The 116,444-nt window shown below is 38.1% G+C and overlaps 5 protein-coding genes across 7 annotated transcripts in view; 2 read left to right on the top strand and 3 right to left on the bottom strand.

Annotated features, from left to right (window-relative positions):
• Positions 1-7,511: 7,511 nt before the first annotated feature.
• LOC121386470 (protein SMG9-like) lies at positions 7,512-28,444 on the bottom strand. Of its 2 annotated transcripts, none has more exons than XM_041517381.1 (12): positions 28,312-28,444; positions 24,040-24,120; positions 22,871-23,096; positions 19,333-19,427; positions 18,271-18,383; positions 17,252-17,363; positions 15,159-15,254; positions 14,334-14,419; positions 13,228-13,328; positions 11,694-11,801; positions 9,454-9,561; positions 7,512-8,427 (listed from the first exon to the last, which is right to left on the bottom strand). In XM_041517381.1, exons 1-12 carry the CDS (start codon positions 28,390-28,392, stop codon positions 8,216-8,218), a joined length of 1,419 nt encoding a protein of 472 aa, XP_041373315.1. In that variant the 5' UTR covers positions 28,393-28,444; the 3' UTR covers positions 7,512-8,215. The 2 variants fall into 2 exon arrangements, with proteins under 2 accessions (XP_041373315.1, XP_041373316.1); XM_041517382.1 differs by having other exon boundaries at positions 28,321-28,437.
• A 2,194-nt stretch (positions 28,445-30,638) lies between these two features.
• LOC121386312 (out at first protein-like) lies at positions 30,639-36,921 on the bottom strand. Its single transcript, XM_041517173.1, has 4 exons — positions 36,644-36,921; positions 35,858-35,992; positions 35,289-35,466; positions 30,639-34,380 (listed from the first exon to the last, which is right to left on the bottom strand). The coding sequence occupies exons 1-4, from the start codon at positions 36,845-36,847 to the stop codon at positions 34,097-34,099; spliced, it is 801 nt and encodes a 266-aa protein (XP_041373107.1). The 5' UTR covers positions 36,848-36,921; the 3' UTR covers positions 30,639-34,096.
• Positions 36,922-37,345: 424 nt separating this feature from the next.
• LOC121386749 lies at positions 37,346-49,378 on the top strand. 2 transcript variants are annotated; one of them, XM_041517752.1, is made up of 8 exons: positions 37,346-37,379; positions 37,958-38,159; positions 39,832-39,891; positions 42,004-42,108; positions 43,300-43,435; positions 44,715-44,815; positions 45,719-45,901; positions 48,918-49,378. In XM_041517752.1, exons 2-8 carry the CDS (start codon positions 37,989-37,991, stop codon positions 48,960-48,962), a joined length of 801 nt encoding a protein of 266 aa, XP_041373686.1. In that variant the 5' UTR covers positions 37,346-37,379; positions 37,958-37,988; the 3' UTR covers positions 48,963-49,378. The 2 variants fall into 2 exon arrangements, with proteins under 2 accessions (XP_041373686.1, XP_041373685.1); XM_041517751.1 differs by having other exon boundaries at positions 37,363-37,435.
• Positions 49,379-71,270: 21,892 nt separating this feature from the next.
• Positions 71,271-77,557, bottom strand: LOC121386687 (ubiquitin-60S ribosomal protein L40). Its single transcript, XM_041517680.1, has 4 exons — positions 77,441-77,557; positions 74,288-74,374; positions 73,641-73,743; positions 71,271-71,419 (listed from the first exon to the last, which is right to left on the bottom strand). The coding sequence occupies exons 1-4, from the start codon at positions 77,541-77,543 to the stop codon at positions 71,326-71,328; spliced, it is 387 nt and encodes a 128-aa protein (XP_041373614.1). The 5' UTR covers positions 77,544-77,557; the 3' UTR covers positions 71,271-71,325.
• Positions 77,558-85,658: 8,101 nt separating this feature from the next.
• LOC121386107 overlaps positions 85,659-116,444 on the top strand; it is a 139,958-nt gene continuing 109,172 nt past the window's right edge. Inside the window, exon 1 of the mRNA XM_041516904.1 lies at positions 85,659-85,835. Coding sequence (XP_041372838.1) covers positions 85,778-85,835 — 58 coding nt within the window. The 5' untranslated portion in view covers positions 85,659-85,777. The remainder of the gene's footprint in view (positions 85,836-116,444) is intronic.

Below are 116,444 nucleotides of genomic sequence, written 5' to 3'. Positions count from 1 at the left end.
TGCCTTTAACAGCTGTTTGATACAAAACTAGAATGTACTCTAACAAAGCTTGCCATGTAATACTTTATGGGCATTATTTTAAAAATATTCAGCTTTTTACATTTTACATTTTATTGACAATGTTGATATATACATTTTAAAACCCGGTGTTCTTAATGGCCAGGTGTGTAGAATATAGTATTTGCTATGGTGTTAACCTAAGACTGTATTACAAAATATGGCATCCAATGAATGGGTTATTTATGATATCGAATGCTTTTAAATGATGGAATAACACATGTATAGCATTCAGTTCAAAACTGAGGACAGGATCGATCCCCATTGGTGGGCCCATTTGGGCTATTTCTTGTTCCAGCCAGTGTACCACAACTGGTATATCAAAGGCCATGGTATGTACTACCTTGTCTGTGCATATAAAAGATCCCTTGCTGCTAATCGAAAAGAGTAGCCCATGAAGTGGCGACAGCGGGTTTCCTCTCTCAATATCTGTGGTCCTTGACCATATGTCTGACGCCATATAACCGTAAATAAAATGTGTTGAGTGCGTCGTTAAATAAAACATTTCTTTTTTTTCAGTTCAAAACCATATTGTATTGTGGTGCTGTTTGTTTAATACATGTAATGTATTACCCGGTATCTTTTTTTTAGTGTACTATTTTCCTATGTACATATTTTTTCCAGTTTATTACCCAGTGGTTTGCATGTATTATGTTTTATCATAACGAACTGTCCATTGTTAGTGCATCAAACCAAGGAAGGAAAATACAAAACAGAAGATTGTTTTATGGAAAACAATGTTGGAAATTAAACATAGGATTTGTAGCATCAAAAGTATTTATTACCAGTAGTTACTTTTAGTAGGAGAAACCAATATAATCACGCTAATTAAACTGCTTTTTTATTTCAGTAAATTGTACAGCTGCTTTGTGAAATTTCGTGACTTTTTTTTTTATTGGATTTGGTCTTGTGCATGGATATGATGAGATTTATGGCTTTGTCATTTTTTTTTTTTTTCATATAGAGGATTTCAATGTAAAATGTTTTAAATTTTCTACTTACTAATTCAGTGCCACATAGTTGAAACCAAAAGATCTAAATTGTTTAGTGTTCAGATGTTTCACATAACTTTGTCACGTGTATTTGCTGCTTCACAGGTTTTGTCGAAGAACAGTTTACATTGTAGAACTTTAAATACTGAGACATGTCTGAACCGTGTATGGATAGAGGCACATCCTGAGATGTGCCTGAACTGTGTATAGATAGAGGCACATCGTGAGACGTGCCTGAACTGTGTATGGATAGAGGCACATCCTGAGACGTGCTTGAACCATGTATGGATAGAGGCACAACCTGAGACGTGCCTGAACTGTGTATGGATAAAGGCACATCCTGAGATGTGCCTGAACTGTGTATGTGTATAGAGGCACATCCTGAGACGTGCCTGAACTGTATATTGATCGAGGCACATCCCGAGACATGCCTGAACTGTGTATGTATAGAGGCACATCCTGAGACGTGCCTGAACTGTATATTGATCGAGGCACATCCTGAGACGTGCCTGAACTGTATGGATAAAGGCACATCCTGAGACGTGCCTGAACTGTGTATAGATAGAGGCACATCCTGAGACGTGCCTGAACTGTATATTGATTGAGGCACATCCTGAGACATGCCTGAACTGTGTATGTATAGAGGCACATCCTGAGACGTGCCTGAACTGTATATGGATAGAGGCACATCCTGAGACGTGCCTGAACTGTATATTGATAGAGGCACATCTTGAAACGTGCCTGAACTGTGTATAGATAGAGGCACATCCTGAGACGTGCCTGAACTGTATATTGATAGAGGTACATCCTGAGACGTGCCTGAACTGTGTATGGATAGAGCCACATCCTGAGATGTGCCTGAACTGTATATAGATAGAGGCACATCCTGAGACGTGCCTGAACTGTGTATAGATAGAGGCACATCCTGAGATGTGCCCGAACTGTGTATAGATAGAGGCACATCCTGAGACGTGCCCGAACCGTATAGATAGAGGCACATAAATAAACTTACCTTAACCATACATGTAGTTATATACTTATGAGTATATTATTTATCTTACTGTAATGAAAGTTGGTCATGTACAAATACATGTACATTTCCAGTGCCAAAAGCATAAATTAATATATATATATATATCTGTACTTTTTTGTCTTCAACACTTTTCCTCAGGAATGACCAGTGTTAGTTTATTAAACTACATACACACACAATAAATGAAGGATTCGGGCTGAACTGTCTGGATATTTTTAGTCCCCTACCGGTCCAACCGTCCTTCTTTCTGTCCATCTGTATATCTGTACATCCATCCCACAAATAGTTTTCCGGATGTGTTTTCACAATGCCTTGAGATATTGAGCTGAAATTTGGTGTCTAGCTTTATCAAGTACTGTTACAGATCAAGTTTGGCTTTTATGGCTATTTACATTTTTTTTAACAGTTATGGCCCTTGAACCTAAGAGATACAAAACTGTTTTCCAGATTTGTTTTCTTATTGCCTCGAGATACCGAGTAGAAATTTTGTGTATATCTTTATCATGTATATGGTTTGACTTTCATGACTATTTACCCATTTTTCTTAGTTATGGCCCTTGAATTTAGGAGATATGAAAAATTGCTGGGCCTGGTAGGGGACGTGTATTGCTTTAGCAGTACTCTGACAATGCTTGTTTATTTGTGTTTATTAATAATGAAACCAATCGAGCTATGTGTACAACACAATACACAATATTGAGACTTATTCAGGTGTTATCATGCTTTGAATGGTCCACATCTTCTTCCATTAGTTCAATGTTAAGTGCAAAAAAACCCAGTGTATGATTTGAAAGTATGTATATATGACAAAAGTTTAGTGTTTGGGTAGCGGATATTTTAAAATGTATATGATTTGTTATATAACTATTGTTATATATTCTATGTAAATAGATGAACAAATATATTGCTGGTAAATTTAAAGTTATTATATCAAAGAATATTAGAGAAAAAAACCCATATATTAATTGTTACTTGTGAAATTACTTTTTTTAAATTTAAATATTGTTTTAAATGAAATCATTAAAAAAATATATATATGTGTTAACCGGTAATATGTTATAAGGACTAAAACGTCTTTTAAAATGTAGTTATTTTGAAATGTAAATATTGCAAGAAATCAATATTTAAAGAAATGTATTGTTAATTTTTATTTCTTTTATTTAGAAATTTGTGACAAAAAAAAAATCAGGGTTTAGAATGTTTTATATATATATTATGAGATGTTAATATACGGACAGAAACTAACATGTACTTGTATATACTGAAGTGAAATTGTGTATTATTTGCAGAAACTATATCTAACAACATTAACGTAATTTATTTTTAATTTAAAGTCATTCTGAAATGTAAATAATCAAAAATTAATATTTAAACATATATTTTTGCATTTAGATGTTAAAATTAATGTTATATTTGTATCCGATTTCACATTTAAAAATTATGTAGTTATTTTGAACTTTTGTGTTGTCATAAATTAATATTAACAGACTTAATTTGAGAAACATTAGTTTGATTACAATAAAATCTTAGCAAATATGTTTTTTTTTATTAAATTTTAAATAGTGTTTTGTTTGAAAATGTAATGATTGTACCTTCAACTACATGCTAATAGAAAAACAATTTACTGCCAAATAATTTCATTTTTTGCTTATGGCATGGCACATTATTGAGAGGTTATAAGGAATTTGACGTAGTATTTTTTTAAAGGTAACAATTCAATCTTTTATCTGAAAAATACTCAATAGCCTAGTTGTAGTGGGGGGAGCTATTGTCCCCACATAAACCATCTCATACAGGGCTCACGCGACCGGGCGAAGTGAGCCCAAACTTCTCTCTAACCAACCCGACTTCGCCGTGCTAGTCACCGTAAGGCGACATTTGTGTCGCCTTTTTAAAAATAGCCATCACTTGTAATGTACACAATCATGGATGAATGATGAAACAGGAGGAACACCTATTTATATAGATAATAATTAAGTGTGAATGACCTGAGAGTTTGAAGAGACACTGGCGCCACAAAATCATGCGACAGGCTCATAGATAGATGGTCTAGCTCAGACAACACCCGTGTCTAGCACTAGTAGTGGAGTAATTATTTAGTTTTACGTAGACTTTGTCATAATGAATAAATTCAACATATAAAATATATGTCGAAATTGAGAAATAGCGGTAACCTGTCCTACATACCCAGCGGCCACTTAAACTGGATCCCCCAAGTCGCTAAAGTGTCTGTGTTAAGTGGCCACTAAATTATTTAAACGTTTTTTATAAATTGTAAACAACAGTGTCACGGTGCTGCAGATAAGCAATGTTCACACCTTCACGGATACTAGTACCGATTCAGCCTGACAACTCCACAGTGTATTAACTAAGAAACTCTGATGGTGGAACGCATTTAATTGCCTCCGGGTAATCTCAGCTTAACCGTGGTAGATTAATCTACTAGGACAATATTCTGCATGGAGTAGACCTAGGTATTAAATGAAATGAGAAGACAAACTTGTAAGAGAGTGAATTCTAAACGGTTAAATTAGTGCATTTTAATTACATTTCATTATTTTTAAAGAAGGCGTCATGTGGAAAGGTAATTTAAAAAATAAAAAACCTGTAGAGCACATAGCCATCAATTAGCAGTACAGACGGTAAATAAAATAAAATAAAATACAGATTGTAAAAGTTGCACCTGTATTAAGATAACTTCTTTTTGGGGGGATTAAAAATTCAAGTCTCCTGTTGTTAAAAACTTCTCCCACTCTAAAGTTTGAGAGAGAAGTGACTTCGCTCTATGATTTTGACCTCGCGTAAGGCCTGCTCATATGTCTGAGCTCAAAGTCTTCAGTTATTATTTATGAGTGTTGCCATGACGATGATACACACTATTGTACAGAAATGTAACAAGGTTCATTAAACTGTTAACTGTTGAATTTCTTTAATTTGTATGATATGAATGTATGTGTTAAACTAAAAATATTTAAAATGATTGCTATCTAAATTTCTGTGTTATTTATTGTTTTATGTAGTTAATTAGTTTCCTTTTTATTTTTAATTACAGTTCTTTCTTTCTTATACTTATTTTTGTGCTTATATCCAAGTACGGTTCAAGCATGCATAGTGTAATAATATAATCTATCTATCTATCTATATATATATATATCTCTCTCTCTCTCTCTCTCTCTCTCTCTCTCTCTCTCTCTCTCTCTCTCTCTCTCTCTCTCTCTCTCTCTCTCTCTCTCTCTCTCGTTATAAAAGTTAAAATAGTCCACGTCCAAATGTATCTACCTGGTGATCAATTCATATGGTTGTTGTACCATGTGTCCTTCGTTGCACGTTCAAATAGAGAAACCGGTCTATAATGGCTACACAAGTAACAATAAAAGCAGATTTATAACCTTTATATTAAGTTAAATCAACCTGTGTAGCAGTGAAATATGTTTACTTTATACACAGACTTCTTCCTTGGTTACCAGGCTATTCATTTCCAGAACTTTCCAAGCATGTATGCACAAAATTATCAGTGGGTCTAGACTGTGGTAAGTAAGGTTTCTAGGCGAGTTCAATTTCATTTCACACTGGAGAATGTATTTAAAAAAGCAACATAATGTCATTGCCTTGAATGGGGGTGGGGGGAGTCGGCATCCAAACCCCCTTTCTGCACGCATGACTGCTTTCACAACCATACTAAATTAAAACTGAGTCCTGTGTGACAGCACCTGGTTTGCTAAGAGTCTGTGAACCAAGTATTAAAATAACCATCAGGGGTGGGAATTTTCCTCGGAACCGCGCTTTTCCTCTCGTGGAACATTGCATTTCCTCGCATTTTAATCGTCCTTGCCTCCTGACCCCTCTAGATTTTGAAACAGTTCACCACCCCAGACCCCTCTAGATTTCATCCTTTTTGCAGTTCACCACCCCAGACCCCTCTAGATTTCTACCTTTTTACAGTTCACCAATTCCCACCCCTGAACCATGCAGGCTTCTGAGAATTGAAGATTTATGTAAACCCACTTTTTTTTTTTACAGTAACCCATCATGACCGTATAAATGATACCATAAATTTAAAGTGCGAATGAAAAATGGGTTATGCAAAACTATACTTACACGAGCTACGCACAGATGAAACTATCGCCATTACAAGTTACAGAAAGTGCCATGTGTTAAGACTGATGGTCTGAAATGTGTTGTCATTAACAAACATGCCTTTCCTTTTCACTCAACTTCTCGATAGATCTCGTTTCCTGTTAAAACAGGTGGTTGCTCTACAAGGTGTCCTTATATACCAGATTCAAACGTAAATCTCTACAGTGGTTTCCCAGATAGGGCTAAGCTAAATCCAAGATGGCCACCATACGTCACACTACATTAACTAAAATATTGTACAGCAACTATGATTCAATTTGTTTGGTGTAAAAATGTCATTATATTGTAATTATGTTAATCATCAGAAAGTGTTCAGTGTGTTGTGATATTTCATGATATTTAGTCTTTGCTATATATATATTATTTTGCTATCAACAAGGTGAGATATTTTGCAATATATTTATGTAATGTAAAAAAAAAAAAAAAAAAAAAATGGTGTAATAAAATGTGTAAATAAAGATTATCAGTTAACAATTGATATTGTTTTTATTTTCAACAGATAATCAGGGTTATTGCCAGAGGGTAAAACTGGTATGGCACCATACCCAAATGTTTAGCATATTTTTTGTTTGTAAGTTAACCGTTTGACAAAATTAATGACTCTTTATCATTACAGGGCGGGACCTAGCCCAGCGACAAAACACTCACTTGATGCGCGGTCGGTCTAGGGTCGATCCTTGTCGGTGGGCCTATTGGGCTATTTCTCACTCTAGCCAGTGCACCACGACTGGTATATCAAAGGCTGTGGTATGTGCTATCCTGTCTGTGGGATGGTGCATATAAAAGATCCCTTGCTACTAATGGAAAAATGTAGCAGGTTTCATCTCTATGACTGTCAAAATGACTTCTAACAGCCGATGATTAATAAATCAATGTGCTCTGGTGGTGTCGTTAAACAAAACAAACAAACTTATCATTACTGTACGGCTTTCTTAATGTAACCCATTTTGCTTCTGTGGGATAACCATGTTTGATGCCATATAACCGTAAATAAAATGTGTTGAGTGCATTGTTAAATAAAATATTTCCTTCCCTAGAAAAACTATTTGTTCACTCATTAAGCCTAAAATACTATTCTTTTTCTTAATAAACTTTGAAAAACAATTTATGTTAAATGCTAAATAGCCATAGTTGAAATGTTCTCAAGTATTACAACTAACTATTTTAATTTTTTATTTTGGATTAATAAATAATGTTAAATGAGGCAAGGCAAGAAATGAAAAAAAATCACTTTTTGATAATCTTTGTCATGAAAATATTGTTTTATATAATACACCTTAATAACACTGGGAATTTGTGAGAGAAATTTAATCTTACAGAAAGTACATACACCAAACAGACTTTGGTAACATTCTGCTAAATGTTCCTGTCTTGTTGTCTTGGTAAACCTCAAGTATTCAACCTGAATAGCCTGACAACATCTCACATTCAAGGAGGCATAATGAAACAAGCTTTGTTTTTTTTCAACATAAACTTTGTAGTACCCACTGTTGTCATGGTAACCTGTTGTACTCAGCCAATAGCTGGGACTTTCTGACAGCATTCCACATCCTGGGGGTAATGAAACCAGCTTTTATTTTCTTGAACATTAACTTTGTAGTACAAAGTATGAACTGTTGTCATGGTAACAACCTGTTGTATTCTGCCAATAGTGGAGACTTCCTGACAGCATCCACCATCATGGTCGCATAATGAAACAGTTTTTCTTTGAAATCTTGAACATTAAATTTAAAGTGTGAACAGTTGTCATGGTAACAACCTATGGTAACAACCTGTTGTACTCTGCCAAGAGCCAAGACTTCCTTACAGCTTCCCATGTTAGGGAACCATTTGTTTTTTTCTTGAAACATTAACTGTAATACAAACTGTTGTCATGGTAACAACCTGTTGTACTCTGCCAATAGCTGGGACTTCCTGACAACATCCCACATCCTGTCGGCATAATGAAACCAACTTTAATTTTCTTGAAACATTAACTTTGTAATATGAACTGTTGTCATGGTAACAATCTGTTGTACTCGGCCAATAGCTGAGACTTCCTGACAGTGTCCCACATCCTGGCTGCGTAATGAAACCAGTTCTTCTCCGACAGCTGAGTGTGGGTGACAAGACATCGGGGCATGGCCAGGATTTGGTTCCTCAGAGACTTGAGAAGACAGCTGAAGCTGGGACAGCCACGATACTCGGGTAAAAAACTCAAGATTGCGTCTGAAAATACAAGATTGTCAATCTGTACTAATATCATCTTGTAATATTACCTTTAGGAGGCAGGATGTAGCACAGTGGTAAAGTGTTCACTTTATGCACAGTTGGTCTGGGATTCAAATAATTCAACCTCTGCCACACTGGGTGGGACTTAGTCCATAGGTAAAACGTTTGCTTGATGTGTGGTCGGTTTGGGATCGATCCCCATCGGTGGGCCCATTGGACTATTTCTCGTTCCAGCCAGTGCATGACGACTGGTATATCAAAGGCTGTGGTATGTGTTATCCTGATTGTTGGATGGTGGATATAAAAAAATCCCTTTATGTAACGGGTTTCCTCTCTTAGACTATATGTCAAAATTAACAAATGTTTGACATCCAATAGCCAATGATTAATAAATAAATGCGCTCTAGTGGTGACACTGAACAAAACTAAAAAAATTTACTAGCTTCAGGTTGCACAAGACCATTCGCTTTTCTATATAATAGTCACTGCAAAAAGGAGTTGGTGCCAGTTTAAAAAAAAACTTATGTTAGTCTAAATTTAAATCACAGTCTCCTCCCTCCCTATCGTATTAATAATTAAAATCATTGAAACCAACCCAAAACATTACAAATACATTTAATTTGGACATTGGCATGGGTTAGAAGGGGCCTGTTTTTAAACAGCAAGCACGACTTCTAGATTATGGTAGCCTCACTCCCATGGCTAGTGATATTCAATGTTGGGCTAGTAAATAACTACTATTATCATGCCCAATGGCTAGAGAAAAAAAGTTGTCAAATGCTGTATTTAAGACTATTTTGTAAATATGAATGTCCTGTACCCCCCCCCTCCCCCCCAAAAAAAATAATCTAAGGGTTTTTAAGCTCTATCTTCCTCTTTAGGTGACATATTCGATCATTACTATAAGTAAAGCTGTATTTACTTGAAGTAGGGCTAGCGAGTTTTAAAATCATTGATCCCATGGCAAGTAGATTTATAAACAAATTCCAGAATCCCTGCAGCAAGGATAGCTAGGTATTTTACCTTGGTCAGTCTTGTAGTATTCCATGTGGGGTAGACAAAACATATTGATATCCGAGTTAACAGTCGATGGCATGAGACCTGGCATCACGGAACCCATCGACACCGAACCTAAATTAAAAATAAAATTACATTAATCAGTGTTCAATGTTTTATTAACACAACCAACACATGGGACAAGTCTACAATGTTCAACTATGTTATTATTAATTGAATATTTGCTGATTCTAGTTTCCGATATACATATTTTTTCTGTTTCATATAAAAGGTATTTTGGCTATTAAAAACATCAAAATGGCCAGAAATATATTTTAAAACCTCTTTGATTAGCTTGGCCCTATCTCTAGCCACACAACACCTAATTTGTAAAACAGCAAGGTTTGTCCATGTCCCTATTAAGACCACACACATGTTTTGTTTAACAGCAGGTTTAGCCAGGCCCCTATCCAGACCACACCCATCTGTTTTGTTTAACAGCAGGTTTAGCCGGGCCCCTATCAAGGCAACACCCATCTGTTTTGTTTAACAGCAGGTTTAGCCGGGCCCCTATCAAGGCAACACCCATCTGTTTTGTTTAACAGCAGGTTTAGCCAAGCCCCTATTAATGCAACACCCACCTGTTTTGAGAAACGGCAGGTTTAGCCAGGCCCCTATCAAGGCAACACCCATCTGTTTTGTTTAACAGCAGGTTTAGCCAGGCCCCTATCAAGGCAACACCCATCTGTTTTGTTTAACAGCAGGTTTAGCCAGGCCCCTATCAAGGCAACACCCATCTGTTTTGTTTAACAGCAGGTTTAGCCAGGCCCCAATCAAGGCAACACCCATCTGTTTTGTTTAACAGCAGGTTTAGCCAAGCCCCTATTAATGCAACACCCACCTGTTTTGAGAAACGGCAGGTTTAGCCAGGCCCCTATCAAGGCAACACCCATCTGTTTTGTTTAACAGCAGGTTTAGCCAGGCCCCTATCAAGGCAACACCCATCTGTTTTGTTTAACAGCAGGTTTAGCCAGGCCCCTATCAAGGCAACACCCATCTGTTTTGTTTAACAGCAGGTTTAGCCAGGCCCTTATCAAGGCAACACCCATCTGTTTTGAGTAACAGCAGGTTTAGCCAGGCCCTTATCAAGGCAACACCCATCTGTTTTGAGTAACAGCAGGTTTAGCCAAGCCCCTATTAATGCAACACCCACCTGTTTTGAGAAACGGCAGGTTTAGCCAGGCCCCTATCAAGGCAACACCCATCTGTTTTGTTTAACAGCAGGTTTAGCCAGGCCCCTATTAATGCAACACCCACCTGTTTTGTTTAACAGCAGGTTTAGCCAGGCCCCTATCAAGGCAACACCCATCTGTTTTGTTTAACAGCAGGTTTAGCCAAGCCCCTATCAAGGCAACACCCATCTGTTTTGTTTAACAGCAGGTTTAGCCAAGCCCCTATCAATGCAACACCCACCTGTTTTGAGAAACGGCAGGTTTAGCCAGGCCCCTATCAAGGCAACACCCATCTGTTTTGTTTAACAGCAGGTTTAGCCAGGCCCTTATCAAGGCAACACCCATCTGTTTTGTTTAACAGCAGGTTTAGCCAAGCCCCTATCAATGCAACACCCACCTGTTTTGAGAAACGGCAGGTTTAGCCAGGCCCCTATCAAGGCAACACCCATCTGTTTTGTTTAACAGCAGGTTTAGCCTGGTCCCTATATCTAGCATTCTGGTACCGACTCCCTCTCTGGGCGAGTTTAATGACTCAATGACAGGGTTTCTGCCAGAGGGTAAAACGGGTATGGCGCCATACCCAAAAAAAAATTCAGATTTTTTTTTTAAGTTTACATTTTGACAAAATCAATTACTCTCATCATTATTGTATGATTTTCTTAACTCTAACCCTAAACTTAACCAATTTTCTTCTAGGGGAGGTCCCCCATACTCCTTGTTGACAGAAATACTGTATGGGGAGGTGTAAGGCCACTACACCGACATTTCTCTCACTAACTACTAACAGTAACAGACAGTCAAGACAGCTAAAGTGTGTGTCCAAGACAGCATGATTGGACCTTGATTGGACAAGTGTTTTCTAATATTGTTAATCAGTATAAAAAGTACAAGTAGGGATAAAAGCATCATTTTGAAACAAGTTTAAAATAAAGTACAAAAGCCTGCTATAGATTTAAATGGATGTGCCGATATGTAGACCAATAAAGAATTTAAAACGAACCTCTGTGATTTTAAAACTGTGAATTTAAAACTGACCTCTGTGTTTTAGCTTGGAAGAGGCAAGCACCTGTTGAAGAGTCTGAGACATCGTACGATACGATTCTACGCTGAAATCTTCCCTTCCTGCCTTGTTCTGTACAAACACTGCAACAATTAAAAAGAACATCAAGTTTATTTTTCAGAGTTAGTTCTTTGGCGAGCAGAAAATTCCGTCAAAAATGGCAAAAAGCCAGTTATAATTCAACAAAGTATTAATCATCACATGAAACTGTTTCACCAATTGCAGTTAAAACAAGCATTCTGAGAGTACTGCTAAACCCTTACATCGCCCAACACATTTTCTTATCTCATAAATTCAGGGGCCATAACTCTGAAAATTGGATAAATCACCTTCAAAATGAAACTTGATCTGTAACAGCACATGATAAAGCTATACAAAAACATTTCAGCTTGAGGCGTTGAAAAAAAAAAAGAGAGTCAGGAAATGTTTTTTTCATATCTCCTAAATTCAAGGGCCATAACTTTGTGAAAAATGGGTAAATAGCTATGAAAGTGAACTTGATCTGTAACAATACATGATAAAGCTGTACACAGAATATCAGGTCAATATATTCAGACATTGAAAAAAGGTTTGTGAAAATTGTATGTGGGGAGGAGAGACGGACGGAGATGAAACTTGTAGTCCCCTTCGGTTGGACCGGTAGGGGACAAATACAGTTAGACAATTAGGGTATAGCTATGTTGTATTTGTGAAAATTGTATGTGGGGAGGAGAGACGGACGGAGATGAAACTTGTAGTCCCCTTCGGTTGGACCGGTAGGGGACAAATACAGTTAGACAATTAGGGTATAGCTATGTTGTATTTGTGAAAATTGTATGTGGGGAGGAGAGACGGACGGAGATGAAACTTGTAGTCCCCTTCGGTTGGACCGGTAGGGGACAAATACAGTTAGACAATTAGGGTATAGCTATGTTGTATTTGTGAAAATTGTATGTGGGGAGGAGAGACGGACGGAGATGAAACTTGTAGTCCCCTTCGGTTGGACCGGTAGGGGACAAATACAGTTAGACAATTAGGGTATAGCTATGTTGTATTTGACCATTTGCAGACATTAATGCTGGTTTTTCTGTTGCAAATTGAGATTATCAGCAACATAAAGCTGAGAATTTGAAATGTATATTTGAGATTGAGGATCTGGTACAAAGTACAGTCCGATTCTCACCAATATGTAGGAAGTAATCGGGGGTGTGTGTGTGTGTCTCATCCTAACAACCAGACCACCTTAAATTATAGTCAGAGACAACGTTAGGTGAACCTGGTTTACATGGTAATCAGATTCTCACCAATATGTGGGAAGTAATCGGGGGGGGGGGGGGGTGTCTCATCCAAACAACCAGACCACCTTAATTTATAGTCAGAGACAACGTTAGGTGAACCTGGTTTACATGGTAGTCAGATTCTCACCAATATGTGGGAAGTAATCGGGGGGGTCTCATCCAAACAACCTTAAATTATAGTCAGAAACAACGTTAGGTGAACCTGGTTTACATGGTATAGTCATATTCTCACCAATATGTGGGAAGTAATCGGGAGCTTCATCTTGACAACCAGATCCGTCGTGGTTTGAAAGAGGAGTCGATGGTTTCAGCATCTCGGCATTCAGAATAAATCTGAAATATAATCTAATATCATAAGGACAGTTCCAGAATTGATCAGTGGAGGGGCCAGAGACAATTATTTTTATCTACCCAACACTTACAAAATAAAATTTAACTTAAAGCAAGTATGCTACAAATAAGACCAGGGCTTCTAAAATTTTTATAAAATTTACTAGCCACAATAAAAAATTCACTAGCTCTACTTTACTTTAAGTTAATTAAATTTTACTAAATAACAGTAATAATTACACATGTTACCTAAAGAGGGAGATAGAGCTTAAAAATACTAAAATTGGGGGGTTGTGGTGGGGGCAGGATATTCATATTTACATTTGACCAAAATAAATTCACTAGCAGTCTGGCATGGCAATAGTAGTTATTTACTAGCCCAACATTGAATATCACTAGCCATGGGAGTGGGGCTACCAGAATCTAGAAGGCCTGAAGACCCACCAGGTATAAAATAATAATTACCCTGCCTCCTGCACCCCCACACCACCCTATGTGATCAATTTTGGAACAGCCATAACATTTTTAAATAAAATGAATACTGTTCATTATTAAAATTATTCAACCTTTGTATATTTATTTTTAAAACAGTGCTACAATTAAATTATGCTCCTGGATCATTGTCAAACAAGAAATTCATACATACTGTAGAATATTTGAAAAAACTGTATTCATGAAAATAATCTAGCAATTTAATTTCACATAACTTTCTATGACCAAACTAAAAAGTCCAGGATTTTCCAGGATGAAAAAAAGACATTTGAAAATTCCATGACTTTCCAGGATTTCTAGGACCATTTAGAAAAACGTATTATTATTTCTATTCTTTTAAATTCACAAATATTTAATTGTTAAATTTTTTTTGTAATCTTGGCTTATAAAATATGCAATTATAGAAGTTAAGAAGAGGCCTTAATTTACGGCTTTTTGCATTCTGACCATTTCCAAAATTGCATGACTGACAGTAAATAAATACTGTTTAGCAGAACACTGCTATAAGAAACAAACCTCAGAAAGTTGAGATCGGTGAACCAGTCTTCGACCACCAATATCACGTTACACACGGTCATCAGAAACGTGGCCAGCTGCAGCGACTGGAAAATATTAAAGAGACAGACCCTAGTTTTTAAACACTATGGCATTTGTAGGAGAGCAATTGCTCCCAGTGGCAAATTCAGAGTAATTTTTAGTAAAATAAATTAGCGATAGAGGAGGCGAGAAGTTTTTCACCATCTCGGAAATCCTTTTTGTGCGAGCACACACGTGTCAAATTGGACCAGTAATATGAAAGCTGAGAAGACACATTCCCAGTACTAAGACGGGGAGTTTCTGTGTCATCACCACCTCACCCAACATTCATGATTTCTGGTACAAGGAATCCATAGACCTTAAAAACAAGACTGAGAAGTTGCAATGTAAGGGTTGAATGTACAGGGATGTGAGAGAACTGGAACAAAAAAGCTTACTGCGGCCGGGGTCCAGGGGCCACTCAAGGGCCCCTGAAGGAATATTGGTGTTTGCAACCCCTGGAACTGCCAAAAATTGCATTCAATGCTAACAAATCTAAACTGGTTATAACTTATAATATAAGGCACACATCATAAACTTGAAACTGTGAAACATGCAAATGAACCTTGTGTGGTCAACAGTATTGAACATCATGTTGTGGGTTTTTTTAGACAAAATGGAAAAACACATTTATGCATAGCTCTCACATCCCTGAATGTACCTGCATCTCTATACAGTTCTCTACAGAGGTGTAGTCAGTTGGGTATTTCTATCACAGATAATAAAAACAAAGCTAACGTGTGTTGTTACATGGGCAGGACGTACCTGCATCTCTATACAGTTCTCTACAGAGGTGTAGTCAGTTGGGTATTTCTTTTCGTTGTGAATCATGTCGTCCATCACAGAAGCAGACATCACAGGCTGAAATTGAAACCGTTCTGCATATTAACAAGCATTCTTGAGTACTGCTAAAGGAATACATGTCCCCTACCTGACTCAACAAATTTTCATATTTCTCCTAAGTTCAAGGGCCATAACACTCCCCAAGAATAGGTATATCGTCATGAAATTTAAACTTGATCAGTAATAGTAAATGAAAAAGCTATACATTAAATTTCAACTCAATATCTTCAGGGATTCCGAACAAAATGTCTGAATTTATTTTCATATCTTCTTAGTTCAAGGGCCATAAATCTGTCAAAAAATGTGTAAATTGCCATGAAAGTCAAACTGATCTGTAACAATACTGGATAAAGCTATATACACAAAATGTCAGATCAATATCTTGAGGCATTGTGGAAAAAACATCTAAACTATATGTGGGACAGATGGACGGACAGACAGACAGACAGACAGACCTATAGTCCCCTCCGGTTGGACCAGAAGGGACTAAAAATATATATTTACAACTGTCACTGATAAGATGGCAACATTAGACAGACTAGTCATAAAACAATTGGGAGAAGATTGCTTGGAGAGAGTGGGACAAGTCCTATTGTAATTTTTTACTGCGATTCACATGTACCATGTCCATCAGTATCAGTAATACAGATATTTATATATATACAGAATTTTTTTTAATCATATCATATCAATTCCACTGATTAGTGGATACAAGGAAAGGAAAAGAATATTTAACAACAAATAATCACATTGTGTTAAACTACAGATATTTGGTGTCTAACATATAGTTATTTTGAAATAGAGAGAAAGAGAAAACCTGCTGTGACCACATTTTTGTTTTGTGGATGGTGAATATACAAAAAACAACTGCCGTCTGCTCCCTCCCCATCATGTGATCCATTCTAACACAGCCATTAATAATTACTCCTTGATCTTGCAGGAAACAATTTTACACTCATCTTATCAGACAGGATAGTACATACCACAGCATGGATACAGCCATCTTGAATTGTGAAGAAACTGTCAACAAACCGCCATCGTTAATTGTAAAGAAACTGTCAACAAACCTGTGTGTCCAGGTAGATATTCTCTCCACGGTGACGAACACGTCAACAAACCTGTGTGTCCAGGTAGATAATTCTCTCTGCGGTGACGAACATGTCAACAAACCTGTGTGTCCAGGTAAATAATTCTCTCGGTGGTGACAAACATGTCAACAAACCTGTGTGTCACGGTGTGTGTCGAGGTAGATAATTCTCTCCGCGGTGACGAACATGTCAACAAACCTGTGTGTCGAGGTAGATAATTCTCTCCGCGGTGACGAACACGTCAACAAACCTGTCTGTCGAGGTAGATAATTCTCTCCGCGTTGACGAACACGTCGACAAACCTGTGTGTCGAGGTAGATCATTCTCTCCGCGGTGACGAACACGTCGACAAACCTGTGTGTCGAGGTAGATAATTCTCTCCGCGGTGACGAACACGTCGACAAACCTGTGTGTCGAGGTAGATAATTCTCTCCGCGGTGACGAACACGTCGACAAACCTGTGTGTCGAGGTAGATAATTCTCTCCGCGGTGACGAACACGTCGACAAACCTGTGTGTCGAGGTAGATAATTCTCTCTGCGGTGACGAACACGTCGACAAACCTGTGTGTCGAGGTAGATAATTCTCTCCGCGGTGACGAACACGTCGACAAACCTGTGTGTCGAGGTAGATAATTCTCTCCGCGGTGACGAACACGTCGACAAACCTGTGTGTCGAGGTAGATAATTCTCTCTGTGGTGACGAACACGTCGACAAACCTGTGTGTCGAGGTTAGATAATTCTCTCCGCGGTGACGAACACGTCGACAAACCTGTGTGTCGAGGTAGATAATTCTCTCCGCGGTGACGAACACGTCGACAAACCTGTGTGTCGAGGTAGATAATTCTCTCTGCGGTGACGAACACGTCGACAAACCTGTGTGTCGAGGTAGATAATTCTCTCCGCGGTGACGAACACGTCAACAAACCTGTGTGTCGAGGTAGATAATTCTCTCCGCGGTGACGAACATGTCGATTCCGTTAGTTTCGTGTCCTGCGTTTTCTCGTACTTCCTTCACCTGAGGCTTGAACACGTAATTACTGTGGGTAAACAAGAAATGAAAGGAAATGTTTTATTTAACGACGCACTCAACACATTTTATTTACTGTTATATGGCATCAGACATATGGTTAAGGACCACACAGATATTAAGAGGAAACCCACTGTGACCACTTCATGGGCTGCTCTTTTTCGATTAGCAGCAAGGGATCTTTTATATGCACCATCCCACAGGCAGGATAGTACATATCACGGCCTTTGTTACACCAGTTTTTGAGCACTGGCTGGAACGAGAAATAGCCCAATGGGTCCACCAACAGGGATCGATCCTGGACCGACCATGCATCAAGATAACACTTTACCACTGGGCTACATACCACCCGGGGATAACAAGAACAATAACAATTTCTACAGGGTGTTTATCATCTTTGAAAATAGGAAGCGGTTTGAGAAATATTTTTAGTGCAGTAATTTTTATAATGTTATTATAATTATTATATAACATTCTTTGCTTTTCTTTTTGTACTGTGCAGGATAAAAAATATTTGTAATTGTATGGAGAAGCTTAATACAGGTGTTTCCCCGTTAGGCAATGTAAACAAAACTGATTTTGTATTTGACAGTAAATAAATATTGTTTGGGCTGTAATGTTGTTGATTATTTATATTTCATACCGAGAGGATTCTTTTTCAGGATCCCCAAAACTATTAACAATTTGGTGAATTTGGTCAAAAAAGCTATAGCAAAATTTTAATTAGCCAAACTAAGCAAAACAAAATTGTAGAAAACTTGGATCATTTTATATTTTTATGTCCTCTAACCTATGGCATTTCTTCCTATTTCAATCGACTGATCCAAGCATCCCAACAGGCTCTTTAAAGAACAAAATTTCTATTATTTTTAATATTTCACATGACATCATAAACCGTACACTTTATTAAAACTGACCGGTACGAATCTTGTGGCGATGTTCCTGCCAGCAGTGATAAGATAGTGGACTTCCCGCTGCCTTGAGGTCCGACCACACCCACCACCAGGAAATCTGTCTGATCTAGTAATACCTGTTAAAATATTTCACAATAAGATCTGTAACATAGTAATAAGTTGAGTAACACACTAGGTCTACCTCATCACTTGTATATGAAAAACGGTGGCATCATTTTCTTGTGTGTGCTCTCTCTCTCTCTCTCCCTGTCCCTCTCCTCTCTCTTTCTCTCCCCCTGTCCCTCCCACTCACTCTCTTCTCTCCCCCGTCCCTCCCACTCACTCTCTTCTCTCCCCCCTCATCTTTCTCTCCTCTCTCTCTCTGTCTCTATCTCTCTCCCTCCGTCCCTCCCACTCACTCTCTTCTCAGACCCCCCATCTCTCTCTCTCTCGGTCACGTAGTCCCTCCCACTCACTCTCTTCTCAGACCCCCCCATCTATCTCTCTCTCTCTCTCTCTCTCTCTCTCTCTCTCTCTCTCTCTCTCTCTCTCTCTCTCTCTCTCTCGGTCATGTAGTCCCTCCCACTCACTCTCTTCTCAGATCCCCCATCTCTCTCTCTCTCGGTCATATAGTCCCTCCCACTCACTCTCTTCTCAGACCCCCCCATCTCTCTCTCTCTCTCGGTTACGTAGTCCCTCCCATTCACTCTCTTCTCAGACCCCCCCCATCTCTCTCTCGGTCACGTAGTCCCTCCCACTCACTCTCCCCTCTCACCTCTCTCTCCCCTCAGACCCCCCCATCTATCTATCTATCTCTATCTCTCTCTCTCTCTCTCTCTCTCTCTCTCTCTCTCTCTCCTCTCTCTCTCTCTCTCTCTCTCTCTCTCTCTCTCTCTCTCTCTCTCTCTCTCTCTCTCTCTCTCTCTCGGTCACGTAGTGGTTTAGATGGAGACATGAAATGGTTCTATCGATGGTGATTGATCCTATGACATATCATACGTCAGGTGATAGCTCTACCACCGAGATACATTATAAAACAAAACAAATTTCTAATTAAAAATGACGAGGTGTTACTGATGTACTAACATCGATTCCAGTATCACACCAGCGGAACGTGTCGTCTATCAGGTTGACTATTCTCTTCATCTCATGAGGCGCAGCTAATCGATTCTGCTGATTGGCTGAAATTGAAACACAACATTAAAGTTGCATTATAAGATTTTGCACATAAAAAAGGAAGGAAGAAATGTTTTATTTAATGACAAATCAAACACATTTTAATTATGGTTATATAATTCAGGGTTTCTGACAGAGGGTAAAATGGGTATGGCGCCATATCCAAACATATTTGCAGATTTGTTTTTAAAGTTAACCTTTTGACTAAATTAATTACTCTTGTCATTACTGTATGATTTTCTTAACCCTAACCCTAAATGTAAACCATTTTCATTCTGGGGTAGGCCCCCCATACCATCTGTCGACTGTGGTTGCATTCAATTCAATAGAGCCATACCCACAAATTTCTTTCTATCAGAAACACTGTAGATTGTGTCAGACATTGTTAAGAACCACTGATAATGAGACAAAACCTGCTGCTGCCATACAATGCATTTCTCTTTCTGACTAACAGCAAGGGATCTTTTATAAGCAGCATCCCACAGACAGGATAGTACATATCAAAACCTTTGTCACACCAGTTGTGGAGCACTGGCTGGAACAAGAAACTGCACACAGAGAGTTAAATTCAATTGGAAGTGCATGTACTAATAAATTATTCAGAAGGCTGCGATTCTCAACATGTCATGTCATAAATTGTGGCACTTCACTTACAGATTGCTCCAAACCGTAAACTATTACAAGAGGTTTAAACATATACTTTAGTTGTTGTTTACATTGTAAGTATACAGTAAAGTATTTTATAACGAACCCGATGGGACCACGATAGTTAGTTTGTTGTAGCATTAGTTGGTTGTACATATTTGTACAAGTTGGTTATTAAAGTATAGGGAGATAAAATGGGATTTAACAATCAGTTCGTTTTATGCAGTAGTTTGTTCTAAACATGTTCGTTATAAATATACTCTACTGTATATGAAATATGTATGTTTATGTGATATATCAGTCCCCAGATAAGAATCTTATAAATTTTGTAAATTGAGCAAGAAAGAAAGAAAGAAAGAAATGTTTTTATTTAACGACACACTAAAAAAAAAAATTATTTATGGTTATATGGCGTCAGACATATGGTTAAGGACCACACCGATTTTGAGAGGAAACCTGCTGTCGCCACTACATGGGCTACCTATTTCCAATTAGCAGCAAGGGATCTTTTATTTGCGCTTCCCACAGGCAGGATAGCACAAACCATGGCCTTTGTTGAACCAGTTATGGATCACTGTTCGGTGCAAGTGGTTTACACCTACATGGCTGTTAACAAAAGTAAAATGTTGTGACTGAAATTTCAAGGTACAGGGCATTCAAAATGGTAATGTTTTATAAGACAATTGTAGTCCACTTTAAACATGTATTTCTCCCAATTTATTTTATTGGACAAAAACATTAATTTGATGGGTCCTGCAGTGAACCTATATTAATGGAAATAGCAGTGGCGTAGGCAGGATTTTGTATTGTGTGTGTGTGTGTGTGGGGGGGGGGGGGGGGCACTTGTGTAGTGGGATATGACACAGGAACCTTTTTAAAGTTATTAATAAGCGAACAGGTAAAAATTTCCCGGGACTGGCATTTGCTGGGGTGTTCTTTCATAAGCTACGGCCCTAGTACGGGCATTTTTTTAAAGTTTGCATTATTACTGGATATTATTTATTTAGCTGATGGACGGCAAATCAAATATTCAAATACATTTACATCGGGTGGCCCTTGTGTTATTGCAAATTCATTATGGGAGGGAGAGGGGGTCGTTAAAAATTGAGGTAAAAGCCGATGTCTGATACTGCATTACGCTAATGTCGAATAGTCCTTTGTTGATCTTTGTGTCATTTAACAATACAAAATCTTGCAGTTTCAATACCCCTCTCCCCTTGTAACGTTTTGTGACCATGTCATATTTTACTTTGGGGTCTTTAGTAATACATATATGTTAAAATAAAATGGCAATGACTGGTTGCATTTTACTTTATAAATTAACATTACGTTGCACAATAACCACCACAACCCCCCCCCCCCCACCCCCATTATGTTTTGTCACATCCCACAATTCCCACACTCCTTAGTGCACGTTGCGTAGTTCTCGAATGATCCCATTATTCAATCGTAAATAATAAAGAAGTAACATATCGCTGGTCGGTAAATGTTATATTTGACCGGATCAACTTTATTAAGTTTCAATATCTATAATACGCAATCTAATATCTCCCAGCAGAACTATTACATTGTAACAGTGTTCAAACTCGCACGTGCTGTTCATCATATGACGTGACATCGGGTACGGCCATTACTTCAAAGGGAGTGAGTAGCACATTTAAATTAAAGGTGTGGGGGGGGGGGGGGGGGGGGGGGTTTCACTTAATTTACAACTACTGTAGTAACGTTTTTTGTAGTTTTTTTAATTACAAAAAACCATACCAAAAATCATTTAAAAAAAAAAAATAATAATAATAATAAAATATTTGAAAAAAAAAGTACGAAACATATGTACACCTTTTTACAAAATAAGATCGTCTGCTTAAAATAGCACAGCAAATTATAGTGCAGGTGCACATTAAGTCAATACTTTACTTTCTACGACTGTTCGGACTATGTAAATAGCGGATTGGACGTGTTGCGATAGATCCCAAATATGTGTTAACGCAAATGGATGAATTAAAACAAAAAGTTGTATTCTTCTACCAAAACTATTATATCAGACAATGTAGGCATTATTACTAAAAACTACGACACAACAGACTGTATCAATACATGATAAAACTAATTTGCATATCCAGGTCAGACTTGTTCGTCACGTGTTCGTAATCGATCGGAAAACCAAAACGAAACTTGTTCGATGTCAGGTTTTTTTTTGAAAATATACAATTAGCTAAATTTTAAAACATTTTTATGAGTTCAAGTATCCGCGATAAGAGCAACTTTTGGAATCTTTATTGGGAAACTGTTGGGTCGTAATTGGGAAAAGGTTTGATATTGGATTGGGAATTTACATTACGTTCGGCCCCAAAATGTATGGTAGATTATACCCATCCGATAGGTACCTAAAGGGGGGTCAGTGGGGCAAAGAAAACGGCCGAAGTGATTGGGTTGACATTATGGAAACCAAAAACGGCCTAAGTGATTCTCATTTAAAAAAAAAAGAAAAAAGACTGAAAAAATTATTTCCACAATTTCTCTGACGACGGAAATCCGTCTCACGGCGGACAGTTAACAGCCAAACCACCTACCCATTGAGCCTTGTGGAGCACTCACTCAGGGTTTGGATTCAGTATCTGGATTAAAAATCCCATGCCTCGACTGGGATCCGAACCCAGTACCTACCAGCCTGTAGAACCGATGGCCTAACCACGACGCCACCGAGGCCGGTTTGAGCAAGAAATAAAGTTCCGATTCTTGTGAAAAAAATAGCTTTTTTTAAACACCTTCTTTCAAAGATGACTGCCCTACAAACAGTTCTTACAATCAAATGAAAGATGTCCAAATGATGCATGGCGCTGGTTGTATGGCGGTTGTGTTGGAGTTGTCTCCCCTGGGGTGGGAAGCAGTGCTTGCTGTGTTGAAGTGGTTGTCGATGGAGACGGGCGGTTCTCGTCACGTGACCGCAGCACAACGATTGTTTTCTCTGGCATCTTCGGGACCAGTGATGACGAAGATGCGGCTGATACAACAGTACTCACTGGTGAGCCCTGGAGATAAAGAAAAAAAGGTGCATATTTGTTCATTGGTAGCAAGGGATCTTTTATATGCACAATCCCAGACAGGACAGCATATACCATGGCGTGGTGCACTGGCTGGAACAAGAAATAGCCCAATAGGCCCACCGCCGGAGATCGATCTTAGACTAACCATGCATAAGGAAAGCACTTTACCACTGGTCTATGTCCCGCCCCATATTACAAACATTCTGCAGAATTAAATGTGTCGACCACCCTAAACTTATTCAATGCTGTTAACAGTTGCATCCACAGATGTTCATCTCAAAACATATTACAAACATTCTACAGAATTAAATGTGTCGACCACCCTAAACTTATTCAATGCTGCTAACAGTTGCATCCACAGATGTTCATCTCAAAACATATTACAAACATTCTGCAGAATTAAATGTCTCGACCACCCTAAACTTATTCAATGCTGCTAACAGTTGCATCCACAGATGTTCATCTCAAAACATATTAAAAACAAGGCGAGAAGACAATTTTGCCAACTTAAAAAATTGCAAAAACACAGTTATTTTCTAGCAAAATATCAATTATTAAATGGAATTATTTTGCAAATTGAAATAAAATTTGCTAATTGTTTTTTAAAATTTGCAATTAGCTAATTTGGCGAGTGCCGGTGCTGGCCCCCAAAAATAATAAACTTTTAACTAGTTTAAATTAAATGTATGTTCAATGCAAGTGCCAGGTAACCGATTAGGTAACCCACCTGTTAAACAAATATAATTCATAAAACTGAAAATTTGGTTACCGTAATAAGATTTTGAGATTATGTGCCCAAGATAAGCAATCTTGATTTAAATGACTCAATATTTAATTATTTATGATTTCATTAAGTTCCCTAGAATGACAGGCGGTCCTGATCTAAATGATTGATTTCACTTGGTATGACCGACATTTAACGACTTACCTGGTCGGCTGGTTTCACAAGTCCTAGAATAATTGGCGGTCTCGACGGGGTGGGAGAAGGATCTGTTTCTCGCTCACGCTCCTATCAAAGAAAAAAAAACAGAGTCTGGTAAAATAAACCCATAAAACATAAATAATGTACTGCAGGTTTGTAAAAATAGAAAATGTATGGATTATGCCAAACCAAATCCAAGTAACCTGTTTAAGTTTGCATAACTCATCATGACTATGTAAATTGTCCCCGTTCCCAATCAAAGAATTATACCGCTTTTCCTCCACCATTTTTGTATTTGCCCGTCTCCCAATAAAACATGTAAAACACTTGTGGATGATGGACAGTGTTGGTGCTCCTCCCCTAGTCCGGAGAGACGTAGAAAGTGTGATTGTTTCTACGTCTAGATCTTGTTACATACCCTATTTATAGTCTGTATTCAAAACCTGTGGGACCATGTTTCAACCATTTCTCAACCAAAATACTGCAACAAATGGAACACACAAACCAAAAATGTATAACCTAACGTACTCACAAAATCCTGATTGAAGTATCCTCGAAGGATCGTGAGGCGTCCTATTAACAGGAAAATGGCTACAACGCACACGCATTGTAATCGCACAATCAATTTGATTATTTGATCTATTACCTTATTCAATTAACTACAAATATCAATTAATAAAATGTTTATAACGAGGAAGACCGAAAGAAACATGGAGGACAGTAGAAAAGGAAATCCGAGAGGGCAGTCTGAGCTGGGGGCTTCTGGAGAAGCTAGCAAAAGACAGGCAACAGTGGAGATCTCTGGTTACAGCCTTATGTGCTTCTTAGCACGAAGGGGATTAAGTAAGTTATAACCTTACAAGTGTATTCCGTCGATAGATAAAACACATGCCACAGTTGAATGTGTACATTCCAAGGCCTGGATCGGAAAGCATCCTATAGGTAAGATGGGCTTCCATAATTCGTTTTTGTTGAAAGAATATGTACGTCACGTTGTTGACAAGTGCTGATTATTTAGATGCAGGTAGGTATTAATATAGCATATGATTTTAATCGATGCTACTATTTAAAATAACGATCGTGTATAATGCATTTTGTATAAAAATTACTTTTTACCTGTTTTTTCCTCATTTTGTTTTCTTTATCAGTAGCAAGTACTTCCTGATTCAGAATTATTGTGTTGTTAAAGTTCACGCACGTGCAGATTTGTAATATACAAGCCCTACGTAAAATAGGACGCTTCTTGACTAAGGACGGCTTTCGATCTTTAGCAATACTTGCATCATTATTAACAAAATAAATCTTCAACGACAACCTTAAAAAATATCCCAGCCATTTTAAATTTGCTAAGTCATGGGAAGCAACTCACTGTCCACGTTAAGAAAAAAGTATTATTGTCCGAACCAAATTGTTAACAACTACAAAAAATTACTTTCCTACCTTTAATTACCGTTAGATTTCCTCCAAAGTTTGTTCAGACACAAATTGCAAAAAAAAACCACTACAAATATACAGATTCCACACGAGACTGCAACGATGTCACTGATATCGTCTTTGCTAAGATTGCATAGGGAAAAATACATGCAGTTTTCTGCCGTCTGCCATGTTGCTTGTTTATGGAATACTCTTCAAGCCTCTTCACATAGCCTCCAAAGTATGTGACACAATAAATATGAAATCAATGATCTCTAGTGGTATCATTAAAAAAATAATAATAAATAATATGACGTCATCATGTTTGCTTTTATATCATAACATGTTATGACGTTGTTAGATTAAGTCCTATCCTTTCACCCCTCTTGAAGAATATTCCATAAAAAATCAAAATGGCAGCTGGCACAAAATTACATGCTTTTTTCCCTATGTGCTCTCAGCGAAGTCGATATAGGTGACATAGTTATCATCTGGTATGTGGAATCTGTGTCATTGTAATGAGAGTAATTTTTCGTAGTTGTTAACAATTTGGTTCGGACAATATCGTACCGTCATACAATTTCGATCGACATATGTTTTCGATACTTTGTTTGTAACTGCATGTATCGCGAGATTATGCGAGATATTATGTCACTATCAGCCTGAACATAAACAACGAAGTGTCTTTTTCCTCACAATATTAAAAATGCTTCAAGTCAAGCTGCCAACTTTATGTTTTAATTATACCATAAATTGTGTGCATGTTATCAGTTTTTTGTAATTCAATATTTTGGTACTAATGAAATGCCTCACAAAGCGAAATCCAGGTATCATAAATCCCTGCAAAGTTATCGTCTGCAACACTGACATCTGACCTGCCAAAGTTCGACGATATACCACGTGATCATTACAATGAACAATAAAATTTATGGAAGGCTGTTTGGGTTACCTCTTATGTCAATCACAGCAAAGTTCTTTTAGATAATTTCTTGTGGGAGCATGTTTACATGTGCATTTACATTTACTACAAATAAAAGTGGTTTGGTGGAATTAGATTTTTTTTTAAATATATAGTTCTGTACCTCTGTCAAAGTACTTAAGTTGACTATCTGAATTTTGGTGTCGTTGATATGTATAACAAGAGGATTAGACATTAACCTATGACGAAAACCTAATGTAAATATGTTTTCAGTGAACACTGTGTATTGGTCTGAAGATTATTCAATATTTTTTACAAGTTACAAACATTTTATGATTTTATTTTCAAAAGAAGATTTTGATGTAAATTATTGCACAGAGTATAGACCCTACACTGCCATAAAAGGACAAAAATAGACAGCCAATGAAACTATCGAAAACATATGACGTTTGTAAAAATATAGTGAAAACACCTGTACGACTTAACAGCTAATTAGGCCGGAAAAAAAAAATTACTTGTTTCCTATTACATGCTGGAAAAATATAGGGTAGGTAGGTAGGAAAAACATTTTATTTTGGAAAATAATTTTATTTATGGATATTAAATAAAGGTGTTGACTACCGGTATCCAAAATAACCTCTGCATGTATAGAAATGCATTATGCAAACCAACAATACCATTCATCACAGTGTTTTCCCTAGAAATGAAGTAAGGCATGGTAAAGTGACGTCTTGTGGGCATATTTTATGTGCAGTTTTAAATATAAGGGCTTTTTTTCTATTATACAATTTTCAAAAGGACAAAAACCGTATGGCCATTTTATTTTCTATATCTATTTCATAACTTAATTAAAAAAAGGAAATATGTAGTACTATCCACATAGGTGTGTTTAAAGGCTTCTTTTTATATGGGAAACTTATAAATTTATAAAAGGCAAGGCATTTTGATTTTGAGGGCAACATGGTGCTAACCTATCTGTGGGAGAGTACATACAAAAGACCCCTTGCTGTTTAATAATAGGCAGAAGGTTTACTCTCATACTAACACTTAACTTCTGTACTGGTCCAGGACATACTTGGTTGAACTTTTTTAGCAGAAACCCGCAAAGTTCCCAGTGACCACTTACGAAAAATAACGAAACGCATTGGTATCTTATTGACATATTTAATCATTTGATTTGGCAGTAAACTCCATCAGTATCGGTAAACATTCCCTCCCCTAGTTTATCAGAAGGTCACTAAATTTCTACAAGGCCAGTTTGTCGCTGGAGTAAATCATTAAATATAGTTATTATTATTATTATTATTATTATTAATCGGAACACCTCGCTATGCTAGATGTAGAGTAAATCGGAAAAGATCGCATATATTCGTGAAAACAATTTTCCGACTCTTCACCCGATATCTCACGAAAGTTACCGAACTTCAATTTGAAGGGAAGTAACGACTTAGTAAAATTAATGGTTTTAGGGGTTTGTAAAGTTTTGTATTTAGATACATACTTTTCTCAACTTTATTGTTTATAAAAATGTTCCTGAACTGTGAAGAAAAACCTCATAAATGAACAACATGCCGATGACAACAAATTGGATTTTGATTGCGTGAACCATGCACGAGAAAACAAAGTGATCGGAAGTTGAAGCATAACGAAGTTAGGGACGTTGACGATACTCATCCCCTCACTCATCCCCAAACTGCATTTAAATATGGGTGTCAAAATTTTTAATAAATGTAAATGGATGAAAAATAGATCGATTCCAGTGCATTTAAATAAACAACTGAAATGTGATAAAAATGATTATTTACAACCTGAGAATGCTACTTTAAAATATGACCATACAGTAACGTAAGGAAATAATTGAGAAGATTCACGAGAGAGAAACGTTGATTCGTTACGCCACGTCAGAGATTCTGATGCTAGTAAATAATGACACCAATTAGAGGTACATTGGAAACCTTTCTCCCTGGCCTGTCTCGTCTTTTACGACGCCTTCCACCCCGATCCATTGGATCAGACATGTCTTGCATTTTGTTTTCACACCTAACTCCAAAAATAGTCCTACGCTCGGAAGTGAGTTATCTCCCTTTAGTAATTACCGTCTTTCACATAATAAACGCACGTTAAAGGGACATACCCTAGTTTCAATCCGTGAAAATTAACACTAAATTCAGTTAATCTCATACCTGTCAACACTCACGCATTTGGCGTGAGTCTCACGCATTTGTAACCATCATCACGCTCTCACGCAACGTTACTATAATCTCACGCTTTTTCTAAAAGTAAAAATATTTTATAATCGTGGTTTATATTTTAGAGCTGAATGGAATTATATGCTGATTATGCAGGGTCTCTAAATTCGTTACCTATTAATAGTAATACAGCATATTCAACCTACCCTCGGTTCAGTACCAACAATCACTCGCGGGTGCTATCGATGACCGACTTTTATGGTTTAACATTAACCGTATTAGATCTAATTAGTAAAAGTTTTTTTATTATTATTATTTTTTTTATTTAGAGATTTCCATTTTGGATTTAAACAAACAACTAAAAACTTCGCCCTGTACCTGACCAAGAGCCTGCAGTTCCTGGACCCTGACTTCTAATTTTCTCACGCCTAAGTAATGTATGATTTCGGTTATCAAAAAACGGCTCTAATAGTAAAAAATATGCGTTAGTGTTTAAATATTAGGATATGTCCCTTTAATACATCTTTAGTAAATATATGGGGTGTCAAAATTACTTTGTCATAAATATTTTATGGTGACTTGATTTGCACATGTCTACTATATATAGCATAAAATAAAACAAGTTTATAAAGAAATTGGCCAACCACATTAGTTTTGAAAACATAAAACCCATTTCAGCAATATCCCAGACACTACGCAATGTTGGATTATTTTTTTAAATTCCGTTGAGTCTTTGCCTTAATAAAATGTAGCTGGACGTAGCCCAGTGGTAAAGCAATTGCCTGATGTGCGGTCAGTCTAAGATCGATCCATCAGTGGACCAACTGGGCTATTTCTTGTTCCAGCCAATGCACCTAGACTGGTATATCAAAGGTTGTGGTATGTGCTATCATGTCTGTGGAATGGTATTTATAAGAGATGCCTTACTACAAATGAAAAAATGTAGCAGCTTTCCACAAATAGGATAGCACATACCACAACCTTTGACATACATGGTGCACTGGCTAGTACGAGAAATAGTCCAATGGGCCAACCGATGATAGATTCTAGACCAACTACACATCAGGTCAATGCTATAACAATGCAATGCCTGTGAGTCAGTTATTGATCAACACATTGTTAAAGACAAATCAATCGACTTTAATTAACTAACACATACATCCACACACACACACACACACACACACACACACACTAACACATCATCCACATTCTTAAAAACAAATCACTTACATCCACAAACACACATCCACATATACTCACTTACATCCACATACACACACATCACAGACATATCTACATACACATACATACATATCCACACAAAAATGTTTTATTTAAAGACGTACTCAACACATTTTATTTACGGTTATATGGCGTCAGACATATGGTTAAGGACAACACAGATTTTGAGAGGAACCCGCTGTCGCCACTACATGGGCTACTCTTTCCGATTAGCAGCAAGGGATCTTTTATTTGCGCTTCCCACAGGCAGGATACATATCCACAAATACATGCAGGGAACATTCTGTTCAGTATCGCGTCACAATTCGATACAGGTTTCAGAGATCGCTACACAATTTTAAAACATTAAACAGTAGATGCTAATCAATTTTCAGTTGACTAGAAATATTAGTTTCTGTCAGAGGGTAAAACAGTTAGGTGCCATACCCAATTTTATTTTTTTAAGTGAACTTTTTGACAAAATTAATTACTCTTATCATTATTGTATGATTTTCTTAACCCTAACCCTAAACTTAACCTATTTTCTTTCTGGGGGAGGCCCCCCCCCCATACCCACCATTGACTGTGGTTGCATTCAATTCCCCAGCACCATACCATTTCTTTCTGGCAGAAACACTGTATCCACACACACATCCACATACATACATATCCATACACATATCCACATACATACATATCCATACACATATCCACATATACATATCCACACACACACACACACACATCTACATCCATACACACACGCATGTGCATGTATCAGTTATTGATAGTTTCAAAAATGAAACTTGCATCTTTAAAAACTGGAAACCACTTACAATATACAACATAACAAAATCCAATTTGTTGCATAATAATTTTTATTTTATATCAAAGCATTTTGCATATAAATTTGTGTATAAAGCTATTGTAGTACAATGTATTACTAATCATGCACTAGAATCAAAATCATTACGAAAGTTTTGGCAGGGGTTTTCTATCTTTATTGTAATAACAATATGTAGGCTATAATCTAGTAGTAAGATATTGGTTGTCAATATCAAAGTAAATGCAGTATATTATAAGTCAGTAAGTTATTAAAAAAAAGCACCCCCCCCCACCTCAAAAAAAAATAAAATAATAATAATAATAATAATGTATGTTAATAGTCATGGATGGTTTTCACAAAAACAAATATTATTCTCTAAAATATTTTTTTAAATCCAAAAATAAAAGTATTTATTTTAAAAGATTATAATAGCATTGCATTACGCTTATTACATTAATGCCCCATCCACCCCAAAAAGTCACCCACACCCCGCTTAAATGTCTTTTTAAAAATTAAAAAAATTAAAAACCCTAAATAAAATTTAAAATGTGAAATAGTTAACAACTATTTTTTGGGTGTGGACATAATCAGTTGTTAACTCTACTGTAATTAAAATCAGCTGAATTTTAAATATAAGCACTGGTTACAGACCAACTGACCTGATATGATTGCAATCAGATTATTGTCATCCCTTGATTACTAGTATGTTTATGGTATATGATCACTTTTGTTAGTAGAGATATTTATTTTCCATTCACTCTCCACATTTGTAATGTTCGCTATACCCCGTGAGTCGAATATGATAAGCATTTTGCATATATAATTTTTTTTAATATCACAGATATTAGCATGTGAAATGTTTGGACCAGGCCAACATTAAAAATATATTGTTTGCTCACAAATATTTGCAGTTTTAGCCATACTAGAGATTGTTGTGTTATATTTCAATAATCACTTCAATTTAACTATGTCTACTAACCAATCTGGTACCAAAATGGCAGACCAGTTACAATACAGCAAAGCAAAATTGTTTTAAAACCACTGACCCTAGAAATAAGATATTTTTCACTACTGCAGGTTTTTATAAAACTATTAACTTGCATATATTTTTTTATTATTTGATTAATTATTAGAATTTAATGTTTAAATTATTAATGTGGGTGAATCCAACATGTCTGTGCTCACCTAGGTGTTTATCTGAAAACTGATTTAATGTGAAACAAACCGGTACGTATCTCGGAAACTAAGGGTCAGCAGCTGTAGGCATGACTATATTAACAGTCAGGCAATATACAAGAGTAGCACCAGTTTAAACATTCTACAAAAATACTAGTAACAGTCAATTATCTTCAGGTCTTAGTTTAGAACTTACAATAAAAGATCCCTTATTGCTTTTTGTTACAAGTAGCTATGTGGCAATAACAGTTCCTCCCTCCTCCTCTTCCTTCTCTCTCCCCCACCCCTTTATGTGTTTATCTCTCTCTCTCCCTCCACCTCTCTCCCTCTTTTTTTTCTCTGTGTCTGTCTGTCTCCTTTTTTCTCTATCTTCGTCACTCTTATCTCGGTCTCTATTCGTTCAAGCCAGTGTACAACGACTGGTATGTCAAAGGCCATGGTATGTACTACTCTGTCTGTGGGATGGTGCTCATGAAGTGCCGACAGTGGGTTTTCTCTCTCAATATCTGCGGTGAGTAAGTCGTTAAATAAAACATCTCTGTCTTTCTTTCTGTTTCTATCCTCCTCCCTTCTATCTCTCCCATCCTCTTTTCCCCTGTCTGTCTGTCTTTCTCTTTTTCTCATCTCCCCCCCCCCCCCCACCATCTCTTCCTCCTCTCATTCTCTGTCTGTGTTTCTATATTTCTCTCTCCCTTCCCCAAGTGTCAAAATAACTAAATTATTTGACACACCGTATAGCTATTGTCAAAAATATGCTGTAAACAAACCAAGCTATTGGAATAAAAAATTTAATTCAACGTGCCAGAAATTTTCCAGGATGCTAAGACCAAAAGGTTAGCTGTGTAATACCTGGTAGTGTATTTCTATGTTTAGCCGTAGAAACTGTTCAAGAAAAAAAAACCTGACTTAAAAAAGCTAGTAAAAATGACGGAAGATCATATATAAATATCTGAAAATTATTTCAATGATTCATTAAAATGGATATAGATATATTATAATATGGATTTACAGGCAAGAACAATTTTTGACAAGCACAGCTCTTCTTTTTTTTTCATAGTCATGATTAGTACATTAAAAAAATAGCCAATATAATAAAAATGTATAAAGGTTCTCATTCAGTGTGTTAGATTACAAGCTTGTCGTGCTTTTGTTTTTTTCATCATAGGAATAAATACATAATTTCTGAAAACTTACTAAAACTGAAAAAAAGGTAAATAAACTAAAATAAAACAAACAAATAATAAAAAGCCTTATTGGTACAGAAATATCAAGGTACATAACATGCTATACAAGACCATATAAAACCGTATTATATTATCTTTCACTTCAGGTGGGTTCCATACTTGAACTGTTCAACTTTCTTCGACTACTGTTCTGGGGCCTAATTCACAACGGTCTCTTAGGCTCTGCTAGACAACAAAGTATCCTCTTTGCAAGTCTTTTAGCACTGCACTGTGAGATCGCAAAGTTACGAGAGTTTAGTGAATTAAGCCCCTGAACACTATTTGGCTACATGCACACAATTTACAAAACAAACAAAAAAACTGCTAAAGGTAATCAAAACATATTTTCATTCTTTGGCATTTAAACCAACAAATAAAATTGCAGTTGCCATATTGCCATATAACTTAATATAAAAATATAAACATTTACACAATTTTTACTACACTGTTTGACACTTTTCTGCAAAATAGTCTTGTTATAATTTCATAATCAACAGTTTTTTGGGGGGTTTTCATATATGAAAAAAACATGCAATCCCTTTTTTTCTTCTCATAATCTGAAAAAAACTTTGATTACTTTTTCTTTTTAATTTTATGAATACTTACTGTAATCTGACCTTGTATCTGTGACCTTTCCACCCCCTTTTCCATTAATCAATCTGAACATCCCCACAGTCAATGAAATATAAAATTTTACATTATTTTCCCACATACATTGCAGGTTGTATCTGCTTTCACAAATTTCAGATTTTGGGAACATTCCAACAGCCAATGAAATGGAATAGGGTAAAATGCCATAGTTAAGAGGTCAAAGGTCAGGGTAAGACTACAAAGGCAAGAATATAGTCACAACACATGCTATGGTAAACATAAAAGTTTAAATTATTTCCCCACAGGCTGCGAACTCGGCAAAATTCGGTGCTTTCGCAAATCACAGTTTTTGGGTCGGAAGCATAAGATGATGAGATGAAATAACAAAATATCTATATTACATCATTTTAAGATTTCAACAGAATCCTGAAAGAAAAGGGAAGCTCAAATTCAATGCCTGCATTGTTTCTTATACTTCAACTGTCAACAATTTAACATTCTTTCAGGTGTTGTCCCACAAGCACAACAGTTTTTGTTTAGCCACGTGCTCAAAGACGATACATTTTTTACAAGTCTTAATACCGCAGCGGTAATTGACGACTTTCCCCGTCGAGTCCTTTCCCCTGCAGTACTTCAGCCCACACGGGTACCAGCCCACACAGACCGTGTAGCGACACAGACAAATTTTAGTTGAGTCTTGACTGGGGACATCCTTACAGCGAGGATATTTCAGTGGATACAGTCTCTTCACAGCTGTCATCAGTGACGTGTAGTCTTTGCCAAGAGCTGCAGAAAAAATATTAAATAAATTTTTAAAAAAAAGAGGGTCATAACTGCAAGTCTCGGCAAAATTGTTTTTTTTTTACATTTAACCTGAAAAGGGGTATTGTCAAATAAATTTGCATAACCTATATTGGTTTGCATAAATATCATATTGAAACTTAAAAACAAAATAGAAAACACGTTGCTAGGACTGATAACTCAAGAACAAAAAGAAGTTTGTTTTGTTTAACGACACCACTAGAGCACATTGATTTATTAATAATCAGCTATTGGACGTCAAACATTAAATAATTTTGACATAGAGTCTAAGAAAGGAAACCTGCTACATTTTTTCATAAGTTGAAAGCAATCTTTTATATACATCGTCCAACAGACAGGATCGCAAATACCACGGCCTTTGATATACCAGTTGTGACTCAGGAACATGACAGCAAATTAAAACTGCATGACTAATAATGCTCAAACTAAATGATCCCTCATGCAATATGTGGAGGTCTGGCTCCGTATTCATAAACATACTTAAGTCAATGTATGATACCTAAATACATACTTAAAGTACATAGATAAGTATCATACACTGACTTAAGTACGTTTATGAATATGGAGCCAGGGGCCAAGTTCACAAAAACACCCATAACATTTCTTTGGTGTTTAGCATCTGTGTCTTTGGTATGTATATTATGCAGAAAATTACGTAATGACAGCATATTTAAGCACAATAAAGACAAAAGAAAATTATTTATAATGTATATTTCAAACTCGCTGCAAGAGTAAGGATTGTATATTTACAAATTGCACACAATAACATAACATTCTTGTTATTTCCAAAACACTGTTTCTTTTCTTTTTATATGAAGCCAAACTCCAAATTACTGACAAATAAACACTTTGGATTCTGAGGTTTGCCTTACATCGAGAAATAGTTTTGAGATCATTTTCCTGGAAGTACGTCGTATCGACCGCGTCCTGGCAGATGTTGTAGAGATGCGGACTGATCAGGTGACCTTTGTTGATGTCAATCAGCAGATCCTGAATGTGCATCTCCGGCCCTTTTTGCTCCTCGGGGGTTCGAATAGCTGTCGGGTTCTTCTGCAATGTTTAATATTCATAATTATATGCAATCCAACAGACATAATTATTATATGCATTCAGGGTGAGCAAAATATTTAGCCAAATTGTCTATTAAACTTAAAAAATTGCAGAAATCAACAGTTATTTTATATAAAATGTCAATTATTACATGAAATTATTTTGCCAAATTAGAATAAAATTCACAAAACTGCTTTCAAAATTCACAATTGGCGAATTTGGCAAGTGTCAGAGCTAGCCCTGTGCATTCCTTCCTTCCATCCATCTATCCACCCACAACATTCAATCATTCATCCAACCTCCCAATATGACATGTATTAATGACAGTACTGGTTAGTCTGGTACTAGAGATGAGCACTAACCGATCATCTCACAAAGTGACAATACGAACCTGTCTCAGTTTGGACATGGCGTCCGATGATATGAAGTCAGTTTTACTGAAGCGAGTCACAAAACACAAAACCTGATACTGCGACTGTCCCAACTCCTCCTCTGCTGGCACATACGCTCGGAATATCTGAGCTTCCTGAAAGCAACCATATGACTGTCATTATTACATGCATATATATGTATACATGTATGTATGTATGCCACATTGCCAGTGCACATTTTTGTCATTATTACATCACTTGCCAGATTAAAAAAAAATTTAATGGAAGCATTACCGTCAATGCAGGGCTTGAAATAGTGGCCAGAGAAAAGTAGTCCATATTTCAGACCTAGTAGGTGAAATAAAAATTTACCATAAAACCATAAAAAAAGGCAGGTAATTTTTTAAGATAGAGATTGTGTACAATTATTTCATCTGATTCATTGAGGGGCATCAAGAGAGGATGAAGGGCACGGGAATACATTGCCATTCGTAGGGCAATTTATCAAGTTTACATCACGATCATGTGGTGAGATTCGTTAAATTAAGTTTGATCAGAGGGAATTGTGGCCAAAATGATACGGCCACAACATACTGTCATCAACAGTAATCAGACATTTCTCTGATTAATAAACTCATTGTTAATGTCACCCACATATAAATTATTAGAAGGTTCAAGGTATAGTACTACTATCCGAGTATTTTTTATCAACATTTTGTTTTAAAAGGTACGCTCACATTAACTAACTCCCCCACCATCTAGTTGTACGCTTGTGAACGTGTTGATAATTGTGAACTGTTCCGTACCGATTTAAAATCAATGAACTGTGTGACTAGAGTTCCATCAGTGTTCTGGAATTCCAGTGTCAATGTGTCCGACGACGTGTTGGCATGGATCGACTCAACCAAGACGTCGCCGCCTTCGTCTTTCACGTTCACGACGAGTTGACACGACACCCCGTACAATAATGTCGCAAGAGTAAACAAAGTAATGTTAATTAACTTCATCATGATTCTTTGGTAAAATAAAAATTAAAAATTAAATTTTAACATTTCATTTCCTGTGTAGAGGTCGTCCATCTTGAATTCCCGTTTATTCTCCAACCAAAGTGGTAAATACCAGTTTTAATAAGTGTTGCATTACCAATATCCTTTCTCAACTAAAACACAATTATTTGAATTGTTAAATAATTAATTGTAATGTAATTAACTGAGTAATAAATTTAAATAGATATAGTGATAAACGTTTTGGTTACGGTTATGACATTGTTGGGTTCTACAAAATATTAAATCTATTAACTTACAAATAAAGATTTTTAATTTTTAGATATTTCAACCCATTTTTTCAAAGCATATTACAAACAAATATATAATATAATGAAACATATATATCCTAGTATTTTAATATAATCAATAATTTTTGAAAGTCTTTATTTTTTATTTGTTTTCAAATAAGTCGCTATATTATTCTATTCGTTTCATCAACAACTTTCATTTTGTAGAAACTCTGTAGAAGTGTACACAATCTTTTTCACAAAATCAGGTGACCATTATTAATCAAATCATAATATCCATTTTGTTGAAACTGTTGATCGTAAGGTATTTGTTTTTAATTGTTTTGATACTTATTTTGGTGGTAATTAATTATATCTACAGTATTTGAATATACATGTATAAATTAGGACTGGTCTTTAACAAAAGGTGGTTGTTTAACACAGGGTCACAGGCATCCAGATAAGGTTGATGACTAAATATTCTGGCTTTCTACACAATAAATATCATATATATTGCCATCATTTCAATTCTAATCCTATTTTTGTTATAATTTAAATAATTTATAAGCAAAATATGTTGAAAACCAGTTTTCGTCTCCTGAAGTTGGAACCACATTGATAACCACATTAAATTACTCTGCTATCTTTAATTACTGTTAAACTTTCCCCACATTTTGTCCGGACATTAACCGTGTCGCCTGTGTAGACTACACTGACATCTAGGACCAAAAACATGCAAATACAATTATATTACTGTCTGCTCGTTAGTTAAATTAGTAACCACTCATAAGATAAATTGTCTCCAACAGGTACTCGTGTATTATTCTCTATTTATGTTATGTTTCAGGATCTACAGACTGAATTAGCTTTGATTTACCATGGCTGAGAAACAACCATATCCTCCACCACAAAACCCACAAGGGCAGCCTCCACCCCCAGGGTATGGTGCACCACCCCCACCATACCAGGAACAAGCGTCGGGACCAGTGTATGCAGGCCCACCTCCGAGTTACCCCAGTCAGATGCAGCATCAAGTAGTTGCCGGAGGGGTATGGAGTCTGTTGACAGAACTTTCTATTTTAAAGGGACATTCCTGAGTTTGCTGCATTGTAAGATGTTTCTGACTAATAAAATAGTTCTACGATTAAACTTACATATTAAATATATTTTCTGGTTTAGTATATCAGTATCTGTATATTCAATATGTGTCTGGTCATCTTAATATTTGTAAGAAGCCCAAACAGGATTTTGTCTTCAAATAATTTTGTATGTACGAAAAAATTATATTTTTGGAAATAAAATGAAATTTAACCTAGTACAAATATTAGAACGATCAGAAACACGTTTAATATACAGCGGCTCTACTAATATTGTATGTAGAAAAATATATTTGATATGTAATTACAATTGTTAAAAAGTCTCTGTTAGTCGATAACATCTTAAAAATTGCAGCAAACTCAGGAATGTCCCTTTAATTTATATTGTGAAATTCGAAACCACAGTTAACGAAGAATTTCACGTCACGAACTACACATGAACAGTATAATTATTAGTCTCGGCAATTACGGTTTGACAAGTCGGGCATTTCCTGTTTCCGAGCACATCCGAACGCAGCATAACACGTTTAATATACAGCCACTAATATTTCATGCAGAAAAATGTATTTGATATGTAATTACAATCGTTAAAAAGTCTTTGTTAGTCGATAACATCTTAAAAAGTGCAGCATAATTCTTTAATTCAACATATATTATTATATACAGAATGATCATTTATGAAAACCAGAGGAAAATTAAAAATTGCTTTCGTCAAAATGTCGAGTAGTGAAAACTCTCATCAATTTATGAAAATAAGCTGTGTAAGAGGTGGTTGTAGTTTCGTCACATGGCATTTTGAACCGTTAGGATTTAATTGATAGGCATACACTGGAGTGAGGACAATCGCACCCTATAAAAACAGCCTCATTGGTGTCGTGGTTAAGCCATCGGACATAATGCTGGTAGGTACAGGGTTCGCAGCCCAGTATCAGCTCCCACCCAGAACAAGTTATAATGACTCAATTAGTAGGTGTAAGACCATTACCATTTCTTCTCTCTCACTGACCATTAACCAACTAACAACTAACCCACTGTCCTGGACAGACAGCCCAGATAGCTGAGATGTGTGCCCAGGACAGCATGCTTGAACCTTAATTGGATATAGACACGAAAATAAGTAAAAGAAAGAAAGAAAAATGAAATTCACCACATGTATCTTTAAGTCTTAAACATACATATATACAGGCTCTGATTTAGCTCAGTCAGTAGAGCGCTAGCAAAAGGTTTTTTGGTCGTAGGATCGAATCACCTCTGTGGACCCATTCTCTGATTGGGGTTTCCCCCATCCCAATCCCAAATACCCCACAACTGCTGTATCAAAGATCATGGTATGTGCTACCCAGCATCAGATGGTGCATATAAAAGATCCCTTGCTACTAATTTTAATGGAAAGATGTAGCAGGTTACCTCTAAGACTGTCATAATTACCATGTCTGACATCCAGAAACCGATGAATAATTATAATTAATCAATGTGCTCTAGTGATGTCGTTAAACAAAACAAACTTTAAACTTTTTCAGGTGATATAAATATCGTCCTGTTTCTAAATCAAGTTCAGAATTTTGTATGACATTGAAAATATATAACTGTTAAGTAAGCGACTGATGAATATTTCTATTTTTAGACAACTATCATTGTGCAGCAGGGCCCTACAAGACCGGCAGCTCCTCCTCCAAAACAAAAAGTGAGTTACTCAGTACTTACCTGTATCATATGTGTCACGCCCTGAGAAAAAATAGTTCCAATGTGTGGAGCTAAGTATTATATATTATACAGTGGACAATCTGGTTTTCCATGTAAACTGCAGAGTTTGACAAATCCACTAGCCCTTAGTTCCGGCTAGTGAATGTTTGGTCTGGGCTAGTAAAAATTATCAACTGTATTACTATAATACATAGGACCCTAGCCAAGGCTTCTGTAGGGGCTTTGACATCCAAAAGCCGATTATTGATAAACCAATGTGCCCTAGTGGTGTCGTTAAACAAAACAAACTTAATAACTGTAGGGGCTAGTGATTTTTGAAACATTTGTGAACATTAGTCACTAAACCAGCGTAATAGTTTGGGAGAAATCTGTCTAATCACGGGGCAAGAAATAGCCCAGTGGTAAAGCATTTGCTTGATGCGCGGTCGGTCTAGGATTGATCCCCGTTGGTGGGCCCATTGGGCTATTTCTCGTTCCAGCCAGTGCTCCACAACTGGTGTAACAAAGGCTGTGGTATGTACTATCCTGTCTGTGGGATGGTGCATATAAAAGATCCCTTGCTGCTAATCGAAAAGAGTAGCCCATGAAGTGGCGACAGCGGGTTTCCTCTCTCAATATCTGTGTGGTCCTTAACCATATGTCTGATGCCATATAACTGTAAATAAAATGTGTTGAGTGTGTCGTTAAATAAAACATTTCCTTCCTTCCTGTCTAATCGCATTTCATCTGTTCCCTTGAATCCGGTTTAGAGAGTCCACTGTACATGCATTGCTAAGATATGAAATATTGAATTTGTGACTGGTTAATACAGAATTCATGCAAAAAGTAAAGTTAATTTCAATCAGTTGAATCTGTGTCTTCCAACTTGGCTGGTAAACCATTCAGGGATGTTTTTGTAATTGAAGAGTGGGTGGGATGTAGCCCAGTGTATAATGCGCTAGCCTGATGCGATAGGTCTAAGATCGATCCCCATCGGTGGCCCATTGGACTGTTTCTTGTTCCAGCCAGTGTACCATGACTGGTATCGGTATATCAAAGGATGTGGTATGTGCTATCCTGTCTGTGGGATGGTGCTTATAAAAGATCCCTGGCTACTAATGGAAAATTGTAGAGAACTTCCTCTTTAAAACTATATGTCAGAGTTATTAAATGTTTGACCTCTAATAGCCAATGATTAATAAATTTGCTCTAGTCGTGTTGTTAAACAAAACAAACTTAAACTTTTTGTGATTGAAGAGAATGATCAGGGAGCCGATTGAAGTGGTTTTCATATTGGTAAAATGATATCAATTCAGGAATTTGATTTTTGATTGATTCAGTTTTGGGTTTTTTAAATTGAAAATGATTTTTACAAAATAGATTGGATCTCCAGGCATAAAAATAAGTTGAGAACAGTTGTTAGGTTACTGGGAGGTTACCACATGTAAGAAAAGTCGAGAACGGTGTTTCGTTCTCAACAAAAAATTTAACGAACAGTAATTTTGTTTCCAAACATAAAAAAGGCAGTGCATTCCGGACTTCCATGTTTCATTTTCTCATAAGGAATTGCATCAATATTCGTGCGCACATGTGCAATTGGAAGCAATTATAGTCATTCCGCGTTTAAGCAGCGTCCACTAGATGAATTTACTTCCGGATTTCGTTTCTCGTACCAATGTTAGCACACACCGATACAATTTCAGAACATACACGTGACAAGTAGTAGTAACAGGAATTCAATTCTAACTTTCATATAGTTGTGGTAACCTATAGGTTACCAGGCTATATTTTGTGGTAACCTGTAAATGGGTTACCAGACACAATGCTTATTTCGATGTCTGGGTCTAGAATGCTGGAAAATGGCTATTTAGGTTTGGTTTCAAGCTTTTTTGCAGATCATTTCAGCTTCTTTTAAAAAAGAATGTTTTAATGAATTTTTAATATTATAACTGAGTTTTATTTTTGTACATGTAATAATCTTTATTTTATTATTATTATGTTTTTGTTTATCTGTAAGTTTCATTGCAAGTTTTCAGAAAAAAAGCCAGTTTAATGTGGATATAACACATGCAATTATAATTCTTCTTCACCTTGGATTTTTTGTTTTCTCTAGAAAGGACTGTTTGGCTCTCTGATGAAGGAAGTTGACAAGGTGGCCAGCACCGTTACCAATGAAATTAATGATCTTGTCGGTCAGAATACAACCGGTGCCATTCTGGTAGGTATTAAATCTGTAATCATCGTAGGTTGGAATCACGTTTCATAATCAAATTAATGATCTTGTCGGTCAGAATACAACCAGTGCCATTCTGATAAGTATTAAATCTATAATCATCATAGGTTGGAATCACGTTTCATAATGAAATTAATGATCTTGTCGGTCAGAATACAACCAGTGCCATTCTGATAAGTATTAAATCTATAATCATCATAGGTTGGAATCACGTTTCATAATGAAATTAATGATCTTATCGGTCAGAATACAACCAGTGCCATTCTGATAAGTATTAAATCTGAAATTATCATACGTTGGAATCACGTTTCATATAGTGCTACTTTTACTGTACTGTTTGGATTTTTTTAAATTTTTTTTTAATAATTTCAGTTTTGTTTGACGTAAGACGAAAAGTAAAAGTCTTTTGGAAATAACAAAAACCCCTATTGTGTGTCCATTTTAGAAAACAGTTGGCTCAGAAATAAATAACTTGCAGTCATTTCCATAGCATGAAGAAAGGTGTTCCCCATGGGACGGACTATAGGTCATGATTATGGATCACTGATCAGAGTGTAAGGAACCAATAGTAGGATCAATAATTTTATGCAAGTAGAAATTAAGAATTGAGAACATAAAAATAGTCATTACCATTATGACAGTCTGCAAAACCCCCAAAATTTAATACAAGTACAATTGTATCTCGTATATAGTCCAAAATTGTATTTAGCAGCCACCAAATAGGCCCATAGCAATAACATCTGGAGTAGAGGTACTACTTCTAATGCTGGGGTCACAGTTTCTAGTTGGGGGGGGGGGGGGGGGGGGGGGAGTGGCACAAACCAATAATGTACATTTTCATCTTCTAGCACAAACGGAGCATACCGAATTGGCGGATCAAGTCTGAAACACCACTAGATGGGTTGGAGAATAAAATTGTTACTCTTAGAACAGGGTTTCACTGTGTTATATGACTTGAGAGAACAAATGGGTGTCATCTTAAGAGAGGTGGCTGTTTAATACAGGTCAACACCATATGATTTGAGAGAATAAAATGGTCCACTTTGAACAGGTGGCTGCTTAATACAGGTTAATTTGTACTGTATTAAGTGATTTGGGAGAATGAAATTGTGGTGTCTTAAGACAGGTGACTGGTTACTAGAGGTGGTTACTAGAGCTGACTTGGTTGTTTTTCAGAATCAGTTTCAGACTGGAAATGTTGTTCAGCTAGTGTCAAGGACAAGTGGGCGGAGTCTTCAGGTTGTGGCGGCAGTTAATGGACAGCTGGTAGTCGATGGGGCGGGGCCAACCCAGGGCCAACCTCCCTTCAATGGTGTGTACCTCTTTTCTCTGACTCTGAAACTAAATTTGGGGTGGGACGTAGTAACATGCTCGCTTGATGAACAGTCAGGTCTAGGATCAATCCCTATCAGTGGTATTTCTGGTTTCAGCCAGTGCTCCACAACTGGTGTAACATGTAACAAAGGCCATGGTATGTACTATCCTATCTGTGAGATGCAAGATTTAAGCTGTCACTTGTGAATTGAATTTGAATTTGGCAAATATATTACGTTAGTAATTCCAAGGTTTCTAGATTTTTTTTATAAAATTCACTAGCCATGGGATCGGAGATTTTAAAATTTATTAGCCACGATTAAATATTCACTAGCCCTACTTTACTTTAAGTTAATACTAAATAATAGTAAAAATCAGATATAAAGAGAGAGGTATAATAGCTTAAAAACACTAACTTTGGTGGGTGGGGCTTGGGGGCAGGATATTCATATTTACAGAATAGACTTAACTGTAATATTTGACAATTTGTTTTCACTAGCCATTGGGCATGGCAATAGTAGTTATTTACTAGCCCAACATTAAATATTACTAGCCATGGGAGTGGAGCTACCATAATCTAGAAGCCCTGCTAATTCCCCAAAATTCTAATTAAAAAATCGCCTATCGTTCATAAATGTACTGCTATTTTTGCAGTTTGGCGAAATGAAATTTGAATTTAGTGACAGATTTTGTTAGCAAATTCGCCAAATTGCTGATAGTTTATGGTCTTCAGTCTAAACCCTGAAGATGCTGCAAATAAAAGATCCTTTGCTGCTAATGAAAAGTGTAGCCCATGGCAAGCAGCAACGGGTTTCCTCTCTCATTATCTGTATGGACTGTAACCATATGTCTGATGTTATATAACCATAATTTCTTCTTGCTTCTAAAACTAAATTATTTTGTAGTTTGAAAATATAATTATTTCTATACCCCGTATCAGCATCCAAAGTGTTTTTAGTCAATAAGTTCAGTTTGGCTTGATGTAAAACGAAAGGGAAAATATATTTTTGAAGTAACAAAAATTTTCTTTTTTATATACAGACAATTGTAAAAACAGTGTCATCTGCTTCACTGAGTTTGAAATCATATTTTTCTTGATTCTTTTTTTTAAGGTGACAACATCTCTCTTCTGTTATTTTCTAAATCAAATGTTGCAATTACTATATGATAGGTCTACACTCAAAATATTTACCAATCAAACAGTGTCATAAACGGTTTTTTCCCTGTTTCCTTTTTTGTTTGTTTTACAATAAGTAATTTTTAAATTACTGTTTCAGCTGTTTGGACAGTAGTAGCTGAAGGCAAAAACCAGATACGTCTCCATAACAACAACAATTTCTTGACTATCATCAACGGGCAAACTGCACTAATAAACATGGTGAGTAAATACTTTCCTTCTGCCTGTCCAGGGTGGATCCAAAAACATTTGGGAGGGAGGGCACATGAACCAACTTGTCAAAAGGATATCCCAGTAAGAACAAAAAATTGAAAGAACTGAAAGAAGGCAGAAAACTGAATATTTTTAAGGGGGTTTCCCTGGTCGTTTTGCTGTTTATATCAATCATGGGTGGCTGCAGCAGGTCAGTTCGTGGGTAGCATATTGAAATCTCTGTAATAAAAATTGTGTGACTACTAATTGATTGGAGTGACAGCTGTCTTCGTTTCTTCCACATGGGCTGATACAATGTATGTATGGGAACTCATTTATTGTTCCCACATCCAAAATTAGGTTCAGACATGCCCGCCCCGGACTTCGTCAGTGACCAATTCCTGGCAACACAATGTATGTAGCTCAGTTGGAGATTACTTTGCTGTTGTACAATGGCTCGCAGGGATTATTGCTTGTACGTTTCTCCTTGTGACCAGTGCTCCATAAGAAAGTACACATACAAGATCCTTTGCTGCTTATTTGGAAAGAGTCTCTCTCTCTCCCTCTCTCCCTCTCTCTCTTACTCACTATCTAGCATTGTCTTTGTCTCACTATTCCTTTCTCTCACCATCTCTATTTTCTCCCTCCCTCCCTCGCTCTTTTTTTCTCTCTTTTACTCTCTCACTGTCCTTCTCTTTCTCCTCTATCTCCCCTCCTCTCTCCCCCATCCCTCCCTCTGTCTGTCTCATTGTCATTAACTACATGTTAAACACCAAATAGTGATTTAAAATGTGCTCTGTTTGTCTTAAAATTAATATTCTTACCTTCAAAGATAATGAACACCCTGGTGTCTATATAAAAACTGACAATGCACCTTTAATGACACTCATTTGTTTGTTTTTTTGGTCACAGCCTCCTGGTACTGTTCAGGGAATTGAGACGAAGTTGCAGCTTCACCTGATGTCTGGCCAGTACGTGATCATCGAGTCAATGAAGGAGCAGGGCAGATACGTCGGTGTGATGCCGGACGGCAGCCTCAAACCAGCATCGTCAACCGGCCGCGAGATAAACTCGCACTTCGCAGTCAAACTAGTGGTGAGTGGGTTGTGGGAAGAATTGTTTGATACCATTGTGACATGTACTCTTACTTCACAGTCAAACTAGTGGTGAGTGGGTCACGGGTAGCATTGTTTTATATCATTGTGAGTTGAACTCTCACTTCACAGTCAAACTAGTGGTGAGTGGGTCACGGGTAGCATTGTTTTATATCATTGTGAGATGTACTCTCACTTTGCAGTCAAACTAGTGGTGAGTGGGTCACGGGTTCAATTGTTTTATATCATTGTGAGTTGAACTCTGACTTCGCAGTCAAACTAGTGGTGAGTGGGTCACGGGTAGCATTGTTTTATATCATTGTGAGATGTACTCTCACTTCGCAGTCAAACTAGTGGTGAGTGGGTCACGGGTAGCATTGTTTTATATCATTGTGAGATGAACTCTCACTTCGCAGTCAAACTAGTGGTGAGTGGGTCACGGGTAGCATTGTTTTATATCATTGTGAGTTGAACTCTCACTTCGCAGTCAAACTAGTGGTGAGTGGGTCGCGGGTAGAATTGTTTTATATCATTGTGAGTTGAACTCTCACTTCGCAGTCAAACTAGTGGTGAGTGGGTCACGGGTAGCATTGTTTTATATCATTGTGAGTTGAACTCTCACTTCGCAGTCAAACTAGTGGTGAGTGGGTCACGGGTAGCATTGTTTTATATCATTGTGAGATGAACTCTCACTTCGCAGTCAAACTAGTGGTGAGTGGGTCGCGGGTAGCATTGTTTTATATCATTGTGAGATGAACTCTCACTTCGCAGTCAAACTAGTGGTGAGTGGGTCGCGGGTAGCATTGTTTTATATCATTGTGAGTTGTACTCTCACTTCGCAGTCAAACTAGTGGTGAGTGGGTCGCGGGTAGCATTGTTTTATATCATTGTGAGTTGTACTCTCACTTCGCAGTCAAACTAGTGGTGAGTGGGTCGCGGGTAGCATTGTTTTATATCATTGTGAGTTGTACTCTCACTTCGCAGTCAAACTAGTGGTGAGTGGGTCGCGGGTAGCATTGTTTTATATCATTGTGAGTTGAACTCTCACTTCGCAGTCAAACTAGTGGTGAGTGGGTCACGGGTAGCATTGTTTTATATCATTGTGAGTTGAACTCTCACTTCGCAGTCAAACTAGTGGTGAGTGGGTCACGGGTTCAATTGTTTTATATCATTGTGAGTTGAACTCTCACTTCGCAGTCAAACTAGTGGTGAGTGGGTCACGGGTAGCATTGTTTTATATCATTGTGAGATGAACTCTCACTTCGCAGTCAAACTAGTGGTGAGTGGGTCACGGGTAGCATTGTTTTATATCATTGTGAGATGAACTCTCACTTCACAGTCAAACTAGTGGTGAGTGGGTCGCGGGTAGCATTGTTTTATATCATTGTGAGTTGAACTCTCACTTCGCAGTCAAACTAGTGGTGAGTGGGTCGCAGGTAGCATTGTTTTATATCATTGTGAGATGAACTCTCACTTCGCAGTCAAACTAGTGGTGAGTGGTTCGCGGGTAGCATTGTTTTATATCATTGTGAGTTGAACTCTCACTTCGCAGTCAAACTAGTGGTGAGTGGTTCGCGGGTAGCATTGTTTTATATCATTGTGAGTTGAACTCTCACTTCGCAGTCAAACTAGTGGTGAGTGGGTCGCGGGTAGCATTGTTTTATATCATTGTGAGATGAACTCTCACTTCGCAGTCAAACTAGTGGTGAGTGGGTCGCGGGTAGCATTGTTTTATATCATTGTGAGATGAACTCTCACTTCGCAGTCAAACTAGTGGTGAGTGGGTCGCGGGTAGCATTGTTTTATATCATTGTGAGATGAACTCTCACTTCGCAGTCAAACTAGTGGTGAGTGGGTCGCGGGTAGCATTGTTTTATATCATTGTGAGATGAACTATCACTTCGCAGTCAAACTAGTGGTGAGTGGGTCGCGGGTAGCATTGTTTTATATCATTGTGAGATGAACTCTCACTTCGCAGTCAAACTAGTGGTGAGTGGGTCGCGGGTAGCATTGTTTTATATCATTGTGAGTTGAACTCTCACTTCGCAGTCAAACTAGTGGTGAGTGGGTCGCGGGTAGCATTGTTTTATATCATTGTGAGATGAACTCTCACTTCGCAGTCAAACTAGTGGTGAGTGGGTCGCGGGTAGCATTGTTTTATATCATTGTGAGATGAACTCTCACTTCGCAGTCAAACTAGTGGTGAGTGGGTCGCGGGTAGCATTGTTTTATATCATTGTGAGATGAACTCTCACTTCGCAGTCAAACTAGTGGTGAGTGGGTCGCGGGTAGAATTGTTTGATATCATTGTGAGATGTACTCTCACTTCGCAGTCAAACTAGTGGTGAGTGGTTCGCGGGTAGCATTGTTTTATATCATTGTGAGTTGAACTCTCACTTCGCAGTCAAACTAGTGGTGAGTGGGTCGCGGGTAGCATTGTTTTATACCATTGTGAGATGAACTCTCACTTCGCAGTCAAACTAGTGGTGAGTGGGTCGCGGGTAGCATTGTTTTATACCATTGTGAGATGAACTCTCACTTCGCAGTCAAACTAGTGGTGAGTGGGTCGCGGGTAGAATTGTTTTATATCATTGTGAGATGAACTCTCACTTCACAGTCAAACTAGTGGTGAGTGGGTCACGGGTAGAATTGTTTTATACCATTGTGAGATTGAGTTGTGAGACATGGACATCCAGACACACACACAAACACTTTTTATTCATTTCATTTTCCCCCATGTCAACCAGTGCCCCACAACTGGAATATCAAAGGATGTGGTATGTGCTGTCCTGTCTGTTGGAAAGTGATATAAAAGACCCTATACTAGTAATGGTGAAAAAATGTAGCAGACAGGATAGCACATACCACAACCTTTGATATACCTGTCATGATGCACTGGTTGGAATGAGAAATAGCCCAATGGGCCCACATATCCAGACCGTGTTGCTAATTCACAATTTGTCCATCGTTTTCTAAATGTCACCAATAATATGACTTATGTTTTCCTTTTTTTTCAGTATTCTCCTTACGCTGCTGTCACTTCAACCGTGCCACCTAAATGAACAGCTTGATCTCACCTCAGAAACAACCGCGCAGTTTAAACGCAGACACCACAGCTTTTACAGTGAACTATGCAACTACCGTCCGAGTCGTTATTCTACCTAAATCTTTAACACGCAATTATTCAGGGCCATAGTAACAGGGGAAACGTGTGTCTACTGACTTCACGCCCAAAACATTTACCGTTTGTCCCACTCTATTTATCTTTAAAATGTGCCTCCACTTCACATGTCATTCCTATCATCCTGTTATTTGTAGTGTGTGTTTGGCAGAAGTTTGTACCTACCCTGTACTAACCCTGTACCTACCAGCCTTATGTCCGATGACTTAACCACGACATTACTGAGGCCGGTTAGGAGAAGAAGAAGAAGTTTGTTTTGTTTAACGACACCACTAGAGCACATTGATTTATTAACCATCAGCTACTGGATGTCAAACATTTGGTAATTTTGACATAAAATCTTAGCGACGAAACCCTCTACATATTTCCATTAGTAGCAAGGGAGGGGTCTTTTATATGCACCATCCCACAGATATACCAGTCGTGGTGCATTGGCTGGAACGAGAAATAGGCCAATGGGCCCACCAACTAGAATCGATCCCAAACTGACCGTGCATCAAGCAAATGCTTTACCAGTGGACTATGTCCCACCCCATGTGTGGCAGAGGTCGAATTTTAATTTTGGTGGGGGAGGGCTGGGAGGCAAATGCTACCTTGGGTTTAATAACAGAAGTTAGATGGGCACTAACGAAAAATTTTCCTTCAAAAGAGAGGAAAGAAAGCAACTTACTTTCTATCAAGTGTGTTTCAGGCAAAAACAGTTTCACCCTTGTGCCTTGGACTTTAGTCTGTGCAATTTGTTGGCTACAGATGCATTTTATCATATTATAAATAACATGTACAATATGGTATATAAGGGCAGTGGCAAACCAAGGTAGGGCACCACAGCATTTTTCTTGCCATCGACAAAGTTACAATTTTTAGGACACAATAGCATGTAAGGAGGCAACCATTTTGGCATTGTTGCTGTAGTAAAATTTGAACTTTGTGTGCATGCAGGCATCGCTGGCATAATGAGGGCAGCTGTGTTTTGATAGTGTGCAAGTATAACTGTCGTATGTTTAACTGTTAACCAGTAGCTCTGTCGTCTAAAGACAACTGTTTTCAAAATGAGCTGTGGCCTGCACAACTGACTAGTAAGTTCCACTGTTTTTCTTGTGAGTGCTTCAGTTACTACTCATTTTGAAATTTCAACTAGAAAGGAAAATAGCAGGGATAGCTCTGGGTGAGCAGAAAAATTTGCCAAATCATCTATTTAAACTTCAAAAATTGCAAAATCCCAGTTATTTTCTAATAAAAGAACAATTATTACATAAAAGTTATTTGGCAAATTAAAATAAAATTCGCCTATTGTTTTTAAAATTCGCAATTGCCGAATTTGGCGAGTGCCAGAGCTAGCCGTGAAATAAGTTGCCGATCAGAATGGATTGTATTAAAGTATCGTACTTAATATCAACATTTTTTATCAGTAAATTTTAGTGCGTTTGGATGTTTAGTAGGATCCATTTAATTCCCATATGTATTATCGACTGAGAATTAACTAGGTATATCCGCAATGTATTTGATATTGCGGATAGAGTTACTTAATTCTCGATCGACATTACAATGAAATAAAGCAAGAGGTTAATGCAATTAAAATGGTGCCAGTAAGAATTTTTAGTACCATAAAAAATATGATAAATGTAATTAGAAACACTGGAGTATTATTTTGGGTAAGCACCATTGTGTGAAAACATTAAAAACGGGCACTGGGAGCCAAAACTTGATCACGAACGAATTATGGGAAAACACCAAAACGTAACTGATAGGAGACCTGACCTATTGTTCGCAACTTATTTCAGGGGCTGATTTTAAATGTGCTTACATACACTGAATGTTCAAGCATGTCTGTCATGGGTGCTTAAGGTGGGGATAAGGAGGATAGGATGTACAGGTAAGAATCAAAATAAAGTAATCAAAAAGAGTCTACCTTAGACTTGTATCATGTTTTTTTCCACCACTAAATGCAATTATTTTTGTTTTGAAATGTAAAGATTATACCTTCAACTACATAATCAAAAATATTACAACCAAAAATTAAGTGTAGCCAATATATGAACAAATTGCATGTCTGCACCCCGTCTCCCACTTCCTCTTTTCTCCCCGTAATCACAAGCCCTTCATTCTATTATAGTTCACCGACTCCTTATCAGGCACCCTGTTCCTGAAATATCAAATCACCAGGTTAGAAAGCACAAGGAGCCCAAAGGAAATACAAATTCACCAAGTCCTTTCTTTTGTTTGGTGCCTGTAGGAATATTTAATATAAAAATGTGTGTGCGTGCCTTTAAATCATGACATGATACCTAATATCAGCCGCCACTAAAAATGTTTGTTTAAATAATTTCAGTTTTCCTTTAAGCAAAAAGAAAAGGAAAACTTCAAAATAACAAAAGTGTTCTATTTTTATGTGCAATTTGTAAAACTATTGGTCAAGACATAAATAAAACCGTAATATTCACCCATAGCGAAGATTGGAGTCTTCTCCATATTGTATTTTCTCTGTTGTTTTATCATACTGAATTCTCTATTTGAATATTCTTTTGTCAGTTTGTTTCTACTAGTTGGAGAACTATTTTGTATGATACAGGCATCTGATAATTGAAACTTTGCATACTGGTAACCCATTTAAGGTCTATGCAAAAAGAATTTCAGATAAACCATTTCCTTTTTGTGAAACCCATTATGTCCATGTAAATGAATCCACGATGGTCCTAAATTTATATGCATGTGCATGTGGAATGTGAAATGACCGTTCTTGCAATATTCTGAGGTCTGAGGATAGGTGTGTAATGTAGGTTCAAAGTTTTAAAACATTGGAGTAAGTATAATTTTGCCTAACTGAAATTATTGACAAACGGTGAAGGCTGTTACAGATTATAGATATTCGGTTGTTGTTTTTATAACACTTTGAACTAGTTTTGTACTTGTTTTTCTCAGGATTGTGCCAATTATTACAATGTATGAACTTTTAGGATTGTTGATTACTTTCAGTAATTTAATGTTAATGCTTACAGATATGCTTGTTTGTATACATAGATTTAAAATAATTATATATTCCTTCATATGTTCAGACATATGCCTCGGAAGATGTCAGCAGTTTGGCTGTGCGGGTGGGGTGTGTGAGGGTGGCAAACTGGAGGGGCCAGTGTGTTAAATGTGAAGTAAACACATACACACACATTATAAATATGAATGTTTATAATTAACTCTAGTTGTATTTCTACCAAGATGGAGAATAACGAGCTACATTCTTGTGAACTGTCGGAGTAAACAAAATCAACAAATCATTCAAATCCATATTTAAATCGCTTTTCATCTGAGGGGGCAACACATACTCTGGCCCCTCCAGTTTCAGAGTTGATGGGGGGGGGGGGTGAGAGTGTCCACCACTTCCGATGCCTATGACTAATACTTTTCAATTATTTTTGTTGGTGGCAGTGGCGTAGCCTGGGCGCAAAATTCTGGACTGGTGGAAGTGCTAATGCTCCACTGGTTAGGGGGTGCAATACTTGCCTTGCCCCGGGCGGTGACAACCACGCTACGCCACTGGCTGGTGGTGCTTACAAATATGCATGTTTGCATATATATTATAAATAATTCTATATTTATTCCATCACATGTACATATTATGATCACTATTTTAAACATTATATAGTGTACAGTCAAACCTGCTTCAGTGAACCCCATTGAGAAGCCTTGTAAGAGGTATGTACTGTCCTGTCTGTGAGATACAGCTGTAATGTAAAAGGAACGAAAAAGCTTAAAGACACCTCAGCACATTTTTCATTATGGTAATTTGGTGTCTTACACACGGTTATTTCTATACTTTGTTTGGAAAGGAAAGTTATTTTGGAACTTAGCTAGTAGTTAGGGAGGGAGACTGAGAGACGCACACTGCTTCCAAAAACTTAAAAAAACAGCCACATCTCTTTCCTATGTACTTTCACAACAGGACAGTACATACCACATCATTTAAAGTGAGGCACTATTTAGAATGGGAAAACATTAAAGTCCACTGAGGGCAATTGATCTTGCTACCCATGGCACCTGAGGCTAGTGCTTGAGAGGTACCCCCTGCCCCATCACAATGCAGTGAGAGAAGTCTTCTTACAAGAGGCTGCCACTTTAGCAGGTTGACTTCATACAGTCAAACCAGCTCTAGTGGACACTTGTATTAAGCAGCCACTTGTCTAAAAATACCACTTTGTGATATTCATTTGATGGCTGCTTACAACAGGTTTGACTGTAGATATAGATATATATATAATTGTATATATATATTAAAAACCTACCAATTGTGTGTATTTGTGTGCTATTGTATGCATTTTTGACAAGTGGCCTTTATACACAGAATGCCTTCATATATTTCACATATTAAAGCTACACTTTTTAATTTATGTTTATTTAACTAATATTTAGAATGATTATTCAAATTAATCTTCTTAACATCACACAAAATATTTGAATATCCTTTTAACCATAGTATAGTCACTTGCCATATCTAAAACGAACCCTCACATGTTAATGGCTTATAATAGCAATGCTGTGATAAATTGAATCTCAAAAAACCTGTGAAGTACCGTGAGCTATCTCTTCCCATTGATTTAACAGATCTTGAAAAAGCGAACTATGTTCATTCTGGTCACTGAATTAATTTTAAACATCTGTTAATTTATGGTCACACTGTAGCAGAAGAATCAATTTCGAACATCCTTAGTTTATTGGATGGTTCCACAAAGCGATCTTAGTTCTAAGATCACGTTAAGTGCACAGGGTAGTAGGCTTGTACTTAAGGGTAGTGGGCTTGTACTTAAGGGTACTGGGCTTGTACTTAAGGGTAGTGGGCTTGTACTTAAGGCAATCTCAGGGCTGAGATCACCCTAAGTGCACAGGGTAGTGGGCGTGTACTTAAGGCCATCTCAAGGGTGAGACCACCCTAAGTGCACAGGGTAGTGGGCGTGTACTTAGGGCGGTCTCAAGGCTGAGACCGCCCTAAGTGCCCACTACACTGGGTAGTGGGCGTGTACTTAAGGCGATCTTAGAGCTGAGACCACCCTAAGTGCACAGGGTAGTGGGCGTGTACTTAAGGCCATCTCAAGGCTGAGACCGCCCTAAGTGCACAGGGTAGTGGGCGTGTACTTAAGGCGATCTCAAGGCTGAGACCGCCCTAAGTGCACAGGGTAGTGGGCGTGTACTTAAGGCGATCTTAGAGCTGAGACCGCCCTAAGTGCACAGGGTAGTGGGCGTGTACTTAAGGCGATCTTAGAGCTGAGACCGCCCTAAGTGCACAGGGTAGTGGGCGTGTACTTAAGGCGATCTCAAGGCTGAGACCGCCCTAAGTGCACTGGGTAGTGGGCGTGTACTTAAGGCGATCTTAGAGCTGAGACCGCCCTAAGTGCACAGGGTAGTGGGCGTGTACTTAAGGCCATCTCAAGGCTGAGACCGCCCTAAGTGCACAGGGTAGTGGGCGTGTACTTAAGGCGATCTTAGAGCTGAGACCACCCTAAGTGCACAGGGTAGTGGGTGTGTACTTGAGGCCATCTCAAGGCTGAGACCGCCCTAAGTGCACAGGGTAGTGGGCGTGTACTTAAGGCGATCTTAGAGCTGAGACCGCCCTAAGTGCACAGGGTAGTGGGCGTGTACTTAAGGCGATCTCAAGGCTGAGACCGCCCTAAGTGCACAGGGTAGTGGGCGTGTACTTAAGGCGATCTTAGAGCTGAGACCGCCCTAAGTGCACAGGGTAGTGGGCGTGTACTTAAGGCCATCTCAAGGCTGAGACCGCCCTAAGTGCACAGGGTAGTGGGCGTGTACTTAAGGCGATCTTAGAGCTGAGACCGCCCTAAGTGCACAGGGTAGTGGGCGTGTACTTAAGGCCATCTCAAGGCTGAGACCGCCCTAAGTGCACAGGGTAGTGGGCGTGTACTTAAGGCGATCTCAAGGCTGAGACCGCCCTAAGTGCACAGGGTGGTGGGCGTGTACTTAAGGCGATCTTAGAGCTGAGACCGCCCTAAGTGCACAGGGTAGTGGGCGTGTACTTAAGGCGATCTCAAGGCTGAGACCGCCCTAAGTGCACAGGGTAGTGGGCGTGTACTTAAGGCGATCTTAGAGCTGAGACCACCCTAAGTGCACAGGGTAGTGGGCGTGTACTTAGGGCAGTCTCAGCCTTGAGATCACCTTAAGTGCACAGGGTAGTGGGGCTTGTACTTAAGGCGATCTCAAGTCTGAGACCACCCTTAGTGCACAGGGTAGTGGGCGTGTACTTAAGGCGATCTCAAGGCTGAGACCACCCTAAGTGCACAGGGTAGTGGGCGTGTACTTAAGGCCATGTCAAGGGTGAGATCACCTTAAGTGCACAGGGTAGTGGGGCTTGTACTTAAGGCGATCTCAAGTCTGAGACCACCCTTAGTGCACAGGGTAGTGGGCGTGTACTTAAGGCGATCTCAAGGTTGAGACCACCCTAAGTGCACAGGGTAGTGGGCGTGTACTTAAGGCCATCTCAAGGGTGAGACCACCCTAAGTGCACAGGGTAGTGGGCGTGTACTTAAGGCCATCTTAGAGCTAAGATCACTTCGTGGAACAGTGACCTAGTCATTAGCTAGTAGCAGCCACTCACAAGCCCGGTCTCCAAAATATATTGGAGAGGACATTTATTTACAACAGGTCATCTCTTATACAGGGCGTGTAATAAAAATAAAAATGGAAATCTACCAGTCCTGGACTGTGCCTTCAAGTATCTGCTTTTATACAAGTCTTTGTTTTTTATACTGTTGTAAATCTTTACTAGTCCACTGGATAACCATCAAGGTACATTCTGCTCTTCAATATCTATGGATTCGTTTGAATGCTAATGTAGTGTAGGTACAGAATGGTAGTTTTAGCTTGAATATGATCGTGCATGGTAAATTTTATACATTTCAGTCTGTTTTTGTAGGTGTGTGAATGTTAATGTATATTAATTACAGCACAATAAATGCTATTTAGTCTTTTTGTGGAGTTAACGTTCATTTTAGAGCATATCGATTTATTAATCATCAGCTATTGAATGTCAAATTTTTTACATTAGTAGCAAGGGATCTTTTATGTGTGCCATTCAAGACAGGATAGCACATACCACAGCCTTTGATATACCAGTTGTGATGCACTGGCTGGAATGATAAATAACCCAATGGGCCCAGCGACAAGGATCGGTACTAGACAGCACTTCAAGCCAACGCTTTACCACTGGGCCACACCCCAACCCCAGGGTGATTACGATGCAAGGTTTACCACCTTTGAATACCACTCGTACAGCGTTACTTGGGACAGGGATCCTGTCACTCGCTGAACCTCAAACACATTTCAACTCTGGAGCACATTAATTAATCATCGCCTATTGGAAGGAAGGAAATGGGGTTTTTAAAGACGCACTCAACACATTTTATTTACGGATATATGGCGTCGGACATACGGTTAAGGACCACACATATATTGAGAGAGGAAACCCGCTGTCGCCACTTCATGGGCTACTCTTTCCGATTAGCAACAAGGGATCTTTTATATGCACCATCCTACGCCCTTGGTTACACCAGCTGTGGAGCACTGGCTGGAACAAGAAATAGCCCAATGAGGCTACCTACGGGGATCGATCCTAGACGGACCGTGCATCAAGCTAACACATTACCATTAGGCTACATCCCGCCCCTCGGCTATTGGATGTCAAACATTTGAAATTTTTTACATTTAGTCTTCAGAGTAAACCCGATGGGTTCGGATCCCAGTCGAGGTATGGGATTTTTAATCCAGATACCGACTCCAAACCCTGAGTGAGTGCTCCGCAAGGCTCAATGGGTAGGTGTAAACCACTTGCACCGACCAGTGATCCATAACTGGTTCAACAAAGGCCATGGTTTGTGCTATCCTGCCTGTGGGAAGCACAAATAAAAGATCCCTTGGTGCTAATCGGAAAGAGTAGTCCATGAAGTGGCGACAGCAGGTTTCCTCTCAAAATCTGTGTGGTCCTTAACCATATGTTTGACGCGATATAACCGTAAATAAAATGTGTCGAGTCGTTAAATAAAAGATTTCTTTCTTTTGGTTAGGATGTGTCAGATTTAATGGACCCACCAAGGTTTGAGCCTAGGACACGAGCAATTTGAGCGAGTGCTCTATCGACCTAAAGTTTGTTTTGTTCAACAGTACCTTTACAGCACAATTAAGTAATCATTGGCTATTGGATGTCAAACATTTGGCAATTCTGGTACGTAGCCATCACAGAAAACACGTTACATTTTTTCTAATGCAGCAAGGGATGTTTTATATAGGCATTTTCCCCACATACAGGAAAGCACATACCACAGCCTTTGACCAGTTGTGGTGCACTGGTTGGAACGAGACGAACCCCAATCAGCTGAATGGATCCAGTGAGATTTGATCCTGCAATCAAAGCACCTCAGGCGACTGCTCAACAGACGCAGTGAAATCCCACCACCTACACCAACCAAGCTATATTCTTCCTTCCCCATAGCTCAAGTGATCACTACAGCAACTACCAAACTACGTCCACCTCCTGGTCTCATCCTACTAGACCAATGTTATTTCAGTCTGTGGAGACCTTTGGTTCCGTGGATTATGGCAATTTAAACAAATATTCCAACAAATTGTAAAGTTGATTGGTTGGTGTAAACCACGGACGGTCTGCGACAAAATTCCAAGATTCCCAACACTACATTCCCACAAACTGGACAGCATATATAGCATAGCCCCAAGATTGCAGCACTGGAAGATTGACCGCCCCACTCTAAGAAGAAATAGGAAGCGGGGTCGGCCCCTACTACTCTTTTTCTAGACTTTACCTTGCTTTATAGTGATACCATCTCGTATCCTCCGGAGTCGGGCCCGTCCGCACCACTATACAAAACTATGACGACTGGACTATACCCTAGTCTGATACTCTCTCTCGTTCAGACGGATCCGGCTTCTCAAGATCTGTATTTCAGCACAGCACTACACCTTCAACGTCTATCGACTGTCAATCTAGGGTTTTCTTGATGGGATGCAACCCATCTCGTCCCTTTAAGCTGTGCACCCAAACGGCCTTAACGAGGCCACTCGTGTGGACATATCGATCGAACTTTAAACTTTTAGATCTGCGTTCAAAATTTTATGTCGAAATTACTTCTTTTTTAAAAAATATTATTAAATAGTCCGATTCTCTCTTCTTGCTCTTTAATTTTGGACTGTCAGTAGTAAGGGGGCCTGTATAGAATCATGACCTACTTTTCAGTGACCTTGACCTTGATGACGTCGCGTGACCTCGTCCTACTGACCCCGGCCCTGACCTACTTAGTCTAATCCTGACCTATTTAGCCCGACCCCGATCCGTCGTACTTAGCAACGCCCGTGCTATCCTGTCTGTAGGATCCCTTGCTACTAATGGGAAAGTGCAGGGGGGTTTTCCTCTCTAAAACTGTCAGAAGTATGTTTCACATCCAATAGCCAATGATTCATAAATCGAGTGCTCTAGTGGTGTCGTTAACCTACCACTTCTAAGGACTCTGCCCGACGCGAGGTAGTGTATTTATTTTTAGCGCCCTGAATGATGAATGGTTATCACTGTTTACATCCGGGAAGCGGTGGTATCTTGTGTTGGCAGTCTCTAAATAAAATACTCTTCGGAACTAGAAGTTACATTCTTAAAGACGTGAAATAAGAAATGATTTAAATAGGTGTAAAATAGAATTGTCGTCCCACTATGTCTCCCGCGCTAGCGCATTCACAAGATTATTATTAACTGACCTATTTCGTCACTTCATTCCGCGCTTCGCCGCTCGCACATATAATGGTTTAAATGACAGATTTTGTTGATGTCTCGGTAGCTCAGTCGTTAGCGTAGTCGACTTTAGCGTGAAAGGTACGTCGTTCGTATCTCATGTGGGGAAATTATATTTTTCTATTATTTTTAAAACAAAATAATAATTTATAGTTTGTTTTTATTTTACTTATTTACTTACTTATTTATTTGTTTATTTATTTATTTATTATGTTACGATTTTTTTTCAAGCATCCTCTAATAACCCTGTGGGGACGGGACGTAGCTCAGTGTTCCCTTGATGTGGGTCGGTCTGGTATATATCCAGCCAATGCTCCACAACTGGACAACGGTATGTACTATCCTGTTTGTGGGATGGTGTAGGATCCCTTGCTGCTAATAAAAAAAAAGAGTAGCCCATGCAGTGGCGACAGCGGGTTTTCTATATCAATATCTGTGTGGTCCTTAACCATATGTCTGACGCCATATAACCGTAAATAAAATGTGTTGAGTGCGTCGTTAAATAAAACATTTCTTTCTTTCTTGTATAACCATAAATAAAATATATTGAGTAAATAAAACATTTCCTTCCTCGTAAAATAAAGATTAATTGAATACAAATATTTTGTTTTGTTTTAGTCATAGGAAAAGAAAGACATATTTGTCTCGAAGAAAGGAATGTTTGTTAAGAAGAAAGGCATATGTATTAAGGAGAAGAAAGGAATAATTGTTAAGGAGAAGAAAGGGATGTGTGTGTGTGTGTGTGTGTGTGTGTGTGTGTGTGTGTGTGTGAAAGAGAGTGAAACATCCCCAGCCCATTGCTTTGAAGAAAGAACGCGTGACTGCAACTGAACGCTCCGACCTAAACTATGATCTTTTAGCTGCATTTTAAACACAAGTATTTCCCTAGAGTACAAGCCTTTTTACAGGGCTTTTTTAATTACCAAATAGGTAAATACAGTGGTCGATCTAGGATCGATCCCCGTCGGTGGCCCATTAAGCTATAGCCAACTAGTGTATTATGTCTGGTATATCAAAGATCGTGGTATGTTCTGTCTTGTACACACAGCTCTTGCTACTATAAAGTAGCGGTAGAAATATCCAATCACAAATCTAGTCATAGAGTAAAAAACTCAAAAAACAAACGCAATGTTTTGGTTTTTCATTTATTTCTAAATTACAAATCACTGACACATATATAAAATGGACACACACTGGGTACATCGAGAGGCCTTAAGGGCGACATGTGAATAATATGAGTGTTCATTTCTCTTCATCATCGTCGTCCTCCTCATCGTCGGTATCGTCGTCGTCTTGTTCATCCAAATATTCGCCGATCCATGAACGATACTGATTTAATTTAGAACGAATCTGTGGTCTCACATCTTTGTCTGGATTCACAAACTGTAAAATGTTTCTGGTGTTGGGACCTTTGTCAAAGTAATGCATATAGGTCAGAAAGCGAGAGTACGTGTCTTTAAATAACTTCCATTGCAATGTCTTCATGTTTCTTTCAATGGCATCTTGGGACATGTTTTTTTCTTCGTAGCGTTTCCTCTTGCTTTGGAGATAGTCACGATTGATGTCGAATTCACGTTCCACCATGAGACGAATGCCTTCGTTTTCCAGGTCGGGCGACGGCTCTTCTTCTTTTTCATTTCCCTCTTCGCACGTTTTCACGTGTCGCTGCAAGTCGCTTCCGTCTTTAAAGACCAGACCACACGTATCGCAAGACTGCATTCTCTTGACTTTTTTCAGATAGGGTTCCACCTCATCTTCTTCTTCGTCGTCACTTTCGTAGGCGGGTATGCCTGGTAATTTTCTCTTGAATGCGTTTCTTTGCATGATTTGCATGTAGAGCTCTTTCTTCGTCGGTGGCTGCAACTCTTCTGAGACATTCGCCGTTACGTTCGTGCTTTTATACCATTCGGACGGCCCCGTCTGTAAACCATTAGGCCGAAGACGCCAATGTTCGGGCGTGGTCGGTTTCAAGTCCACCAAGAGATATCCGTAGGGCCTGTGGGTAGCTTCCTCAAACCGCTGCATGAAATGACGAGTATTTCCAGGATACATCTGCTGTGCCAAAGTCAGAACTTGCTGCTTGTCGATGGGGTTGTTAAACAGTGCCAGGTAATGACAGTTTCTTCTCTGTGTCGGGTCCTTGCTGTGATACAAGTTCTGGTTGATGGCAATCACAGAGAGGTTTCTGTGGTGACTTCCTTCCGTGAACAGGTCGGTGATGCGAGGGTCTTTTCCAGCTGTAGACATCGTCCAACACGATGAGATTTCTGACTCTCGAATCCAAATAACGATCCTTTTCCAAATTCTCGGGTATGCCTTGAACAAATTTCACTCGAGCAACCATTTTGATCGTATCATAGAGGGGTTGCCATCGTTTGTAGAGCCAGATGATGCGCTGGGGAGGCGGCTGGATTTTACCATCCCTTAGCAGTTTGTACAACAAAACTGTCTTTCCACACGTCGTGGGTCCCGACACGATCATGGTGAACGGATGTAACAATCTTAGGGGCTGCTGCTGCAGCGGAGCAGGAGCTATAGGAGCCCTATGAGCAGGAGCTATAGGAGCCAGAGGAGCAGGAGCTATGGGAGCCAGAGGAGCTGTAGGAGCCGGAGCAGGAGCTATAGGAGCCAGAGGAGCAGGAGCTATAGGAGCCAGAGGAGCAGGAGCTATATGAGCTAGAGGAGCCAGAGGAGCTATAGGAGCCAGAACAGGAGTTATAGGAGCTATAGGATCCAGAGGAGCAGGAGCTATAGGAGCCCTATGAGCAGGAGCTATAGGAGCCAGAGGAGCTATATGAGCCCTAGGAGCCAGAGGAGCTATAGGAGCCAGAGCAGGAGCTATAGGAGCCAGAGGAGCAGGAGCTATAGGAGCTAGAGGAGCAGGAGCTGTATGAGCTAGAGGAGCCAGAGGAGCTATAGGAGCCAGAGGAGCTATAGGAGCCAGAGCAGGAGCTATAGGAGCTATAGGAGCCAGAGGAGCTATATGAGCCCTAGGAGCCGGAGCCGGAGCCAGAGGAGCCGGAGCTATAGGAGCCATAGGAGCCTGGAGTTGAGCTGAATGGAAGGTCTTCCAATGACGTAGCATATTTGATGGTTTTGAAAAAGTCTTTGGACATACGGGACACGATCTTTTGTTCATGACATGTTCCGGAATAAACCAATTCTGATTCATGATGTTGATTGTTGAAGTGTTCGACGTGAACTGACGATGTTGAAACTGCCATGCCCCCTTTTATAGCCTTCTCAGAAATGCTTGTGCCGTTTTTGCCCAGTCTGCTCTCGTCGTTTCTGTTCCACGCCACTCTCTTGACGTTTCCGTTTCTGCTCGGCCTTGGCTTGCTCTACCACTTGTTGTGTTGGGGAGACCATGACGACTTTGGGTGTCGGGGACTTGTTCTGTTCCTCTTTTTCTTTTTTCCACGTGAGATCGTAGAGTTCTAGACATCGATCCACACTGTACATGATCTGACTTTTCCCACCACGTTGCACTGGAAAATGAGGTTGAAGTTTACCTTCTGCCTGCAATTTATAGAAACGGGTCCACTTATCCACGTCGGGTACATATAACTTGTACTGGTCTGACATGTTGCTCCTCTGAAAGTTCTACCTCAAATGACGAGTTTTCCAAAACTATTTTACTTATATACCTTATGACGCATAAAGATATGGTACAGGAATGTTTGAATGTGTGTGATACGTATGAGCAGTGTCCCTCCTCCCAAGCACAAATCTCATCGTGCGAGCTCCCAAAAATAATCGTTACCAAAATATTACCCTTTACCAGTGTTACTACCATAGGGACACGTCCAGAGACACACTCATGGACCCAGGACATAAATAAGAAAGCAAAACCTGTTATTCACGGTTTTATTCACAACATACAACATGATAACATAGCACACAAGTGTCTAAAACATTTAATGTCTGAACAGGTTGTTCACATAAGGACATCTTGGAGAGAGTCTGTAATGTTCCATCACTGGGTCGTCTGTCTTCTTCCATCGGTAGACGCGAAGTCCGCAACAGTAACAGGTGATGGCATCGTGGTCTCCCGTGTAGTAGAAACCGGCCTTGGCAAGTTCTTTTGGTTTTTGACGTAATTGTATGGGCCACCGAGCATACGTCAGCATCCGGGCATAGAAATGTCTCATTTCGGGACGATGACAGAACACGTAACGTCTCGAATAGCAATCTTCCTCACAGGCAGCATCTGTTTCACAGGCAGCATCTGTTTCACAGGCAGCATCCGTCTGATCTGTGGGTTCATCCACGAGTTCGCCATCTTCAGTTCCAACCCCAATGTCACGTGTAGCATCCGTTTGATCCATGAAATGTTCTTCTTGTTTGGTAGCCACTCTTTTGATTGTATGTCTTTCTGAACATTTGCAGACCAAGACGTCGTCCTCGTCGCTACTGCTGCTGCTACTAAGACTGCTCGAATATCCCGATGCCACCTTCTTCGTTCCAGATAGATTGCAACAAGACACAAGAATGTCAGAATCATAAAACACGTCTGTTCTCTAGCACAGTCACAAAGCAAATGAAGTGTAAACCATAAATCCATTCTTTTATACCTTCGAGTTCATCCAAAACAAAACTCGTTCACCACTGGTGACACTCGTTAGGGTTGCAGAAGTTACACTGAAGAAATCCCATCTGGTTTTGATGGTCGTCTTGCATGGCGCAGGGCACAATCGAGTTCAGCTCTGGTACAAAGTCACACATGATGACTGTGCACAAACAGCCTTTCAGTTTCTGAAACCCAGTTTCTCCCATTGTTGTAGAGAAAGGAATATTCCCTTCTTCGAAGGTTTTACGGATTTAGTTTCATCACACCACCACCACTGACGCAGGTCCACCCCAGCAAAGTTCTTGTCGACGCTGACTTGGACGTTGGCACCAAGGTGTCTGAACAATTTGTTGTCTTTCCCCTGGTTTAATGATGAAATTGTTTCGTCAATTTGGCTTTTACATCCACACAGTTCGATCCACTGTTTAAGACTAAGGACAATACCTCGCTTGGTGGGGAAAGTTTTCCCATTGTCACTGTCAAATTTCCTTATGTGAATAGCAGTGTCCATAACTTTCCATAACTTGGCCACCACGTAGACGTTAGTTCCAAGTTCTAGACGACATCTCACTTCATCACTTGTGGAACAGGCCATCTCTGGATTGAACGTAGATCTGATCGTTTTCGGCGAGCGAATGACAATTAAACCGTATCTAGCCTTTTTATACTCTTTCGTGTCAGTCTAAGTAGGTCAGGGGCCGGGTCAGTAGGTCAGGGCCGGGTCAGTAGGACGTTGCACACGGCACAGTAGGCCAGTCTAAGTAGGTCACGGTCAGTCTAAGTAGGTCAGGGCCGGGGTCAGTAGGACGAGGTCACGCGACGTCATCAAGGTCAAGGTCACTGAAAAGTAGGTCATGATTCTATACAGGCCCCCTTACTACTACTGTCCTTCTAAAATGCTCCAAATTATATAAATATTCGGCCGAGCCGTCAATTCTTTTTATTTTTGGCTTGTAACCTTTTTATATTTTTTATTTATTCTATTAACTTTTTTACTAATTGCTATTTTCAAAATTCTGCCCATTTTCAACCCCCCCCCCCCCCCCCCCTTCCATCCCGAGTCAGGCCACCGATCTTATCGGAGGTCGGACTCGGGATGGGCGTGTTCGAAACTCTAGTGGTATATGGGCACGTTAAACTAGTTATCATCATCACCAAGATTGAAATAGGTTTTTCTTTTTTAAACTTTCAAGGATATTCATTCGATCAAACAATGTGCATCAAGCAAGTGCCTTACCACAGAGCTACATCAAACACAGAGTTGAGAGAAATGTTTGTGTTTAATTTTTGTTGGAAAAAAAAGAAAAAAAGTTTGGTATAACACTAGAGCACATTGATTAATCAATCACTGGTCAACAATATGATGAAATCCTGCAAGATCTTAATGCAATTAAAATGGTGTCAGTAAGAAGTCTTAATACCATAAGAAATATGATAAACATAATTAGAAACACTGGGGTATTATCTTGGGTAAGCTCCATTGTGTGAAAAAATTATAACCATGCACTGCGAGCAAAAACCTGATCACGAACGAATTATGAAAAAACACCAAAACGTAACTGATATGAGACCTGACCTATTGTCTGTAACTTATTTCAAGGGCTGATTTTAAATGTGCTTACATACACTGAATGTTCAAGCATGTCTGTCGTGGGTGCTTAAGGTGGGGATAAGGAGGATAGGATGTAACAAGTAAGAATCAAAATAAAGCAATCAAAAAGAGGATACCTTAGTCTTGTATAATGTTTTTTCTACCGCTAAATGCAATTATTTTTGTTTTGAAATGTAAAGATTATACCTTCAACTACATAATCAAATATTACAACCAAAAATTAAGTGTAGCCAATATATGAACAAATTGCATGTCTGCACCCCGTCTCCCACTTCCTCTTTTTTCCCCGTAATCACAAGCCCTTCATTCTATTATAGTTCACCGACTCCTTATCAGGCACCCTGTTCCTGAAATATCAAATCACCAGGTTAGAAAGCACAAGGAGCCCAAAGGAAATACAAATTCACCAAGTCCTTTCTTTTGTTTGGTGCCTGTAGGAATATTTAATATAAAAATGTGTGTGCGTGCTTTTAAATCATGACATGATACCTAATATCAGCCGCCACTAAAAATGTTTGTTTAAATAATTTCAGTTTTCCTTTACGCAAAAAGAAAAGGAAAACTTCAAAATAACAAAAGTGTTCTATTTTTATGTGCAATTTGTAAAACTATTGGTCAAGACATAAATAAAACCGTAATACTCACCCATAGCGAAGAATGGAGTCTTCTCCATATTGCATTTTCTCTGTTGTTTTATCATACTGAATTCTCTATTTGAATATTCTTTTGTCAGTTTGTTTCTACTAGTTGGAGGACTATTTTGTATGATACAGGCATCTGATAATTAAAACTTTGCATACTGGTAACCCATTTAAGGTCTATGCAAAAAGAATTTCAGATAAGCCATTTCCTTTTTGTGAAACCCATTATGTCCATGTAAATGAATCCACGATGGTCCTAAATTTATATGCATGTGCATGTGGAATGTGAAATGACCGTTCTTGCAATATTCTGAGGTCTGAGGATAGGTGTGTAATGTAGGTTCAAAGTTTTAAAACATTGGAGTAAGTATAATTTTGCCTAATTGAAATTATTGACAAACGGTGAAGGCTGTTACAGATTATAGATATTCGGTTGTTGTTTTTATAACACTTTGAACTAGTTTTGTACTTGTTTTTCTCAGGATTGTGCCAATTATTACAATGTATGAACTTTTAGGATTGTTGATTACTTTTCAGTTATTTACTGTTAATGCTTACAGATATGCTTGTTTGTATACATAGATTTAAAATAATTATATATTCCTTCATATGTTCAGACACATGCCTCGGAAGATGTCAGCAAGTTTGGCTGTTATGGTGGGGGGGGGGGGGGGGGGCAAACTGGAGGGGCCAGTGTGTTAAATGTGAAGTAAACAGCACACATTACAAATATAACAATTTAGAATGTTTATAATTAACTCCAGCTGTATTTCTACCAAGATAGAGAACAACGAGCTACATTCTTCTGAACTGTCGGAGTAAACAAAACCAACAAACGATTCAAATCCATATTTAAATTGCTTTTCATCTGAGTGGGTTGGGCAACACATACTCTGGCCCCTAGAGTTGATGGGGGGGGGGGGGGGGGGGAGTTCACACCACTTCCGATGCCTATGACTAATACATTTCATTTATTTTTGTTGGTGGCAGTGGGCGACTGAGGGCAATCGATCTTGCTGCCCATGGCACCTCAGGCTAATGTTCCAGATGTACCCCCTGCCCCATCACAATGCAGTGAGAAAAGTTTTCTTACAGAGGCTGCAACTTTCGCAGGTTGACTTCATACAGTCAAACCAGCTCTAGTGGACACTTGTATTAAGCAGCCACTTGTCTAAAAAGACCACTTTGTGATATTCATTTGGTGGTTGATTAATACAGGTTTGAATGTAGATATAGATAATTGTATATATATTAAAAACCAACCAATTACGTGTATTTGTGTGCCTCACATATTAAAGCTACACTTTTTAATTTATGTTTATTTAACTAATATTTAGAATGATTATTCAAATTAATCTTCTTAACATCACACACAAAATATTTGAATATCCTTTTAACCATATTCACTTGCTGTGATAAATTGAATCTCAAAAACCCGTACCGTGAGCTATCTCTTCCCATTGATTTAACAGATTTTGAAAAAGCTAACTATGTTCATTCTGGTCACTGAATTAATTTTAAACATCCGTTAACTTATGGTCACACTGTAGCAGAACAATCAATTTCTGACATCCTTAGTTTATTGGACGGTTCCACAAAGCGATCTTAGTTCTAAGATCATGTTAAGTGCACAGGATAGTAGGCTTGTACTTAAGGGTAGTCGGCTTGTACTTAAGGCGATCTCAGGGCTGACATCACATAAAGTGCACAGGGTAGTGGGCTTGTACTTAAGGCGATCTCAAGGCTGAGACCACCCTAAGTGCACAGGGTAGTGGGCGTGTACTTAAGGCGATCTCAAGGCTGAGACCGCCCTAAGTGCACAGGGTAGTGGTTGTGTACTTAAGGCGATCTTAGAGCTGAGACCACCCTAAGTGCACAGGGTAGTGGGCTTGTACTTAAGGCAATCTCAAGGCTGAGACCGCCCTAAGTGCACAGGGTAGAGGGTAGTGGGTGTGTACTTAAGGCGATCTCAAGGCTGAGACCGCCCTAAGTGCACAGGGTAGTGGGCGTGTACTTAAGGTGATCTCAAGGCTGATACCACCCTAAGTGCACAGGGTAGTGGGCTTGTACTTAAGGCGATCTCAAGGCTGAGACCGCCCTAAGTGCACAGGGTAGTGGGCTTGTACTTAAGGCGATCTCAAGGCTGAGACCGCCCTAAGTGCACAGGGTAGTGGGCTTGTACTTAAGGCGATCTCAAGGCTGAGACCGCCCTAAGTGCACAGGGTAGTGGGCTTGTACTTAAGGCGATCTCAAGGTTGAGACCGCCCTAAGTGCACAGGGTAGTGGGCTTGTACTTAAGGCGATCTCAAGGTTGAGACCGCCCTAAGTGCACAGGGTAGTGGGCTTGTACTTAAGGCGATCTCAAGGCTGAGACCACCCTAAGTGCACAGGGTAGTGGGCTTGTACTTAAGGCGATCTCAAGGCTGAGACCGCCCTAAGTGCACAGGGTAGAGGGTAGTGGGTGTGTACTTAAGGCGATCTCAAGGCTGAGACCACCCTAAGTGCACAGGGAAGTGGCGTGTACTTAAGGCGATCTCAGGGCTGAGACCACCAAAAGTGCACAGGGAAGTGGCGATCTCAAGACTGAGACCACCCTAAGTGCACAGGGTAGTGGGCTTGTACTTAAGGCGATCTCAGGTCTGAGACCACCGTAAGTGCACAGGGAAGTGGGCGTGTACTTAAGGCGATATCGGAGCTGAGATCACCCTAAGTGCACAGGGTAGTTGGCGTCTACTTAAGGCGATCTCAAGGCTGAGACCACCCTTAGTGCACAGGGTAGTGGGCGTGTACTTAAGGCGATCTCAAGGTTGAGACCACCCTAAGTGCACAGGTAGTGGGCGTGTACTTAAGGCGATCTCAAGTCTGAGACCACCCTAAGTGCACAGGGTAGTGGGCGTGTACTTAAGGCGATCTCAAGGTTGAGACCACCCTAAGTGCACAGGGTAGTGGGCGTGTACTTAAGGCGATCTTAGAGCTAAGATCACTTCGTGGAACAGTGACCTAGTCATCAGCTAGTAGCAGCCACTCACAAGCCCGGTCTCCAAAATATATTGGAGAGGATATTTATTTACAACAGGTCATCTCTTATACAGGGCGTGTAATAAAAATAAAAATGGAAAGCTACCAGTCCTGGACTGTGCCTTCAAGTATCTGGTTTTATACAAGTCTTTGTTTTTTATACTGTTGTAAATCTTTAGTAGTCCACTGGATAACCATCAAGGTACATTCTGCTCTTCAATATCTATGGATTCGTTTGAATGCTAATGTAGTGTAGGTACAGAATGGTAGTTTTAGCTTGAATATGGTAAATTTTATATATTTCAGTCTATTTTAGTAGATGTGTGAATGTTAATGTATACAAATTACAATACAATAAATGCTATTTAAAGTCTTTTTGTGGAGTTCATTTTATAGCGTATCGATTTATTAATCAGCTATTGAATGTCATTTTTTTTACATTATTAGCAAGGGATCTTTTATGTGTGCCATTCAAGACAGGATAGCACATACCACAGCCTTTGATATACCAGTTGTGATGCACTGGCTGGAATGATAAACAACCCAATAGGCCCAGCGACAAGGATCGGTACTAGAGAGACAGCACTTCAAGCCAACACTTTACCACTGGGCTACACCCCACCCCCAGGGTGATTACGATGCAAGGTTTACAACTTTTGATGTACCACTCATATACGTTTCAACTCGCACATTAATTAATCATCGCCTATTGGAAGGAAGGAAATGTTTTTTTTAAAGACGCACTCAACACATTTTATTTACGGTTATATGGCGTCAGACATACGGTTAAGGACCACACATATATTGAGAGGAAACCCGCTGTCGCCACTTCATGGGCTACTCTTTCCGATTAGCAACAAGGGATCTTTTATATGCACCATCCTACACCCTTGTTTACACCAGCTGTGGAGCACTGGCTGGAACGAGAAATAGCCCAATGAGGCTACCGACTGGAATCGATCCTAGACTGACCGTGCATCAAGCGGACACATTACCATTAGGCTACATCCCACCCCTCGGCTACTGGATGTCAAACATTTGAAAAAATTTACATTTAGTCTTCAGAGTAAACCCGATGAAATTTTCCATTAGCAGCAAAAAATCTTTTATTTGCACTTTTCCACAGGACAGCACATACCACTGCCTTTGATATATTTGTTGCGAGGCTTTGGTTATGATGGGACCGGCCTCGGTGGCATTGTGGTTAGGCCATCGGTCAACAGGCTGGTAGGTACTGGGTTCGGATCCCAGTCGAGGCATGGGATTTTTAATCCAGATACAGACTCCAAACCCTGAGTGAGTGCTCCGCAAGGCTCAATGGGTAGGTGCAAACCACTTGCACCGACCAGTGATCCATAACTGGTTCAAGAAATGCCATGGTTTGTGCTATCCTGCCTGTGGGAAGCACAAATAAAAGATCCCTTGGTGCTAATCGGAAAGAGTAGTCCATGAAGTGGCGACAGCAGGTTTCCTCTCAAAATCTGTGTGGTCCTTAACCATATGTTTGATGCCATATAACCGTAAATAAAATGTGTAGTCGTTAAATAAAACATTTCTTTCTTTTGGTTAGGATGTGGCATATTTAATGGACCCACCAAGGTTTGAGCCTAGGACACGAGCAATTTGAGCGAGTGCTCTATCGACCTAAAGTTTGTTTTGTTCAACAGTACCTTTACATGACAATTAAGTAATCATTGGCTATTGGACGTCAAACATTTGGCAATTCTGACTCGCAGTCATCAGAGGAAACCCACATCTTTCGTAATGCAGCAAGGGATCTTTTATATGCACTTTCCCACACAGGGTAGCACATACCACGGCCTTTGATATACCAGTTGTGGGGCACTGGCTGGAACAAGAAACAGCCCAATGGGCCAACAGACTTGGCAGATGCCACTAGAATGCATTAACAGAATATAGATAACCAATATTGGTTACGTTTAGGTCTTCAGACAAATATCCCACTCCACGTTCATCATTGGTAGCAAGGGATTTTAATTATGAACTTTCCCACAGGTCAGCACATACCACAGCCATTGATATACCAGTCACGAAGTCGCTGGTTAGGATGGCAGAGAAAAAAAAAACTTTAACAAGACTGCCCAGTGGGGTTTGTTCCAAAGACAAAAGCACCTCAGTTAATCGATCTATCCACTGAACTCATCTACATCAAACAGGTTGCAAACATTTCCCCCAATATTTTTAAAAATCTAGGACCAGGTGTTCAAATGTTAGTCAAGTTAACAAGTGGTTAATAGAATTTTTTTAAATATAAGATCTAAATTGGTAGAAATAATACTTGAAAAGATAGTGTTGAAACATGGTTTACATCAACCAAAGGTATCCTTATCTAATCAAACATGTTTATACTTTATTTCTATAAAAATATATTTTTTTTAAAATTAAAACTAAAACAAAGAGTTAATTTAACCAAGCATTTGAACAAGTTGGCCCTGGAATTCCACACAATTGTCATCTTGGTTGTTATATGAATGAATGAATGAATGAATGTTTAAGACCACCCCAGCACCTGGCTGCTAAAAAGCACAACACGGGTAAACTGTCTCATGTATTTAATACACAATTAATGTCAATCACAGACAAGTGCACTGTCTACTTCAGCTTCTTCTTGGGGCGAATGTTGCTGGTGTGGCCACACTTGCGCTTGCGGCAATTTGTTGCTCTTGGGTGCAGACGAGCATAACACCTGAAAAAATAACATTTTAATTATTAAACCAAATGTATCCCAATGGCATAGCCAGCATGAGGCGCTTACCTCGTCTGGAATTTCCCCAGATTTATTTTTCCCATGAAACTGATATTTATTTTACAAGTTTGGGTTTGCCTCGGCATTAATTCCTCTGTCTATGCCCCAGTATCCATTTATCTTAGAGAGAAGTAGGCAGCTGTATCCATTGAATACAGTGAGGTGTATAATTAAACAGTTAATTTCTAAAATGCTATGGGCTGAATTTACAAAGCCTGTTTTGGAATTCCCTGTGTTTAACTATATGCATTCACAATGCTTAAACACCTGCATTTAACAAAAGTACTGGCTGCATAAATCTGTCCCTACAAATTATGTTCATTTACATCATTGTGAGAAAAAAGTGGCTTTGTTTCAAAATGAAGCACCATGTTCAATAGGCAAAGATTGGGGTTTGACGGAAACTTGATTCTCATATTGTCGAGTTCTACCAACATCAACACCTTCATTGCCATCCACAAAATAGCTGAAGATTGGATTATATTGCATTTTGGAAATAAACTCTTAAATTACAAGTAAGAAAAGTAGTCAGCAGAGGGATAAGTACCTATCAATGTACATCATATAAAAACTGCAATAAATAAGTAAATACACTACCTATAAACTATTTTGAACTGTATACACACAACAGAAAATACTGTTCATTCTTCTCTCTTTTTTTCTGACACACTATTTGTCAAATTTACGCATTGATTTTTTTGTCCAAGTGAATGTGCTTAAGCAATGCAAACATACATGCTCTATACCCCCACCTACTTTTATATTTTACCGTCGCCCCATAGTATGGTTGCCCTCCCCAACGGTATTGTTGCCCTCCCCAACCTCCAATAAAATCCTGGCTATGTCAATTTCTTTTCTGTGCACTTTCACATACAGGATAGCACATACTATGGCCTTGATATACCAATGATGGAATAGTTTGTTTTTGTTTTTTATTTAACGACGCCACCAGAGCACATTGTTTTCTTATCTTATCATCGGCTATTGGACGTCAAACATATGATCATTCTGACAGTTTTTTAGAGGAAACCTGCTGTCGCCACATAGACTACTCTTTTACGACAGGCAGCAAGGGATCTTATTTGCACTTCCCACAGGCAGGACAGCACACACCATGGCCTTTGTTGAACCAGTTATGGATCACTGGTAGGTGCAAGTGGTTTACACCTACCCAATGAGCCTTGCAGAGCACTCACTCAGGGGTTTGGAGTCTGTATCTGGATTAAAAATCCCATACCTCGACTGGGATCCGAACCCAGTACCTACCAGCCTGTAGACCGATGGCCTAACCACGACACCACCGAGGCCGGTCGACTGATGGAATAAACCCAATGGGTCTGCTGAGGAGATTCAATCCGACAACTTAAGTACCCCAGGTCAGGGTTCGATTGAGCCAAATCCTTCCCCTGGCATTGCGTGTGATTTTGGGTAAAGTCTGGGAGTACAGTACTCACTAGTCACTCTTTTAAAAAAAACACATTTGTTTTGCTCAATCGGAACACTGCCAATTTGAGTGTTAAATTGGCCTTTTAGTGATGGGTCAGGGTTACTATACATGGAGCCCTCGAAATAAGCTAGTCAGTGTAACCGATTAGAAGGTTATGTGATATTTGTCATCCGTAACACCAGTCAATTGGATCATACTTAAGGATTATACTTAATATTGAAATTTTCAGCCAGTAATTTTCAGTGCATATGCACACTTAGTAGGACCCATTCAATTTCCATGAGATGGAATTCTGTGAGATGTTAATGCAATTAAAATGGTTGCTGTAAGAATTTTCAGCTCCATAAAACTAAATACAATAAAAGTAACATGTTATTTCATTTGGCTATTATGTTACAAAAAGTGCATTCGCCTTAAAAAAACACACCTTAAAAACCATTGCAGACAAAACATCATTTAATTTTTTTTTTTACAAAACGTAACCAATACGAGATCGATGGCGACGTGTAGCAAATGCATATGGTAGATCCGGTGTTTGTTTTCATTAATACCACCACTAGACGCATTAATTAATAATCATTGGCTATTGGATGTCAAACATTTAGTAATTTGACATAGTTTTAGAGAGGAAACCCACTACATGATCCAGTGTTTCAATGGCACTAATTTTTCACCCGAGAATTGGGACAGTGCCCTGATGGCGTGAATACTTACTTTCGGCAAATCATCTTCTCACAGTTGTATTTTGAAGCCAGCTGTTTTAAACTGGGCTCAATGATTCCTCCTCGTAGACGCAGCACGAGATGTAGGGTCGACTCTTAAACAAACAAAAACAGAAAATAAATTAAAGTCAACTTGGTCGGAAAATGTCCAGCCAATTTAAATTATGTCACCACAAAATAATGCCAAATGTATCATTGTCCTATTCAAGAGATGACTGTAATAGGAGAAAACGTCCATGATCAGGGGTTAAATTCATGGGGCTGGGGATGTTGGTTGCAAAGCTATCACAGCCGTCATGTGAAATAACATTGAGGGGAGCAGTTAATGGCTCCTCCCAACTTAATTATGGTTAGCAATTTAAGAAATTACAATTTTTGTTATTATGTATTTTTTATTATATATATAAATAGTTTATTGCCCCAAAAATATATTATGGTAGTGTTAGGGTAGAAATTACCATATTAATAACACATACATTCACATGCTAAGGGGAGATAATAATTACTCTCCTTGAACTAATCAAATGTTTACAGGGGACAATAGCACAAACATCTAATTTTATTGATTTTGCATGTTCTGTATATTTACAAATGATTTTTTTCAATCATAAATTTTCCCTGGTTGCGGCATATATGTACCTTTTTGAATGTTGTAATCCGAGAGAGTACGCCCATCTTCCAGCTGCTTGCCAGCAAAAATCAACCTTTGTTGATCAGGAGGAATACCTGCAATAATTCATACATTAGTCCAAGTTACACTACACAACTTATCAATAACAGGCTAACATGTCCACTTACAGGGGTTTTATCATGGATGTTTTGCCACGATCCCACATCTGATGGAATTGGAAAAATTAACCAAAGTAAATAAATTATTTTTGGCTTGTAACCCTTTTCTTTCTAATTTTAATCCTACTAATTTCTTTTACTAATTGCTATTTTCAAAATTCTGTCCATTTTCAACCCCCATCCAAAATCAGGCGTGTTATATCTATTTATCTAATTTCTTTTTGACCGCCCGATCTAATCTAGCGACCAAATTTAATGAGTAGAATTTTCTTTATTAATTATATTAGAGATGCGCATCAAAATTTTAAAAGCCCACTATTTAATTTTTGGATGTAAATTTCAAAATTATCCCTTTAATTTTGTTCTGTCCCGGAGCAAGTCACTGGCTATCCAGAGACATGCCCCGGGACGGACATGCTTGAAACTCTAGTGGGGCAATTCCACGCAAAAGTGGACATGGAGTGAAAAAATAAAATCATGTTATTCCTGATATATTAAGATTGTTTTTAATGTAAAAATGTCTGGAGAATCCAAATCTGGTAAGTAAAATATTGTAAAATAAATGGATGTGTTAGACTTTAACTATTTTATGAGGATACCGTCACACTAAAAATACGACACTTCCGTAATACACACTATGAATTTATGTACAGCAGCCATGTAATTGAAGGTAATATTCTTTTTATTAGTGTTTTTGTTTTACCACTAACAAAGTACTACACTTCATAATCCACTTTAATGAAAAACATTTTTTTTTTAGATTTAGGGGAAATTAGAAAACATAGAATCAGTTTGTAATTCCGTTACCGAAAACAAACAAAAAGTTAGATTGTATTATTCATATATATTTAATCAAGGAATCAACTCATATTCTCTGAGTATATGTTAATGCACATAATCAGACACATTTACTTTCAAATTCATACATTATTAGTAAAATTATATAGCTGTAAACATATGTAATTCCGTTACCATAGGTTTGTAATTCTGTTACCGTCTTTGGTATATAGTGTCAAGAAACACTTTAATATAAACCTACATAGTACTAAAATGCTACACTCTTATCCATATACACCAATACATCAAGTGATGTAACAATAGGAAGATATACAAAATCTTTTTAAAAAATCCATATGGTAATAGTACTAGTAGTGGCTCCAAATGCATTTGCGGAACATCCATAGCAAATATAAATGTCATCCATTGACAATATAGAAATTAAGGAAATCTGATACACTTTAACCAAACAGTACTACTTCATTATGATGACTAAACTTCTGCAAATCCATGACAAAATTCAAGTGATAATCGAAACCTATTAGAATTATATCGGGGCTCGAAATATGAAGCAAAATATGGCCTGCCATTATTATTTTTTTAAATAGCAGGCCAAAAGAAATATGGCCTGCTGTGAAACAAAAATGGCCTGCTGGAAATAAGATAGCACAACGTGAATGTAGGGTTTGGGACAGTGTGTGGAAACTTAAGACCTCCGATATGTAGTTTAGAGCATTATAAAATTAAAATGTAATAGAATTATGAGCTCGGCCTCAGCTAAATACAAGATGAGATATCGTATGTACATCTGTTTTTTGAAAAATGACGCAATTTTTAGTTAATTTTAACAGGTGAATGTTTATTTCACTTGCAAGATTTAAAAATAGACTTCTTTTCACTTTTTACAGGCCACAATTTCAAGCTCTGTATAGATCTTTAAACATATATAGGGTCCAGAAAGTGGAAATGTAACATAACATGTTTACTTGAAGCAAACTTTAATTTTACTTTATCCAAAGGCATTTATTGACTGTACATGTATTTAATAATTTATATTTAAATGACAGGATATCCAGAAAATAGAAAGTATCATTCTAATTACCAACATTATGCTTTTAAATGTATATAATGGACAAAAAGAAAGCAACCGTTTTATAGTGTTAATGCTGTCTTTACAAGGAAATCTAATCTGAGTAAAATTCTTTTAATGGAAAGATGGCATGTTTGATTGGCCAAAAAAGAAAATACTGGTGTTTTGAATGTTGTCATGTATGTTATCATAACCTCAGATAGATGAGGAATTTTATTATTAGGCATAATCTTTCACTTACCGTAATACAATCTAGATGTTTGACGGTCAGTTTATATAATTTTAATTGGCCTGTGTTCCTCTGACCTGGTGTAATTCTCTTTGTTATTAACAATGTCACTGTTCAAGAATTTTTTTCAATTGTTGTCAAACATTTTAAACATTTACTATGTAATATGTACACAGTTTAGTGCTAGTTTAAATCTCCACTCATATATATGTACGTGTACATGTTACCGATATTGAAATTAGTTATCATTTGAAATATTAATATGAATGCTTAAAACAAGTATACTGAATTTTAAAATTTTGCAACATATTTGCAAATCAAATTTAAAGTAAATAAATATTGTTTTTCAAAAGTAAATTCAGAGCGGTAATTCCGTTACCAAACTGTAATTCCGTTACTGGCATTCAATGTTGTACAACAAAATTATGAAAAGATAATTTGTAATATAATTTATATCAAGTCATTAGGAGATCATTCCATCATGAAGATAAATAATTATTTCATCATACTTCACAGAGTTTGTAGATGTTTTGCGGTGCCCGTAAAAATGGTGTCCGTTTTTACGTAATTCCGTTACCAAACTTTAATTAAGTACTCATGCACTACACCTTGCAGTAGGGAGTCTCACTTCTGCCCATGACAAGCACTAGTGTATTACATAGTTACATCATTATGATAATTTTTCTTATGTGGACTAGCCGAGTTTAATGCCTGAAATCTCTCTCCAACTCGTAATTCCGTTACCGTGGAATTGCCCAGTGGTACATGAGCATGTTAAAATTAGCAACTGGCTAGAAGAGCACATAATGTCCTAAATATAATGTGAAAAAGAAAAAAAACATGATTTCTTTGAATTATAGTAAATACCTCTAAGAATATTAAACCACTTCACTTGTAGTATTCTTACCTTCCTTATCTTGAATCTTCGCTTTCACATTTTCGATGGAATCTGAAGGCTCAACCTCAAGGGTAATGGTCTTACCCGTTAAGGTTTTTACGAAGATCTGCATCTTCTTGCTCTAGGCTGCAATGTAAAGGGATAATATTCAATATTATGGGACTTTAATACAATATTTACAGACAAGAAATGCATGGTCAGTTACATCCCTCGTCTTAACTTGTGCACCATTTCGTACTGATATAAATAAATTTCCAATGCTTTAACATTAAAAAGTTGGTATATTTAATATTTAATAATTAAAACGATTAGTTTAAATGAAATATGTATAGAAAAATTTATAATAAAATAACATTATCCTGGGATTCTAGAATTTTTATAAAATCCACTAGCCATGGGATTAGTGATCTTAAAAATGTATTAGCCACGATCAAAAATTCACTAGCCCTTCTTTACTTTAAGTTAATAAAATGTATTAAATAATAGTAATAATCAGATTATGTCACTTAAACAGGGAGATGGAGCTTAAACACACTAACATTTAGGGTTGGGGTGGTAAAGGAAATCCTTTTATTAACAAAATAGACTTAACTGCAACATTTGACCAAAAAAAAATCACTAACCATCGGGCATGGCAATAATATTTATTTACTAGCCCAACATTGAATATCACTAGCCATGGGAGTGGGGCTACCATAATCTAGAAGCCCTGATTATGAAATATGTTAAAGAGTTGTGGACCCTTCTTGCTTTGCCATTCATTTAGGTGATATAAACATTTCAAATTACGGCTAAACTGTACCCAGTGAATTTGTAAGTAAACAATTGATATATGATGTTTGATTATATAATATTTTAAATCACAAGTACTAAGCTTATTTAAACTTATAAGCAATTTCCCTCTCTTAATTCATTTCATTTTAACTTATTTTCGTGCTTATATCCAATTAAGGTTCAAGCACGCTGTCCTGGGCACACACCTCAGCTATTTGGGCTGTCTGTCTAGGACAGTGGGTTAGTTGTTAGTTGGTTAGAAGTTAGTGAGAGAGAAGAGGGTGTGGTGGTCTTACACATACCCACCGAGTCGTTAAAACTCACTCTAGGTGGGAGCCAGTACCGGGCTACGAACCCTGTACCTACCAGCCAGTAGTCTGATGGCTTAACCACCGGGGCCGGTTCTCTTAATTCTCCAGATGGAAAAAGGAATAAACAGCTTTCACAAGTTTACTGAGACTGGTCCTCATACCATATTGATAGCAGAAATAATACACCGGTCCTTTCCAACACAATGAAGTTGAATAAACTGCTTTGTCAGATTAAGATTTGAACAAATTATTTATTATGGATATTATTCTAAGTTCGCCGACCTATATCGTGACGTTGCATCACATTATCGCCCACTCAGCCATTCCGTCTTCCAGGGGCCGTCTCAAAACAAGTGCCCGACAATCACAAAAAAGAAGTTTGTTTTGTTTACCACCACCACTAGAACACATTGATTCATTAATAATCGGCTACTGGATGTCAAATATTTGGTAATTTTATCATAGTGTTAGAGAGGAAATCTGCTACATTTTATTAGTGATTATGTCCAAATGTTGGTCTGGCTCTCTTACCGTCAGAGTACTTGGGCTAGGAAAATTTACTAGTATGGGGGAAAATGCAGTGAACTTGTATAGAAATCCACAAGTGAACTCGTATGGAAGACTTACTCGTATTCGGGCAAAAATTGTCTGGTCATTCGGGCAAGGATGCTCTTGACGTCACATGTCATTCGGGAAAAATGTGCCCATACGCCTATGCACGAAACAAAATATATTACATGACACGAACATAGGTGACCACGGGTAACAAGAAAATAGGTGACTGAGACTGACGCACAAACTGCGGATGACACGCAAATAGTTGACCGATGGCGACATAAACAAGAAGCATGTATACAAAACAAGTGTCAAAATACACATTTAAGAGAAGTATCAAAGTCAGGGGTTTCCCAAGAGGCATATGGCGTAGGGGGCCAGTACGCCTTAGGTGTGTAAATAAGCACTTTGGCATCATGTAAGGGCCTTAAATCAATTGCCTCTATGCTTTACTTGGCTATATGTAACAATCAACTGTTCATGGTTGTAACAACTTCACAGTACACAGGTATTCACACTTCTAACAGGTGAAATATGTCCTTCATACCTAATTAGGTGCGTGACCCTCGGCACCCTTTCATTTAACAACAGTTGATTACTAATTGTCATAGACAACCAAGCTGGCACTGAAAATGTAAGCGCTTTAAAAATATCTTGGATAAAGGTCTGAAAGTATATCTGCATATCCATACATCCCCATACGAGTTCACCGTTATTTTTTTGACATACGAGTTCATTTCCCATACAAGTTTTCCGTTCATACCAAGTTAGTTTCCATACAAGTTCACCGCATCCCTATAGTACCATCGACGTCCTAAACTGTGTTCACCTAACGAGAAAACAATATTTACGGAAATACTATTCTACATTTTTCAGCTACGATATGTGAAACAAAATAGATTTCAATCAATTAACGTAAAAAATCTACAACTTGGGTGTAAAACAAATCGATTCTAGTAAATAAAAGTGAAACACCCTCCAGTAAACAGGAAAGAATGCGATGTTTCTAACTACGTTCAGGCGCATGCGTTTTCAAAAAGTATCAAACATAGCATGTTCGGTTCGTCATTTTTCATTTTTACGCCCACTACATGAAAAAAGATATGTTACTTAACTATGCACAGTTGACGAACTCTTTGTTTAATATTTTTCTAAAGGAAAAATTATATTTGTCAAGCGTTCTGGTCCAGTCCGCGTTTTACCAACACCCACCGCTAACACTTATTGTCAATTCTGATAAGCATTACGTTCATACCAGTGAATAGTTTGTAAAATATCATTTTATTTACAAATTGATTCTTAATTAACACAATTTATACACTAAATATTATTTACAATTGTTATCAATGGATTATTAATACTATTCACTAAAGTAGAAGCACAAACATGTAGCATACATTTTGCAGATCGAATATAATAATTGAAAACAAATTCTAACAGGGGTGTTAAACATTAAAATTAAATGCTTTGGCCCTGTTGGTCTTGCACGTGAGAAGTCATATGACACGCACCAAATGGTAATCAATCTATCTCCATTTTAAGTCAATTTCTACGAGTCAAGTGGACCCGACATCAGTAATTTTAAGGAATAAACAAAAACGACTTAGTAAAATTAATGGTTTTAGGAGTTTGTAAAGTTTTGTATTTACATACTTACTTTTCTCAACTTTATTATTTATGAAAATGTTCGTGAACTGTTTAGAAAAACCTCACAAATGAACGACAACAGATCGGATGTTAAGTGCGCGAAGCGTGAGTTGGAAGCATAACGCAGTTAGGGACGTTGATGATATATAAGACTGGAAAATCACCCGGGTATAATTTTGATTAGTACTTTAGTACTAGGGCCTAATATTTATGGGTCATAGTTTGGTCGATATACAGCATATAGTGTTTTAAGCACAAACGTTAACATGGTCGCCTATGGGATTTTATTTGGTATAGTATAACCTGTAATGTTCGAAAAACTGTTAAGGACTTTAGCCAGTTTAGGCTTAGCAGCAGTCGAATATCTATAGCAAATGAACATAAAACTAATGTTTTCAATAATATTGTGACAATTATTAAACCTAGACATATCATCCTTACAGCATACTAGTTGTTTGTGTAAATTTAATCATCTCCTCAAATTTTTAAACAAATATATCCCAACATCAACAAAAAATTCATCTTAAGAAGTAAAATCCACATGGAAGCAGCCATATTACCTTAGCTAAAAAGAACGATTTGGGGTTTACAAAAGCCAATTCAAGGAATTTGTCATATACTACATTCTAAACAAAAATACCAAGTTACCACTGTGATTTTCAAATGGCATCAAATTAAGTCGTACATTTCGACTGCATTTATTAATTTAAACACTACATAACCATTAGTGTTTGGAGATTTTAATAATAATGATGTTCTTCCACTTGGTAATTAACATACATGTGATGTGGCATAGGTTCGTATTTCCGCCAACATCCGTCTGGCTGTATCCACTTAATTTTGTTTCTAATTTTCTTAGTTTATAATGTAATAAAAGTAAAACTTTTTGAAAAACAAAAATCAGCAACACCTCATCACATGTTTAGTTATTTGGTGTCTAACATATGGTTATTTTGGCACCTAGGTCCATAGGCGTGCGCGTTTCTAGTTTTCGGGGGGGGGGGGGGGGGGCAGATTTTTGCCCGAATCTGGATTACAACATTTATTCGTAGACCTATTAGCAATACTGCCGAATGGATAAATAGGTTCCAGACGAATCACTATGCATTTTTATATGGAGGGGCGAGACGTAGCCCAGTGGTAAAGCGCTCGCTTGATGCGCGGTCGGTCTAGGATCGATCCCCGTCGGTGGGCCCATTGGAGTATTTCTCGTTCCAGCCAGTGCACCACGACTGGTATATCAAAGGCCGTGGTATGTGCTATCCTGTCTGTGAGATAGTGTATATAAAAGATCCCTTGTTACTAATGGAAAAAACATGTAGCGGGTTTCCTCTCTATGACTGTGTCAAAATGACCATAGGGGCCTATGTTTGACATCCAACAGCCGATGATTAATTAATAAATCAATGTGCTTTAGTGGTGTCGTTAAACAAAAACAAACCTTGCAGAATGATGGAAATATATGGTCAAAAAGTTTCAGGCCAGCTAATTTTATTCAAAATTCTCTATAATTTTTTCCCGAATTTGATGATTTGCTCCGGGGAGGGGGGAGGGGGGGGAGTTTCCCTACTGTCTCGTACGATTATGCATGGGTCTTAAGTCACTAAACGTTTGCATCTTGTTTTATTGATCTTTTTGAATCAGGCTCCTGGTTAAAACTACATTCCCTGGAATATTTTTATTATTTAAGCATATAGAACAGAAAATCCAATTACGTTTGGTGCATATATGACGCCGCATTGCGCATTGGTTTCACTACGCTGGCTTATCCAGGTCAAAAACAAAGCCATGATTTTGAAAGTGGAACACTTTTGACGGGCTCGTACCGATCTCAGTTTTCATTGGCTTATCACAAGTATAGAATTCCCCAACAAGAGATCACGTGAGATTTCGCAATTTTTGAACAAATTTAACAGTCTTGATTGAGGGGTCGTCTCATATCTCCAAAATATATTTATATCCATAGAGGTATGGTACAACGCCTTTCCAGGGGTCGGTGAGTGAGGGATTTGCCTTGAAATTTTGACAGTGGCCAGCTGTTGGCATACGCGTTACATGTAAGGGGGTGTTACTAATTACGTAACGCTCTAGGGGTAGAGGAAGAGGGTACTGTGTTCGATTTACATAACATTTTTCAAGACTATATGTTATTTTTATTCATTACTTAGACCTAAAAAGGGTGTTTTTTGGAAATGCGCGGTCAGTCTAGGATCGATCCCCATCGGCGGGTATACAAAAAGACCATGGTATGTGATATCCTGTTTGTGGGATGGTACATATAAACAATCCATTGTTAAAAAAAAATGTAGCGGGTTTCCAAGGCGCGTGTGCATGGATTTCTGCGGGGTTGGTGTTATAGACTGTGTTCAGCGAAGTTTATATAGGGCCATGCTCCCCCAAAAAATACATTTCAATTTTTTTTAAGCTTGGGCAAGTAAGGGTTTCGACCTCCAATACCCTCCCCCTGCACATGTACCCGATTCCTCTCTAAGATTATATGTCAAAATTACCAAATGTTAGACATCCAACAGCAGATGGAAGGAAGGATAGGATATGTTTTAGTTAACGACGCACTCAACACATTTTATTTACGGTTGTATGGGGTCGGATTATTATTAAATCAATATGCTTTATCTTTGATGTCGTTAACCCCCCCCCCCCCCAACTTTACCCTTTCCAAACGAAATAATATTTATTTGAATTTGTTGATTTTAACACGTAAAATTAAGAAGTGAAAACGTTCATTGTCTACTTTAGTATATTTTATTTTAAAAATATATACATGATTAATGTGTTACTAGTATACAAACTAAACTTAGAAAATTCTACTAACACTTTATAAAATATCAATTCTAAAATAGGAAGGTACGACTGTCGATAATACGCTGTCAAGATCAAACCGGTTTTAACTAAAGACTCTAGTACCGTATCCTCAACCGAACGTTCTTCGTATAGCGCACCCCTGCGCGTGCTGTAACCTCACCGTGGTGCAGGGGTGTAACAGTCTCTTTGAGGATGGCCAATACAGCACAAATTAAAATTTTCAGTAAAAGTCAATATCTATCTGTGATATTTGTATTTTTGCACAGTTCTTTACACTGTCTGTGTTTGTGTGCGTGGGCGTGTGCGCGCGGGTGCGTGTGTGTATGTGTGTACATACGTACGTACGTGTGTGGGTGTGTGCGTGCGTGTGTATGTATGTATGCATGTGCGTGAGTGTGTGTCCATGCGTATACGTGCGTGTCTGTGTGTGTGTATGCGTGTTTGTGTATGTGTGTGTATTTATGTGTTTGTGTGTGTGTGTGTGTGTCTGTCTGTCTTTCTGTGCTTGTGTGTCTGTGTATGTCCGTGTGTGTGTCTGCGAATGTCCGTGTATGTGTGCGTGCGTTCGTGTGTATGTGTGTGTGTGTGTGTGTGTCTGTCTGTCTGTGTATCTGCGACTGTCCGTGTATGTGTCCGTGTATGTGTCGGTGTGTGTCGAGGTGTGTGTGTGTGTGTGTGTGTGTGCGTACGTGCGACTGTCCGTGTGTGTCTGGGTATGTGTGTCTGCGACTGTCCGTGTGTGTGTGTATGTATGTGCGTGTGCGTGTGCGTGTGCGTGTGCGTGTGCGTGCGTGCGTCTTTGTATAAAGCGAGTTTAACTACTTAATGGGTAGATGTAAGGCCACTACTACACCAAATTATCTTTCGCTAATCACTAACACACTGTCCTGGACAGACAGCCCAGATAGCTGAGATATGTGTGCCAAGGACAGCGTACTTGAACTATAATATAAGACACAAAGCCTTTTTAACAGTTTCTCCTCTTGTGATCTGCACTGCCAACCGCCTTCTTTGTGCTTACCCGATCACCCCACATAAACGATAGCACATATACCAGTTGTGGAGCACTGACTAGAACGAGAAATAGCCAAGTGGGCCCACCGACGAGGATCGATCCCAGACCGACCGCGGATCACGATTTAAAACGAAGCTAGGCCCCCCTGCCCACCCACCCCCTCCCATGTCTGTTGCGGCTGCAATGTGCATTCAGTGCATTCACACCAGCTGCGTTCTGGGGTAAAAAGTTTACTATCACGTGTTTTTCTAAACGCAAACACCTAAGGCGTGTGCGCAGGGAATTATGCAGGGGGAGGGGGGCATGAGCCAAGATCCCCTGGAAAGTATATTCAAAAACAAATAATTTACTTCTTGCATGGAGAGATTTCGACCCCGGGACCCCCCCCCACCCCCCCCCCCCCCCCCCCCCCCCCCCACCCCCATGCACACACGCCTGCACCGCACACGTCTACTGTGAATGCTTTCTTTAATTTTATATATTAATATAGCCACACACGTTACATCCAGTATGAATGAGTACTCATAGAAACTAATTTAAAATTAAATGTATAGACATCACTGATTAGGCTAATTCACTTGAGACAAAAACAACAGTATCTGTGTAATGATCCATACCAGGGTTTTTCAACCAATTCTGCCTAACAAAAAACAAAACAAAACAAAAAACGCCGCCAAACAGCAAAATATAAGTAGCCCAGAGTGCATTATTGTATTTATTTACCCACCCATTCATCCAGCAATAAATAAACAATGTAATTAAACATTAACAATGACTTCTCCATGCTATAATGCACGCTTCGTTTGTATAATATAATATTATTCTTTTTCAAATTGAAGATCATATAACTGCGTATCTTGCAATTTATAGACATTCATAGGGATATAGTTTTTGTCTATTTTTAGCACAGACTGTCAATATCATCGATAGATGGCGCTGAAGGAACAGGTGCATACGCTGTAGTAACCTCCGACCTGGGTCACAAGAAGTTCATACTTTTGTTCCATGTAGGATATGATTGGATAAAAAGCAGAGGTAGAATTTTGTTGATTGGTCAAAAGAGATCAAACAAGCGCGACTGTCTACGGAAAGGATGCAGGCATTGATTCACGTTATCATTGAATTAGCAACAAATTTAAATCTTGGAAACTTAATAACGAGATAGAGGTTTTTCATTAGACGTATGGAGACATCCTAGCAGTACCTATATTGGATACGGTCATGCGTCCCGGATGGATTGGCTGGTTTTGGCTGGGAGTTTTTACACCCCTGCAACTTGGTAAGTAAACAAAATAATTTTCTCACACTTTTTTCCCCCCGAGTTATTACGAGCTGCTAACCCCGCTTCTTATCTCTGTATAATCTAAGTTGCGTGACACTGATTTAATCAGATTTTATTCCCGAGCCTAAACGATTCTGTCGTTGGTGAATAAAATCTGCGGTGCATCAAAAGAAACTGCCCACGAAAGCGAACAATAGCCGGTGCGAAGACTCGTAGAATGGGATTTACTAAGCGGCATGGTTTGTGTCTGTCAAAACTCGCGCGGGTCTGTTCCGCACGTGGGTTTACCCAAACTGAAAGTAGAACACCGCTTGTAAATATAGTACACTTGTGTAGGTATGACCTACTGCGCTGGCGAGCCCGTGGTTAGGTATACTGAGCCTTGCCAAGTCGTACCGACACCGGGCAATGTGTTCCAGGTGTGTACACAAATATACACTGAGGTTATAGGTAATCCTGAAAACGTTCGTAATGTAAACACATGTGCTTCCAATGTTATGAAATAAATTTTGATCTTAAGCCTATATGATGTGTGAAAACATTTTGTTTTTACCTGTAATGTAAACTGTCCATTCTAAGAGTTATCAGAGTACACATGTTCAAGAGATCCATGGATAAACATTGAATGCAGTTACCAGAGTATTTTGAATTGTAAAGTCTGACACACACAGCGTGGGAACAGTTAATTCAATCTACCATTACAGGAGAAGAGCTGTATGTTAATTTAAAGAAGTAATTAAACAGGGTAACCTGGTACAAAGAAAAGTGCTGTACTTTAATGAACAAGTATATTAGATAATGTAAACTACCTGTACATTACCTGGGCCCCGTTCCACGAAGTGATCTTAGCCCAAAGATCACTGTAACTGCACAGCAACATATGCACTTAAGGTGATCTTAGCACTAAGATTGCTTTGTGGAACAGGCCCTGTACTATAAGTTAAAGGTGTTGGTTAGCATGAGTTAGACCCATACCCCCCTTTCAATGGTAAGGGTTAGTGTTAGGGTTAGTCTGTAGATCCTCTCATATAGAGTCCTCCTACACAGTTTTATGTTGTTCTGATTTAAACTTCACATGGCTTGAAATTGGAAGGGAGTGGAGAGTATTATATGCACTCAGCATGCAGACTACTTTCTGATGACCAGTTTCATAAGCAGGTTTCACTTCCCAACAGATTTCTGACAATATTCAAGATACATTTCAAATTCCACATTTTCATGCTATAACACCGGGTCAGACAAGCACATTGTGGAGCCATCTATATTGTCTGTAACTTGTAAGTCATGGGAAGACAGGAAAATATAAACGCTTGTCAATGTCACATAAAATATGTTATTGGGAGGGTGTGTAATTAAAGCAGCTTTATCTGCTCATCTTTTAGCTTCATTTCCTAATGCATAGCATAAAAGGCCTAAAACAAATGTGTGTTTCTAGTTTCCCAACCTACCCTAATTTTATGTAGCAACCCTGAAATTTATCAAAGCAAAACATGTTTTTTTGTTTTTTTTTAAATCATGATTCCTGATTCTTTGCAATCAGCACACTAGATTTGGCACACCTCGACTGATTAAAAAAAAAAAGTTCTTACAGCAGATATTTTTTTTAGGGCTAAATACCACTGCTGTTTTTTGTTATTTGTCTTGATATGACAAGCCAGTCTTAACCCTGTTTGTAATTTACAATCTGACAAAGATCGGTTAAAAAAAGAAAAAGATCCATCTTTATGTCACGTATGGAAAATTAATGAATCTTTATGAAATCTGGACTATGAATTGCATTTAAAAGATAGTGGAAATTATCAACTGTATTACAGTAATAGACAATAACTGCCAGAGGGTAAAATGGGTATGGTGCCATACCCAATTTTTTTGCATAAAGTTAACTTTGACAAAATTAATTAATCTTATCATTACTGTGTTATTTTCTTTACCCTAACCCTAAATTTAACCCATTTTCTTTCTGGGGGAGGCACCTCATACCCTTTGTTGACCGTGATTGCATTCAATTCGATAGCGAATACCCAAACATTTGTTTCTGGCAGAAACACTGTTACTGTGTATAATATAATACATAGGGCACTAGCCAAAGCTTTTGTTAGGGCTAGTGACTTTCTCAGACATTTGTTGAACACTGATATATCACATTTTGGAAATGAACTGTTCATGGAAGAAAAATAATGTTGATGAACTATTCTAAATTATTTAAAAAAATACATGATCAAAACCGCTGCTTTAAATTAAGAATATATTTGAGATGGCAGCTTTAAACATTGACCTTGTCTGATCTGAGACGAAATCAAAGCTGTGATAGTTTTGTTAATAAGATATCTTCGTCACAGCTTACGGCAGTTACATGTGTGTGCATACAGTTTGGCACAAAATTATTCTCTGTCATTTCAAACCAATTCTTTTTCCCTCTGGCAAATCACTAACACAAAAAATAGAATATTCTGTGTGGCATGCATGCACCAAAGTGTGTAATAATGTCACGCTATTAACATCATGTTAGGAAATCTTTGTAAGTGTGTTTGTGTGAATATGCATGCACAGATTTATCTAGGATGTTTTGCCAGGCTGCCATATTTGATGCCAGCAGTGTATGATTTTGGTTTAAAATATTTAAGTGTCATAAGGACTCCCTGTTTGCAAATCTTTAGAGCCCGCCATCAACCCAGCGAGCCCTGCTGTGCGTCTCCTGTAGAACAGAAGATATACTAAATGTTTTGCGTGGAACTATGGATAAGATCACTATTCAAGACTCTGGTTTCCCAGGGTTTTGTGATATAGGCTTTGAGCAAATTGTCTTTTAAGACTGACTTTTCTAATTATTAGTTTCTCTCTTTCTCTCTCTCTCTCTCTCTCTCTCTCTCTCTCTCTCTCTCTCTCTCTCTCTCTCTCTCTCTCTCTCTCTCTCTCTCTCTCTCTCTCTCTCTCTCTCTCTCTGTCTCTGTCTGTCTGTGTCTCCTGCTAAAATATTCTGTTCTATGTTGCTAATATTCCAGCCCCATCTCTCTTTCTGTCTTTTGTTCTGTTTCTCATTCCCTCTCCCTCTGTTAAGTTTTAACCTCTCTATCTCTGTCCGTCCTTCTCTCACTCTCGTTTTCTTCAATTCTTTTCTTTTATTCTCCATTAGCCATTTATGAATATCTGATTTTGTTTTAATTTTTTTTGCCTTATTGCCGTGATAGAAAATACTTGTGTTTGTAAAATGTAGAAGAAGCCTTAATGTAAGGTTATGGCTGTCGGCTAAACCAATACCGCATATTTGATGGTTAATAAATATTGTTTTAACCAACACTGACCTATTACTGAAAGGGTAATGGCTTTTTCTTTATAACAATAATATAATACAGAAAAAAAACCTGTTTTCCAAAAGTCATTCTTATGATACAAAGTGTGCATTGCTGCAGTACCAGCCTCTCTTGATGTGTTCGTTTGTACTACTATCCACGCCGCTACTCAAGGGTTCGTCGGTTAATTATACCGCACAGCTTACGTATTGATCACCCTTCTTCCGTGCAGCCTGACCTAAAGTCCAGTATTGTTGGAGAATATCTGTCTTGTATTCAACCGAGATGAATTCTAGCCAAGTGTTTTTTGCCTCTTTTCGGCTTTCTTCAATGATTTACATTTGCATCGACAGTGAATACGGGAGAAGAAAAAAAGTTATTTTCCATTGCGGATATCGATATATTTTCTTTTGATATGATGTACATGTGGTTGCATAGTACATTTTGCAATAGTTTTTTTTTTAATCCCTTCCTGTTTGTGTGAAATTTTTACACGTTCATTAAACATTCATTCATTCATTTATTCATTTATTCGTTCAATCATTAATTCACCCAAATAGCTAATGTTTTATTTGTGTTTGGATGTTAGGTTCATTAATTTGTTTGTGAGTTCATTCATTCATTCATTCATTCATTTGTTCATTCTTTCATTCATTTGTTCATTCATTCATTCCTTTATCCATTAATTAATCCATACATATATTCATCCCTCTCCATCCATCCATCCATCCATCCACACACACACACACACACACACACACAACCCAGCCACCCCAAAACCTTCAAAATCTATCCATTCATCCATCCACCCAAAATCCATCCACTTGGTCTCCATCCATCTGTCCATTCATAGATCAATCTATCCATCCATCCATATACCCATCTGTCCATCCATTCACCCATGCGTGCATCCATCCATCCATCCATCCATCCATCGATCTATCCCTCCATGCACTCACCCTTTAACAGACCTCACCATTAAAGTAGAGATATGGTTGTCACTCATTCCCATGAGACTAGGTCAAGGAGAGTAATTATTACCTCCCCTCAGCATGTAAACTTTATTTATACGGTATCAGTATGGCAACATCTTCAATACCTCCCTATAATCTAAGTTAGGAGAGCAATTATTACCTCCCCTCAGCATGTAAACTTTATTTATACGGTATCAGTATGGCAACATCTTCAATACCTCCCTATAATCTAAGTTAGGAGAGCAATTATTACCTCCCCTCAGCATGTAAACTTTATTTATAGGGTATCAATATGGCAACATCTTCAATACCTCCCTATAATCTAAGTTAGGAGAGCAATTATTACCTCCCCTCAGCATGTAAACTTTATTTATACGGTATCAGTATGGCAACATCTTCAATACCTCCCTATAATCTAAGTTAGGAGAGCAATTATTACCTCCCCTCAGCATGTAAACTTTATTTATACGGTATCAATATGGCAACATCTTCAATACCTCCCTATAATCTAAGTTAGGAGAGTAATTATTACCTCCCCTCAGCATGTAAATTTTATTTATACGGTATCAATATGGCAACATCTTCAATACCTCCCTATAATCTAAGTTAGGAGAGCAAATATTACCTCCCCTCAGCATGTAAACTTTATTTATACGGTATCAATATGGCAACATCTTCAATACCTCCCTATAATCTAAGTTAGGAGAGTAATTATTACCTCCCCTCAGCATGTAAACTTTATTTATAGGGTATCAATATGGCAACATCTTCAATACCTCCCTATAATCTAAGTTAGGAGAGCAATTATTACCTCCCCTCAGCATGTAAACTTTATTTATACGGTATCAATATGGCAACATCTTCAATACCTCCCTATAATCTAAGTTAGGAGAGTAATTATTACCTCCCCTCAGCATGTAAACTTTATTTATACGGTATCAATATGGCAACATCTTCAATACCTCCCTATAATCTAAGTTAGGAGAGCAATTAATCATTTCTCTCAATATATTTTTTTACTTTAAAGAAGGAAAGAAGGAAATGTTTTATTTAACAACATCATGCTTAACACATTTTATTTATGGTTATATGGTGTCAGACATATGGTTAAGGACCACACAGATATTGAGAGAGGAAACCCACTTCATGGCATACTCTTTCTGATTAGCAGCAAGAGTTCTTTTATATGTACCATCCCACAGACAGGGTAATACATACCACAGCCTTTGATATACCAGTTATGGTGGACTGGCTGGAACGAGAAATAGCCCATTGGGCCCATCGACGGGGATAGATCCCAGACCGACCGCACATTGAGTGAGTGCTTTACCACTGGACTACGTTTCACATCAATGTCTGATCCATCTATCAATCCATCCATCTAACTGTCCATCCCAACTGTCCATCCATCAATCCATCCATCAATCCATCAATTCAGCTATCCATCCATCTGTCCATCCAACTGTCCATCCATCAATCCATCCATCCAACTGTCCATCCCTTCACACATCAATCCATCCATACTTTTTTTAGAAGCCAGATGGATGACTCTGTGTTAAAATATGTGAATCTTGCGGCAGTCTCTATAATTTTTGTCTGGCATTCATCAGCAGTGTACTGTTTTACTCTTAATAACCGGCAACATGCGAAGATGAAAGAGATACATGTAGTCTTATACATCACGTAATCTCCTGCATTATTCAGGCTGTGTTTCAGACATGATTTAGTCCTGACATGTGATTGTGTCTGTTAGCGATAACGTTCTGTATTGTTGCTGTTCCACTGAGGTCAGAACTGTTGCCCTTCGGCTGTTAAAGGGGCACATTCCAGATGTCAACGTGAAAAAATATTGATGGGGGTGGACTTGGAACTTATCGGAGGTGAGACATAGCCAAGTGGTAAAGAGCTCACCTGATGTGCGGTTGGTCTAGGATCGATCCCTGTCGGTGGACCCAGTGGGCTATTTCTCATTCCAGCCAGTGCACGACAACTTACTAGATCAACCCTTGCAATTAAGAAAATATCCATGGCAAAAAAAACAACCCTACCATTGAAAAAACCCCTGAATATAGTCCATGGCAGAAAAGTGCCATGGTAATTGCAGGGGTTATGTATCAAAGGCTGTGGTATGTGCTGTTCTGTATGTGGCATGGTGTATATAAAAGATCCCTTGCTACTAATAAAAAAATGTAGCAAGTTTACCAAAATTATGTTTGACATCCAATAGCCGATGATACTGTGTCTTTAACAATCTAATGAAACTATATGATGAGGTCATTCTTTTGTCTTACTGAGTTGGCTTGAACTTCTCATACCGTAGATGAGTCTGCCTTCTGGAGAAGAAATTACTTGAGACACGGACAAGTTTATAATTGCAATAACAGAGGCTCACGGTTTTATCACTGAGCTTTCCCAGGCAATGAGACGTGTTCAGTCAACGATTGGTCTTTTGTTTTCTTAAATTCCTTCCCAATGATTGACAAGAATCCTGCATTATCGGCCTAATAGTATTAGAGTTGGAGAGAAAAGGGATTGTTTATTAAAGGTCTCAACCCTCCCATTTCGAACTGGCTATTACTTGGCTTACATAAAAAATATGCAGGGGACAATATTTGAAAATTCTACGTAAACCTGAAGTTGGTTTATATGATTTTTACTTCCTTAAATTGTTAAATTGTTGGTTATGTGAATTCTATAAGAAATGTGAATTTAACAATATAACAGTCACAAATTGTATCAAGTTGCGTAGCAAAGTGATTTTATACTAAATCTGTAACTGTTACCGTAAAATGGGGTAATAAGGGTACGATTTTGACACTTTTCTTATAAATTATCCATACATCTAACTGATGTGGGAGGAAGTCCTATACCATTTTGTGACTACTTGGTCAGTCTTCTCAATGGGTCATGCCATGCTCCAAAATCTAAACTCCAAGTATTTTTTTGTATTTTTCTAATGACTGTCCCTTATTACTCCATGGATGGGGTTATAAGGGATTGCCATTGGTTTTAGTTGATGTTCCTATTATAACTTCAATAGGGGTTATAAGGAACAAAGAGCATATTTTAAAAAATAAATTTAATAATGCAACAAAGCAATAGAAAAAAAGTAAATCAGAACTCTAAATAAACCTGAGTAAGCCCGGCGGGGTCCTCCTTTTGGCACAAAATGAACTAATCACAGAAAAATTAAAATAATCTGTTCTCCAGATCTTGGATGGTTTAAAATACAACAGAAAATGTTTTAACAATAGTTTTTGTCATCTAAACAATTGTAACACATGTCAACAGATTCTTTCTTTTGGGCAAAATGAAGCTTCAATTCCTTCACTTCCATAACACCCCTTTTCAATTCGTTCGGTTTTTCGATCTTTTGTTTCAACTCCTCCATTGGATAGAATAAAATGCCAGTTGTTTTGGGCCACTTCCAATTCCCACCACTCTTCTCCATTGCTTTTATTGAGCATCTGTTATCCTTCGTCAATGTTATTACACCTGGATATATCTCATTATCTTCAGTGAGCAAGACATAGTCGCCTTCTTGTACATTCAAACTCAAAGTGCACTATTAACAGTATTCACAGCCTTTAATATGTCTTCTTTTGAATGTTTTTTACAAAGTTTTGCACCCAACTTTGGTTTATATGTGTGCAGCATACTGTCTCTTATTACCCCAGGTTGAAGCACTTTTTACCTGAAATTAAAAATGATAATTTTTTTATCACAATAAATACTCATATCCTTGTGATATTCTATAAAATTGTATCTTATATGTTTCACTACTTCTAGCAATGGTGATTTCTTGTGTGCTTCTTTTGGCTAATCCTGGACAGATAAAGTTTTGACCAACATAATTTTTTCATGAAATTCGCACATTTTTTCAATCTACTCTCTCCCAACATACAAGCAATAATGAATAAACAACTTACCTTGTATTCTTCAGCAACACATTAGTCTTCAATAAAAAAATGTTGCTTTGCTTCTCTGTTTCAAAACAAAATGAAAATATGCAATGAAAGTTTTTTTCAGAAAAATGTCCCTTATTACCAGGCAGTCCCTTATTTGTATACATAAATGTTGTTTTTTAAAAAGATAACATAATTTTTATAATTACAAACTTCACAACTTATTTAGTTAAAAATACATATAAACCAGTTTCTGAAATTCTTTCCATGACTTGTTTTACATAATGATGCCCCATTTGTCGTAATGACTTCATCTTGTGAGATTTAACGAACGATAATGTCATTGAACAGTCTTATTTAACTATATCTCCCACAATTCTGAACCTTAAAAAACAAAGTTACTTCTGCAGAAAATAACCATCATTACAGTGATTGAATAAGTGATTAAGCACTTAGCCATTTGTCCTGACAAGTGAACATCTGCTTAGACAAGCAGAATGTACCTCAAATGGTTATCTGTTAGATAAGTTCATTTCATTTCAACTTAGTCCATGCTTATATCCAATTAAGGTTCAAGCATGCTGTCATGGGCACACCTTAGCTATCTGGGCTGTCTGTCCAGGACAGTGGGTTAGTTGTTAGTTGGTTAGTGGTTAGTGATAGAGAAGAGGGTGTAGTGGCCTTACACCTACTCATTGAGTCGTTAAAACTCGCTCTGGGTGAAAGCCGTTACTGAGAGATAGACAAGTAAAATCTATATGGCAATTTTATTTTGAGCAATCGAAATCATTGCCCTTGCACTTAAACAAGTGGAAAGGTACTTGTCTGTTGAACTAGTGAACAAGTGTAGCTTTTTATCACTTTAATATTCACCGGTATTAAGTGTTGTGATTTAGTGTATTGGTGAATATATGCCAAGTACTCAATTCACATTTGGCACTTATACTCTATACATGTTTTTTTAATAATAAACTTGACTTGTGGTTTTTCTCTCTCTCTCTCCAGTCAATAATGTTTACAATAGCTCTGTCTGGCCGATTGTTGGGTTGGTAAAGACACGGTTGACTTGTCACACTTATTCACCTGTCCGGACAATGTCATGGCGAAAGTAATGGACAGAGATTTAAGTGACGGCAGGACAGCGCTACACGGCGGCTATGTTGTGAAAACATATTATGGTGTTAGGAGAATAGTTTTCCAACACACTCTGTGGATCAGAGTGACAGGTAGTATTGATAGCATCGACAGAATGGGCCAGATTAATCTGGAGAAGATTTCCTTTTAAGAATCCTGTTTACCTGAGGCCAGATTTACAAAAGAGAAGAAAGGAATATTTCATTAATGACACCTCAATATATTTTTAAACTTTGGCTGGTTGGTGTCTAACATCAATAGGGTTATTATCACTGATGTAGGAAGTGGGGGGGGGGGGGCAAGGGGGCATGTGTCCCCTACTTTGTGGGAGCAGCGATGTTTTTTATATATTTATACATATATTTATATATGTGTGTGCCTCCCTACTTTTTGGCACCTTCCTATGCCCGTGATTATGACATTTGGTCGAGAGAAGTGGTATATCAAATGCTGTGGTATGTGCTGTTCTATCTGAAAGAGTATATAAAGGATCCCTTGCTGCTAATGGTGAAATGCAGTGGGTTTTCTTAAAACTGTATATATCAGAATTACAAAATGTTTTACAAGAAATAGCCGATGATTAATAAATCAGTGTGCTCTAGTGGTGTAGTTAAACAAAACAAACTTTAACTTACTGATAAAGCGTGGGATCTATGTGCTTTTTCCTACAGCCAGGACAGCACATATCACAACCTTTGATATACAACTTGTGGAAATGATTGAGACCCAGTCAGAGAATGCGTCATCTGATTATTTGTTGCACTGGTTGGGATGGAAAAAAAGTAGAAAATGGGTCGTCTGAGAATTTGTTGCACTGGTTGGAATGGGAAAAAGTAGAGTGGGTCATCTGAAGATTTGTTGCACTGGTTGGAATGGGAAAAAAGTAGAGAGTGGGTCATCTGAAGATTTGTTGCACTGGTTGGAATGGGAAAAAAGTAGAGAATGGGTTGTCTGATTATTTGTTGCACTGGTTGGAATGGGGAAAAGTAGAGAATGAGTCGTCTGAGGATTTGTTGCACTGGTTGGAATGGGAAAAATAAGGAATGTGTCTGAGGATTTGTTGCACTGGTTGGAATGGGAAAAAGTAAAGAATGGGTCATCTGAGGATTTGTTGCATTGGTTGGGATGAGAAAAAAATAATAGATCCACTGAGGGGGTCTGAACCCTTTGACCCAAGCACCTCACATGATTGGTGTACCGACTGAGCTATAGATCCTGTCCTTAGAAGGTAATATTCTGAGAAACACCTGTCAGCTACGTTCTGTGATAATATATACATGAGGAACTCAACAATGGAATTATTAATATGTTTGTGTCAACACGCCATATGTCATGTTTTTAAACCTGCTCTTGGTGCGAAATTGACAGGAGGCAGGCAGGAAATGCTGCTAGAGATACATAATATGCTTTCTGGTAATAAATTTAACAAGCTGATTTTGCTTTCCATCCTAGTTTCACAGTATTCCCCATATATTCAGAATTCCTCATTTTCAGAAGTGATAATATAGATCATACGGTTTTATCTGTGTCTGTCTTCTATATTGGTATAAAACAGAAGTTACATTATCAGTCTAAATGAGAGATTGAAGGAAGGAAGGAAAATTTTATTTAATGATGTAGACAATACATTGTATTTACGGTTATATGGCGTCGGACATATGGTTACGGCCAACACAGATATATAGAGAGGAAACCCGCTGTCGCCACTTCATGGGCTACTTTTTTTGATCAGCAGTGAAGGATCTTTTATATGCACCATCCCACTAACAGGATAGTACATACCACAGTCTTTGTTATAACAGTTGTGAAGCTCTGGCTGGAGTGAGAAATAACCCAATGGGCCCACCGCTGGGGATTGATCCTAAATCAACCGTGCATCAAGCGAGCGCTTTACCACTGGGTTACGTCACGCCCCATGAGAGATCAGTGCTGACACTGACTTCTAGCACTGCTTCTCACTCTACCACTGGGTTACGTCGTGCCCCATGAGAGATCAGTGCTGACACTGACTTCAAGCACTGCTTCTCACTCTACCACTGGGTTACGTTGTGCCCCATGAGAGATCAGTGCTGACACTGATTTCTAGCACTGCTTCTCACTCTACCACTGGGTTACGTTGTGCCCCATGAGAGATCAGTGCTGACACTGACTTCTAGCACTGCTTCTCACTCTACCACTGGGTGACGTCACGCCCCATGAGAGATCAGTGCTGACACTGATTTCTAGCACTGCTTCTCACTCTACCACTGGGTGACGTCACGCCCCATGAGAGATCAGTGCTGACACTGATTTCTAGCACTGCTTCTCACTCTACCACTGGGTTGCGTCACGCCCCATGAGAGATCAGTGCTGACACTGATTTCTAGCACTGCTTCTCACTGTCTAGTTTTTCATTTTATATTCTCCTCTTGCCAGGATTTTATCATCTGTGTTTTATCATTTGTGTTTCTAAACACCGGTCTCGGTGGCGTCATGGTTAGTCCATTGGTCTACAGGCTGGTAGGTACAGAGTTTGGATCCCAGTCGAGGCATGAGATTTTTAATCCAGACACCGACTCCAAACCCTGAGTGAGTGTTCTGCAAGGCTCAATAGGTAGGTGTAAACCACTTGCACCGACCAGTGATCCATAACTGGTTCAACAAAAGCCATGGTTTGTGCTATCCTGCCTGTGGGAAGCGCAAATAAAAGATCCCTTGCTACTAATCGGAAAGAGTAGCCCATATAGTGGCGACAGCGGGTTTCCTCTCAAACTCTGTGTGGTCATTAACCATATGTCTGACGCCATATAACTGTAAATAAAATTGTGTTGAGTGCGTCGTTAAATAAAACATTTCTTTCTTTTTTCTGTGTTTCTAAACTGATTATCAGCACCATTCCCCACCATTCCCCAAAGGCTATTGGTACGTTATTTTTCATTCCTGATTTGCGAGTAAAAAAAGTCCTGATCGTGATGCAAATAATTACCTTTTTTATTATTATATAAGGAAGGAAATGTTTTATTTAATGACACACTCAACACATTTTACTTATGGTTATATGGCGTCGGACATATGGTTATGGACCATACAGATATTGAAGGAGGAAACCTGCTGTCACCACTTCATGGGCTACTTTTTTTGATTAGCAGCAAGGGATGTTTTATATGCACCATCCCATATACAGGATAGCACATACCACAGTGTTTGATATACCAGTTGTGGTGCACTGGCTGGAATGAGAATTGGAGTTAAAAAGTCCCAATATGGATGTAAATAATTAACTTTTTAATTATTATATAAAGACAAATTTTGAAAAACGATATACAAAACACTTGATAAAAGCCCTTTCCTTCCTCCATAACATTACTTAATGCAAAATAGATAATGTTACATGCAATTTGAATAAATACAAAAACATGAATAGTATTACTCGTTTTAATTCTAACATAAGAAACTGAAAATTCCCATTTTTTTTGTAAAACGACGGTACAATTCTCAAATTCATGTGTGTCAAGTCTAACTAACATGACTAACATGACTCATGGACAGTATAGCTGATGCCCCCAATATAAAATCCATGTGTGTCAAGTCTAACTAACATGACTAACATGACTCATGGACAGTATAGCTGATGCCCCCAATATAAAATCCATGTGTGTCAAGTCTAACTAACATGACTAACATGACTCATGGACAGTATAGCTGATGCCCCCAATATAAAATCCATGTGTGTCAAGTCTAACTAACATGACTAACATGACTCATGGACAGTATAGCTGATGCCCCCAATATAAAATCCATGTGTGTCAAGTCTAACTAACATGACTAACATGACTCATGGACAGTATAGCTGATGCCCCCAATATAAAATCCATGTGTGTCAAGTCTAACTAACATGACTAACATGACTCATGGACAGTATAGCTGATGCCCCCAATATAAAATCCATGTGTGTCAAGTCTGACTAACATGACTCATGGACAGTATAGGTGATGCCCCCAATATCAAATCCATGTGTGTCAAGTCTAACTAACATGACTAACATGACTCATGGACAGTATAGCTGATGCCCCCAATATAAAATCCATGTGTGTCAAGTCTAACTAACATGACTAACATGACTCATGGACAGTATAGCTGATGCCCCCAATATAAAATCCATGTGTGTCAAGTCTAACTAACATGACTAACATGACTCATGGACAGTATAGCTGATGCCCCCAATATAAAATCCATGTGTGTCAAGTCTAACTAACATGACTAACATGACTCATGGACAGTATAGCTGATGCCCCCAATATAAAATCCATGTGTGTCAAGTCTAACTAACATGACTAACATGACTCATGGACAGTATAGCTGATGCCCCCAATATAAAATCCATGTGTGTCAAGTCTGACTAACATGACTCATGGACAGTATAGCTGATGCCCCCAATATAAAATCCATGTGTGTCAAGTCTAACTAACATGACTAACATGACTCATGGACAGTATAGCTGATGCCCCCAATATAAAATCCATGTGTGTCAAGTCTAACTAACATGACTAACATGACTCATGGACAGTATAGCTGATGCCCCCAATATAAAATCCAGGCTACGCCAATCCTTTCAGAATAAAATTTGAGATTCAAATATTTGCTTTTCACTCCACAAAATTAATTTTGATCCTTTCTATTGGTTATTAACGTGATGAGGGCAGATACAGAGTGATTCATTCAACTTCACCATGTGCACATAGATACAATAGATGTAGTTGGTCCTTGATCAGAGTTTGTTATGACACCACTAGAGCACATTGATTTCTTTATTATCGACTATTGGATATCAAACATTTGGTAATTTTGACATATAGTCTTAGAGACGAAATCCGCTACATTTTTCCATTAGTAGCAAGGGATCTTTTATGTGCATCTTTTATATAACTATTTCTCGTTCCAGCCAGTGCACCACGACTGGTATATCAAAGGTCGTGGTATGTGCTGTCCTATCTGTGGGATGGTGCATATAAAAAATCCCTTGCAACTAATGGAAAAATGTAGCGGGTTTCCTCTCAAAGACTATGTCAAAATTACCAAATGTTTGACATCCACTAGCCGATGATTAATAAATCAATGTGCTCTAGTGGTGTTGTTAAACAAACCAAACTTTTAAAACTTTTATATACATTGCTATGTGAAACAGGGCCTAGGAGTCTTAATTCACAAAACATTGTAACTTTATGTTTACAGTTCGCATAAACGTAAATTTAAGGAGATAACCATATAGATTTATAGGTGATATTGTCTGTTTGACACCCACAAATGCCATTTTGACTGAAGGCATTTAACCTGAGATGAAAAATGAAACATTTCTGGACATCAAATAGACAACAAGACCTGCAAAAACACCTCACTACTTTCGTTATGTCCATTATAAAGTGAAATGTTTTGCATGGAACCAATTAAATGTCTTGTATTTATTTTAAAGAAATACCTGACTGTAGACCCTTTAAAGGGACATAACCTACTTTTTAAACACTACGGCATATTTTTTACTATTAGAGCCGTTTTTGAAAACTGAAATCATACTTTACTTAGATTTTATTGTTTAATTTATTCATGTCCGTACATTCGAAGTGTTTTTGGTTATTGTTGTGTTTTTAATATCACAAAATGCATTTATCATATTTTTAAAAACGCACGTGCGTCTGAGAGGTAACAGTTATGGAGTCGAGTGTTAGTCTATTTTTAGAGGGTATTTCACCATTTGAAAGTCACAGACTCGTGTTTCTCTCAATTGTAACTTTATCCAAATGTGTTACAGGTTTGTAGATTAACTAAACTTAGCGTTAATATTCTTGGGCTAAAACTAGGATATGTCCCTTTAACAGTTAATTTGGCCGCTCCCACTTTATAATAATATCAGTAACTTCATGGGTGTTATTGTTTATTTGTAGCCCAGAAAGAGTTAACTTGGTCTGTCTCACTTTACAAAGAGAATAATACATTGCTGTTAGATACCATTTATATCACAACGCGTTGTTTTAAAATGTATCTAACGAGCGAAGGCAAGTTTGATACATTTTTAAACGAGTTGTGAGATAAATGATATCTAACGGACACAAATGTATCATTCTATTTCTTACATATCCTCAAAAACCAGGTTTTAAGCATATTTTAACATCTTTTTTGACTAAAAGTTGTTTACAGCCGTTCGGGTTACAATTACATACAATTAGTATCAAGCAGAACATTACATCGATATGGAAGATTTGGTCATGCTGAAGACAAAAGAAAATGATCTATGTAAATGTCAGACTGTGTTATTTTTACCATTTGTAATTATATCAATAGTTTGCCTTATTTGTTTTCATCTTTACCATGATCCATATTCTGTAATTATGTAATTTTCTTTGTGAAATAGATACACAATACTTGTAAACGTTTGACTGATGGTCGTAAATGTTGTTACGATGTCTTGTCAAGTTGCCTCCAGTTAGATACATATATGCTACAATGTGATGTTTATGACAAGATAAAGAGACAAGACATAGACAAGATATTCAGTTATTGAGGCCACATGACCAAGATAACTACTTTTAAAACAAATTAATTGTGCGCTACGTGTACTACATGTATAATCAATTTAAACTGGCAGATTTCTTTTTAAAAACAAGGCTATTCCTTTAATAAACTTTATATTTTGGGTAGAAAGCAATAAATTAAATTTTTCTCTTGAAGGATGTTTATGCTGTCTCTCCAAGGTGTTCAGGATTTTGTAAAGGGGGAGGTGTGACAGAATTCTAAATGAGCCAGACTCCTTATTGAGCACATCAAGATTTGTAGGAGGTTCGGTTCCTTGGTCCCTGAACATTTTCAAACAAGCACAGAATTGCATTTTTCAGGACAATTTAGTGTTAATTATGATGAATTAGAAAGGGCACTTCAAATGGATGGGGGTGGGGGTCACTGGACCTCTGTTGGTATATCAAAGGTATGTGCTGTCCTGTCTGTGCGAAGGTTCATATAACAGATCTCTTTCTACTAATCCAGAAATATATTGCAGTTTCCTCTAAAGACTACGTGTTAGAACTACCAAATGTCTTGACATCCAATAGTCATTGATCAGCAAATCAATATGCTCTAGATATTGGTGTTGTTAAACTAAACAACTTTTAACTTTTACTTCAGTCAAATGTTTAGTTATCAAAACCAAACCCACAAAAAATCCAGCCCGTTATTCCACCCACTCTCGTGACATATGCCTAGCAGTGTGACCGAATTGCGGTGAAATTTAATTTGCCACGTGTCTTGAATGACAAGAAAAATTGCCATTAACACTGCCACATTTAAGCAAACAGTTTACACCGCCAATTTGCGCTTTAAGCGTATACAAGATAGCTTATTCCGTTCGTGAAAGCATATTGCGTGTTTCCCGATAAGTAAATATTTTATTCTATGGGGAGAGGAGAAAAAAAAAGGCTAAATGGAGGAAATTAAGTCAAACTGTAGTCGTGCGATACTGCTGACCAATCAATAGCTAATTATCAAGTCCTGCCGATTTGCAGCGAAAATGACAGTTTCATTGTTGTTGTAATGTGACTTGGTAACGTTCCCGTGTCACATGCAGATATTTCCCCCAGAGACAGATATTGATAACTGAGAGAATGCAATAGGGTTGTGCACTCGTGTAGCCAGCATGTTTTTTGGGGGGAGGCATTACATGGGGAGGGAGTCCACCTACATTTATGAGTTGTGTTATATAGTGACAGGTAAATATTGAAACATGGTGTGAAAAAAAGATATGTGATGCTGGGGGGGGGGGGGGTGTCCCATCTCATCCCCCCAGCTACATCAGTGTTCCAGTCGTGTTGTTAAAAAAGACCCCAGATTTAGTTTTGTTTTAAAATAAAATGCATGGTTCACATTCACATTCAAGAAAGGTATATATATTAATCAATGTGGAATTCTCATAGTTACTACTGGAAAAAATATATTTAAAGACCTGTAGTTAATTTATGCAGTGACAGACTCAGAAGCTGTTTAAAATTGAGCCTTATTATTATTTAAAAAAATTAGCTACAGCAATTTTTAAAGTTTTTTGCTGTAGGCACAATTCTCAACTATGGCCATTTAAAGCCTATTTACAGCAATTTTAAACCAATAACTTTTGCAAAAAATAAACACAAAATTAATAATTAAAAAAATCTTCCACTGACACTGATATTTTCCATAGGTAATTTCACTGACTTGTTGCAATTTATATGGCAGCTACGGCAGTTGACATTGGTGCCACCATTAAAAGGACAAAACCTAGTGTTTAAACATTATAGGCATATTTTTCACAATTAGAGCCATTTATGATCACTGAAATATTTACTTATATTTTATTGTTTAGAGTATCCATTTTCCGTACAACTGAACTTTTTCTGGTCATCCTGGTGTTTCTAATACCACAAAATGCATTTTAAACAATTTTTAAAAATGCACGTGCGTCTGAGAAGTAACAATTATGAGAGTCAAGTTTTAGTCCACTTTTAATGGTATTTCACCATTTCAACTTTACAGACTCTTGTTTCTCTCTCTTGTAACGTTATCCAAATGTGTTACAGATTTGTAACTTAACCAAATTTAGTGTCCATTTTTATGGGTTAAAACCACCCCAAAAAACAAACATAAAAACTAAGGTCTGCACCTTTAAGTTTAAACCCTGGTGATATTATATGTTCATCGTTAAAGAGACCGTCCTGAGTTTGCAGCCACTGTAAGACTGGGAACCTTTAAGTTTAAACCCTGGTGATATTATATGTTCATCGTTAAAGAGACCGTCCTGAGTTTGCAGCCACTGTAAGACTGGGAACCTTTTGTTCAGTATCATATCGTGATTAGACACACAAGTTTCAGAGATCGCTACACAATCTTAAAATGTTAAACACAGTTGCTAATCAATTTTCAGTGTTTTTCTAGTCATCCTAATGTATGTTGTAGCCCAAACTTGATTTTTTTTTCTCTCAATAATTTTGTACATGTGTAAAAAAAAAAAAAAAAATATATTAAGAAATAAAAAACCATCAGAAACACACTGGGTATAGAGAGACTGATCAACGTTATTAACAAGAAATTTTATTTTAAGTGTTAGGCTCTATTAGTAGAAAACATCTTATAATGACAACAAACACAGGGGCGTAGTGTGATCTGGACCTGGGGGTGGGGTAGGGTTTTTTTTCTATTTTGTTTTTGTACCACCAGAAACTCCATATGTATAAACCTGTATGTTTTAGTTCTGAAAGCGGACCATTTGCTTCAGCGGGGGGTGGGGGGTGGGTGTGTCCGAACCCCCCCCCCCAGCCAACACCCTTGAAACTCCCTTTAAAGGTAAAGACCCTAATTTCAACCTGTAATAAAGGACACTTAGTTTGGTTAATCTACAAACCTGTAACACATCTGGATAAAGTTATAATAATGTGAATCAAAGGTCTTTAACGTTGAAATGGAGAAATGTCATCTAAAAATAGGCTAGAGCTCGACTCCATAACCATTACTTCTCAAAGGTATTGGTGTTTTTTTTTAGAAAATTTATGTAAAATGAATTTTGTGGTGTTGCAAACACGAGAGCTCGGTAACATAACACACACGTAACACTTACGTCAGACGTACACAATACATAATGTGTGGCGTATGTCTTGATGTAAGTGTTACGAGTGCTTTGTGTTACCGGGCCCAGGATGACCAAAAACACTCGGGTGTATGGTAAGTGATAATCTAAACACTAAACACTCGGGCATATGGTAAGTGATAATCTAAACACTAAACACTCGGGCGTATGGTAAGTGATAATCTAAACACTAAACACTCGGGCGTATGGTAAGTGATAATCTAAACAGTAAACACTCGGGCATATGGTAAGTGATAATCTAAACACTAAACACTCGGGTGTATGGTAAGTGATAATCTAAACACTAAACACTAAACACTCGGGTGTATGGTAAGTGATAATCTAAACACTAAACACTCGGGCGTATGGTAAGTGATAATCTAAACACTAAACACTCGGGTGTATGGTAAGTGATAATCTAAACAGTAAACACTAAACACTCGGGTGTATGGTAAGTGATAATCTAAACACTAAACACTCGGGTGTATGGTAAGTGATAATCTAAACAGTAAACACTCGGGCGTATGGTAAGTGATAATCTAAACAGTAAACACTCGGGTGTATGGTAAGTGATAATCTAAACACTAAACACTCGGGCGTATGGTAAGTGATAATCTAAACACTAAACACTCGGGCGTATGGTAAGTGATAATCTAAACAGTAAACACTCGGGTAATGTCTGATTTCAATGATTAAAAATGAATCTAATAGTGACAAATGGGAGGTAGTGTTTAAAAACTAGGGTCCCTCTCTTTAAAGGGACATTCCTGAGTTTGCTGCAATTTGTTAGATGTTATCGACTAAAAGAGACGTTTTAATGATTGTAATTACATATCAAAATATATTTGTCTGCATAAAATATTAGTGGCTGTATATTAAATGTGTTTCTGATCATTCTAATATTTGTACTAGGTTAAATTTCATTTTATTTCCTAAAAAAACCCATGTAAGACAAAATCCAGTTTGGGCTTCTTACAAATATTAAGACGACCAGAAACACATTGAATATACAGACACTGATATTCTAAACAAGAAAATATATTTAATATATAAGTTTAATCGTAGAAATATTTTATTAGTCGGAAACATCTTACAATGCAGCAAACTCAGGAATGTCCCTTTAAGAGAAACATCTTACAATGCAGCAAACTCGGGAATGTCCCTTTAAGACTTGCCGACAACTAAAACATACATGTATGTGTGATGACCACATTCTCAGGCTGTGAGTTAAAACATGATCTTCCACTTGTTTGACTGCTCCATAACCCTCCACACACACACACACACACACTAATGGGGCCATTGTGATTGAACCCACAGTTAACCACAATAAAAAGAAACAAAACAAACAAAAAAGACAAAGAAGAGGAGAGAAAAAATCCCAGGTTTTTAAATATTTGTTTTTGTTTTATTGTAATACAATTGACACGATATGAACTCATTGCTAAGAATGGTGATAATTTTTTGAGGAATGTTCTCTGTGATAATCATGGTATTTGTTAGAAATTTTGTAGACGTGCTAGAATTTAACTTTTTTAAAAATATTTTTAAAAAGGACATAATATCTGTTTTGTTTCTGGTGATCTTGACTGCATTCCCAGGACGACAGTGAGAACTGGCTACATGTACACTCCACACAATAAGTTAAGCGACTTGAGGTATTTGTTTTGTTCATGAATCATCCTTCCAACTAATGTCAAATTATTTGAACACTTTCAATAATATACATGTATCATTCACACGCGGGGGGGCAGGATGTATCATTCACACGCGGGGGGCGGGATGTATCATTCACACACGGTGGCGGGATGTATCATTCACACACGGGGCGGGATGTATCATTCACACACGGGGGCGGGATGTATCATTCACACGGGGGCGGGATGTATCATTCACACACAGGGGGGGATGTATCATTCACACACGGGGCGGGATGTATCATTCACACACGGGGGGATGTATCATTCACACACGGGGGGATGTATCATTCACACACGGGGGTGGGATGTATCATTCACACGGGGGCGGGATGTATCATTCACACACGGGGGGGATGTATCATTCACACGCGGGGGCGGGATGTATCATTCACACGCGGGGGCGGGATGTATCATTCACACACGGGGGCGGGATGTATCATTCACACACGGGGGCGGGATGTATCATTCACACGCGGGGGGTGGGGATGTATCATTCACACGCGGGGGCGGGATGTATCATTCACACGCGGGGGGTGGGATGTATCATTCACACACGGGGGCGGGATGTATCATTCACACACGGGGGCGAGATGTATCATTCACACACGGGGCGAGATGTATCATTCACACACGGGGCGGGATGTATCATTCACACGCGGGGCGGGATGTATCATTCACACGCGGGGGCGGGATGTATCATTCACACACGATGGCGGGATGTATCATTCACACGCGGGGCGGGATGTAGCCCAGTTGTAAAGCGTTCGCTTGATGTGTGGTCGGTCTAGGATCGATCCCCGTCGGTGGATCCATTGGGCTATTTCTCGTTCCAGCCTGTACACCACGACTGGTATATCAAAGACCATTGTATGTACTATCCTGTCTGGGATGGTGCATATAAAAGATCCCTTGCTGCTAATCGAAAAGAGTAGCCTATGAAGTGGCGACAGCGGGTTTCCTCTCTCAATATCCGTGTGGTCCTTAACCATATGTCCGACGCCATATAACTGTAAGTAAAATGTTTTGAGTGCATTGTTAAATAAAACATTTGCTTCCTTCTTTTAGGGTGGATCCAAAAATATGGACATTTGTGTGTTTGCAAAATTTCTAATTAAAAAAGAAAATCTCTATTATATGGTGTGAAAGCCCTGTAAATCAGACACCCACGTGACCAAGTAAAATGTCCGGTTATAGAGGTATCCATTTTAGAGAGGTTAAGTTCTTCACTGATTTAAACAAATGGATTCTGTAAAACGTCTGGTTTTGATGGAATTCCGGTTTACAGAGGGTCTGGTTTTGAGAGAATTCCGGTTTACAGAGGGTCTGGTTTTGATGGAATTCCAGTTTACAGAGGGTCTGGTTTTGAGGGAATTCTAGTTTATAGATGGTCTAGTTTTGAGGGAATTCTGGTAAAAAGAGGGTCTGGTTTTGAGGGAATTCCGGTAAAAAGAGGGTCTGGTTTTGAGGGAATTCCGGTAAAAAGAGGTCTGGTTTTGAGGGAATTCCGGTAAAAAGAGAATTCCGGTAAAAAGAGGGTCTGGTTTTGAGAGAATTCCAGTAAAAAGAGGGTCTGGTTTTGAGGGAATTTCGGTTAAAAGAGGGTCTGGTTTTGAGGGAATTCTGGTAAAAAGAGGGTCTGGTTTTGAGGGAATTCTGGTTTACAGAAGGGTCTGGTTTTGGGAGGTTTCACTGTATCGGGTTTGTTTCGTTTTTGTTGATTTTCTGAGGGGTGGGGTGGGTGGGTAGTTGTGGGTGAGTGGGAGTATATTTAACCTTAAAGTAATAAGAGCGAGATGGAGCATCAGGATTACATCAGATATGTTTCTTGATTCTGATAAACGGCACCATTCCACACCATTCCCCAAAGACTGTCATGTTTTATTCTCAATTTTGAAGATAAAAATTCCCAATCTGAATGTAAATAATTCCCATTTTTATTATTATAGACAGATATATTTTGAAAATGATACATAAGACTTGACAAACATCCCTTCCCCTATAAAGTTTGTTATGTTTAACGACACCACTAGAACACATTGATATACTGATGGAAAGAAATAAAGGATCACACAGATAGCAACAAGAAATAATAACTGCATCAAAAATCAATTCATACTGTCAGAAGTTGACTGGGAACATATAGGCAGCACATTCAGCACTACAGACATTCAATCCCACATTACAACTTGGTATGAAATACAGACATTACTATGCTAGTAGTGAATTAAATTTAGTCTACAATTTGATGTATTCCCTTATTTCTTTCCATCAGTATATATTAGTCATCAGCTATTGGATGTCAAACATTTAGTAATTCTGACTCGTCTGTAGAGGAAACCCACTACAGGTAGTTCGATCCTGTGACGCAGGCACCTCAAGCGAGCGCTCAGCCGACTGAGCTAAATCCCGCTCCCCCATCCCCATAACGTCTCATTTGAATAAGTACAAGTAACAAGTATAGTATTACTCTTTTAACTTTGCTTAATGAGATGTTTTTGAAATGAAACTGAAAATTCCAAATTAAAAAAAAAGAAGATATTAAAATTCAAAGCCATGGATATCAAGTACAATTTGAGGTGCTGGACGTAGCCCAGTGGTAAAACACTCAGTCGATGCACGGTCGGTCTGGGATCGATCCCTGTCGGTGGGCCCATTGGGCTATTTCTCGTTCCAGCCAGTGCACCACGACTGGTATATCAAAGGCCATGGTATGTACTACCCTGTCTATGGGATGGTGCATATAAAAAATCCCTTGCTGCTAATAGAAAAGAGTAGCCCATGAAGTGCGACAGCGGGTTTCCTGTCAATATCTGTGTGGTCCTTAACCATATGTCTGATGCCATATAACCAACCGTAAATACAATGCCATACAATGTGTTGAGTGTGTCATTAAATAAAACATTCCCTTCCTTCAAGTAAAATTTGACAAATAAAACCCTGAGCTTAGTATTTTGAGTGGGTGATTGAATCTGTACTAGTTGTGACACATTTCTGCAAATAGGGAAGTGTGTACATTTAAATTACATTGAGTTAAAGGGACATACCCTAGTTTGTAAACACTAAGGCATATTTTTGATAACAAATCATACTTTACTTACATTTTATGGCTTAGATTATCAATTTCCGTACATTCGACATGTTTTTAGTCATCCTGGTGTTATTAATATCACAAAATACATTTATCATATTTTTAAAAATGGATATGCGTCTGAGAAGTAACAGTTATGGAGTCGAGTTTTAGTCTATTTTTAGAGGGTATTTCACCATTTTTAAGTCACAGACTCATGTTTCTCTCAACTGTAATGTTATCCAAATGTGTTACAGGTTTGTAGATTAACTAAACTTAGTGTTAATTTTCATTGATTGAAACTAGGATCTGTTCCTTTAAACTTAACAACATGTACATGTATGTACCATTTCACATTCTTTCCTCTCATTGCGTGCTCACCACCTCAAATGTATGTTCTCTTATTAATGGCCTCTAGGAATCCTGTCATGTTAACTAATGTTTTTTTTAATTTGTTTCAAAGCATTTGTCAGATACTTAAAGAACTTCTTAAATGACCACAATACACCTACCATTTCTTTTCTTGTGTTCAAATTTACATTAAAACTCCTATACGTACTTGGTATATGCATGCAGTTTTTGTTTTACTTGTTATCGTAATACAATAGACAGTCAACCAATAACTCTCAAGTAAGTAAATCACTGAGCAGCATAATACCTCGACCATTTTGATTAAGAGAATTAAAGTCTTTTTGGGGCTGAGAACGTGTAGGCAGAAATGGTCGTTAGAAAAGCTAATTGTCATGGAAACAATGTGAAATACTGACACAGACAAAACGTAATTGATCTAATCTTCATCACCATTTTATCTCCGTCTCTTTCTTTCCGTTTCCTCTTTGGTTTTTTCTCTCTTATTTTATATCTTTATTATTATTTTTTTTTTTTATTGTGAACGGTGTGCAGGTGCATGCAGTGAAATTAGCAGTCGTAAAACAAACATGCTGTCGACATATAACAAAGTAAAGTGAAAACCAGACAAAAAATGTTTTGTCAAGTTGCAATCAAATATGAGGTGATGACATTACATATGTTTCCATTTCTAATAAAGGCTATTTCAATTTTACGAAAAGAAAAATATAAAAAATGTGGCATTAAAATTGCTTTTTGTCTACTTTACATGGAAAAATAATGAGTTAACTCTTTTAAATAGTGACGTAATTCACGCAAATGTCTCCATCTGCAGCTAGCCCAGTGGTAAAGTATTCGCTCGATGCGCAGTCGGTCTGGGATCGATCCCCGTTGGTGGGCCCATTGGTCTATTTCTCGTTCTAGCCAGTGCTCAGCAACTGCTGTTAATTAAAAAAAGTAGCCCATGAAGTGGTGACAGCGGGTTTTCTCTCTCAATATCTGTGTGATCCGTAACCATATGTCTGATGCCATATAACCGTAATAAAATGTGTTGAGTGCGTCGTTAAATAAATTAAAAAAAAATTAATTACTCTTAAATAGTGACATGATTCGCGCAAATGTCTCCATCTGCAGCTAGAATGTATCCTCATCGGTGGGCTCATTTGGCTGTTTCTTGTTCCAGCCACTGCACCATGACTGGTATATCAAAAGACTTGGTATGTGCTATCCTGTTTTGGGGATGGTACATATAAAAGATCCCTTGCTACTAATGGAGAAATGTAGTGGGTTTCTTCTCAAAAAACCATAATTGAATTTGTTTTTAGAATTACCAAATGTTTGACATCCGATAGCTTATCGTTAATACATCAGAGTGCTCTAGTGGTGTTGTTAAACAAAACAGACTTTTTCTCTATTTAACATGTTGTTCAGGGGTGGGAATTCTCCTCAGATCAGCTGTTTTCCTCTCATGGAACATTGCCTTTCATCACATTTTAATCGTCCTTTCCTCCAAAATGTGTCAGATGGCACAGATTTTAACCTAGGATTTCAAGAATTTCCGGAACCCGTCTAGATTTCCTCTTTTTCACAGTTCACCAATTCCCGCCCCTGGTTGTTTCTTTTTTGTTTTTAGCATAAAATACATTTTGAGCTTCATGTCAGAATTAATAAGGTGAAGAAGAATGCACACGATTCAGTGGGATATTCTTGATATTACTTAAAACCAAGGCTCAATGCTTTTAACAGAACATTCGTAAATTTACTCACAAAGTCTTAATGACAAGAGCAGATCTACATTTTGTTTCTTCCATTTTTCTTTCCCTTCGTTTTTTCTTGCAGCACCAGTTAGTGGTGTTCTTGGCATCAATAACTGTCAGACGTCTCTGGTTGTCACCTACTGATACTCACGGTGGTGGCTGTAATCCAATAAGACAGACTGTGAGAAATCTGTAGAGAAATACAATCTTTTAGTCCATTAAGAAAACTTAAAGATTTCTTTTTCCATAAAAACCTATCAGATAGTCCCAGTGGGAGTTTGGTCACATGCTCTTAGGTTAATGGGGTCATATTAAACTGATAATACTTCGTCACACGTTTTCATAAGACGTTGATGTTTTTACTTATTCTATGACGTAGGGTCCAGTTTTTTTGCATGTTAATTCTTGGAATGTTTCTGGGACAAATCATAGGTTAAATCAATATATTACACTCAGCATAATGTTTTTATCAATTTATACTGAAGCCATTTTCATATAAACAGGGCTTGAACTTAAGAATTTGTCTCCCACGGCAATTTAAAAACAAAATTGCAGTTCGTGAAATGGACCACTGACGGCAATTTAAAGCCTGCCCATGGCAAATGAAAAAAGATAAGACTTTTGCAGCAAAATATGGCAATTTATATCTCAATGACGGCAATTGCCGTTGTGTCATGGTTAAGTTTGAACCCAGTATGCATGTTTAGTACATGTACAATTATAACAAGTGGTTCATTTTATATCTTTTGCACCAGTCTCTGATCTTTTGGTCTGACGCCATATAACCGTAAATAAAATGTGTTGAGTGCGTCGTTAAATAAAACATTTCTTTCTTTATTTCTTTCTGATTTTTTGGTCATGCATGCTGAATTAACATGTTAATATTTACCCATTTCATTGAACTATATTTTTACCATTTGTAATCAGTATTTAGCTCAGTTGGTAGAATGCTCGCCTAAGGTGCTTGCATTGTAGGATCGAATCACCTCAATGGACCTGTTCTCTGATTAGGGTTTTTTCCTGTCCCAACCAGTGCACCACGACTTGTATATCAAAGGCCATGGTATGTGTTGTCCTGTCTGGCAAAATGCATTTAAAAGTGTAAAATGTAGTGGGTTTCATCTCTATGACTGTCTGAATTACCATGGTATGTCCTGTCTGACAAAGTGCATTTAAAAGAATGTAAAATGTAGTGGGTTTCATCTCTATGACTATGTCGGAATGACATTCAGTAGCTGATGATTAATAAATTAATGTGCTCTAGTGCTCTAGTGCTCTAGTTTGTTTTTTTGACAGTTTGAATTTTGGTAGATCTACGGTAATTAGCTAGTATAAATTAAAACTCTCTTTTGCCTATTAGCTCTTGTTCTACGTTTGATCGCCATCTTATAATAGATCTATTTTGGTAAACATCTGTCTCAAATTGATGGCTTTGATAAGTATAATTGATTGACGAACAACGCCGGTAGACGCACGCTCGTTAGCCGATCACCTGATTGATTAGCGCCGTCTAATTACATCTTACTTAGATCGGCCTCGCAGAGATCCGTAATCTGGGATCCAAAGATGTTTGGTTGCCACGGCAACGGATTGACAAGCAGATGTCTTTTTTGGGGGGATTAAGGCCTAGTTTGTGTATGGTGAGTGTCGCTGTGAATGTATAGGAAACAGAGTGGAGATTAAACAAGAAGCTTTGTAGTCAGGGACTGGGGAGTCCTTGCCCGAGATGTGACAGATTCCAGGATCAATCCCCATTGATGGACAGAATGGATTATTATTTTTCTGTATAAAGATATGATTTTTTTTTTTCTTCAATTTTCTGTTGTTTGTCCAACATTGTTCATATTCTTCACCCAAAACCTACTGCTTTGCATAAAGTATTTTTTACTTTGTAGACTTTTGGACGAAACCAGCTACATTTTTGCAGCAAGGGATCTTTATATATATGCAGTTTCTCACAGACAGGACAGCACAAACCTTGGCATTTGATATACTAGTCATGGCAGGGCTAACTCTGGGCTAGCAGAGCATTCCAACAAATTTGTCTTTTAAAATTCAAAAATGGAAAAACATCACTTTATTTCTCAACAAAATTACATGTATTACATTCAATATTTTTGCCAATTGAAATAAAATTTGCCAATTGTTTTTAAAATCTGCAATTGGTGAATTTGGTGAGTGCCAGAGTTGGTTGGACCAGGGAAAAAACCCAGAGAATGGGTCCAGTGAGGAGAGACATGGAATTTCACAGTGTTCTCTCCACTGGGTGTGTAACAATTTTTCTTTCTTTCTACAAGCGCTGTCACATTTCTGCTCCTGTCTGCCAAGTTCTTGAGAATATGTCTGCAGCCACCCAGTAGTCCTTGACATTGACACGAGAGAGTGGCAGGCAGACATTCCTCCCCTGTTGACTGTGGCTCCCTCTGGTGTTGACAGTGGGTCCCTGGCGTTGACTTGTTGAAGACCTTTACCTGCCGTCAACACGCGCTATGTGTTGGGAGGCTGGTAACAGTAACAGAACAGTGATTGACTTGTTAGCCACCTTCGCCACATGTCAACACACTTCACAAATACGTGTGACTGTCGCTTCCCAGTCAGCGACTTGTTGACGGGTCAAACGCTTCTGTTTGATGATGTCCCCCAGAATCATTGTTTAATGAGCAATTAGAGAAGGATGTTTGGAATTGACATATGAAGAGGTTTTTTTTTATATTGGGGTGTAGTCCAGTGGTATAGTGCTTCCCAGTCATTGACTTGTGTTGATGGGTGAAACATGTTTGATGATGTTCCCCAGAATCATTGTTTAGTGAGCAATTGGAGAAAGATGTTTGGAGTTGACATATGAAGAAAACAAAGTGGTTTTAGTTGTTGTTGTTGTTTTTATATTGGGGTGTAGTCCAGTGGTATAATGCTTCCCAGTCATTGACTTGTGTTTGTGAGTGAACCATGTTTGTTTGATGATGTCCCCAAGAATCATTGTTTAATAAGCAATTGGAGAAAGATGTTTGGAATTGACATATGAAGAAAACAAAGTGGTTTTAGTATTTCTTTATATTAGTGTGTAGTCCAATGGTATAATGCTTCCCAGTCATTGACTTGTGTTTGTGGGTGAAACATGTTTGTTTGATGATATCCCCAAGAATCATTGTTTAATGAGCAATTGGGGAAAGATGTTTGGAATTGACATATGAAGAAAACAAAGTGGTTTTAGTTGTTGTTGTTTTTATATTGGTGTGTAGTCCAGTGTTATAATGCTTCCCAGTCATTGACTTGTGTTGATGTTTGTTTGATGATGTCCCCAAGAATCATTGTTCAATGAGCAATTGGAGAAAGATGTTTGGAATTGACATATGAAGAAAAAAAGTGGTTTTAGTATTTTTTTATATTATTGTGTAGTCCAATGGTATAATGCTTCCCAGTCATTGACTTGTGTTTGTGAGTGAACCATGTTTGTTTGATGATGTCCCCAAGAATCATTGTTTAATGAGCAATTGGAGAAATATGTTTGGAATTGACATATGAAGAAAACAAAGTGGTTTTAGTATTTCTTTATATTAGTGTGTAGTCCAATGGTATAATGCTTCCCAGTCATTGACTTGTGTTTGTGAGTGAACCATGTTTGTTTGATGATATCCCCAAGAATCATTGTTTAATGAGCAATTGGAGAAAGATGTTTGGAATTGACATATGAAGAAAACAAAGTGGTTTTAGTTGTTGTTTTTATATTGGTGTGTAGTCCAGTGGTATAATGCTTCCCAGTCATTGACTTGTGTTGATGTTTGTTTGATGATGTCCCCAAGAATCATTGTTCAATGAGCAATTGGAGAAAGATGTTTGGAATTGACATATGAAGAAAAAAAGTGGTTTTAGTATTTTTTTATATTATTGTGTAGTCCAATGGTATAATGCTTCCCAGTCATTGACTTGTGTTTGTGAGTGAACCATGTTTGTTTGATGATGTCCCCAAGAATCATTGTTTAATGAGCAATTGGAGAAATATGTTTGGAATTGACATATGAAGAAAACAAAGTGGTTTTAGTATTTCTTTATATTAGTGTGTAGTCCAATGGTATAATGCTTCCCAGCCATTGACTTGTGTTTGTGGGTGAAACATGTTTGTTTGATGATATCCCCAAGAATCATTGTTTAATGAGCAATTAGAGAAGGATGTTTGGAATTGACATAAGAAGAAAAAAAAGTGGTTTTAGTATTTTTTTTATATTATTGTGTAGTCCAATGGTATAATGCTTCCCAGTCATTGACTTGTGTTTGTGAGTGAACCATGTTTGTTTGATGATGTCCCCAAGAATCATTGTTTAATGAGCAATTGGAGAAATATGTTTGGAATTGACATATGAAGAAAACAAAGTGGTTTTAGTATTTCTTTATATTAGTGTGTAGTCCAATGGTATAATGCTTCCCAGTCATTGACTTGTGTTTGTGGGTGAAACATGTTTGTTTGATGATATCCCCAAGAATCATTGTTTAATGAGCAATTGGAGAAAGATGTTTGGAATTGACATATGAAGAAAACAAAGTGGTTTTAGTTGTTGTTGTTTTTATATTGGTGTGTAGTCCAGTGGTATAATGCTTCCCAGTCATTGACTTGTGTTGATGTTTGTTTGATGATGTCACCAAGAATCATTGTTCAATGAGCAATTGGAGAAAGATGTTTGGAATTGACATATGAAGAAAAAAAGTGGTTTTAGTATTTTTTTATATTATTGTGTAGTCCAATGGTATAATGCTTCCCAGTCATTGACTTGTGTTTGTGGGTGAAACATGTTTGTTTGATGATGTCCCCAAGAATCATTG

Source organism: Gigantopelta aegis, chromosome 12, assembly GCF_016097555.1.
Source record: "Gigantopelta aegis isolate Gae_Host chromosome 12, Gae_host_genome, whole genome shotgun sequence".
Taxonomy (NCBI): domain Eukaryota; kingdom Metazoa; phylum Mollusca; class Gastropoda; order Neomphalida; family Peltospiridae; genus Gigantopelta; species Gigantopelta aegis.
The sequence above is the reverse complement of the archived record's forward strand: the minus strand, read 5'-3'. Positions and strand labels throughout refer to the sequence as shown.

Excerpts from the sequence above, each read along its gene's own strand:
- LOC121386470 (XM_041517381.1), bottom strand. The coding sequence starts at position 28,392 with ATGCAAGACATGTCTGATCCAATGGATCGGGGTGGAAGGCGTCGTAAA. Across the intron at positions 19,428-22,870 it reads TGGACATCTTTCATTTGATT|CCAATCAGCAGAATCGATTA; the intron begins GTAAGAACTGTT and ends TTTCAATTTCAG. Across the intron at positions 17,364-18,270 it reads TCGCCACAAGATTCGTACCG|TAATTACGTGTTCAAGCCTC; the intron begins GTCAGTTTTAAT and ends GTTTACCCACAG.
- LOC121386312 (XM_041517173.1), bottom strand. The coding sequence starts at position 36,847 with ATGATGAAGTTAATTAACATTACTTTGTTTACTCTTGCGACATTATTG. Across the intron at positions 35,993-36,643 it reads AGTTCATTGATTTTAAATCG|GAAGCTCAGATATTCCGAGC; the intron begins GTACGGAACAGT and ends GGTTGCTTTCAG. Across the intron at positions 35,467-35,857 it reads CCATGTCCAAACTGAGACAG|AAGAACCCGACAGCTATTCG; the intron begins GTTCGTATTGTC and ends TAAACATTGCAG.
- LOC121386749 (XM_041517752.1), top strand. The coding sequence starts at position 37,989 with ATGGCTGAGAAACAACCATATCCTCCACCACAAAACCCACAAGGGCAG. Across the intron at positions 43,436-44,714 it reads GGGCCAACCTCCCTTCAATG|CTGTTTGGACAGTAGTAGCT; the intron begins GTGTGTACCTCT and ends TTACTGTTTCAG. Across the intron at positions 45,902-48,917 it reads ACTTCGCAGTCAAACTAGTG|TATTCTCCTTACGCTGCTGT; the intron begins GTGAGTGGGTTG and ends CTTTTTTTTCAG.
- LOC121386687 (XM_041517680.1), bottom strand. The coding sequence starts at position 77,543 with ATGCAGATCTTCGTAAAAACCTTAACGGGTAAGACCATTACCCTTGAG. Across the intron at positions 74,375-77,440 it reads GAAGATTCAAGATAAGGAAG|GTATTCCTCCTGATCAACAA; the intron begins GTAAGAATACTA and ends GAATTATTGCAG. Across the intron at positions 71,420-73,640 it reads GAGAAGATGATTTGCCGAAA|GTGTTATGCTCGTCTGCACC; the intron begins GTAAGTATTCAC and ends TTATTTTTTCAG.